Raw genomic sequence first — 121,896 nt, forward strand, 5'->3', positions numbered from 1 at the left:
GTGAGTTTGAAAAAGAATATAAAAGTCAGGAGTTAAACAAAAGATAGGAAGACTGAGAGATGTGAGAGAAAATAAATAACTTAAGTGGGGCGACGGAAGAATGTGATATGCTGCTAGTAAGAAACAAGACTTAGTTTTAAACCTACGTATTATTGATTAATAAACAGCAATTTGTTATGTATGCATCTGTATGAAACAAGTTATCGTGGGAATCAATACAACTTAAATAATGTGGAAAGGCTTAGAAAGTGAAAGTTAAATGCAAGTAATCACGATCGTAAGAAAGTGTTATCAAAAGAAGGGTTAATCAAATTGTTAGAAATCGAAACCCAACATCAAAGGAAGAATTTGAAGTTGTAACCACATTGACAAAGGCCAAAGTATAAAAGTCATCGAGACGAAACAAGGAAGTGAGAAAAGAGAGTACTTTCCATTTCTGTTCTTAACTTGCCAGTTTTGTTTTTGAATGTGGTTCAGTTGGTTCTAAATGACCTAACTGTAAAAGACTGTCTGCAGTTATTAAAGGAAAAGGGCTGTACACAAAATATTCCCTGTTTGCTTAACTTAAGCACTTTCACTGAGTTTCTGTGTTTCTAAATACGAAGATTAATAGGCCAAGCATGACCTGGTGGGTTTAGGCGTTCGACTCGTAATCTGAGAGTCGTGGGTTCGAATCCCTGTCGCGTCCAACATGCTCGCCCTTTCAGCCGTGGGGCCGTTATAATGTGACGGTCAATCCTACTATTAGATTGGTAAAAGAGTAGCCAAAGAGTTGGCGGTGGGTGGTGATGACTAACTGCCTTCCCTCTAGTCTTACACTACTAAACTAGGGACGGCCAGCGCAGATAGCCCTCGTGTAGCTTTGCGCTAAATTAAAAAAACAAACAAACAAAAACAAATGAAGATTAACAAAACTTTGATGTTTCACCTGTGATTTACCTTCCATTGTTCTTTAAATGCATCCTGGATTCTAATTTTTGACTTTGTCTTAACACTTTTGCACAATACTGTATGTAACTTGGACAATGTAAATAAACAGAAAAAGAAAACTGTGAAAATAAGGGTTAAAATAATGTATTATATTGTGTTTTAAATAAATATTTCTACACGTTATGATAATTGAGCAAATCGTACATGTATTAAGGAATAATGGTAATTGGAAAACTTTGAGAAAAGCCTCAATAAAATATAATCAATTAATAGGTGATACTTAAGATGTAATTGTGTTTAGCACCAAGGCAGGAGGGGCTCAGTATTCTGTACTTCTAGCTCAAGTTATGTTGAATTTTTGAAGGTAAAATAGTCTTAACACTGACAGATAGTATCCATCTTCCGGTTTTGCAAGGTAATGAAGTAGCGTGTGCGTGTATTTTCTTACAGCAAACCACATCGGGTGTCTGCTGTGTCTACCAAAGGGAATCAAACTTATAGCTGTGATAACACAGAGCTAAAGTAGCCAAATAACAAATAAGTTAAGAGAAAACTCTGAAGCAATGCTACGAGTTGATGCAGAAATAAATCATCAAATAAATAATAAGTATTTTTAATTGCCAATAGACTAGAAGATATGCATTAAGAACAAATAAATAAATGTCAGATGAGAGTTTCAATAAATGCTACAATGAAACTGTGGTAAAGGATCCAGAAGTAACCTGAGAAAGGTTAAATTATTATTATTGTCTTGAAAAAATGTTGAGGTGCAAATATAATGAAAATGATGCAACCAGAAGTAACCTGAGAAAGGTTAAATTATTATTATTGTCTTGAAGAAATGTTGAGGTGCAAATATAATGAAAATGATGCAACCAGAAGTAACCTGAGAAAGGTTAAATTATTATTATTGTCTTGAAAAAATGTTGAGGTGCAAATATAATGAAAATGATGCAATAGATAATATGGATCAAAGAGTGTCTTAAAGAAATTTCGACAGGCATTATTAGACTTATGGTATAATGCAATGATTGTTGAACACATAGTAATAATTAAACAAAAATATAAGTTCAAGGTATGTTAGGAGATACAAAGACTAAAATAAAGAGTTCTTCAGAGGAATGACGGTACGGCATGACATCGTTTCCTGAATTCTCTCAAGTGGGATCTAGAGAAACATTTCATCCAAAAAGATTTTATTCTTGCCGATAGGACGCAACTTTCATTCATACAGATCGATGTTAAGCACTCAACCCCTTCTTATGATGGCAATAAATGGCAAGGGTTACGAGTTTCAATTTAAGCAACCAACTAACAAACAATGTAACCAGTTAACTTTTAATACATTAACATTCCGCTGACGAAAGACTTTACCTAAGTAGTTTCAGTGACATATTGTTATTTAGTCCATTAGGAAAACTAATGTTTGCTTATTATTTGCTATATATTTTCTACAGATACATAGACGATTAAGGCATACTTTAATTTAGAAGACAAAATAAATAAATAATACTCTTTGGTTCATTCCGGTGTCAGTTAGCTAGTTTGTTTGTTTGTTTTGAATTTCGCACAAATCAACTCGAGGGCTATCTGCGCTAGCCGTCCCTAATTTAGCAGTGTAAGACTAGAGGGAAGGCAGCTAGTCATCACCACCCACCGCCAACTCTTGGGCTACTCTTTTACCAACGAATAGTGGGATTGACCGTCACATTATAACGACCCCACGGCTGGGAGGGCGAGCATGTTTGGTGCGACCGGGATTCGAATCCGCAACCCTCGGGTTACGAGTCGAGTGCCTTAACCACCTGGTCATACCGGGCCAATAACTTAAGAATGCTCATGGACTATTATCTGCCAATTAGTATTTGTTTTTTGATTAAAATTATATCGCACGTGGTACTGAAAGTAAATATATCGAAGCAACTTAATTATATCGTTTTCTTCCATCGATGTTTCTCTAAACAACAAAATCATTTTCATAAGAACAAAACCTTTTTTGTCTTATTTGTAGTTAAATGCAAAGCTGTACAATGATCTATTTATGCTCTCCCACCACGGCTATTGAAACCCGGTGTCTAGCGTTATAAGTTCACAGATATATCACTCTGCCACTAGGGACCCAACCAAAGATATTCCTTATTTAAAAGTTAGCCTTTTGGCTAATTGTCCTGGCATTACATGGTGATTATGGCACTGAACTCTAAAGAACATCTTCGTCATTTAAACCATGGAGGCATTATAATGGCACGGTCAACCTCACTACACGTTGTTAAAGAGTAACTCTAAAGCTGGCGAGGAGTGGTAATTAGCAAACTGCCTTCCCTCTCACTTCTAAATTAGAGACGGCTCACGCAGATAAGCCTTTAATAGTTTTATGTAAAATTACCCATACCACAGATACAAATGATTAGTCTACAGGTTTCATACAGACTGTTATTAAGATAGTTGTATTAAACTTCGGTAAGCAGCAATATCTGCTTGAATTTCTATGTTTCTTATATGAGAATTATGTTATTGGAACTTGAAACTAAGCATGGCAGATACAGAGTTTACAACAACCAAATCATGTCTTTACACGTTCATCCCCAACATGTTAATTGTATAAAGTCGCCACTAGGGTGAATCAACTGAAATGAAAATGTGATATATGCCATTCTTCTCAGTACGTATGTGTTACGTTCGTTTTGACATAACTTTATTACGACCATGCTACACTCGTATTTCGCTCTCCTTTCTTACGTTCATCCACTGTATGTTATCCCTATCACACTCAGCACTGTCCATATAGCTCCATCAATTTGTACAATGGTGGATAGCATCTCCTAGTAAAATTAGTTTTCTATAAATCCGGAAATAAACATTTTGTAATATTCTAACATCTCAAGAAAAATCTAACTCCTTTCTTTCAATCTTTAATAGTTTTTATTTTTGCCTCTACTAGGGTAGTCAATCCTTTACCCACCATGTGACTTAAATAATCTACAATGGGCCTGGCATGGCCAAGCGTGTTAAGGCGTGCGACTCGTAATCTGAGGTTTGCGGGTTCGCATTCCCGTCGCGCCAAACATGCTCGCCCTTTCAGCCGTGGCGGCGTTATAATGTAACAGTCAATCTCACTATTCGTTGGTAAAATAGTAGCCCAAGAGTTGGCGGTGGGTGGTGATGACTAGCTGCCTTCCCTCTAGTCTTACACTGCTAAATTAGGGACGGCTAGCGCAGATAGCCCTCGTGTAGCTTTGCGCGAAAGTAAAAAACAAAACAACTTAAGTTATTATGTAAGCTAAGTTGATTGTAACTTCTATTCAGAATATCTACCACAGGTTATATATGAAAATATCTGACAGTCTCATTTTTTTTTTTTTTTCCAAAAGCGAATATCAGTGCATGGTCTGAAATTTGGCATTGCACTAATAATTATGTAAAAACATTAGGATATAAAGTTTATTCAATACCCTATTATATGAACAGGGCAATTACAGATATTGAATAAATTATATTAAAACAATGTTTGGAGCATTACCACGTCCTTACAGTCCCATGTGTGGTCATGGTCTTTTTTCATGACAGTTTATATTGTTCTAAAAATTATTGTGTATAGCATCAATTTCAACTAGTTGATCGCTCAGAAAGCCAAAATACAATTTCTGATGACAGTGCCGGTATGCCTTCGTATTAAATAGCATAAATTCCTGGTTCATTATCTACCTGCTTGGCTTATACAGCAGTTGAATGGATATGTCGTGGAAGTATCCTGTGAACACGTGACTTTTGTCATTTTGTCAGAGGGGTAACCTACTGTTGCCTGATAAATATGTACGACTGAGATACTAGTTCTGAATCGTCCTCATACACCAACTTAATCTGCATTATTCGTTTGTTTTCCAACACAGTAAGTACAATTAATATTTTAATCTTGGAATTTCTAAAACTGCGATCTCAACACGTTTAAGGTTATGATCTGAGTGTATACTTTACATCGGAAAGGACTTTAATGTATCCATCTTAAAAGTTATTAAAGCTCCGTGGCATTTTGCCACCTACTAAACATTAAACACTATAATAATGTCGTTCTGATATCTAAGGTCTATACCGGCTGTAACTGTCAAGTGGCTAGCTCATTTGCATATTCAAAATTGTGCTGATAACTCACACTTAATCTTTTGTATTACATGTAGCAACACATTCAATTTACAAGGTACAAGAATGTTTTGGGTAATCTATGAGTGTATAGGCCACTCTCTATTATTTCTATCAAGACAAACGCAAAATCGAATCTCAGCCCTTACCTTATGACAAGTAAATAACTCTTTCTATGGGCCTTCTTTAGAATAGCATCTGATTAGTAGCCCAACCGTTATTCATTAGTAAAATTAATCTAAAACTATTTACTATAAGTTATTTTAATCAGTTAATTTTTGTTCAAAGCAAACAGGCTATCAACGAGATGTCATCAAATAATATGGGCTAATTGGTTTGTTACTGTTAAGCGGAAAGTTATACAATGGACTATCTATACTCTGCCCACCACAGGTATCGAGGATTTTTAACATTGTAAGCCAGCAGTCTTGCTGTTGAGTTATTGAGCGAGATGGAAATAACGTGAGTTGTCTAAAAAAAGTTACATTCTTTAATAAAAGCATAAAAACAACTATGCGGCGTCAAAATAGAAAATAATTATTTTATATAGTATTAAACTAAATACATTTCCACAAAATACTTTCCTAAATATATAGAAATGTTTTTAACATATGCTATAAACATCATAAACGTCCGTACGGAATAAGCAACTTATTACGAAAACGTTAACCACACTGCATGAAAATTTTCCTTTTATAATTGTTTGTTTTTTGGAATTTCGCACAAAGCTACTCGAGGACTATCTGTGCTAGCCGTCCCTTTTTTAGCAGTGTAAGACAAGAGGGAAGGCAGCTAGTCACCATCACCCACCGCCAACTCTTGGGCTACTCTTTTACCAACGAATAGTGGGATTGACCGTCACATTATAACGCCCCCACGGCTGAAAGGGCGAGCATGTTTGGCGCGACGGTGATGCGAACCCGCGACCCTCAGATTACGAGTCGCACGCCTTAACACGCTTGGCCATGCTAGGCCTACTTTTATAATTACTTATCGATACATATTAAAGATATATATTAAATTCTTGTTAAATGATACAATAGTTATCATCTGCTTATTTTTCCGTAGGACTGGCTTAATCTGTTTTTTTTATTAAAAGTAATATTTTACTGAATTACACTATGTAACACAAATTTTGTTTCTCGATAGTATGTGTTATTTCTTAATTGCTTGTGCTGTAAAAGGAGAGAAAATGGCCATTATTCCCTTCAAACTTTGCTTTTTGACCTGGATAATGAAATTTAGAAATTAACCTATTTTCTATGTAAAAACGGGCAAATTTGCACATTTTCATTTACATAAGGTCTGAATAAAACAACATATGAATCAAGATTTACATGTATTTATACTAAAGTTATTCAAAAATGTTTAGAAGTGAGTAGTTTTCAGAGATTTGCGACTGTAATGTAAATCACTTTCACCTATCAGCCCCAAATATAGGCTCCCATTATGTTTTCGTTATACGCTCCTTGGTAGCGGTATTCAAATTCCAGTATATCATGGTGGAAGCGCTCGCCTTGCTCCTCTGAGTATGCTCCCATGTTCTCTTTGAATATATTAAGATGAGCGTCAGGGATATCCTGCAGCCCATTTTGTTGTAGGCCTTCATCAAAGCCTCAACCAGTTCACACAATTTTCGGCCTTGTGATTGCCCGAGAAGCCACGAACTACTGCGACAAAGCTGCCACAAGTTTTTATTTCTTCCTATTGAACCTCTTGGGTAATTCTGTGTACTCTAGGATCTTCTTTTTTTGTGGCCCAACGAAGACACCAGCTTTGACTTTTGCCTCAGACATGAAGTTTCGAAAGTATTTGAAGGTTGCAAACTCTTTACTAAGAGCTGTGACAAATTGTTTGATAAGACCCAATATTATGTGCAATGGTGAGAACAACACCTTTTGGAGGTCCATTAGTGTCTCCCATTTGACATTGTGCCTCCCCACAGAGAACTCGGTCCGTTGTTATAAATTGGCCACATACATAGCAGAATGCGTCTGGAGAATGCTTCCAGCTTCTTGATGCCATCTCTGATAAAATCAGATAGGTTTATATATTCACTTAAGCAGCTAGAACTAAACTGAAGTGGTGAGTGGTGAGCCCCTATATATATATTACTATGGAAAGTTCTAGAAAATTCTAAAAGGTTCTTGAAAATTATCGTTAGCTCTACAACATTCTAGAAAGTTCTTGAAAATCCTTGTAAGTTCGAGAAAATTCTCTATCAGCTACTCAGCACTGAATCTACCTGAAATGTTCTGGAAAATGGGTAAATTTGAAATTTTTTTTACCCAGGTAACAAAAGCAAAGTGTGAAGAGAAAAATAGGGCTTTTCCATTTACTTTAGGCATAAGCAATTGGGATACAAGACTTTCTCTCCAGGAACAAGAAAAAGTAAAAATTTTGTTTCATAGTGTTATTTAAGTAAAAACTAACGATACGTAAAGTCAAATCAACCAGTCTTAAAAGTATTTAGCTATAATAAACAAACCTGTTGAAAATTAAGAACAAATAGATGTTACATGTTACATGTTTCCACTTGACCATCATTGTTGCACAGTAATTGTTTAAGAGATAACGTTGTTTTACGCTAACTAAATATATAAACATCTGGAAACAGTTTTGGTCACAAATGCCGCAAATACTCTGACACAAAGATATATCCATCACTGAAGTGTAGGCGGTAACGATCCAAAATTAGTGTAAGAAAAATACTATTTAGATCTTAACATATGAATACTTTTAGACTTGCTGCCAAAAATAATTCCTATGTATTTTCCAGATAACAGTTAAACTAGAATTAATATGTTGAGCAATTTCTCAAAATACTTTAGTAAATATTCTGCAAATAGGAGTAGTTTCTATCACTTATCACGAATGTGAGTGAAATACCTCTATCAAATCTAAATTTACGTTTCTGTTTCCAGTTTGCTGGTGATGTGGCTATTTGGAAGAATTCCTATACTGCAACCATAGCAGCAACATATTTACAACCGCATTTAAATGAAGTAGAAAAAATACTGAAACAAATGGAGAATTAAGATAAAAGCTCCTAAAACTCAAATCATATTAATCACAACATTTTATAAAGGCGAGATAACAACCCTTAAAATTATTGTTTTATGAAACTCTTCTTCAGATAGCGACGTCAACTAATTTTCTAAGCTCAATATAGGATTATAAGCTAAACTGGACTAAACATGTAAACGAAATTAGAAACAGAATTTGGTGCAACAACTGGAAACATATTCAGAATCTACAAAACATTCATACGTACAACATACCTACCCAATATATTTAATTGTAAACATGTAAATTTATCATCAATGTTATAAATGTAGTTACTGGTATGGCCACCATCTTTGATTTCATTCTTTAGGTTGCACACTTAGTCCGTTATCGGCGGCACCTTGTTTTTCCACGTCTAACGTGTTTTGATTAGATTATAATCACTATATTTTAGGTTTTCATTTTGTTTAGATCTCCTTGTATTGTACGTACCCTATGCCTATTGATCAAATTCTCATTAGACTTAATTTTGGAAACTATTGTATTTATTTACATAATACAAAGCAAATAACACCATACGTTAATTAAATAATCACTTCATTTGGAGCAGTTTCTCTTTTACTTTATAAAATAATGTATCAATTACAAAAATATCCGATACGTTAGTTCATTATACAGGAATAATTATTGGATGTAATAATGGGAAGATAAACAGTAGTATATATAGACTTGTCTAGTGTTGCAATCTATGAGAACAAAATATTTTTAAATGACGAGAAAAACTGGCACTCAATGATTTGTTTACACTACTACTGGACAAGAGAATGAAATGGAGCAAAATTTGTCCGAGATGGTACAGAGGACAACAACTTTGAACCTGAGGGATTGATATGCTATCAACAATCCTTAAACACTTTTTCTCCACGTACACACTGAGACCATGAATGAAAGTATGAGTGGGAACCATTACATTTCATGCAGCAAGGTACCAGTTGAGACTTGTTGGTACCACGGATTTTGAAGCTTCTACGAACATATATCAAGAGCTAACAAGATGTCTTAAAGTATCCAAACTGTTGACATGGGAAACATTCGAGATAATTAGGAACGTAGAGCCATACCTTATTACTGATATTGATTGCCTTGATATACTTACATGGTGAACTTTAAAACTACAACTTGGAGTAAGTACATGTTTTTTAGTGGGAATATGTCAGAACTGAAACTCCTTGGTTGTATAAAGAAGCAAGAATCTCCGACTCGTGGATGTTAAGTAAATCCCTTTCAGTTTAAAGGGGAGTAACTGCAATAGGCACATCTTCCTTGGACTTTGATTTTAGGAACAGTTCAGTATGTTGTGTTCCAGATGTTACGACCAAGATACAGAACACAATTTCTTGACTGATTATGCAGAGCCAAGAAGCTCTACTACTCCCTTAAAGTTTTCAGACAGAGAATGAAAAATTAAAAATGAGATACAGAAAATGTTGAAAGTGGCGACAAGAGAACACTCTTCTGTAGTAGTCACTTACCAATTAACGGTTTTCTTTATTAGGATTTGAGTTATTGAAATGAATGGAAAATATTCAGTATTCACTGGCTCAACCTACCGTAAAGTGGGAATGGAGTACAATGCCAAAGAAGGACAATGCAGTACGCTTAGGGTTTCGTGAGCGCTATACCCCCAAAATCAGTATCAGACACCTAGTGATAGCATCCCTTAAAAACACGTAAAGTGTAAAGATCCACAATGAACTATATGTGGTGTACCTACCACAGGTGTCAAAGTTCAATGTTGTATTATAAACTACAGACTTACCGTTAAGCCTTGGGGGGGGGGGGGGTAATGACTATTTGTACGGGCGTGCTTCTCATCATACGTTTTAACTCCGAACATGTACGTTCAAAAAAAGAAAAGTTACAAGACTCAAACACACTAATATGAAAGCTTAACTGCTAAAAAGCAAAAGCTATAAGACATTCTAACAGATTTTAATCTATTTTGTTCGTTAGAAATGTTGCCCTTTAAACACATTATTTGATACACAGTATGCATATTAACGCTTCCCAATTATGTACAGTAACCTTGGAAAAAGAAAAAATCTTTTATTGTTTATTGACATCTACTTTCGTATATCTTTACGAAGACTTGTTTTCAAAATCAAAAAAGACTGAAATTTACAGACATATTTCAGAATTCAACGTGTTATCTAATATTTTCGTCATAAACATTAATATATCACCATTGTGTAATCACGTAATTTATAACATTACGGGTTTTTTTAGAATTAAACACAAAGCTACATAATGGGCTATCTGTGCTCTTCCCATCATGGGCATCGAAACTCGGTTTTTAGTGTGTAAGTCCGCAGACATACCACTGTGCCACTGGGGGGCGTAATAACGTTAGGGACTCAAATACAAATATCATTAAATTTATTTAATCGGTGATACTTAAGTTACATGTTTCTTGATTACTCAGAATATTTCTATCTATTAATGTAACAGAATATTTAAGACGATTTCCGTATAAGTGAATGTGTATAGTGAATTTTGTTTTCGCTTAGAACTAAAAAGAACTTTTCTGAAAGAAAGAACACTATTTTTAAAAAGTTTATATTTTCCTTCTAATTTCATGGAAATTGCAACTAAACAGAGCATTTCGACTAACAAATATATCGAAATATGGTGTATCATTTCGTGTACAAATAAACGATACTATCTATCACTGCTCTATTCTCTTTAGCTAAAGTTGTCAGAAAAATTCGATACCTTCAGTCAAGTAACACTCAGAATCACTAGAGAAAAAGTTAAAAACTTGTTTCTCTCCTGTGAATAAAGCCAATAACTGAAGTTTCCGATGATAGTCTGGAACCAGCACCTCACATAATTGGGAGGTTCACAACCCTTATTATCATCATTATTGACTTTTATCATCTTTAGCATAAATTAAGGTTAACTATATTCATTTTGTCTATTTTGTCTCACACCAGACAAAAACATCTGTCCTCCAGTGTAACAGCGATAAACCATCTTTAAAACGTTAAAATTAGGGGTTCAATTTCCCAAGGGGGACAGGAGATACCTCGATGTCGTTTTGTTATTATAAAACAAATTTCATACAAAATGAGGTTGCTCAGATTAATTTTAAGCACTTTAAGGACTTTCTTAGCACTTTCACAATAGTTAAGCACCTTCTGGAAGCTAAAGTGTACATTAAACTCAGATTTATTTATTTAATTGTTCAACGTGTGAATTGTAAGCAAAAAAATGAAATTTTATTACACAACATGCATTGAAGTTAGATATATCGATACGTTCTGCCGTTATATTAGAGTAGTACAAAAATAAGGTATTTTTATACAAGCTATGAGGGAAGGACATACAAACGTGAAATAAACATCTGGCAGAGTGCCCTAGTCTACAGAGGAGTGCAATGAGAAACATTAACCACCATAATTGCAACATTACATAAACTCAGATTAAGTTCATAAGGCAACAACCACCGTAACTGATATAAAGGGCCATTTGAGTTACATCCACTACTTACTTTATCCAGTAACTTTACAACTTCGTTCCATAAAATTTCTATGAACAGTGAGTGACCGTCAACTATTTAATAACGTGAAACTGTGTGAAAGTACAGCTGGGTGTTGAAAGCTTATAACAGAAATCACCTCTACCGCCACTACTCATATTGTTACCTCTTCGTACAAAGACATTCTGACCATCACACGGTGTATAATATTCTTGAAGTAGTTACAAAGAGCTCATAAATCTCGTGCAAAAGAGTTAGGAAGGAAATAGTGAATATTGTAACATATTAAGTTGTGTGAAAAGTAGGATTCTTGGATTATTTATAACAGCATCCACCACGCTCTTTATTTTCTTTTTAAAACAGTTCTTTACTCGTATACAAAAATTGTGAATCAGTTGATTTGTTTGTGTAGAACCAGTTATGGGAAGGTAGTTACTTTTAAAAAGTAAAATATATTCATATATTCATACTAAACATTATCAACCATCCTTCGCCATAAGGTTTAAATATTCCTACAGTAGCAAAATAACCACTCTAAAAATTCTACTTCAAGTTACTCCTAACTTCCATCCTTTCTGGTAAGGGCATTTTATAAACGATCTTAAAATAAATTTTACATTTTATCTTAAAGAGAACTAGAAAACCTACCTTAATTACTGTTATTTGTTTCTTTGTTGTAATATTGGTCAAGTACAGCACGGGTTGTTGTTTTGAATTAAGCACAAAGCTACTTAATGGGCTGTCTGTGCTCTGCCCAACACTACGGGAAAGTTAAGACCAGTCCAGCTACCTGAAGTTAATCTTTCCAGTCCCAGTTACACCGATTAAATTTTAATGTTACGTATACATAGTCACACGCATTTTTAATTAGAAAGTTATTTTCATATAGTCACTCATGCCCAGTCATACGTATAAACCAACAGATGTACCTTATCTAGTTGACTCTAACGCTGCAATAAGAGATCTCAACAGGTTTGCCCTTAATTAGAGCGATAGTATGATTTATTAAATTAGGTTACTTCGTTGCCTTATATTATAGATTTAAAATATAAAATGAATAGAAGTATATAGTATATAATAGTATTAGAGACACCATGCTCATTATTGCATTTCACGAGGTATCTATAAACACCAAAGACTTCGAAATGATATACTTAGATATTTATTTATACCAAAATTGGAACGGCATATTTTCTTCCTTTATATAGGAGACCACAGAATAAATTTTGGTATAGAAAGTGTAATAAATATCAGATAAATAGGCAATCTTATTTAGAACTTGCTGTTGCGACTGGTATGGTGTTCAGATACTGTTTATTTAAACTAAGTTAATAATACATCTATTTTCATAGTTTAATTGAATATTTCTTACATTATTTATGTAGGTCAGAGGCTAGAAAATCATCTTCCCAGTAATTTAGCATATTTTCACCCTTATAACGCTAAAATTGGATATGATGGGCAGACCGTTGTGTGGCTTTCGGCTTGATTAAAAACAAACCAAGTATATATACAAATAAATACTTGTAAATAAATGTAACAAAATTTGTTTTGTCGTTGTTAGTTTCAGGTGTTCAGCACTTTGTACTTGTGTACCACAGAACCATATTTGTGCAAGTGTGAACCAGGGCTGCAAAGTATTTTCACGCGAAAAGGAAGATAAGATCGATAGATTTGTTTCAAACTACTTATGATCAGTAAATGCTTAATTAGCATGTTCCTTCCACTTTTTTTTTTTCTGAATTAACTTCGTATTTTGCCAGGTATGTTAGAATTTTCTGTCCATTATATCTATGTTTCTCGTACAGAAAAGTCGCATCGTTAGCTTTTTCACGTCTTGTGTACATTTGTTGGTCAGCTTCATATATATTTTTATTCCTATACCAAGAAATTTAGTGCCATCTAGGTTTATGTATCCATAATTGTAAATGCTGGCTCTCTCCGTGAAAGAGTGACTGTTTCCTCTCCTATAAATAAAACGAATATACGTATGTCGAGAGATATTTCGTGAATACAATCCGTTTGCTGTTAATGCTGCAATTGATAGTAAACTCTTAAATACTCGTCTATATATAGTTTTAAAATGTATAGACTTTCAAATAAACTACACAAGACCTTAGGAACTGTTCTAACAACACCAGATAAGCAGATTTTTAACAATCTTAACTCATCTCACAAAATTACGACACAGTTACCTGATAAAATTGTACATGTACTATGCTAACAAATTGATGTTGTAAAATCGTATTAGTTCTTTACTAAGTGTTATTGTTACCTGAGAAGCATCAAATTGTATGTAAATAGAATGTATGTAAGCTTAGAGTTATCTAACAGAGACATGAAACATGTGAATAGCCCTCGTTGTCCGTCAGTTTTACAAGTATTCGACATCAAACTTGTTTGATGATGTCATATGCAATTCACAGATGTCGTTGTGTGCTCAAAGAGCATAGCTGTTACGTATATTCATTAAATGTGTTTCACTGCCATTGAATTTCACTAATATTTGATATGTTTAATAGTTTTTCTTTTCTTTATATCGGCCCGACATAGCCAGATGGGTTAAGGCATTCAACTTGTAATCTGAGGGTCGCGGGTTCGATTCCCCGTCGCAAAAAACATGCTCGCCCTTTCAGCCGTGGGGGCGTCATAATGTGACTGTCAATTTCGCTATTCGTTGGTAAAAGAGTAGCTCAAGAGTTGACGGCAAGTGGTGATGACTAGCTGCCTTCTCTCTAATCTTACATTGCTAAATTAGGGACAGCTAGCTCAGATAGCCCTCGTGTAGCCTCGCGCAAAATTCATAAAACAAACAACCAACCAAGCATTACGTTCTAAAATTCACGTAATATTTCGTAGCTGCGTTGTTTTCAGCGTAAGGATTGTTGACATTTATAATTATTTTTCATATTGACGAATTATTTTCTTACAATTTAAACTTAATAATTTAATTATTCTCAATTGATTCTTTCCAATTTACCTATTTGCTAAAGATTTATGAAAATCATGTAATATGCACAATACAGGGTGCCCCGTAAGTCCATATCCATCCATATATCTTATGTTATATTCAATTACGCATGTATTATAAATTTGTTTCTTTTTTTTCAGAGATATATGGCCGATGTAAACCCATTTACACTTGAAGAGCGTATTGTGACAAGTACGTGGGTACGTGAGCGCAAGAATACTGGTGACCTTGTACTTTGAATTTTGCTAAAGTTACCATCTATATATATATATATATATTACTGTATCAATTTCATTTACTGATGCGTTTAATATACACATTTCATCAGCATCAAAATCACTGACTAATAATAAATCCTTTCGATTCCTATAAATAGTTTTTATTTATATTAAGAAAGTATTTTGGATGTTTGTCGTCGATTTTGACTTTACCATGAATATGTTTAATTAACGATAAATTAATCGAACTATTATTATTGCGTTACGTCTGACATTTCTTAATTGTTTATTTTCGTTGTCACATGTACATTCACCAGTTGATTTAAAGCCATTTCGAGGTGTATCTACAGGACTCAAAATGCTTCTTTATTTCTATTATCATATAGGAAGAATAAACTACTATAAAAGACGCACAAAATATTTGCGGTCAAATTTGTATCTTTACTGCAAAAGTTCTTTTTCAGACACAGGGTTTTTAGAGTAACACAAAAGAAGGCTAATCGCAGAAACTGAAATATTAGTCCACTTCTTTTAGGCCTAACATTTGTCAAGCTTTGTTATTTACTAATTATATTCGATATAGAAAATAAGCTGTAAATTTGTTTACTTTAATTTAGTTAGGCTAAACTTTATCGAACTTACCACTAACAACAAGTAAACTTGTTATTATAAGGCCTAATGTTAGGCCTTTTTAAAATCTTCGATAAGCATTTATTATTACAATATTTTTGTATCCCTCGTTTTGTTTATAACCATTCTAATGAAGTGTGCACGAACTTTAGGACAGGTAAAATAGAATATTATAAATAATCAAATTTTCGATTAATCTTGGAGTACTCACTTCTAATTGACACAAAGCCAAACCACGTAAGATGAGTTAAAATACATAGAAATCGCTTCTACATAATTGTATGTCCGTGACACACAAACAGTTACATACGGTTGTTATATATTACATTATTATTATTAGAGTTCTCATTGCATGAAATATTAAAAACTTATTATTCCTTTTTCTAATAGTAAAAATCTGTGTGGTTTCGGTAGATTTTGTTTAATTATAAAAAAAAACAAAAAACAAGTGTGGTCTTCAACTCTGTTATTATTTCAGGCCACATGGTTCGAAATGTTGAAACACATTATTGTATACAGTCTTCTGTAAGTTGTATAGCTTATTCAATACCTAGTTTCTGTATTTATATTATATAACTCATCTGCTGACAAATGTAACATCCAGGAAAATTTAATTTTCCACCTCTGAACGAAACAATTCTCAGTGAGATATTATTATTAATTGTAACTCATGTGGTTAATATATCAAGATTATTGGTAATAATGTTTTTGTTCCGACTAATTTCCTTATTGTGAAAATGGAGAACAACAAAAGTTTCTAACATGATCGCTTGTTGTGTTTAAGGTACATGTTTTACTTGATCCATCCTGAACATTTCTTTAGGAAACTTTTTGCACCATCCAAATTTATTTTAAAAACAAGTTGACGATTTAGAGTAAATGTATTTACTAATAATATAGTGCAGATGGAAGCGTTTCTTGAATAACTAGAACATGAAAATATTAAATTTGCCCTTGAAAAACGACTCATATTTCCTTCCTGGTCATCAAAGGGAGGAAAATTTCGAATTTATTACACATTTCTTTTTCACTTTTATATTTTAAATACAAAAATGTCTTACCAAAGAAATTTAACGGATATCAAACTATAAGTTTGTTATACAGAGCACAAACATACTGACAATTTGAATTATTTAAAAAAAGTAAGAAATAGATAGCATTACATTTTATTTAAGTAAGAATGATTTTCTAATGTAAGTAACAAATAATGTAATCAACAAAATCCTCAAAGTTTCCGCTCTTAAAACTAATGGGGGATGACATAATATGATAATATTTGGTACAATGTTATCATTCACCGGTAAACATGCCTTGAAAATGAAAATAACCAAAACTTTAGTGTGCAACGATTTTTGGCAAGTAGAACTTAAGATCATTTTTTAAACCCATCATCATGATAAGTTTTTTTTTGTGTTTAAAGACAAAGTAAGTAAACTAAGCCCTCAAACGTTACCTAAGTGTAGAAATGGCTTCGAGAGTCCAACTGCAGGCAGTTATGGGGAAATGACTGGCCTACAAAACCTTAAAAAAAAAAACCAAAAACAAAAAACAATAATAATAAAACAAAAATAAGGTACAACTATTGGGGGTAAGTGAGAAAACTTACCTCCTGTTGTTGGCATTCCAGCCACTCTTGTAGCAGAAGATTTTTTTTTTAAATAAGTAGTACACTCAACAAGTTATTCTAATACTACTCTAGCAGAACTCCTAACTGCTGTCTGCTCAATACACTAGTAGTTTCTACTATCACTATCAATTTTCATCCATTACCTGAATAATATGACATAAGGTGTTCATCCGCATAAAAATAGTGTCCAGCTGTTCAGCAACCACTTTAAACAACTTTATGAAAAACCAAATACAGTTATCGCAAAGTTCAAGCAAAAACACATGCAATGACGGATGTCATTTTGATGCAAAATTACTGTTTCGTACAGCTGCTTACACTGTATTTGTATTTTTTTAATTTCGCGCAAAGCTACTCGGAAATTCAATGATCCCCGCCTGGGTATAGGATCAACAGATCCCAGCTATCCTGAACACCAGAAGTTTGTTTCACTAGGCTGTGTAGAACGTTTATCGCCTTTCGTAGAAACGGAAAAAAATTTTGTTTTTTTGTTTTTTGAGTTTCGCACAAAGCTACTCGAGGGCTATCTGCGCTAGCCGTTTCTAATTTAGCAGTGTAAGACTAGAGGGAAGGTAGATAGTCATCACCACCCATCGGCAACTCTTGGGCTACTCTTTTACCAACAAATAGTGGGATTGACCGTCACATTAAAAGGCCCCCACGGCTGAAAGGGCGAGCATGTTTGGTGCGACGGGATGCAAACCCACGTCCCTCAAATTACGAGCCTTAATCCACCTAGCCATGCCGGACCTACTGATATTGTCTTGTAAAAATAAACTTATTGAGAATTGGCTAACATAATTTTACAAAACCTAATAAAAGGAAAGTTTTGGTTACAATTAAACAAAAGCGTATAGAATTGATTACATAGGCCTTCAGACGTAAATTTCATAAAGATTATTTTGGTTTTAATAATTGAAGCGGATTTAATATTGTTTTAATATCAATGTTTGTTTCAGTTTAATATATATTCAGAAATGTATGTAACTGGTATTTTTAAATGTATATTACGCAGTCCCTCCGGTTTTTTTAAATTTGTCAAATATTCTCGAAGGTAAGAATCAACAATATATGTTTTACGAAAGCGCTAGCGTATCTTCGAATATCTTTTCCACATAAACTTTCGATAATTTCATATTTAGTTTATAAATCGACATGCCCAAAGACAGTTATGGATCATATCGTGGTCTGCTACAGTCAGCATACTATAAACCTTGGAAGCTATAATTATTATAACCATTATAGCTTGTTAATCGGAAGAGTTCAACTATTTGACCATGAAGGTCCACAGATCTCGAACATTACAAACCATTCAATTTCAGAGTATTAACTTGGAACGTTATTGTTTCAACGAATACATCGCCTAACTTCTGCGGAAGAACACCCTCGTGAATAGCGAGATATTGTTTGTTTATTTTTTAGTTTGGCATAAAGCTACACGAGCGCTATCTGCGCTAGCCGTTCCTAATTTAGCAGTGTAAGACTAGAGGGAAGGGCAGCTAGTTATCACCACCCACCGCCAACTCTTTGGCTACTCTTTTACCAACGGATAGTGGGATTGAGTGTCACTTTATAACGTCCCCACGGCTGAAAGGACGAGCATGTCTGGTTCGACGAAGATTCAAATCCGCGATTCTCGTGTGACGAGTCGAGCGCCCAAACCACTTGGCCATGCCGGTTCGCAGCGAGACATACCTTACCCGTTAAATGAACTGTACACGAATATTAGCGATCAATTATATGTCCGTCACGAACAGTCGATAAAACATTCAGTTCTAGAAAAGTCAGTATTGTCTGTATATTTGTAGAGCTCTTGTATGTAAACCATTATAAAAATTGTATTGTTGGTTATATATTAAAATATATTCATGTTATAACGGATATAGTGTGTATCAGTATTGTTGGCAAATAAAATAAACTTCATACAGATACATTTAATTAACTTCTAAACTAAAATTAAAATTTTCGATTATTTGAAATAGCACGTAACACAATAAATCGAAGACTTGTCCGAGAAAAATTATAATACGTAACGTAATGGATTTTCTATAACCCAGCTACGCAGATTTAGAAATACTATTAATATTTTCCTATCACGTAAACATTTTGTTTTACAAATCGGGAAGAAAATAATTTTTTTCTTAGATCAAATGATTATTTTTTTACCCCATCAACATATTTTATTATAATCTGAGGGTCGCGGGTTCGAATCCCAGTCACACCAAACAACCGTTGGGCGTTATAATCTTACTATTCGTTGGTAAATGAGTAGCCCAAGAATTGCCGGTGAATGGTGATGACTGGCTGCCTTCCTACTAGTCTCATACTGTTAAATTAGGGGCGGTTAGCGCAGATAGCCCTCGTGTAGCTTTGCGGGAAATGAAAAACAAACAAACATATTTTATTATTATGTTTGGTTTGTGGAACAATCAATAAGACTCACGTTTTAAGTGGCTCAGAGAAATCTATAACTGTTGGTCGTCACCATTTTAAGCATAATCAAATATGACCCGATTTCAATGCAAATGTGTTACTTATGTAAAAATACATACGACGTTTTGCGAAAATTCTACACGTTATGTAGAAAAATGAATATCATTTTTGGATTTGGTGTACAGGAATTACTATTGAAAATATAATAATTTCAAGAAAATAAAACCATCGCGTGCATCGAAAGTCGGTTTCTAACGTTATTAACTTGCAGACTTTGCACCGAGCCGCTGAATGACTAATGTGAAGTATATTTGATTAAACAAATATTATTTGAATGATTAACCACTGTGTTATAACAATATAGATTGTTTTTTGTCATTGAAATAATATTAACCTGCACGTGTTGTGTTAAACAACTGTTGACCAACATAAAGTGTTTTAAGTTTTTCTTGCTAATGTTTTGTCTTTCTTCACGTATCCCAGATTGTGTCGAATGTAAAAAATTTTTGCATTTGTAATAGCAGAGATAAGCATAATTTTTCATACGAATTATGTATGATTCAGACAGGAAACAATCACTTGTTTAAAATTCTAGTTAAACCAGGCATTTGTCTAGGTTCGTACATGTTTGTTTATTACGTGTCACGACAGCAAGGCCTGGCATGGCCAAGCGCGTAAGGCGTGCGACTCGTAATCCGAGGGTCGCGCGTTTGCGCCCGCGTCGCGCTAAACATGCTCGCCCTCCCAGTCGTGGGGGCGTGTAATGTGACGGTCAATCCCACTATTCGTTGGTAAAAGAGTTGGCGGTAGGTGGTGATGACTAGCTGCCTTCCCTCTAGTCTTACACTGCTAAATTAGGGATGGCTAGCGCAGATAGCCCTCGCGTAGCTTTGCGCGAAATTCCAAAACAAACAAACAAAACACGACAGCAAATGCGCAGTGTACACGGACACGCTATAGGAAAAAAAATTGTCTCGAAGGACAATGTTCTTGTGTCCCAGCCGTGTCTTACTTTAATCCAATAAGCCAAGTACTAATGTGCATAAGCTTCAACATATATAAAACGTTTTATTCGGTCATAATAAAATTGTTGCGAAATATATTAAAACTGGTCTAGTTTAACTTACTCTTTAGAAAACACATTAGACAATGTATGAATTATACCATAATTATTGCATTACATTTTTCTGTGCAAATGGAAATACTTAGTTCTATACAGTGAATAGACTAACAGATTTGGAGAAAATATTCGTCATGTTATCATGATATTTCATAGTTTCTGTATATATGTGTGCAATACGGTAATCAGATAATAACTCAAAACAGTTATATATTACAGACAAATTTAAATCACTGATATATATTTTGATTAGTTGTCTACTAAGTCATCAGAAACAATATGTTTAAAATGCATCGAAAACAAAATCGCATAATAACACAAGTTATCATTTTGACTAGCTTGAATCTAATTCACGTGCTTAAAAAACTGTTTTAAAGCCATTTTCTGACACCTGGTTAGATAAAAATATGTAACACTTGGCACGATACTTCAGTGCGTGTATACGCAGTGTGCTATGAAAATTGTAATAAACCGAGAAAAGTGTACCTCTTGACCCCTAACTCATTCTTGTTTTAGCTGATAAATCTTCAGTTCGTTACTACTAATTAACGAAGGAAGTAATTTTAATTAATTAAGCTACAGACAACAAATTATCATCATCAATGTTTATTCTAATTAAGTATTTCCCATTATAAGCATTTGCCGTTCAGACCTCATGTTTTAGCACATTTTGTAAAAAAAAATAAATATAAAAAATATTCCAAGAACATACACTGCTGAGTAACGGAAATAGTTTTGACGCCATTTTAACTGTAGGTTTTCGTTTGTTATCTCTTTTATGAATTATGTTTATAAAAGTTAGATTAATATTTAATAAACTAATACCATCTATGTTCTTTTTCCCCCTTCTTACGTGAATTGAAACATAAACTTTCAGACATATTATAATAATTATATTACAGTAGGCGCCAGCAATAAATATACCGAAAACAATAAAATGTTGCACGTGAATTTCTATTTCACAACATTTTCAATAAGATGTCTAATTGGAAGTTATCTATTGTACTTCCCTTACAATGAGTTGATTTGTTATTAAGCCCAAGCCCGGCATGGCCAGGTGGGTTAAGGCTTTCTACTCGTAATCTGAGGGTCGCGAGTTCTAATTCCTGTTGCACCAAATATGCTCGCCCTTTCAGCCGTGGGGGCGCTATAAGTGACGGTCAATCCCACTATTCATTGGTAAAAGGGTAGCCCAAGAGTTGGCGGTGGGTGGTGATGACTAGGTCCTTCCCTCTAGTCTTACACTGTTACATTAGGGACGGCTAGCGCAAATAGCCCTCGCGTAGCTTTGCGCAAAATTACAAACAAGCAAACTTTATTAAGTCTAAGCTACAGAATGGGCTCTGTCTGATGTGTTCAATGCGAATACCGAAACACAATTTTAGAGTTATAAGTCGTCATTTATAAATGTCCGTACTTGAATTGCACAGATGATGGAGTTTTCTATATTTTCGAGAATCCTCGTAATTAACGCTAAATTTATTTTAAATTTTATTCCTACTTACATAAGGCAGTTTACATAGGTCATTGACTTGTGTACTGCGGAAAATTTCAAGCTGTACACGTTATAAGGCATACGATCTTTCATCTGCCGGAGACGAACTTTAAACGGGGAATGCCAACAGTCAATGGGTTTAGGCGCTGTACTGATTTCGTAAGGGGTGAGGTGTTAAATGATGGCATACTATTGAATTAATATAACTTTTGTTTCACAAGTTACTCTCTTTGCGTGTGCTGTATTTCAGATTAAGTTTGATACAATGAATGTATGTAGAGACGCAGCACTACGAACAATTGCCGCTAAATATTGCAAGCTAAATCTACAGCGATATTTTCGAAAAAAAATCAAGTGACCATTATTGTTTTCATTAGAGCCAAGTGCAGATCACTGGCTAGTGAAATCAGACTGCGAATTCGAGAGCTCGAGTTTTGAACTTTGGGGCCATGGATGTATTGTTAAAATAACGACAAAATTCTGCAAGTAATTCCAACAAGAATAGTGAAAAATATTGCAGCTGACTAATTGCTATTCGTCTGATCTATTTAAACCTATTAATTAAGATAAAAGGAATGTAGATATCAATTGTATAACTTTGTGCAAAAACTGTAAACAAACAAACGCTGCTATACTAAACTTTCTCAAAATAATTATCATGGCTTACCCAAATTCATATGTTTATATTGGTATATATCTATATAGAAAATACTTAATTTCGCTTGCAAATAAGTTTTTCATATAGGACATATATTTTAAAGGATACAGTCTTTAACACAGATGCCTAAAAAAGATATGAACGTAAAATTGCAAGTCCTTGCAAAGATATTGTGTTTGTGTACCGTTATGAAGACCGAAGTCTTCGTATTTGTTGATATGATCTTGTCGTATTAGTTCTTTAAATATCTATGATGAAAACTTGCAATCAATATTCCCAGAAACCTATTTTTAAAAGTACACGATCGATAACAACTGATAAATCTAGCTTTCTAATCTACAAACTAGAACTATTCAACACTATTTCGTCAGATCACCATCAACGAGGCAATTTGTGGTATTTTTATATCTTTTGTGGTTTGTTTATTCTATAAAAACTAGGTAGAAGCAAAACATGTGCTTATAACGAAAAAACATTAAAAGCGTTTGCAACCTGAACCTGTTTACTGCTTTTTTTGTAACTTATGCTGTAACAGAAATTATTACTTTTCTAGTTCATGCTGTAACAGAAACTACTACTTTTGTAACTTATGCTGTAACAGAAACTATTACTTTTGTAACTTATGCTGTAACAGAAACTATTACTTTTGTAACTTATGCTGTAACAGAAACTACTACTTTTGAAATTATGCTGTAACAGAAACTATTACTTTTGTAACTTATGCTGTAACAGAAACTACTACTTTGTAACTTATGCTGTAACAGAAACTATTACTTTTGTAGCTTATGCTGTAACAGAAACTACTACTTTTGTAACTTATGCTGTAACAGAAACTATTACTTTTGTAACTTATGCTGTAACAGAAATTATTACTTTTGTAACTTATGCTGTAACAGAATTACATTATTGCTGCCCTTTCTTCGCTACATAATAAATGATCGCTCTTTATATTTATAAACGTATCCTGTAACTTACGCATCGATACTTTATAATACATAAAAAATACGTATGTATTAAAGTTACGTTTAATTTTTTATATTTGCACTCAGCGACATTGTTTCCATATTTTACAAAGAGATCTTACTGAACTTGTCAGAGTCTGTTAAGTTTATTATGAATATGGATATGTTGCAAATTCATGGAGGTTGCGATGTAGTATCTCATAAAAACAGTCTGTGATTTCACGATTATAGGTGTATCGTATTTTTGTATATGTGTTTACAGCCAATCTACAATAGAATAAATTATTGACATCGTTTATAATAAGAGTGATTTATGTTTACTTGTAAGCATATTGTTAATTTTACAAAACTCTGCAAGACTTCCCTGTATTTCAACTTATATGAAATCTATATTTTAAAATAAGGGGCTCCATCTTCTGGTAAATTGAAATTCCAATATTTCATTTGAATTTCTAGTGAATTTTGTAAATTATACTTTTATGTGTTTTGACAGGTCGATGCCCCAAGTTACATACTACTAACTGTTATAGTTTATATGTATTTTGTATATTGGCACATGGACATTCTAAGTTGTAGGATTTTAAGTTTCAAAATTTATAATCCTGTATATGATAGTACATCGATACTTCAATTCACAGGATTTGACATTTTTTGTAGATTTACAAATGTACTGGTTGTTTTAGCCAAACATTCTTTGTTTATAAGAAATATTTTAGTTTTCACTGTTTTATATTTACATCATGATTTAAACATAATGTGCTTCTTATGTTTTCTTTTATGAAAAAGTGCTGAGCATGAAATATTAAGCTGGAGTGCCATCTAGTGGTAGAAACCATACTTATTTATTTCTATTAATTTTCAGAGCTTGTTTATAAACAGGCCTGGCATGGCCAAGCGCGTCGCGCTAAACATGCTCGCCCTCCCAGCCGTGGGGGCGTATAATGTGACGGTCAATCCCACTATTCGTTGGTAAAAGACTAGCCCAAAAGTTGGCGGTGGGTGGTGATGACTAGCTGCCTTCCCTCGAGTCTTACACTGCTAAATTAGGGACGGCTAGCACAGATAGCCCTCGAGTAGCTTGGTGCGAAATTCCAAAACAAACAAACAAACTTGTTTATAAACTGCCTCCAGATCCTAAAATCTCAATTTTTTTAATTATCGTAAATCGAAACAAAGGACTAAGTAGTTTATATTTGTTTCTTCCTTCAAAAGAAATTAATTATATTCAGACAAACTAAATGAAACATTTTAAATTGTTCTGAAACGACATGAGATACTTAGTGAATTCTTCGAACAGCATTTGCTTGTTTAGAATTAAGCAAAAGCTATTCAATTGTCTATCTGTGCTCTGCCCATCACGGGTATCGAAACTCAGACTTTCAGTTGTGCCACTGTGGGGGCCTAAAAGTTAGAACTATAGTTTGTTTGTTTTTTGAAATTATACATCAACAGTTAATATTCCAAACAATCAGACAAAAACGAAAAAAATCACTATGAATTATAATTTGTTTGGATGAACTGATAGTGTGATCGCTTGTCTCATTATAATGATCCTGTGACTGAAAGTAAGAGAATGTTCGAAATCGGATTTCGCTTCCTTGGCCTGACTGCATGTCAAACGCCATTCGAAGAAAATAAACGACAATACAATGTTATGTATTTACTTACTTTAACATTGTAATTAATCCACAAGACGATATAGGATATGTTTATGAATAAAAACCATATAACCAAGAATTTTGTTTCTAATACTCTTTAGTGTGAACATGTATAATATATATATATGACCTAATATCCCTTAAACGGATACTACCAATGTTCTGTACAAAAATCAGTGTAGTCAGATGAACTATCAAGTTGTACTCCAAAACATTATAAAAACAATGTAATATTAGTTGGAAAATGAAAGAATAAAACAGTTTATGTTTGCAATAAACTACAATAAACGTTTAACAAATTATATGTGGAAACAGGGATAGATCAGAATTAGCTTTGTGGTTTAAATCATTTCAAAAATGAAGCTAAATTATTCCATTTATAACCATCATAAAGATTCAGAGGTAAAGATTAGTTATATTAAACTGATTTTATTTGAGCTCCGTGATAAAGACATATTATCAAATATCACACTTTCATTAATACTGAAGAATATATCTATATTCAAGTATTGTTTTAAATCTTTCACACAGGTCTACTACAGTAAGTTACAGAAATTATTGTAACTCGGATGCGGAAAGATTGAAAACTTCCACTACTTATCGATGTTGAATAAATGCTACAACGTAACACAATGGTTTTATTGTGGGCCTCATACTTGCTTGGCCTTGTTTTAATGCCATTAGTTTTGGGAGTGGGATCATATTCATTCCAGTAGGTGGTACGGAGTCTTGTACAAACTAGTATGGATCGTGGATATATTTCCCTTAAGAAAAAGGAAGTGACCTAAACATTGAAGAACTTTGAGTGGGACAAGTGTGGTAGGTCTGTATTTTTCTATTCCATCAGCCTCTTGCTATCTCACAACAATTAACGAAATGGGTCAGTTAAACAAAGGCTTATTTTTATATGTATTGTTTTCGTTTTTATCCTTATCATTTGAAGATGTATTTCAACATTCATAGTACTAACGTATTTCTGTAACTCAGCAGGTAAGGGGATATTTAATTGACAAGCAATAAATAGTTTTATATTAGGCTTCATATTTAACTTGAGTATATTAATTAATGTTTCTGGTAAGCTATTTAAAATAATAAATAAATAATATCAAAGTTACATATACTTTAAACGTTATAGAAGTATGGTTTCACTGAGGTAAGTGTGTTGTGTGAGTGTTTTCTTATAGCAAAGCCACATCGGGCTATCTGCTGAGCCCACCAAGGGAAATCGAGCCCCTCATTTTAGCATTGTAAATCCGTAGACTTACCGCTGTACTAACAAGTGCCACTAAGGTGAGTAGAAGGCAACCAAAATTCAATACACATAAATACAGTTCACTACTATAACATCGTAGTCTTATTTGTTTGTTGTTTTTTTTCCCTTGTCCAAGATTATTGATAAGAGGTGGAGTTCACAAGAACTAGTATTTTCTAATGGCAAGTGGTGAATTAAGTGATACATTAAGCTTCATATTTATTTTGAAGTGAAGACTTACTGTATGGAAATAACTCGTGTTTCATTTACTGTCCATGTTAGTTTTATTCTCTTCAAAACATTGAAAAACCCATTTTGAAAATATTTATAATTTATCTGATAGATACCTGTGTAACTCAATAAGTACCTAACATTAAGTTATCTTGTTACGTTTGAGTGAAGCCTGACATAACTTGGTAGTTAAGACGTTCTACTCCCAGCCTGCGGATCGTTGGTTCTATCCTCCTTCACTAAACATTTCATCCATGTGTGGGCGTTATTTTGCAACAGTCAATCCCGCTATTCGTTGTTAAAAGAATAGTCCAATAGCTAACAATGGGTATTGTTGACAAGCTGCCTTCCGTACAGTCCATCAATGCTAAATTAGGGATAGCTATCGGAGATAGCCTTCGAGTAGCTTTACATGAAAGTCAAGCCACACAAAACCAGACAATCATTTAAAGTATATCACAATCTTTAGATGAGGCCAGATAATGAAATCTTTGTTTAAAATAATTTGAACAGTTAAAATAGTGTCTTACCAACAACAAATATATATTAGTTTTATGTGAGGCGGTACAGTGCTGACGTAGCGTGTGTTAGATACCAAGTTTGTTTCTAAGTGATGTAGGAAGTTAGGGTACCACAGCTATCATCAGAGGTTTTAACAATGCCACTGGGTATCTTTGCTCTTTATAGGTAAGTACTTTTAATGTGTCTATCAATGACTAATGCTTTCGTGCTGTAAAGCCAACGAATAAGCCCTCATTGTATCACCTTTGGACATGACACTTTTAATGTTGGCATGGTTAGGGTCTAAAAAAGCAACAGCGTGAATGGTTATATAAATCCTGTTGTATCTTACTGTACTTCCAAGGGGATAGACTTACTCAATAGTAATATATTATAATAGTATTAGGCCCAAATTTAACACCATTAACTGAAACAAATAAAGACATTGTAAAGAATGTAAAGAAACTGTATAGATCGTAGATTGAACATTAATATTTTCCGATCTAAAGTTAAGTAAACTTCTCAAACTTCCTTTGGTATTATATGATCAACAAGGTAATTTACGCAATATCAGATAATTTCAAGTAACAATGACTGATCTAAATAAAGTATATCCACCAATTCTGAAGATTACATTACTGTCACGAACTTGTTACTGAGTATTTCATTTTGGTATATGTACATGTTTCACATAAGTTGATTCTGCTGGTTCTTAATTAGTTACTACTTAGAAATTTAAGGAACTAATATTTCACTGATTGTAAATAAAAATATTTGATTAGTGCCTGATTCTTTAAACGTTTCAATGAATTCAAGAACTGGTGTTTCTAAAAGGTAGAATCAATTTTTCTGTGTTGAGGGCTTTTTAAAGGACAGTATATAGTCATGTGAAAAAGTTAGAACACCCTATGAAAGCCTGTGTAGTTGCGTAACATTTTTGGATATGTAGATATTTAATTTCAGTTTCAACAATACTGAGAGATTATAGGAATATAACTAAACAATTAAAACTGAAGAAAAGACTTTTCAAGATCTTCTGTAAATGTAATTCTACAAAAATGCATATTCTAACTGAGGAAAAAGTTAGGACACCCTATCCCCTAATAGCTAGTGTTACCCTCTTTGGCTGAAATAACTGCAGTGAGACGCTTCTTGTAGCCAGCTACCAGTCTCTGACATCGGTCTGAAGAAAGTTTGCTCCACTTCTCAATGTAGAATTCTTTCAGCTGTGAGATGTTGAGGGGTTTCAAGTCACCACACAGCATCTCAATGGGATTAAGATCTGGGCTTTGACTCGGCCATTCAAGGACTCTCCATTTCTTAGTTTTCAGCCAGTCCTTGGTGGATTTACTGATATGTTTTGGACCATTGTCGTGTTGCAGGGTACAGTTCCGCTTCAGCTCTAATTTTCTTATAGAAGGTCTCACATGATCCTCAAGCACCCTCTGATACACAGTAGAATTCATGGTGGATTCTATGATTGTGAGCTGTCCAGGTCCTGCTGTAGCAAAGCAGCCCAAAACCATGATACTTCCACCTCCATGCTTCACAGTTGGTATGAGATTCTTTTCCTGGAATGCTGTATTTGGTTTACACCAAACATGTCCTATGTTCTGGTGTCCAAAGAACATTATTCCAGAAGTTCTGGTATTTGTCTACATTCTCTCTGGCAAACTTCAGTCTGTTTCTCTTAGAGAGCAAAGGTTTGCTCCTTGCACACCTTTTATGCAAGTTAAACTTGTGCAGTCTCTTTCTGATTGTAGAGCCATACACTTTCACATCAACAGTAGCCAGAGCCTGCTGTAGGTCCCGTGATGACATGTTAGGGTGTTTGGAGACCTCTTTTAGCATCTTGCGGGCTGCTCTCGGGATGAACTTGCTTGGACGACCAGATCTGGGCATGTTGGCAGTTATTTTGAAAGCCCTCCACTTGTTGACTATTTTCCGGACAGTTGAATGACTTATTTTCAAAATATTTGGGATCTATATAAATCCCTTACCAGACTCATAAGCTGCTACAATTTTCTTTCTGAAGGCCTCAGACAGCTCTTTTGTTCTCACCATGGTGCTCACTCTCACTTCAACAGTCAGGAGCACACCAAACTAAATGTCTGAGGTTTAAATAGGGCAAGCCTCATTCAAAATCCTGAGTAACGATCCTCTAACTATGTGCACCTGGTGTGATACACCTGTGTGTGAGTTGAGCCATTTTAAGTGGGAATAAATGTGGGGGTGTCTTATCTTTTTCCTCAGTTATAATATGCATTTTTGTAGAATTACATTTACAGAAGATCTTGAAAAGTCTTTTCTTCAGTTTTAATTGTTTAGTTATATTCCCATAATCTCTTAGTATTGTTAAAATTGAGATTAAATATCTATATATCCAAAAATGTTACAAAAATAGACAGGCTTTTATAAAGTGTCCTAACTTTTTCACATGACTGTATCCATAAACATGTACATCAGTTTATCAAAATGTATTTTATTAATTATTAACAAGTTGAGGAATGTAATGATATCTAACTAACTCGTTATTTCACTTTTTTAAACACCTAACTTGCTTCGAATATTTCAGTAACTGAGTTCATACGTATTGTATATATTGTTCATATATTTTTATTTAAAATTTAGCAGATAAACGGATTTAATACAATTTTAAGCTTCATTTGAAGAGCTCGCGATGAAACATTGCTGTCGGGTGTTTTCATAGTAATCTAATATGTCAAAAATGTGAATTTTACACTGAGACATTCGCTTTGATCCTTTAACATCAATAAAAGAGGAAGTGACAGAGATACTCTTCGGTGTACCATCTAAAGGTTGTTGACTTTTAAAACCTCGTCTCTGTAATGATAATACTTGTATCTGATGCAAGTTTTCTTCTTGTTTTTATTCCATCCTTTTTTATAGCTATTTTTGCTGTTGTATATTTTTCTATTTCTTTTGTAGCATCCAACATGTTTTGTGATCCATTTGTATTTTATTCTGTTCTCTCGTTTCACGTGAGCTCTGTATTTATCATATATTCGCAATTGTTTTATACGACATTATTAAGTATTGAAATAAAAAAGTAAAACGAGAGAAGTTTTGTGTATATTTAAATATATTATTTACGATCGTATTTTGAAGACGATTCACCTAACGATATATCATGGCTGAGGTTACGTATCTTAAAGAAATATAATGCTTTTATTTTATAATTTCAGATTGTTTTGTACCTCGTACAATTTTTTTCTATTAAAAAATCTAATTGTTAACAGGTATGAGAGAATTAATATTTAATGTAAAAGAACAAAGCAGCACACATGAAACCTCCAATCACTTTTTATTAATTTTTTTCTAAGAAATTTAAAATAAAACAAAGACGAGATAATACACTGGTCAAATTAAATGCAAATTAGTGTTAAAGGCAGTGTTAATGCCTGTTACAATCTAACGCTTCTTATATACCAAGTAAAACGTGAACCTACTTTGAAACATATTTGCTTGAGAATTTTTCAAAACAGCTTAACAAACCAATCGACATTTAATGCTGTGCTAAGTAACAAAGTATTTGTAAACTAGAAGTCTAAATAACAAATCATTATTGATCCGTTTAACCTATAATCATTTCATTTCTTTTCAAATGTCAATATTCCCCTCACGAGATCTTATATTTTGGCAAAAGTATAAAAAAACAAATAAAAGCAGTGCTTGTTGTTGTTTTTTTAATTTCGCGCAAGGCTACCCAAGGGCTATCTGCGCTAGCCGTCTCTCATTTAGCAAGGTAAGACTAGAAGGAAGGCAGCTAGTCATCACTCCCCACCGCCAACTCTTAGTCTACTCTTTTACTAACGAATAGTGGTATTGGCCGTTACATTTTAAGGCCCCCACAGCTGAAAGGGCAAGCATGTTTGGTGCGACACGGATTCGAACCCGCGACCCTTAGATTACGAGTCGAACGCCATGGCGGGCCACATTTTTCTTCTTTAGAAACTTATTAACCAAACATTTTCGTTATCAGAGAGAAAACATCTGTTTTTTTCAAGAGCGGATGAAAAAAACTTTCTTGATTTGATTAAATCCAGATTTTTAATATCACTTATGGTCCTTCTCCCTCCAATACTGGTGTTGAATGTTGTTATTTCTTTAACAACGAAGAAAAGAGCAAACTAAGTAGAGTTAGTTGATAGGGGGAAACTTCCAATATCGTATGTTACGAAATACAGGTTTAAAAGTCACTTTGTCTACAAAAAATGTAATTGCTAAAGCGTTAAGGGAAATAGTTAAATTACATACAGAAGCTGTACAATAGCCGAAATAAACTGGAGAAAATGATATTGTGTTTATTTAACTGACAGCACATTTACCTGGTGCTACAAGAAAATGGAATCATTTTAAAACAATGTTACAAGAAAATGGAATTTTAGCAGCTGAAGGTTAAGATATGTACACCAGACTACTATTCTCCAGTACTCTTGAGATTTATAAAGAACGTAAGGTGAATTGCTATTTAAGAAAGTCAGTCTCTATAGTTGAGGTGCGAAGGAAGAGGTATTTTTTTTTATGAACGTAAGCTGAATCAGTATGTCGAATGTCCACGAACTGACAATAACTTAGTTATAGCTTTAGAAAATCACAAATAAGCATGTTATAATTAGCGAGTAAAAAATGCGTATACCGCAGATTCTGGTGAAATACTTTTAACCTTAATAAAAACATTTGTAAATCTGTGCTATCAAATCAGATTCCTAACGTCTAGCAAATACAGTGAGCTAAGTGCGATATGGTAACTTATTTTAAAAATGCATATCAGCATTTGGCAAGCATAGCCGACCGATGTAACATCATGGCGAATAAATTTGACTCCGTTAACTACGTAGTATGATCTGAAAGACAATGTTTCGTTTACAGAGAGGTATGTGATAGACACAAACCTCGTATATTCACATCATAAATTGTGTTGATATCAGAAATTAGGAATCTTCAGGATAGGAGTATCCCTTGTTTTGTTTGTGCAAAACAAGAAATATGGGTCTGCTTTGGTCACCATGACCATAGATAAAGATACTTGAAACAAGTCATACGACTGCTGTTGTAAGCAAAGTGAGACGTTTTATAACATATCTGGATTCATGAACATAAAGGTTAGTAAAGAAAGCCGTCCAGGTAAACACTATCTAATATAAGATCTTGACCGGAAATGTGATAAAAGTCGCTTCCATGACAAATTTTTGAATGTCACTCAAGCACTCAAAGAACAAAACGGGGTTTCAAGCTGTTCATTTAGAACACAACTCAGTCAAGTTGTCGTAATTTGCTTGATGTAACTTTTGGTAAAGACACTGGCTGACGGTCACTCTCGTATGCTAGAAGAGGTAAAGGCATGCAGGGGAATAAGGTTATTTTAACGTTATAGCCTAACGACAAAAACCTTTTGCATTATAAACTATGCTGAAATGGTATTGTCATGTGCACGCTCATCAGAGAATGTTCGAACGTGACAACCTTCACTATAACATCGTAACAAAGTACCAAAATCATTTTAAAACAATGTACTCATTCCTTTTACTTTCATGATAGGATATGTGACAATAATATCATACTGACACGTGAACGTGGTGAGAAATGTTATGTAGTTAATGAAACTAGTTGTACAACTTTCATTTCAAATTCTTACAAACTGGTTGCATAAGATTTACTTAGTAAAATTAATAAAAATATATAGCCTAATATTGTGAAATATTTCAACATTAAGTGTCTACCACGGTGTCAGTTGTACCTTAATAAATTAGTTTGTGATAATCAGTCACGAATGTTAATAATTTTAGCCTATAAAAAACTAAAATTGTCATTTATTTGAAATGAGATGACTTAGAGATAAAATCTTTTTATGTGGAACTTAAAAAAAATTACTTTTCTGTCAATAGCTGAGTAAAACTGAAATTTATCATCCACTCGATTATTCTTAAATTAAACAGTATGCAAGTGAATAGAATATTGTTGAAGGATTAAGATAAGGACTACAGGACTTCAAGTAAACTAACTGATTATGGAGAGTCGAGTAGTGTATATCGTTTGTACGAATAATTCTTGATAAGTAATAGCGAGTGAATTCACAAAGAAGAATGTTTAAATACATCCACTAGCTATGACCTTAGTTTTAAGAATGTTTAAATCCAATTATTAGCTATGACCTTAGTTTTAAAAATGTTTAAATCCAATTATTAGCTATGACCTTAGTTTTAAGAATGTTTAAATCCAATTATTAGCTATAATCTTAGTTTTAAGAATGTTTAAATCCAATTATTAGCTATGATCTTAGTTTTAAGAATGTTTAAATCCAATTATTAGCTATGACCTTAGTTTTAAAAATGTTTAAATTCAATTACTAGCCATGATCTTAGTTTTAAGAATGTTTCAATCCAATTACTCGTTATGATCTTAGTTTTAAGAATGTTTAAATCCAATTACTAGTTATGACCTTAATTTTACGAATGTTGAAATCCAATTTCTAGCTATGACCTTAGTTTTAAGAATGTTTCAATCCAATTACTCGTTATGATCTTAGTTTTAAGAATGTTTCAATCCAATTACTAGTTATGACCTTAATTTTAAGAATGTTTAAATCCAATTACTAGCTATGATCTTAGTTTTAAGAATGTTTATATCCAATTACTAGTTATGATCTTGGTTTTAAGAACGTTTAAATCCAATTACTCGTTATGATCTTAGTTTTAAGAATGTTCAAATCCAATTACTAGTTATGACCTTAATTTTACGAATGTTGAAATCCAATTTCTAGCTATGATCTTAGTTTTAAGAATGTTTATATCCAATTACTAGTTATGATCTTAGTTTTAAGAATGTTTAAATCCAATTACTAGTTATGACCTTAATTTTAAGAATGTTTAAATCCAATTACTAGCTATGATCTTAGTTTTAAGAATGTTTATATCCAATTACTAGTTATGATCTTGGTTTTAAGAACGTTTAAATCCAATTACTAGTTATGACCTTAGTTTTAAGAATGTTTAAATCCAATTACTAGCTATGATCTTAGTTTTAAGAATGTTTATATCCAATTACCAGTTATGATCTTAGTTTTAAGAATGTTTAAATTTAATTACTAGTTATGATCTTAGTTTTAAGAATGTTTATATCCAATTACTAGTTATGATCTTAGTTGTAAGAATGTTTAAATCCAATTACTAGTTATAATCTTAGTTTTAAGAATAATAACACAAATAAAGTAGAACTGTGTAAAGTTTTCTCTTAAAATTGTATTCCAAATCCATTACTTCACATAATCAAAAGTTTAGTAGTCCATTAAACTTAATAAATATGAGATTAAATATGAAGACAATGAAATTTCCATTAAAAATACAATGATGATGTAAAGCCACGATCGTCACATGCAATGGCATGCTATAATATGTTAATCACTCTTTGGTGCTAATTTATTTGTGTATATTCATTTATCACGTAGTTTCACTCCTAATTAACTATTTCACTAGACTGTACAAGATCTTTTAACCTCTTTGGTGCTGTTGGTGCCTTCTATGGTCAATTTTATGTGATTAATAGAGTCAAGTATAAGGATTGAAAGCTTTACAAAGAAAAACCAGCATGATTTATTAAAAACGTAGTTTAAAGTTCATGTGTATAATTAGTTAGAGCATTCTGTTAACGAGAACTAGAGAAAACATATAAAATGTATTAACACATCTCAAAGCAAACACAAAAACATTTTATCTTGAACTCGAGCTGTTGAAGTGGCTTTTAGATGTGAATACTTAATTTAGTTTTTAAATATGGTGTTCAGTTGATAACATCCCGTTAATATTTCAATGTGTTATATGTTGCTTGACTAATGTATTAGTATTTCATAATTCAAGTCACTAGTTTGTGGTACAGACGTTTTCTGTTTACGGGCATGGGCTAAAATATTTGTTCTAGCATTTAATATTGTATATATTATTTATGATGAAGTTATAAAAAAATATGAGTATAAGAGACGCGCTTTCAATTGTATAAATGAGAAACTTTGTCCTTGGAAACTAATCAGAAAACATCTGGAAATCATCATCTTCGTTCATGTGAATACATAAGAAAATAACATAGCAATGTTTTGGAAAGGCAAATCGCATTTCATTTTCTGTTTGTTGCTATTTTGTCACTTTGTAACTGCAAAGTTAAACTATATATACATATATAAACAGTTGGATAACATTGACATAATTTCATATTCCAGTAGCCACAATTCTTTTAAACATTAAAGCACTTTGTTTCAAAATTATAAACTTTGATGGCTATAAAACAAATAATTAATTAATTAAGTTGTTCTATTAAAATAAGTTTTTGATTCAAAAGTTTCTAACAAGCGTTAGTTGTACTTTCACATGTAATTGAACATATGCTTGATCGACGTTAGCCTACATGTGCGCATGTGTAAGAAATATAAAGAAGAGACACCTAACAATAAGAAAGGAAGTGTATGGGAGAAGCAGTTGGATTACTGTAATTTACTCACATAAATTCGTATGATATATATATCTGGATCTAGGATGAGGATTTGACAAGCAGTTTGGTTTAATGTATCCCACATGATAATCCAGTCCCTGAATCATAACTTTTTACAATAGGGATTGATACATCAAATCAAATATGCAGTGGTAACAAACGTATATAATCTACGCTTAAGAGTAGAGAATGGCCTTCTGAATCTCCCAAGGTAGCGAACTGGTTTCGTGACGTACCCTGCGCCCTTTTCCTATTTGGTCTCGAGCCAGACTCTTTTAACGTTACCCCTCGTTAAGCCTCTTTCGTCCTGCCATCCTGCGGAGCCGCGATGCATTCGGATAGAAGACCTTGTTCTGTATTACTTGTCCGATGTAACAGTAGTTCAGGTACATTCATGGTAACAGCGCAGGAGGATGTCGCCTTTCATTGTGTCCAATAACATTAAGAACCGCATCTTTTGAAGATCTTCTTCCTTCTAAGAAACATTTCAAAGGAAAATTCATCGAATTTGTAAGGTGTTTACCACACAAAAGGGCTTTCTTGTATACCCACCAATTGAAATATCATTTTAACTATGCCTACGTTGTGGTTATATGTTTTCTCACTCTTTGCAAGTTCAACTCGTTAAAGGTTTTCGCCTACAAGCTATGAGGACTTGTAACGCCGGCTGGTTATTGCTGACAGTCCTGTTCTTTTGGAGTCAGGTAACAGCAACCATGACGTGTTTGGATGATCAACTAGATGCTGCTTCTAAAGCTTATGCTGCTCCTATTGTGTTTCAGGGTCGTCTTATAAGATTACAGTATTCTCCAACCATTAAGAAACTAAAATTTCGTGTCAAGAAAATGTACAAGAACGACAAAGATGTATTGCTTAAGAAAAACCGTTATGTGTACCTGAACTTTCTCACTACGAACTCTTGCGCCAATACTTTCAAAATAAAAGACTTTGAACTAAAAAGGAAATTCATCGTTTTTGCAACAGCACAATCATCAACAGAACCAAGAAACTATTTTAAGAAAAGTGTTATAGCCGTCGCTTTGCCATTAAGGTTGAATCGAAAGACAGATAGAACAGTGAGGAACATATTGTGCCGAGGATGTGGTAAGTCTCTATTCTGATCACTGTTAGCAGCTCATTTCTGTTTAATGTAACGTGCGCTGATGTATTTCTCTATATCAAACTGAAATTTAAAAATCTGATTTCGATTACTTAAAAATGATGAGTAAACTTATTTATATGTTCGACGTTTCATCACTTTTCTCAACTATTGTCAAATTCGGTGTTGTACAATATGTAACTTAAATTCGGTGTTGTACAATATGTAACTTGAATGTTACGCCTTGTGGTTATCAAATATCCATGCATCAACATTTCGATATTACGATATAACTAACTAACTAAAAAACATTCTATATCTTATGGAGTTTTGATTTTCACACTTTATTTAAGGTTTATAATTACAAAACAATGGTTGACTGTGTTGTAAAACGAAGATAATTTGTTTAAGCATTTCATATCGAACAGAACATAAAACATAATAATCAGTGACAAAATCCATGTTATGACCAAATTTAATTTACTTTCAACTTATTTATTCATGTTGAGTCGAGTCGATTGAAATTTAAACTTAAATGTTTATAACTGCTTTCAGTGTATCAAGTGTTTTTGGAAATCTTTTTTTTTTCGTTATCCTTTTTATTTCACCTGGCAAATCTGGTTCACTTCATGTAAATAAACTATTATTCGAAGATAAAAAGGGTTGAGTGACTTCTTTATAAGTGCCTCAAATGTGCAACGAAATATTCGAAATAAATGTCGAATCCTAATGACAACTTTAGAAGGACAACAACAGGCGTAATCAAAAGTTTGATTAATGACTTCATAATAATAAAAATAGCTGTGTGCGCTGACATTGAAGTCAACATTATTCTATTTACAGCTATCATTCGTTGATTGAGGAAGAAACTGTGAATTTCTCATCTTGTTCACTTGTTTTTTTATCTAGTGTACAGATGTCATTTTGCCATGACAAAAGATAAATCAAGGAGTGAAGACGTGAAATGTTACATGCGTGTGTTTTATAACATTACATGATACCTAGCAAAACACATATAATATATATGTGTGTATGTTATTTGCAATGTTATTATATTTCTGTTCATTCTTATTTAAACACAAATTAATTTCAAATGAAAAAAGTAAGAATGACGATTTTTGAACTGCTATGACATTGGAATATATTGTGACGTGGCCACGTGCATGTTGTAATCGATATCTCAAGTTTTTGTTTCACTTTAACAGACACCGCTAGTTTACTCTTCCGCTAAAAGAAAAATAAACCATTACTGACTGACGTTTCAAATGTTTGCTGAAATTTTTGTAATAGCTGGTTTTGGGTGAGTTATAAATATCAAAAATAACAATAATACAACCAATGCGTTTATTTTACAGACAAACGAAATTATGGCTAACTTTAAGTTTTATAAATTATATACTATTGATGAAATCTGAAAAAGACAACACAAAATATGATACAATTTATATTTATTGCTTAATTATTTCTTCAACTTCTCGTCAACCAATCAAATTACTTGTTTCTGACATCAGTTTAGTTCATCAAACAAATCTGAATTGTATATGCGGTGTCTTTTATAAATAAAACACGAGCATGCGTACACTGAAATTTAATTTTTTTAAATTCACAAATTTTGTTCCTTTCCAAAACGCAAAGATTTAAGGTGTGTGTGTGTGTGAGAGAGATACAGGTTTATTCTATTTAAATGTAATGGAGTATAGAAATCTTATGAAATAGCTTTACGCAAATCATTCTTAGTTAGAAAGTCAATCACTATGTTCCATAGCATGAAGAGAACTATGTCAAACTATCGTAGATTTACCATGGTAATTTTCCACTTTCAAACTATGTTTCAAAATATCTTATTATGTATAACGTCTGTACTACTGGCGCTTAATTTGCGTGAGCAGCCTCGTAGCATTTCCGATCTGACAAACTAGGAAGCCGTTGGTACTAAATGAATGTAAGATGTGGTTGACAACTTGTTTTTACAAACATAAACAGTATAGTTACTTAGTATCATTATGAAAATTTAAAGGAAGTTAAAATGTTGTCCTATGAGTTTTATCAAAGAATGAGTTATGAGTTCTATATTATCAAAGTTCTTGCTAAAAGTAAATTGAATTATATACATTCATTACTTTCTTGAATATTCAGTCAAGAATACAATATACTTACATTTAGAAGACAAGATTAATCATCGTATTGGTGTATTTAATCAAATCACCCGAAAACAGAGGGTAAGGTGTTCACGTAAAAGTAGTATATCTTTATAACTTTGTGATTACCATTATCACCTGAAGCCACGACTACAGCTCTCACATGTTAGGTTTAGCTTATGATAATCAGTAACAAATAAAAAAGATTTCCTTATTAATGCAACTTTATTTCATAATAAAGAATGGTCCCAATTTAAAATCTGCGATTTTGCAAAAACAAAAAACACAAACATATCTGTACCTAAGGAATATCAGTAGCTACCCGGACAAAACAGTCAATGTTTGTTTCCAGAAACTACTCGTGCAAGTAACTTTTATTTTAATACGGTACTTGTACTCTCCATATAATTAGCATACAAAAACCTTCATATGACAAGACTGTTCTTATGCCACAATCACTGACATCTGTATCCAGGATGTATATATAATCCTGCTAAAGATTATTCAAGGGTCCGGCATGGCCAAGCGTCTTAAGGCGTGCGACTCGTAATCTGAGGGTCGCGGATTCGCATCCCTGTCGCGCCAAACATGCTCGCCCTTTCAGCCGTGGGAGCGTTATAATGTAACGGTCAATCCCAATGTTCGTTGGTAAAAGAGTAGCCCAAGAGTTGGCGGTGGGTGGTGATGACTAGCTGCCTTCCCTCTAGTCTTACACTGCTAAATTAGAGACGGCTAGCACAGATAGCCCTCGAGTAGCTTCGTGCGAAATTCAAAAACAAACAAACACACAGATTAACCAACTATGAAACCTTAGCTAAGACATGTTTTAGTCATTGAAATGTTGAGAAAAATTTTTATTAAAAAGGTTGGCCACGAAACATTGTCAGTATGGTAAAAATGTCGAAAGCCTGAGGCCGGTGTTTAACCACTAAAATCAGAAAAAGATCAGTGACTCTCTGTTTACCAATCATGTGATCAAGAAAACGAACAAAGGTTCTGTTCCTCATTTGATGTGGATGATTGAAATAGAAACTGTTCCTCTCACGCAAAGAACCATCTACTGGAAACTGTTTGCTACAACGAAATTGCTACCATAGTAACAAAGTTGGGTATTACTAATTACCCACTGATAACCAACGTGATTGTTCTACAACACCAGACAGCATTTGCCGCAGTTCGTATATGGATCGAGCATACATAGCTTGGAAACGTATTACATTTTCTGGAATATGATATCATATGCATGTTTTTATGTAATATTGTGACACTTAAAATGTACTTATAACTGACAAAGCCATTTCAATATATGACTGTGAAATTTCCACGGAAACATATTCTATTCAAAAATTGTCAGATCAACATCATTACAATGTTCTTTTCAAAAATTATGAAGTTAGCAAAATTACAAAGTTTTAAATGACTATTAGCTGGACAAAGTATTGGAATTATAACAAAGTTGGTTAATTTTGTTTATAAGTTATGTTCTATCCAAACCTGTTTTGTTTTGAAGCAAAGTTAAACCTATTACCATGTACTCTTAACGTTTCGCAGATTATTTATATGTAATTCCCATAGCTTGTTTCAAAGTACTCTAAAGCGTTTTTGCTGGATTAGTTTTTGAAGTGAATGCAACTTTGCCATTCTAACACAAAGACTGTTTGCACATTGTGGTCTACTCGTTTCAACACGTGTTACTTGTCAGCAATTCACGATCGCGTAAAAAATGTTCATTAAGATACGTAACGCTATTTGTACTACTTCGTTTGCTCATGTTATGGAACATTTAAAAACATAAAATGTCAAAATGAATACATGGAGAAACAGTCAGTTGCTCAAAGTAACTATTACTATAACACAATCAAACACTACTGTTATTTGGAGTATTGAAATTTTAATGTTCCATACAAAGATCTCTAGCTTAACGCATGCTTGTTGAAATCACAAAAAAGCATGAAAGACGTGTAATTGATTTGCTACCAAGTCAATTAGAATTAACAAAAACCGAGTTTTTGTTGAAATAATAGCTACATATTTGCATACAAGAAGAAAGTGACTTCTGTCAGCCTGCGATTAAGTTCTCTACAGGGATCAAACTTCATGATTTATTTAACCTCCTTGGTAAGTCTTGTGTATCAAAGATCTATGTTGTTACTAAGACGCGTCTGCTCTTTTTCTCAAGACCGACAGACGGTTCGACTGTCACGAACACGAGACTAATATTAAACACCACCAAGTAACTGTGCTTCAAAATAAACAAACATTTACTATTGATGATGCTAAAGTTAACGAGACTTCTAGAACTTGGGCTGAATTATAAAGATGTAATAAAATGATTTATAATGTTTGAGCAAAGCAGTCATTGCTGTGAAGTGTAGTTGTTGTTTCGTCTGATACCTTAATCTTTCAAACATTAAATAAATACTGTTTTGAATCAACGTAAAGTAATTCAACACTTCAAAATACATTGGATTTTTAATATAGTTTCCTTGTTAATCTAAAAACTATCTTACTCTCTCGAAAGTGGTTCATGAATGGATTAAATAATTAACTTCACAATATTAGATAGCTCTGTAATTATAGTAGTGATGAAATTACGTAAAACCTGTCATGACAGCCTTGCTTACATATTCTGTGAACTACTTGTCTGAAATATTCATTTAAACGTATAGCGTTAAATTCTTGTGAATTAGCGTAATGGGAAAGAAGCAATAACTACTTCTTTATCTCCCAAAAACAACAAAAACAAACAATTATATAGATCAAAAGATACGAGTTTTCAGTTCCAGATATAAATGGAAAGTTTCTATAATTTGATCATTCATCGACGAATTTACTCTCTCTCTCTCTCTTATAAATAGATAAATATGATTATTTTTATAAAACTAGGCCAAAAAATATAACAACCTAAATATAAAGAGACAAACTTATATGACATGAATTGTCAAGGAATGCTGAAGTAACATTAATGAAATGTTTTAAAATTCATCATTCAAAGGAAATACAAAGAAAATGAACAACGAGGCTGTCAGGCATGTATTATGAACGTTATGAAGAAATCAATCTGTTGTTACAAAGAATAGGCACGTCAAGTAGTATGTTAGTGTCTTTTTATAAAAATTGAGAGTGTAATACATCTCGTAAACTAGTACTAAAGTTTCAGTTTACATAAGCAAAATAATAGTTGTAGACTTAGTGTTAAGTATTGAATGAAACAAAAGTAAAAGAAAGATAATTAAAAAAACAAGCAATAGAAATGATCACTCATGACAAAGGTATACATAGCATACATAGTATACATAGCATACATAGTATACATAGCATACATAGCATACATAGTACACATAGTATACATAGTACACATAGTACATATAGTATACCTAGCATACATAGTATACATAGTACATATAGTATACATAGCATACATAGTATACATAGTATACATAGTATACATAGCATACATAGTATACATAGCATACATAGTAGCACATATACACGCATACATGTACACATTAATACATGGTACACATGGTGCAAGCATAGCATTAGCGCATGGTGCATAAAGCACATACATAGCATACATGGTTACCGCATGGTGTTACCGCAGCGCATGTACATAATGCATAGCAACATGGTTGCACATGCATGCAGCATACAGCATGCACATGGTAGCAATGCATGGAAATACATGGTGCAACATAGTTAATACATGGTGTACATACATGGTGCACATATTAATACATACGTACATGGCGCACATAATGTACATCACATGTATGGCATATAGCATACATGGTGCACGCATAGCATACATACAGCGTAACATGGTGCATGCATACATATACATAATACATAGCATACATAGTATACATAGCATACGTAGTATACATAGCATACATAGTATACATAGCATAAATAGTACACATACTATACATAGCATACATAGTATACATAGCATACATAGTACACATAGTATACATAGTACACATAGTATACATAGTATACATAGCATACATAGCATACACAGTATACATAGCATACATGTATCATACATAGCATACATGGTATACATACTATACATAGTATACATAGTACAATCTAAAAATTTACTTAAAGCAAAGAGACACAAACCAATTACAAAAAGTTCAAAAAAGTGCCTCAAAAACTAGTTTACTTTCAAACTTTGAATGTCGTATATTAGCTCCAATTAGGAAATTTTCATTATTTATCTCATTTGGAATCTTACTTTTAGCTTGCTGGTTTCGTCCGACACATAGGTCAAACAGAACTATCTTTTGTGTTGGTTTCGTACGACACATAGGTCAAACAGAACTATTTTTTTATGTTGGTTTCGTACGATACATAGGTCAAACAGAACTATTTTTTTATGTTGGTTTCGTACGATACATAGGTCAAACAGAACTATTTTTTGTGTTGGTTTCGTACGATACATAGGTCAAACAGAACTATTTTTTGTGTTGGTTTTGTACGATACATAGGTCAAACAGAACTATTTTTTTGTGTTGGTTTCGTACGACACATAGGTCAAACAGAACTATTTTTTGTGTTGGTTTCGTATGATACATAGATCAAGCAGAACTATGTTTTGTGTTGATTTCGTATGATACATAGATAAAATAAACGGACTCTTACTATTACTAGCAATAAAATTTGTCTTGAAATTGTTGAAATGTAGGTATTTAAAAAAGAACAAAAAGTAGAGATCATTTGGTGTGGGAAGAGAATCTACATTAACCACTGCACGTTTTGTATTAGTATCTTAGGATACATAGCTTAAATAGATGATCTCCTTATTCTTAGAATGTTTGGTTTGTTAGACAGCTCAAATAGACAAACTCTCTGCTACTTGAATGTTAGTATTTTAAGATATATATAATGCAGATAGAATAACACTTTATTACATTTAGTAATTTGGCTTCTACAGGTATCAAACTCAGATAGAAGAACTATTAGAAGTACACTGGTTTTCCAAAACAACTAGCAAATATAGAATAAATCTCTAAGATGCATAGCTTAAGTAGATAAGCTCTTTGCTATTGGTATGTTGACTTTGTAAGTTATGTAACTGATGAGCTACTTACATCTCATTTATCGGTTGATAACGAATATAGCTGAAAACGCTACTGTAAGTACGTTGTTTGCAAACTCGTTGTTTTGTAAAATACACGTACCTATATTACATAGAAGAACTATACTGTTAGGAGGGTGGTTTTCTGAGATAGATATCTAAAGCAAACGAATTGTTAGCTATTGTTATTCTGGTTTTGTAAAATAAATAGTTCCGATAAACGAACGCTTTCATTTTAATATGTTGGTTTTGTAACATACGTGACTCAAATAACCAAATTCTTTAATAATAGTACATTGGTATTTACGATATATAGCTAAAATAGAATAGTTATTTACTATTACTGCTTTGGTTTTCTGAGGTACACGGTTCAAATAGGCTATTAGCGACAAACTCCTTACGATTAGTACGCTGCTTTTGTAAATTACATGTATTAGATTAATAAACTATTTACTATTAATATGCCGGGTCTGAGAAGCATAGGTAAAATGACCGAATAGTTTGCTATTAATGTATTTGAACTATAAAATACATACCTCAAATAGCAGAAGTATTTGATATTAGTTTATTCGTTTTGTTGTAAAATACACAACTCAAATAAACAATCACTTTAATATTAGTATTTTGACCGATTAGATAGAATATTTGGCGCGTGATCAGTGACACTGGGTTTTCTTGGAGTACGTACAAACTGTAGGTCAATGGATTTATTTATCCCTGACCAGCCACAGGGTTTACAGCTCTCCACATCCTTGAGAGACCATTAGTCCAATATGAACCGTTTTACTGGTTGAGAAAAGATCATGAAGTGAAACATTTAAATCTTTCATACAGTTTCTGAGACAGCTTCGCACACACATCAGTCACATACCTCTATGAGAACAATAATTCATACATTAATTTAACAATACTAAAAGCTTAGGCTCAAATAGCATTTCACATTAATACGTAAATTACGAGTGGGACGAAGAGATTCGAAGATCAGTGGCGCATTTAAGGTTGTTTGGGCCCAGGGGCTAATAATTTTTGTGAACCCTACATCTCATGTAATTTTACATAGAATAAAATTATCAATGGGCTCCCACTAAGACCATAGGTCCTGCCTAAATACGCTACGATCTCTAAATACTCGTGGTTATATTAACTTAAATAAGTACCATGGAACTAACTACCTAGCATTAGTATGTTAGTTTTGTTAGATATCTAACATAATTACACGAACATTTTAGTATTAACATTAATTTGTAAGATGCTTAACTCAGGTAGAATAATCTAACGTCATTACCTTCGTTTGTTTGTTTTGAATTTCGCGCAAAGCTACTCTAGAGCTATCTGCGCTAGCCGTTCCTAATTTAGCAGTGTAAGACTTGAGGGAAGGCAGCTAGTAATCACCACTCACCGCCAACTGTTGGGCTACTCTTTTACCAACGAATAGTGGGATTGACCGTCACATTATAACGCCCCCACGGCTGAAAGGACGAGCATGTTTGGTGCGACCGGGATTCGAGCCCGTGACCTTTGGATTACAAGTCTATGCTTTAACACGCTTGGTCATGCCGGGCCGTTCCTTCGTTTTCTAGGACAATTAACTCATACAGACGAATGTTTATTAATAGTATGTTGACTTCCTAAGTAGGTTTTTCTAAGATACGAAGCTCAGGTTCACGAACACTTTACTCTTAGAATGCTGGTTCTGTAAAATATATCGTTTAAATATACGAACTCTTTAGTATTGGTAAGATACATTTCGCAGACTGAAAAACTTTACAATTAATACGTTTGTTTTGTAAGATACGTAGTTCAAATAGAGAAGGCTTTTAACACCATACTGAATTAGTAAGATATAGAGCTCAAACAGACAAACTCTGTTATTGGTATGTAAGTTTATCAAAACATTAAAGTGAATCGTAAAATATTCTAGTACTAATGTGTTTCGTTTTTTAGAACACTTTCATAATCCTTAGATTTCATATATTGATAAAAGTAACTTAGTATCTTTTCACTTCGTTTTTACGAAACGATTTCCTTTACTATAAGAAAACTCAATCAGCTCTTAAAAATAAACAGACTGGAAGAATTCTCTACCATTTGTATTTTAGTTTTTAGTACACTTGTATGAGCTGAAAGAAATCTCTAGCATTCTTTCTGTATAAGCAATGCATTTAAAAAGGAACAAATTATTAACAGTTGAATTGAGTGGAAGAACAAGTTATTATTAATAGTTTAGTTTCTTAGGTACTTGTCTGAGGTGGAAGAACTTCTATTGTGTTTTTTATCTGCTATTAAAATTTACATTAAATAGATATTCTAAGATACTTGAATGAATTGTTATAACTTTTCCCTACTTCTGTATTCGTTTCCTGAAATATCTACATACTCGACATAAAATTTACTCTTAATATGTTCATTCTGTAAAATCTTGCTTGTTGAAATATTTGCTCCCTCCATCACGGGAAACCGAACACCAGATTTTAACACAGTTAGTCCTTAAATTTACCGCTATCACACGGGTGGGGGCATAATTTTTTTTTCAGAAATTCCAATGAGTTTTTTTTTTGCATAAGAATAACTTCTTTTGGTGATGTTTATTAACATAACTGTCCTCGTGTGAATTATCTACCATGTTATATTAAATATTAAACAAACATTCCCTAGGGTAGAGCGGTAAGTCTACAGATTTAAAACGCTAAAATCAGGGGTTCGAGTCCTCTCGATGGACTCAGTATATAGCCCGATGTGGCTTTGCTATAAGAAAATACACACGTGAGACAAATAAAAACAGAAAATAAAGTACTGTGTAGTGCTTTCTTCCTACATGAATTCACTAGAAAGTACCGAGGAAAAGTGAAACAACACTTCGTGTAATGTGTTATTATCAGTTATTAATAACTGTTTTTCAGTTACCCATTTCATTTTCTTTTTCAACTGCTGAAATACGTATTTAATGATCATTTTAAGCTGTCATGACAACTTTTGTTCTCATTATTCAAAATCCGTAATTTAGGGTTCAGTCACAGCCTAGCGATTAGTATTCCTGTTGAAGCGGAATTGTGCTCTGCACATTTTGAAGTCGTGAATGAGCGATAATACTCATAGAAAATTCCTATATTCAATCAGAATAAACTAGTCCAGTAGGTGACGGTTTTGGTTTTGAAGAGCTGCCTTTCCTATAGTTTGTAAGTTTAAAATTTATGACAGCTAATTAGGGTTTGAAACTATTATACATAATAAAAAATGTCGATAATTTATTTCATGTTGAAAATATAATAACAGTATAATGAAACCGTTTATTAATATTTGCTACAACGCACTATTTTTTACATCCACCATTTTGCCAATCCCAAAACCTTGATGTGGATTTAAAAAAATCCAGAAAGGTTTGAGTTGTTTTAATGAGAGAAAAAGAATACGCTTGGCACTACTTTCGAGATCTAAATCACCGGATCAAACCCGTGACTGAACCTGCTACCATGAGAGCCTACATGGTGAAGTTAACTTGTAAGTGCAAAGTGAAACGATGTAGCAATAAAATATGCCTGGAATGTTCTAAATGTGATTGTGAATTTGTTTTAAATGAAGAAAGTAAGCTGAAGCATGGGTCAAGGTCAAATGAAGGATGAACTTATTCAAATATATCCAGTCTCTTTTACTTACCAGCTGAATCGGTGATTACTCCATTAATAACAAAACATATAACAAAGGGCACAGCAGTGTCGATAGCTTCAAAAGGGGCAGTTGGAATTATGCATAAGAAATATATAGTTGTAAATATGTAGTGAAACTAGCGGCATGGTAAAGTCGAAAGATGCAATTTTGAAGTTGAAGCAAAAGTACGATGCATTATCAAATTACAAATGTCACTTCTGTAATAAAGAGTGAATACAAGAATGATGGCGTAATACCTAGTTCATACCACCACAGTATAACTTATACAGATTTCATATTTTCATCATTTTTTGTTTTTTTGTGTGTTTTTTCGTTTTAGAAGTTGTGCTGAGTTTCGTTCATTGAGACCTATCAACGTAACCCTAAATCACCAGTTTACGAAATGACTTTTAGGCTAAGTGCTAAGAATACTGGTCTATCGCCTTTAACAGATGTTAATATACGTCTATACTCAAGAACGAAGGGCAGCGTAGGTCAGAAATACAATCTGGATATTCATGATTGAGTATAACTTGTGTAATGTTGCCATACTGATTAGTCCTGATACTGGATGAAAGGCTTCTTAGACACTTATTATGGCAGATGCGGTAAAGTTTACATAACGTATTCTCTTTCTTTCTTCGCTAATTGCCGCGTCATTTGCTTTATGTTATACATACAAGTTGAATAATATGACAGGAGATTTAGATTATAGAATATTAAAACAGAAAACTGGGGCATCGTAAAGGATGTATGAGAAAACGTTGGATCAAAATGTAAAACTTAACAATAAAGATTTCTTTAAACACATTAAGGGTAAATAAAACGTTACATTGGGGGTAGGACCCTTGAGGGACGATAAAGATAGGCTAGTATGTGATGGTTTTGAGTTGAATGAATTATTAAATTTCGCTTTTTCTTCGGGTTTTAATAACCAAGACTAAAGAAGTTATACACAACTTAAACAACTGATAAATGAAAATGAGATCAATCAAAACGAATTAAATAGTTTTGAACTGGTTACGAAACATTTCCGAAGTTTAAAAAAACGATAAAGCTCCTAGACCAGATAACATGTCTCCAAGGTTTTTGAAGGAGGTTAAAGATTGGATATGTCAGCCATTTACTACTATTATTTGTCAATTTTTGAATAGTGAGCAGGTACCAGAGGATTGGAAATTAGCTGATGTAACTCCTCTTTTGTCGCAGTAATTATAGACCTATTAGTGTTAAATCAGTTGTGAGAAAAGGCTTAGAATGTCCGTTAAAATGGCAGATGGGTTTAAACTATAATATATGCGAGATAATGCATGTGTGTATTTACAATATGAATTATTAGTATAATTTAAATGAAAATAACTTAACCTGTTTTTAAGGAGAGGGATCTTGTTGTAATAGTTGATCAGTCTCTAAAACCATCTGAGCAATAAGCGTTGCTAGTGATAAGATTTTACTTTGTATCAACAGAAATACTCAATACAAATTTAAAGAAGTTATAATTTCAATATACAGGCCACTGTTGAAAGAAGGGTTAGTGGAATGGGACTTCAGATGGAGGGGTTGTCATACGAGGAGAGGCTGGAATTTCTCAAATTGTTTTCTCTTGAAAAAATAAAAAGTTAACGAGAGATCTGAGTGAGGTGTTTAGGATTGTACACCGAATTGATAATGTAGATACATTATCTTTTTATCTAGTTGTAAACGGATGTGGACTTTTGTCATTCACGAAACCACAATACGCAATGGTGATGAATTTGAATATTTGATTTCATTTGTGACTGACTGATTCCACAGCCAACTCAATATTCGTAATTAACTTACAATCCAACTACGAATTAGTTAGTTTTTCATCACTACTAATTCATTTCCCTTAGTTCGGACATGCGTTTTACCATTAAAATGACAAAATTAGTAATACAAGATTACAGTTTTATAAAAGAGCAACTTAATTAATTATATTTTCCCCACAGTTATCTTCATCAGTTTATTGTGGTTCAAAATCAAAGATTTGTAAAGAACAACATTTTAGTTTCATTTATGTCCCTCTCGCCCCAACTGTCGCTGATCAAGAAGCATTTTGTTCAGTAACAAAACTAATTAGTTGGGTTGGACGAATTAATAAAATAAATGGGTGTGTCTATTTTCTTATAGCTAACTCACATCTGACTATCTGCTGTGTCCACCGAGGGGAGCTGAACCCCTGATTTTAGGGTTATAAATCCGTAGACTTACAGCTGTTCCAGACGGGGAACGAATAAAATAAGATGAATGTGGGGAAAACAAACATTTGCATTTAACTTAATATTTTATGAAAAATTTTAGGCTTCTTGATTTTCAATAGTTTGTCGGCATTCAACGTTTACTGTAACTTTTGAAGTTTAATGTTGTGGATATATATACAGTACTGTGCAAAAGTGTTAGGGCAATAAAATATTTTGCAATTATTTTCATTTTATGTTGCTGTTGTTTTAAATTAAGCATAAAGCTAAACAATGAGCTATCTGTGCTCTGCCCACCACGGGTATCGAAACCCGGTTTTTAGTGTTGTAAGTCCGCAGACATACCGCTGAGCCACTGGGGGGCTTTATTTTATGGGGCTATTTTTTCCATACCATACAGAATCTAAATTTTAACCTTATGGTAATGCTTCACTGATCACTGTTGACAACTGAATCAGCCAAGGTGAGAATACTTATCATTCTTTGGAATTTCCATATATTCGTACCAAAGGGCATGTTATAATGGTTATGTTTGAATGAACGTACTGATCAAATAAGGGTCTGAAGTAATTGCAATGGTGCCCCATGCAGTGGCTTAACTATATAGAAAGAAGTTAGCATACGGTACTGGTACATGCTTGAAGAAACCAATTTAATATCACGAATCAAATAAACATTGATAAAAACAGTATTTAATATTATAAATTAAGTTTTGTTATATCAATGCCCAAAATGCGTAGAGAATTGTCAGCAGAACAGAAAGCTCGCGTGAAAACGTTTCGTGATGTTTGTTGGACTCTCTGATAAATATACAGCAGACTTGAAATGCACCTCAAATCCTGTCAAGTTCTCCCTAAATTGCGAGACCAAGACAGATAAATTTGAAAATAGGAATGGGGAAGAACACCCAAACTCAATGATACTGATGTTAAATATCTTCTTTTATGCAGCCTGCGGGACAGAAGAAAGACTGTCATTGCTCTCAAGCATGAGATAAACGAGCATGTGCGAAATAACAGAAAAGTGTCCGTTTATACAGTATCAAGAAGACTGAACGATTCGTTTATACAGTATCAAGAAGACTGAACGATCCGTTTATACAGTATCAAGAAGACTGAACGATCCGTTTATACAGTATCAAGAAGACTGAACGATCCGTTTATACAGTATCAAGAAGACTGAACGATCCGTTTATACAGTATCAAGAAGACTGAACGAAAATGAAATATTTTTGCGCAGAAGTTAAGAAAAACTTTCACTTCAATCTCCAGATTTAGTCAGGAGACCGAAATTTGCTAAGCTTTAACCTGAAGATGACCTAAGAAAGTCAAAACGTTGTTCTGTAATTTATTTTATTTAAAGTTTTAGTACCCGCACCAGCCGTCTTGTGAATACATTCTTACATCAAGTGGGTTTCTCGTTGTTATTAAAAATGAACTGTTGATAATTGAAAGAGGGTGTTATGAATGAATGAGTCCAACTTGGAAATATTTGGTTCAAAGAGTAGATTGTATTTCCAGCGGAAGAAAAGTCAAAGATACTTACCTCAATGCATAGCACTTACTACTAAGCATGTAAGAGGTAGTGTTATAGTTTGGGGCTATTTATCTGCTGAGGCAACGGGAAATATTTGCGAGTTATATTGAATATTGGACTAGCAGCAAAGTACAATCATATTGATTTGTCATAGCATACCCAATGATTTGCATGTTATTGGTGAAGACAATGATCCCAAACACTCGTCCAGCCTATACAAAAATACTTTAGCTAAGAAGGAAGCTGCTGGAGCCATTTCAACGATGAAATGAACCCCTCAGAGCCCCGATCTCAACTCATATCTCGTATTTGAGAAAGAAAAACTTGGCAAATAAAAAATGAATTCCAAAGAAACTTTACGGTAGTGTATTTGAGACATTTGGAATACATTTTCAAAGGACATTTTGATTGCATCTGTAGTAACAATGCCTGAAAAACTGTCTGCAATTATTAATTGTTTGTTTGTTTTGGAATTTCGCACAAAGCAACTCGAGGGCTATCTGTGCTAGCCGTCCCTAATTTAGCAGTGTAAGACTAGAGGGAAGGCAGCTAGTCATCACCACCCACCGCCAATTCTTGGGCTACTCTTTTACCAACGAATAGTGGGATTGACCGTCACATTATACACCCCCACGGCTGGGAGGGCGAGCATGTTAAGCGCAACGCGGGCGCGAACCCGCGACCCTCGGATTACGAGTCGCACGCCTTACGCGCTCGGCCATGCCAGGCCTGCAGTTATTAAATCAAAAGGAGGACACACAAAATATTAACTGTTTGCTTAACTCGAGCACTTTTACTGAGTTTTTGTTCTAATAAAATGTTAATATTTTATTTGTGATTTACATTCCATTGTTCTTCAAAATTAGGATGAAATCTAATTTTTTTACTTTATCCCAATACTTTTGGACAGTACTGTATATATGTATCTAAAGACCAATTTCATAAATTTTTTATCGCATAGTTTGACAGTAGGTAAAAAATCGCATATTTTAAAACTGTTTTCTTCACATCTTATATAGTTGTTGGACAGGCGGATGGTATTTTGTAATAGTACGTATTTGTAAATCCATTTTTAACTTACTTAGGTTGTTAAAAGGTATGTAGCACACACGTTCAAAACACGTTTCATTTTTAAATGCTCCTAAATTTCATCTAACAAAAACACAAACTTCTTTATCGATATATACACTTTAAAACATACATTATATATTATACATTAACTTACACATAGACGATATTACAAGTTCTAAAAGGGACCAGCTGCTCACCACTTTTCTTCTTCTGTAAGATATAATATCTACATGTGATATTCACAATAACTAACTCACTGTTTTGTCCAAGCCACAAATTTTGCTCCTGAATTATGTCCATGAATGTACACATACACACAAATTGTAATTGCACATGTACTAATAGCAACGGAAAATATCTTAAGACTGTTAACTTTACAACCAGTTCTCAGTGATGTGTTCTCATACTGTTAACTTCACAACCAGTTCTCAGTGATGTGTGCTCATACTGTTAACATTACAACCAGTTTTCAGTGATGTGTGCTCATACTGTTAACATTACAACCAGTTTTCAGTGATGTGTGCTCATACTGTTAACTTCACAACCACTTCTCAGTGATGTGTGCTTATACTGTTAACTTTACAACCAGTTCTCAGTGATGTGTTCTCATACTGTTAACTTTACAACCAGTTCTCAGTGATGTGTGCTTATACTGTTAACTTTACAACCAGTTCTCAGTGATGTGTTCTCATACTGTTAACTTTACAACCAGTTCTCAGTGATGTGTTCTCATACTGTTAACTTTACAACCAGTTCTCAGTGATGTGTTCTCATAGTGTTAGCTTTACAACCAGTTCTCAGTGATGTGTTCTCATGCTGTTAACTTCACAACCACTTCTCAGTGATGTGTTCTCATACTGTTAACTTTACAACCAGTTCTCAGTGATGTGTTCTCATACTGTTAACTTTACAACCAGTTCTCAGTGATGTGTTCTCATACTGTTAACTTTACAACCAGTTCTCAGTGATGTGTTCTCATAGTGTTAGCTTTACAACCAGTTCTCAGTGATGTGTTCTCATGCTGTTAACTTCACAACCACTTCTCAGTGATGTGTGCTTATACTGTTAACTTTACAACCAGTTCTCAGTGATGTGTTCTCATACTGTTAACTTTACAACCAGTTCTCAGTGATGTGTTCTCATAGTGTTAACTTTACAACCAGTTCTCAGTGATGTGTGCTCATATTATTAGCTTTTTGTCATTGATCCAATAACACCTCAACGAATTCTTCATACTTAGTAGTTTTAGGTTAGGTATAGATCTAATTGTATCTCAACCTACAATACTTTGTGTTTGTATGACATAGATATAATATAGTTTTACATCTAAATACATAAAAAAGTATTACGCAAATACACTTATCACTTTCTTACGTTTACTTTAAATACATTAAACTATGTTATGTCCTTCCTTTGTCCGCCAGCGGTAAGATTCTGAACTCAAAACGTTAAAATCTGAGGTTCTACTTCTCACGGTAGACAGAGTGCTGATAGACCATTGTAACGTTTTGCGCTAAAACAACATCAACAAATACAGCTAAGTTATTTTATAAAAATATGTTCAGAGAAATGTTACTCACATCAGTTGAAAGCTAGTAACACCTATCTGTATAAACGTCTTGAACGTTGTAATTGAAATAAAAAATAAATCTACTGCTAAGAGGCATAACATTTGATGGAACCAAACACCAAACGTTTCTGCAAAGATTCATCACAATTGTAAAACAAGCTTTAGGTTATATTCTAAGAACTTCTGTGTCAAAATGAAAAAGAGCTGTTATATCAGTCATACGATACGAACTATACTCAACACTGACAAGATATTTCAACAAATACAAGGGATCCTCAAGCCGACATAATTAGTAATGATTGAGACATTAGGAAGTTGCTTGAATAACAACTGTATCAGTGTGAACTAGATTGAACTGAAGTGTGATCTTTGTCAATTACATAAAGTCACCGCTTATCCAAAGTAAGATCAGAATTTTTAACACTATATATTTTATTTATTTATTTTAACACCAAAAATAGTATTATTTATTTTACTTCACTGAACTTACTAATATTTCTAAAATACAACCAGCAAGTTAGACTTTTTAATCCAGTGGCCAGGCATAGCCAGGTGGTTAAGGCACTAAAGTCGTAATCCTAGGGTTTCTGGTTGGAGTTCTCGTCACACCAAACATGCTCGCCCTTTTAACCGTGACGGTCGCTCCCACTATTCGATTGTAAAAGAGTAGCCCAAGAGTTGGCGGTGGGTGGTGATGACTAGCTGCATTTCCTCTCATTTTACACTGCTAAATTAGGGACGGCTGGCGAAATTGGCTGTGTCTACTGAGGAGAAGCGAACCCCCGATTTTAGCATTGTAAAATCGTGGGTTCGCTTCTCCTCAGTAGACACAGCCAATAGCCCGATGTAGCTTTGCTATCAAACAAAACACACACTGGACCTTAAGTTTAACATGATAAAACAGAACAAAACTAAACGACTCGTCAAGAATTAAACGACGAAAAGTCTCGTGTGCGAAATGAAAGACTTTAGAAGTTAAAGAAGTTAGACATGAAAGGTCTTCAATCCTTTTTATATATGTATTTCTCACGTTTAAACTTGAGCTGAACAACATTTTAACTTTCTCATTCAATTTTGTTGCTACAGTGCAGATGTGCAATTATACTATTTTTTCCAAAGTTATTAAAGGATAAAATATTTTAAGTAGTAAAAATATTCTTCGGAAAATTGTATTTCGAACATTAATTTCTATTAAAGTTAATTCTAGACCAAGAATGTCTTTTAAAAAAACACATTCCGTTCAGATAGTATTTACCGAACCACTTTCTTTAACCTGTTTGTGTCATCGACCGCTTTGGCTATCAGAATTGAAAAGCTTAATCTAGCTGCAAAACTGGGAGGTCGTTGCACATCAGCGTTCTTAAATGGATAATTCAATTAAGATCGTATTTCACTCTGACGTCATCTAAGTCTGTTCTTCGTTGTAAAGTTTGTAAGAGTATATTACTCTGAAAATCGATGTAATTCATTTGGCTGGTTTTGTCCAAGTTTCCCGAAATTAATATGTAGTTACCACGGTTTGTAACGTCAAGCCGATGTTATTTTAGTCTGTAAATCAATCTCTCTTAGATAATTGTGCCGACTCATTTAATTTCAATGGTTGTAACGTAATATTTCTAGCTACCAGGAACTGGAGTAAAATCTCTGAAAAAACTTAAATTTGCAGACAGTTGAAAGGAAATTCTTTTCCAAGATCGATACCTATGGCGAAGTTCTATTGGTTGGTAAAATATAAAGACAATAAAATGTGTGTTCGTTTTTTAATTGTTTAAACAGAAATAATATGTGAAAAAGCACATTTAATAAAAATAATGGTGACATTTTTAAACGTATATTTATGTCCTCTTTGTGTGTTTTACCTTGATAATACTATCTTAATGTTTACAAATAAACAATAATAAAAATTACATAAATGTATTTATATATCAAATTAACTGTGACAATTACGAAACTATGTTGGTGAAACTTTTATAGAAACCTAAATAACTTAAATAACATTTAAAGGGAGGCCCAGCATGGCCAGATGGTTAAGATACTCGACTCGTAATCTGAGGGTCGCAGGTTTGAATCCCCGTCGAACCAAACGTGTTCGCTCTTTCAGCCGTGGGGATGTTATAATGTTACGGTCAATCTCACTATTCGTTGGTAAAAGAGTAGCTCAAGAGTCGGTGATGACTAGCCGCCTTGTACACTGTTAAATTAAGGACGGCTAGCGCAGATAGCCCTAGTGTCGCTTTGCGCAAAATTCAAGAAAACAAACAAACAAAACATTTAAAGGACCGTCACACGCAGATAAACGCATAAAAAACGTATCCATAAAATGCAAAGCCAGTAAAGACATTGTGTAAAGAAGTCGTACACAACAGGAAACTAAGGAAACATTGGTTGTAAAAGTACACAAAGCTCGCATACATGTTAACATGCAGAATTAATTTTTACAGTGATACGTGCAATCGAACTTTATAATAAGTTACTTAGAATTAAGTACCTAGAATTATTTTACTCTGGTGGATCAGAAAAACGTTTACGGAGTTTTAAAGCTCTAATCCATGGTTCGATTCCCCGCTGTTCACACGGCAAATAACACAACGTGCTTTTGCCCTAAAACAAACAAAACAAATAATTATTACCTCGAAAACATTACCAGACATAAGCCGTTAATTACAAAATAAATAGATAATTATTAATTATAATATCTATTAGAAGACTAATACTAGCAAGCAGTAATAATATACCAAAAATTACTAGACCTAAAGTCTTAATCACAAATAAATTATCATCAATAACACAAAATCATATCCAAACGTGAACAATAATATTACAAAGTAAATTTCTAAAGTTACCAAATATATTAAGAACAACCACATGCAAACCATCAGTTATAATACCACAAACAAGAGGTATCAGCGGTATGTATAGAATAACCAGATATAGAGCATTAATTATAAAACAATTATATGTGAATAATAATCAGATTATTATAATAATGAGCTGTTATATAAACAATAGTAAGAGTTATTAGTGAAACACCAGTAATACCCATACATAAACTATCAAGTAGAAGTTATAAGTAAAGCTCCAATTATTACTAGATATGAGTTGTTGTCTATAAAACAGATTCAGAAAATAAGAAATTCTATAACCCGAGCGTTTTCGAAAACGCTTCGTTTTATCACAAGCAAAATGAAATAACCAAGTTAAGTAACGTGTAAAGTAGAATGACACAAGTTTAAACTTTACCAACAGCTTCATTCATTTTATTGTACTTCTAATATTTCCATTATTAGTTACATGATATGCTATGGCTATAGTTACATGATATGTTATGGTTATAGTTACATGATATGCTATGGCTACAGTTACATGATATGCTATGGCTATAGTTACATGATATGCTATGGTTATAATTACATGATATGTTATGGCTATTGTTACATGATATGTTATGGTTATAGTTACATGATATGCTATGGCTACAGTTACATGATATGTTATGGTTATAGTTACATGATATGCTATGGCTATAGTTACATGATATGTTATGGCTATACCTCTATGATATGTTATGGCTATGGTTCCATGATATGTTATGGTGATAGTTCCATGATATGTTATGGCTATAGTTCCATGATATGTTATGGCTATAGTTCCATGATATGTTGTGGCTATAGTTCCATGATATGTTATGGCTATGGTTCCATGATATGTTATGGTTATAGTTACATGATATGCTATGGCTACAGTTACATGATATGCTATGGCTATAGTTACATGATATGCTATGGTTATAATTACATGATATGTTATGGCTATAGTTACATGATATGTTATGGTTATAGTTACATGATATGCTATGGCTACAGTTACATGATATGTTATGGTTATAGTTACATGATATGCTATGGCTATAGTTACATGATATGTTATGGCTATACCTCTATGATATGTTATGGCTATAGTTACATGATATGCTATGGCTATGGTTCCATGATATGTTATGGCTATAGTTCCATGATATGTTATGGCTATAGCTCCATGATATGTTATGGCTATAGTTCCATGATATGATATGGCTATAGCTCCATGATATGTTATGGCTATAGTTCCATGATATGTTATGGCTATAGTTCCATGATATGCTATGGCTATAGCTCCATGATATGTTATGGCTATAGTTCCATGATGTGTTATGGCTATATTGTCTTTCATTCTGTTGTATACATTGATGCTATTGGATTAAAAGGGAATTCACAAAATGACTTCTGTCTCTGGATGCTCTTCCAATAATTCGTTTACTCTTAAATTAACATTAACAGTTAAAATATCAGTTAACACTTGAAACAGTTTGCTAAAAAGAATATAATGGATAATTTTAAAAGAAACTACTTGATAAAGTTTTTTTTTTACCGATAAGAATCAAACAGACAATTTTATAAGAGTTTCTTAAATATACGAAAGAACTGAAAGAAATGTTTGCTGGAGAATGTCAGTTTTATAAAGGTTTACTTCCTAACCAAAAAATAGAGTGATGTATGCGATCAGTATTCTAAACTAGCTTATAAGAAATCTCATATCGAAAGTAGGAAACATTAAAAAGCATTAAATAAAAATAAAGTTATTCAGGATGTAGAAACAGCCTACAAAGGACAGTTTAAAACTTTTATTAATCAATGTTATTAATTATATCAATCCTATGAAATTTTTGATTAATGCAGAAAATCTTGTTTTGCTTCAAATTGATGGATTAAAACACAAAATAAATTTAAAGATAAATGCTAATTTTTTTATGATCACTGAAGGCAAAGATAAAAAGCAGAATTTTACTCAAAGTTAAAAATGAAATGATTTTTAGGTCGACTAATTTGGAAGATTATTATAAAGCTGCTGTTAGAGATCGTTAAGAAAAGTAAAACTGAGTTTGAAGTGAATATATATTGAAAAATCTTAAAAATAGCTTAAACAGTTCATAAGTTTGAATCAATGGAATCATTAGTGGTTTATGGTATATCGAATTACTTACACAAATATAAGATGAAAAAGCAGTGTTGAATATTAAAAATTAAAATATCAGTAATTTGTTTATGTATTGAATATCAGCCTATATGGATCCATTAGATAGAAAAATCACAATCCAGAACGAGTTATTAAATATAATACACCAGAACAACTGAAGGTATTAAAGAAGCATTTGAAAATAATATCAATATAGTTCTACAATTATGATAAAGAATATAATATTTATCCAATAAATATAAGTGAAAATAAACAAAAATGGTATGTTACCATTATTTTACATATAAAAGGGTAAGCCGTTCCTCTGTATTTTCCAATTAAATTATAATAGGTTTAAATTTTCTTTTCATCACCTATTGGCTTATAATAATTGTAATATAGTTATATTTATCCTTCATTCATCTCAATATCTATTCATAAAGGTTTGGAGTGATTTTTAAAATACAAAAGTAGGAGATTATTCTTATCTTTATGTAAATACATATGTTTTTATATCAGCAGATATCTTCAAGAACTTCAAAGGTGTTTGTTTAAAAACATAAATTATACCGTACTTGGTATTACACAGCACATGGTTTATCATTAGATGCAACGTTAAAAATGATCGATGTTTAAAAGCGAGGATTTCTTATTTGTTCAATTTAATATTTCTATCGTTTTGATGCAAACATAAAATAATTTAAAAACAGTAGATGATAGAGAGATCCTTCTAAACATATATATGATTGTGTGATAAATTTCTCCAGCAAACCAAGGAAATATACAGTAGTGGGGTGTTACAAGTAGCATGTTGCTAACAGAAAAAAAATAATTTCAAAACAATAATACAAACATAAAATTATAAATATGGCTCAAGCCTTCATTATGATTTGTTAGTAAACTTTTATGTTTTGAAAATTTGTTATCAGCTGAATGTCCCATTACTTTTCACATATTAAAATATCCAAAATAACCTATCGCCGTAATAATGTGTTCTCATTTATGATTGTTTATTTCAAGACAATAATTACAAATTTCTGAGTAATTAAAAGGATTATAAAGTAAACCTAATCCAGGAAGTATAAAATTTCTTCATATCCCAAATACAGGTTGTCAAGAGATATTCTGGGTATGTCCGTTTGCTTGTGATATCCTTTGTATCATTATACACAACATACAAGAAAGTTGTAGCAATTAAAAACTGGTAAAGTAAAGAGCAAATTGTATTATTCAATAAAAAAATCACTGAACATGAAGTGCATGAGCTCCTGAGGGTCATGAATTTCAATCCCCGACAGACCAAACATGCTCGCAATTTCAGTAGTGGACCGTTATATTATGGCGACCAATCCCACTATTTGGTAGTAAAAGAGCAACCCAAGAGTTAGCTGTGGGTTGTTATGATTTGCTGCTATCACTCTGCTCTTACACTGCTTATTTGTGGACGGCTAATGCAGATAGCCCTCGTATAGCTTTGTGCAAAATTCTAAACAAACAAACAAAAATTACAGGTTTTTATTTTTTGACAGTTTTGCTTATATTTCAGTTTTTGCGTTTTTAAAATTTTACACCTCTGTTTATGTGCTACTCAAAGGGAACCCTTTTTTTTTCGAAGTTCCTTCCAACTGGTGTGACAGAAACATAAAATATATATGTATAGTACTACTGAGTGGTCTCAATAGCATGTAGTTGCTCACAAACCATTTCTATGGACCGATAAGCAAACAAAAAAAATAAATGAGGTACAAAGCATCACGCAGTTGTATGAGCAAAGATGGAAGATGGCGTTCACACTGTTTGACCTCAATCAACGATAATTTGTTAGATGGCAGAAAGATGAAGAGTGCCGTGACTAATTTATAACATCTACATAAAGCATGTGGGGAGAACCAATTAAAATTTTGGCTGGATATTTAGTCAAAGGTTTTGAATTTGTGTATAAAATGTGTAAATGGCACCATGACTGGTGATACGTGTTAACAGATTCTTGTCCATCATGTCCAGGAACACTATTTTTATGATGTACTGAGCAAATACTAATCTTCCTGCAAGATAGCAAATAATTCTTGTAGAATATGTTCTGAAACAATAGATGAAATACAAAACATATATTGGTGCAACATTTACAACAATATTTCATAGTTACATGTTACTAAACGTATCATAGCTCAAAACAACGTGAGATTATGCTTAAATAAAGCAAATATAAAATACTAGTGTATTTTACAAATTATTCGTTTTTCTTTGAATATTTTTATTTATGTAGTGTTCTAATAATAAATGTGCCAATTAGTTATAATTGCTCATTTTGTATGACCCCTGACTTCGTATCACCTGTTCGGTTTAATAATTACTTCAAATATTGTACATGTTCTATGCTATACAGAATGCTTGCGAGGTCAGACGTCTCTGATCTTTTGTCAGCCATCTTGTTCAAAATTTCACATAAACAAGGATACGAGAAAAAATATAATCTCAGTAAAAGATTTAAGGAAATAAATTTAGTTATATTTATAATCAACAGAAACTGAGAGCGGCTAATCACATCTTTTTGAAGAGTTTGTCTTTGAATATTATTTAATTATGAAATGTGATCAGAAGGAATAGATTTTGTCAGCGGTAAATTTACCGACTTACAACTCGAAAAACAATCTGGAGTTTTGACTCTCTGTGTTAAACAAAGTCTCAGATAGTCTAATGTGCAGCTCTGAAGCTGAAACAAATAAAGAAACCATAGGTGAGACAACTATTCATTTGTAAGAATACGTTCATACAGAGAAACGTTCGTTACAAGGCATACTTTAAACAGTAAATACGCACTCAGCGTTTCATTGGTTACGTTAAGAGAATAAGAAAGACAAACGCCTGGACAGTCTAGATGACGGCGTGGCTCAAGTGACCATATCAAATCCTTATGCTTAAAAGAGTATATTTTTTCTAACCAGCTGAAAAGAATTGCATATAATGTCTAATATGAGCTTGTGTCCCTGAGGCGTACTTGTTGACTTAACTACTTAAACTAGCTAATGGAAGTTTCAAGTTTTATGGAGGACAAATCTTTTCTTTTGTCATACTTTCATTGTCTAAAGTCTATTGTTGATATTATCTGGGTAATAGCTGGGACACGTGAGATACAGTTGACTGGAACTCCTTTAGAATCTGCATGGATGAACGAAACTCTAACCTCTCACTAAATTTAGATTTAAAATAAATAAATAAAATATAAACTTTTCACACAAATGCAGCTATTCATAAGGTGAATCACTGCTACATGGGCCCCATTTGTTAGAAATAACTTCAAAATAAGCTTCTAGTAGACCTTGTCGAAATTATTTTAGGTGAACATTTATGCCGCTTTCAGGAATAATGAATCAATGTGTCACTATTGTGTGGTAGTAGTGTAACATCCACCGATTCATGTGATAATTACAAGCGATTTCAAATGAGTGTGGTCTGGCATGGCTCGATGGTTAGGGCCCACGATATGCGCTTCGCGGGTCCGAATACCCGTGACCGAACGTGCTCCCACGTTCAGCCATGGTGGCATTGTGATATGATAATATACAAGTAGTCCAACAGTTGGCGTAGGGTGTTATTGATAGCTGCCTTTCCTGTAGTTTATCGCTGCCATATTAGTGACGGCTAGCGCACGTAGCACTCGGGTAACTTTCGGCCCGGCATGGCCAGGTAGGTGGGTTAAGACGTTCGACTCGTAATATGAGGGTCGCGAGTTCGAATCCCCGTCGCACCAAACATGCTAGTTCTTTCAGCCGTGGAGGCGTTATAATGTTACAATCAATCCCACTATTCGTTGGTAAAAGAGTAGCCCAAAAGTTGGCGATGGGGGGGGGGGTGATGATTAGCTACCTTCCCTCTTGTCTCACACTGCTAAATTAGGGACGGCTAGTGTTGATAGCCCTCGTGTAGAATTCCTCGAAATTCAAAAAACAAACAAACACACTTTTATCTATACAGCAACAATTATGAAACGTTTGCTGTTAGTAAGCAAAAATATACAATATTTATTCGCAATTCACTTACATTATGATAATTCAATCACATATCAGTCAACAAACAAATAAGTTCAGTCAGTTTTCATGAGATGCTAACTCTGCACAAACATTGATCACTCATAAACCAATTAATACGGGCATTATAATTTGTCTATAGCTTTCAAATGTATAAAGTGAATTATGAGGCTTAACACAAAGTTTAGTGTATCCTGGTAAAGTTTTTTCCCATCTTAAAATGTGCCGGAAGTTAAGCAGAAATATCTACCTCACTTATATATTAAAATATACAACTCAGTAATCTATCACTCATATTTTAGTACTTACAAACATGTCAGAATAGCATATAATTATCAGAAACATTCTACATATTACACTCCACTTACTAGTAATGTACCATTACATAACAACTACGTACTATTGCACAAAAGTGGTTGATGAAATCTGGAAAATATATTGCTGTAGAACTAACACTTTACTTAAAGCATATATAAGTATTTCAAGAGTATGAATTCATTAAGAAATTCTCTTACTTTAATTTGTCTCTCCATATAGAAAATAGGCCGTAAACAATGCTTCTCCAGCTGAGATAAAATTTGCGCTCTTTTTTACCTTTCTCCAGATTAAGGATAACATGTAAATGTGTGTGGGAGATGCTGCACAGAGATGCGAAATTTAATAGTGAAAGTAATTTTGTCCACAGAATACAGAGTTATACATGATAATAAATAAAATCACGAACATTAAACAAAATCTTCTTCTAATACAGTGTTTGTTATGTTCAGGGTATCTTTGTTCTACAAATTACAATTAAGTCGTAGGTGTGTGCGTGTTTCCCTATAGCAAAGCCATATTGAGCTATCTGCTGTGTTTATCAAAGACTTGTGTGTTTTCTTTTAACAAAGCCTCATCGGGCTATCTGCTGAAAACAGCGAGGGGAATCGAACCCCCTGACTTTAACTTTGCAAGTCCGAAGACTTACCGCTGTATCAGCGGGAGACTTACCGAAAACAATTGAACCTTTGATTTTAGCGTTATGCTTCTAAAGACTTGCCGCTGTTTGACCGGGGGACTGTTCCAAGGTTTGAACACTTTTATTTAATAACATGTAAATTTATATTCATTTTGCCGATCGACCAAAAATCATATATAAATATATATTAAAATAAAGTACATTAAGCTACACAATGAGCTTGTGCTCTGCCCAACACAAGTATTGGAACACAATTTCTGGCAATGTGAGTTTGTAAACATACCTCTGTGCCACTGGGGGCAGTTTTAGAACAAAGTTTAAGATAAAACATAAAGAAAGGTAGTTCGTTTAATAAATCAAGCCTAATTTCCACACTGCACATTTAACCATTTAGTTCGAATTAAGTTTTTAATAATTGTAGATAAGCACAATCTCTTGTAACAAAACGTAGATATACTTACAATTTGTTAAATTAAATCTTAATTAATCGTTGCAATGAATTCATAAACTATTGAAGAATACTTTTACCTCATAAGCATTGCATCATAAACATTACTTGCTATTTGAATGTTTAATAAAAATCAGTTAAAGTAATAATCGGCATCTAGTGGTTATGCTTTTAACTAAATTGTGAAGATTTTAAAGCTTGAAAATCATCCTTGTTGGGAAAAATTTGGTTTTCCAGAAATATATGTCATTCTTGAACTACGAAGTTTGAAAAAGTATAAACCAGTGTTGTAAAACATGCGTTAATCAAAGTAAGCACCATATGCTTCAACACATTTTTGCCAACGTGTAACAATGCTGTTTATGTCTCTGCTGAAGAAATCAGAGTTTCTATGGTCAATGAATTCTCTGAAAACTTCTCTGCAGATGATTGGTTTTAAAAGCATTTATTGTTCAAAAAGTTGTCAAAGTGCTTGAAAAAATGAAAATCTGTAGAGAATAGGTCTGGAAAACAAGATGGGTGAAGCAGAACTACGATTCCTAATTTGTTCAATTTTTGGAGCATCATCCTTGACAGTTCTCACAACACCGATTTTGTTGATCTTCAGTCAGCTCATGCGAAACCCACTTATCCAACTTTTTCATCTTTCCAATCGCACTCAGGTGGTTGGTAATGCTTGATTTGCTTGTGCCTAGCTTTTCTACAAGCTCGTTATGCGAGGGTATGTCTCAATTGCTTTCTTGATATGTTTTCATCTAAGGATGGCTTCCTTCCACGACCTTCGTGGTTTTCAAGACTTTCATCTTCATGTGGAAACCATTAGAGCCAGCGCTTAACAGTAACAGATCCATGGCCGAATGCCTGGTTGATGTTCTGTGTAGTTTTGGTAGCATTTCGTCCAAGTTTGAAGCCATAGAAGAAAATCAGACAAAAGTCCTTGTCCATGTTTCAACTTTACTTGGAGGTTGCGAATTTTACTCCGAGTAGAGTTGAAACAGTAGACAAATAAGACACGTTGTGATCGAAAACATTGAATTAAGCTAACCACCGAACGATAAGTTATTCAGTATTCATGTCATAGTGAGAATTCCGACGTTTACTTCTGGACAATCTAATATATTTATAGTTGATATTTTAAATCAAACTTTCAGAATGCTACAGAAGTGGTGGATTCATTTTACTTTTGTCTTAAGTAAATTAATTTTTACTTGATATGTTACCCAAAACTTTAGCATAGCTTTTATTATCTAAAAACATTTTAAATTATATTTCTAATTATTTTTTTTGTCCGTGATTAGTAAAACTTTGTGTCACAAACACATATGGTCCGTAAGAAAACATATCCAACTATATTTTATTGAAATATCATTCTCCAAAAAGAGTTAAGACATGATACGGGCGTTGATATCACGGTTGCATTAAAAATACTATGTAGAAAGTCTGCCTGGTTTGAATTACTTTTAACTAATATAAAAATCTCGAGTCAAACTGGACACACATTGTCAAAAAGATCACATTTGCACTAGTTAGGCATGCCGCCAACACACAAGTAAAATCATTTATCTGCTGTTTCAAAACGCAATGAAGCGGGTTTTGATATCCATGTTGGGCAGAGCACAGTTAGTCCATTGTAAAGCTTTGTATTTAATTCCGAACAAATACGTATCCTTTATCTGATTAAACCGATATAGTAGAGTTTGCTCATATGTATTATGTTTGTTTGTTTTTGAATTTCGCGCAAAGCTACTCGAGGGCTATTTGCGCTAGCCGTCCCTAATTTAGCAGTGGAACACTAGAGGGAAGGCAGATAGTCATCACCACCCACCGCCAATTCTTGGGCTACTCTTTTACCAACGAATAGTGGGATTGATCATCATATTATAACGTCCTCACGGCTGAAAAGGCGAGTATGTTTGGTGCGACGGGGATGCGAACCCGCGACCCTCAGATTACAAGTCGCACGCTTTAACACACTTGGCCATACCGGGCCAGAATAGTGTAATATGTAGTTTCTTCATTTATACATGATAATTCACTTTATATTTCAAGTTCCTTTTAATATGACCTATGGCAGCCAAATATATGTATTAATACTTCCATATTCTCAAACAGATTCGTAAATTATTCCTTTTTCGTTATATTTACTTTATTTTTAACTGTTTTGATGATTTGCTTTATTTGTCAATTTCAATAAAGGGTAAAATACATTGGTATTTCTTAAACATGTTAACAAGTTCACAAGATAAACAAGGTAAATAAGACAATATTAACTTATCTTTTTCAGATTCTTTCATCAAATTACTATTATCTGGAGTCTGTTTCATAAACTTCTTAACTGCTCTATTGATAATATTTAGGCGAAAACCTCTACTAATTGTTAAATGTTTCAACAATAATATTTCGTTATAAAACTCTTGTTCAAAATACGGTTATATAACTGTTTATATGATACATGAAAATAGAAATATGATATTTTTTGGCTATTTATAAGACAACAGTTGACGTGAAGGTATGATCACAAAGATAGGTTTACTATATATAATAGTTTTTAATTTCATCATTTTAAAAACTGTTACGCCTAGATAAAAGTGCACTGTTAATTTCCTCTTATGTAAATTTAATAGAAGTATCTAAACGATTTAAGTAACTAGCTTTCTGTGTTATAAAAACACACCAAAAATGATTAGATATGGTGAGAGATCCTTATGATACGGTGACATGATAAAGAAACTTTAACAAACAACAAATATTAAAATATCAGAATATTAAATAGAAGATATAAATTGTTGCAATAACAATAACAAAAATTTTATCGTCCTGAAAATGATCTTGCCCCTAGCTATCAATATATGCACGTCCTCACACTTCGATTTGGCCGTCCCTAATTTAGCAGTGGAACACTAGAGGGAAGGCAGCTAGTCATCACCACCCACCGCCAACTCTTAAGCTTTTCTTTTACCAACGAATAGTAGGATTTACTAACATTATGACAATCCCCGAGGCTGAAAGGTTGAACATATTTGGTGTGATGAGAAATCAAACCTGTGACCCTCAGATTACGAGTCAAGCGCCCTAACCACCTGGACATGCCAGGGCAACTTCAATTTTTTATCTGGTATGGAAACTGAATCTTCCATTAACGATCCACGATGAGAGAATTAGTTTTGAGTTGATATCAGTACAATTCACTTGATGGGTAAGCTAGCTTTCTGGCTGGCCTCATGTCATTTACAAGCTGACTTTTACCGACGAAGATATCTAGTGTATTTGTAAAACTACTAACAACCAAAGTTATTTTTCTGGAGTTAAATAGTTTCTAATGTTCGAAATCTATAAGATATTTTGGTCATATCTGTGTAGTTTTCCGATAAATAACTGTATATTACAGTTACAGCTTTCGAGGTTTATAGTATACTAACTGTACAAACCAACTGTTTCTCCACACTTTGCAGTGGCTACCTTTTATAATAATTAAGTGAGGTTCTCGGAATTTCAGTTATCAATAATACTGGCAGTCACTAGTACTTTACATACACGCATCGTACATTGTTCATTCTTACATTCAAAAATGTTCTACAATTTTAGAGAATAGGAGGGACTATAGCAATACAAATTAACAATATAGGTTAAATGCATTTCTAAATATATTTTTAAATAAAACAAACATTTACAAATAGTTGTAATAAACATATTAAGTTGTCACAAATAAACATAAAGTTTATTTCTAATTTTTTCTATATGCAATAAATCTCATTAATTTTACATAAAATTACGTAATATTATACAATAGGTGAACCTCGTCAGCAGCGAACAATATTATGTATTTCAATAGTTTAAAGTTTGTAACTAGAATTATGTCTAAGCGTTTCTCTTTTCAGCCGAACAATTTACTTGTAATTGTAAGTTTTATTTATCTTTAACCATTAGAATTTTACCAGTTTGAATTTTTTTATATTTTTGAAATAGTTATAAATGTTATTACGAGCTAAAGACATTCAGTCATAGTGTGTGGGAATTTTCGGGTGACAAAGCCACGTCGAGCTATCCGGTGATTCCAACATCATATACTCCCAACTATTAGAATAATTAGAATAGAAAAGTTGGATTGATTATGACATTATGAAGCCTTCATGGGTAAATGGACGAGCGATTTAGGGAAAAGTTTCGGACTCGCAACCTGCAAATTATGATTCAAACATTAATCATCAGGGAACATTGGATCAGCAAATATTATTCTGCGGAAACTTCATTAAAAAGTGTCGTTCAAAAATAGTAATTATTCTTCATTATTTCATTTCTGTAAGAAATTAAAACACTAAACTCTGAGGTTTGGCCCCTGCAGTGGACACAACACAGATACCCATTTTGTAGCTATGAGTTTAATTATAAACAATAAACGCACATCTACTCACACATCTTATTACAATTCACAACTTTTACAATAAGGAAAATTTGTTTTTAAGCAAAGGTTTTACACATTTACAAACGGCATTGAGTGTTCTCTCTGGTCTGGAACTTACTTTATATCCTATTGAGGTTTACGATTAGCGAATTAATTTCGAGTTGGTATAGGTGCAATTCAATTAATGGCGATTTAGCTAGTTAATCACAGTTATAGCTTCTGAGGTTCATGGTAAACCAACTGTAGCAAATCAACGTTATAAAATGTCTCTTAGCGCGTCGATTTATAAACTTTAGGTAAGATTATATAAAATTTCAGTTTGCCCAACAATACTTGACAATAAGCTAGTGCTTTCGTAAAACATATATTGTTTATTCTTACACACGAAATCCTTCCACAAATTTAGTAAATAAATGGGAATTTCGCAGTACACGTTTAATAGTATAAGTTACATGCATTTCTGAATATATATTTAACCAAAACCAACATCAATATTAAAATTAATATGCAACAGTAAATCCGTTATAAATATCTGTTCTAGAAGAAATCTTCTTTAATCTAAAAGCTGTAGCTTGTAATAAGTAAGAGTTGAATATCAGATAAACTCAAAAACAAATTATTAGTATCCTTAGTTATTTAAGCAACAATTCTATCAATAAAATAATTAGAAATATCATGATTAATAATTTAAGGCTACAAGACATAATAAATATAAATGTATTGAATATTAAATCTAGTTGAATAAGTTCACTGCATAGAGCTGTGCTGGTATTGGGTTTTAAAGTACCTTAAATAGTTGTGTACACAGAAGTATAGTGGTTACGTGTTTCGTACAAATGGCATCCTCCATTGTCTGTTCATTTACATCTGTGCATTTATTTACTATGGCAACTCTCACTGCAAACGTCTGGTGTCCGAAATCATCATGGACTCTGCCACGCGTTAACGCTTATAATTAAAGTTTAAAATGAGGAAGAAGTCAGTCTTCACCAGGTGTTAAGATATTTTTGAAAAACAACATTTCATCTCAATTTTAACAGGTTGTTCTTTGTAGGTTTGAGTAAACCTACATGGACCCTATTTACCCAAGCCGTTCGGAATTTTGAAATGGCGGACAAGTAATAGGCCAACCACCATGAAGAATTTACACTTTGAATAGCATTTTCTGTTAAAAGCAGATACCCATGATAGATTAATCATTCCTAAAATTAATTTTTTTATGGTGGATGCCGCCATGATTTTGAAATTAAAGGTCATTTCCACAATCACAAAAATCAAAAAATGGCATACTGTCTATTTTATGGATTTAGGATATTGTTGGGCTCAATAAAATAATAATATGTGACAGTAATATTTTTATTTACACTTAGTAGTATCCAGGCTTTGTCATTCACACAAAAATAACATTAAATTATATAACTATTTAGCTGTCTGTAACCAGATATTTGTCTGATAATTAGTGCATATAACATGAAGTTCTAGTATATCGCAGGTGAGAGGAAGGTATTTCTAGACCGACGTGTTTTAGCCGCTTCTTTTCCAAGTTTATATCTACAGGCATAACGTCTGTATCTTTGCAGTAGACCACCACTCGTTCATATTTCCCATTGAATGCTTCAAAAACACGAAGTATTATATTTGTATCAGCTTCTTTGTGATTTCCTTGGAACCTGAGGTAGTCTCGCCTGAAAACATTTCATGTGTAGAATTGGAACATTCTCCACTCGTGACTGGTTCATATTTTTCTGGCAAACATTTACCTTTGTGCCTCAGTACATCAGATATGACCTTAGCAGGGTTGACTTTGTTTTCCTTGAAAGCACTGAACTGACTCCATACATGTGGTAGTGGAACATCTTTGTTATTAATGAGTTTGTGTATTGGTTTATTTTTGCCTAAGCACTTGTAACAATCAAATACTATATCTATCTGAGTTATATACTCCTTCCAATAAAGTATCAGCATGTTCATGTATACTTCAGTATTACTACGTCCCAATGAAATTGTTAGAAACTTCTATTGATATAATAATTTCAATCGTCAAGACAATGATTAACTCTGCCTTTTATGCCGAGTTAATTTTCCCCAAGATTTGGCCAGAGACAGTGGCCCTAGTGACAGCTCATGTTTCAGAATGACCCACTGCGTGACAGTATTGAGCAGTTACTGTAATAACTTTCTGTCATCTTTGACAGTCAGTGTTTACAGCATTTTGCTTCATAAAAACAGTTGTCTTGTGCAAAGCAGCAAAATATTTTGAATGATTTTTTATGGTACTATAAAATCTTGTTGCTCATTCAATCAACTGTTGCTTTACGTTGCTGATGAGTTGATGCTTTCCTCAGTCTGCAGATTTTCAAAGATTGCTTACCACTTTTCTAGATGCAGCATCTCTTGTCACCAATGGTATCAAAGGTGTGTCACTACACAATGTTTCATTCAGCATTTCTTTGTAATCTTTCCTCAGGAATGCACATATTCCAAAGACGTCATACCTCGTAAGTTGGGTAATGAGTCTCTTCACATTATCAACATCGCAACTCATCTGAGTTGTCAGACTGTCTGACCATGTATGGCAAAACGTATTTCTTCGTTCAGCATTTCGCATGATTTCGATAATCCAAATCTGCATTTTTACAAGTTTTATTCATCCAGTCAGTTGCCAGATGAATTGGAATTTCACAACAAAATTTCCATCATTAAATGTGGTATGGACTTCTGATGCTGTATTCTCAAGGAGTTTCATATCTTCCAGATATACTGACCCCCATTGAGCATGAATTATGTGGTCACAGATGATTAGCCACGGAAGAATTGCAGCAAAGACTTCCAAATGAAGAGTCTAATAGCTATTTCTCTCAACTCTGGTGAAGTCGAGAAAACTCTCCACCATTTCTATGTATGTCGTTCACAAGCTAAAATTGGGATTTTCAGAGTGTTTTCAAATTCCTTTCAAAAATATCGAAGACTTTCATCACTCATAATATCAGCAAGTCTGTCTACTGCTTTGCTTATATCTTCTCTGTGGCTGGCATCTATCTTTTTGAATAGCTTAGAAACGTCTATGACTTTTATTATCTTTCTACCCATTTTCAATCAACTATCAATGGAATTTCTTGATGTGCCACAGAGCTTCATATATCATTTGGTGCACTCTCATTGTCCTGTAGTAAGTTTTACCATTAAGCCTAATTTCAGTATCATAAGTTGCATAATCTCCAGTCTCAGTCCATAGGTCACTAAGTCCAGCATTTTCCATATGCTGACTAATATCTTTCAGGAAATTGAAATTGATATGAAACTCTCCCGTGAAAAAGATGACATTATTGAACTTAGGATTTTCTCATACTAACTCTGTACCTTCACTATAAAACGGATGGTCAGCAGTAACGACTATTTACTTGTGGATTATTTTGTTTGATACAGTCTTGAAGCAATTAATCTTGGTGGTAAGGATGTCATTATCATCTACAGATGCCTATAGAATGGGGTGCGTTCCTGTTGTTGTTGTAGGAAGGTCAACAAAATTTAAAGACTTTATTGAATGCTTTGCAAGCAGTAACTGACTGATTATGCTCATCATACATTCTGGATATAATCCAAGTCAAATATCTGATCAAAATTTGAGTCTTTTGTGACATTATTTTATGGAATCATTCTAAGTTAATCATAGAATGAGGACGCAGGTCTTTGATTCGATAGAGAAAGATTATATAACCAATTTTTGAAACTCCTTTAGGGCATCAAGCTTGATCTTTCTAGCACTCAGTATTCGTTCCACATTTGTATTAGTCAGATATTCTTAGGGAGCTCGACCTCTCTACCATATTACCACCTGTATATAGTGAAACTTGTTCATTCCATTCAATGTTGCCTCTAATATATTTATGTGGTCACAATAACATCTAATTATTTAAAGAATGTCTCGAACATAAATGTTACCTTTTTTTGTCGAACTTGTAAAAAAATGTTATGAGCTAAGGTTGAATATGTCCTCCGTACATTGTCAATACCGATATTATGATTGGTCGCATGGAAAAGGTTAAGAAGGGTTTCAGAGTAACTAGCTTCATGCAGCACCAGGTCTAAACTGATATGAGTTGGTTCTGTTTTCGTGTATTAGATAATTCATACATTACATCTGCACTTCTGTAAACAGTCTGTTTTACAGAGTTGTCTATGACATCTACGTTTGCAAAGTGTAAGCAACGATAAAAAATACAAATTGTTTAGAATCACTTGACTCATACGTTTTGATGTAGTCCTTTCTAGGCGTTGGGATGTTCTGGGGTGTTCATCAGATATTGTTTGATTCTTAGGGCTACGTGAGCCATTTTATGAAAGATGGAGTCTTTTGTAAACTCAATCAAATTATCATTCTCATATTCATTTAACTCAGATTATGATAAAAATGTCTCATGACGTGAATACTTTATAAGGCTTTACACGATTATTGAATGTGATTTTTTTCTGGTATATATTATTATGTTTCCTCATGTTGTAGGTCGTACGTAACTTGCAGTCAATCCAATTAACCATTGAACTGTTTCATGAAAAGTTGTCTTTCTTGATTGAAAAAGTTGGTACACCGGAATATTTTGTTCATTGCACATGTGGGCATGCATTGCTTGTCTCATACACATTGCTATGAGATATTACTTAACTCAGATTTCTGCACAAGTGCTGTAAACACTCATTCAATAGAGTTTCTTGCAGAAGCATGAAGGATTATGCTTAGCAAACTTTTTTTCAAATTTCATCTCGCATGCAACGTGATGGCATCCTTCAGCGATGGTCACTCCAAAAAGTTTTGTACTCGTGAATGGATTGGTTTTGGCACGCACAATCAAATATGCAAAATATTCTAAAGTTTCTTTTCTAAATATTTTTGCTGTCCTGTGCTTGACAAAACAATGATAATGTCCAATCAAATGGTGGATGGAAACTTTTCAGATGGTGAAGCGACACTCAAGAGGATCAGGTTGAGCTCTGGGTGTCTGTTAAAGAACAGCTGTTTTTAAATCTAAAGAATTTGTTTTTGGACGTAAAACTAAAGTAACAAAATTTGTGCCATTTAATATCGTCGAATGATGCTCTTATCATTCTAGCACATCCATGTACCTGGTATTATCCAGTCGTTTTCGTTGCTCATCAACAACTTTTGCCCTGTTCTTCCCATCTCTGTAAGTTATGGAGAAGCGTGTTGGAGTTCTTTTTCTTCTCAGGGCGCACTATTTTTTTAGCTTCCGAAGGTAAATTTTATTTTGAAGAAAGTTAATAATATATAGATATTTTTTTTACGGGAATATGTTCAGTTCTAACGTGGATATTGATCAGGAAAGTAGTTGAAGAAAAGTCTTAGTTGCTTTTAATTAAATCGTAATTAATGTTGCTGAAGCCACTAGATTCTTAACATATACTTTTAAACATTTTACAGTGTAAAGTGATTTTAAGTTTAATTTCAACTACTTTGTTATAGAAATTGCTCCAGGTTTTTGCTGATCTCTGATATGTTTTTCCATGTTTTCTCGGCTTCGTTAATTAGCGGTTTCAGATTTGAGGTTCTAGTGATTATAAATTGTCTGTGGAGTCGGCGTGTAATTAGAATTAAGTCATGTACTTCAGGTGTTAAGGCTTATGAGTTATGTGTTGGTTTGTGCGATATGCACAGAACAGCTTTCTAAATAGTTTTCGTTATTTCTTTCTAACACTGTTCTAGTTCTTTAGAAGTTACAGTGGTGTTAATAGTGTTGAAATCATACAACTGAATAATTCAACTGTAACTGTATTATAATAACAGTGAAAGAATTTGATGAGGTGTTATGATGTGGAATATATTATTTGCATTGGTGTAATCTATATGTGATGGGATGTTATGATATGGATTATATTATTTGCATTGGTGTAATCTATGTGTGATGGGGTGTTATGATGTGGATTATATTATTTGCATTGGTGTGATCTATATGTGATGGGATGTTATGATATGGATTATATTATTTGCATTGGTGTAATCTATGTGTGATGGGGTGTTATGATGTGGATTATATTATTTGCATTGGTGTGATCTATATGTGATGGGATGTTATGATATGGATTATATTATTTGCATTGGTGTGATCTATGTGTGATGGGGTGTTATGATTGCGCTTCACTGTGTGCATTTGTGTAGTTTATCTCTGAATATTAGTAATGTATAAATGTTTATGAATATTCATAAACATAATATAATAATATAATATAATTCATAATATTCATCTTCTAAGGATGAAGGTGAATTTTTTTTATCAGCAGGACAATACTCCTTGTAATCAAACACATATCTCATATCCGTATCCAATTTTGTCGCTTAGAAATAACACACCAAAAATAGGGATTTTATCCATAAAAGGCGTGTGTGGAATAATCTGTAGTAGTTAATATAAAATGTTAAACTAAAGCCTTTCAATCATCTTCAGTTGACCAAGTTTCTAAAACAATAATGAAACTAAAATACACCAGACAACTGTCGAAATCTGGAAGTGACTGGAATAACTACCATTAACTCAATCTGAAGTTGGTGCTGAACCATAATAGTGTAGTGATTAACAAAATTAAAAAAGCTCTGTAGTTGTTTGTCTACATGAGAAACCCTAGATAATTATTTATCATACGATATGTAAATTTCATCGTTTTAAATCATTTATAAATTACGGTATCAGTTAGTTAGTTATCACCATGAGATTCCATCAAGTAACATAGGGCCGCAATCGCTTGCGGATGCTTCAACAGGTATTTAAGTGAGGAGGTTGTTAGCCCACTGCACCAAGCCGTCCCTAATTTAGGAGTGTAAGACTAGAGGGAAGGCAGCTAGTCATCACCACCCACCGCCAACTCTTAGGCTACTCTTTTACCAACGAATAGTAGGATTGACCGTACATTATAACGCCCCCATGGCTGGGAGGGCGAGAATATTTGGCGCGACACGGGCGCGAACTCGCGACCCTCGGATTACGAGTGGCACGCCTTACGCGCTAGGCCATGCCAGGCCGACGGTAACAGTTGTTTTGTTTTAATTCTGAGATGTAGCGAGGCCCGGCGTGGCCAAGCGTGTTAAGGTGTTCGACTCCTAATCCAAAGGTCGTGGGTTCGAATCCCGATCGCACCAAACATGCCCGCCCTTTCAGCCGTGGAGGCGTTATATTGTGACGGTCAATCCCACTATTCGTTGGTAAAAGAGTAGCCTAAGAGTTGGCGGTGGGCAGTGATGACTTCCCTCTAGTCTTACACTGCTAAATTAGGAACAGCTAGCACAGATAGTCCTCGAGTAGTTTTGCGAGAAATTAAAAAAAACAAAAAAACCCAGATGTAGCGAAAACTATTCTTTTGGATACTGTGTTCACTAAATTTTAAATACGGACAAAACATCAAAACGGTTACCTTGATTTTAATTTTATTTATAGTACTAAATATACTGACGGATGTTTTATTAATTCGTCTTCTTGGCCTAGAGCTGTTATAACAAAACAGGAAAAAACTAGTAACAAATATTAAAGTGTTGATAATATTCAACTGTGATATCAGCTAAAATACATTTTCAGAGATGTCGGATTTATTTTGGAAACAGAAACAAAATATTCGAAATATCCTATTCAGTTTAGCATTAAAAGGTATTTTTTTAATGACGTCAAATTTAAAACCAAACTGATACGTTGTATATTATTCTAAGTACAATATTACAGCAATTTGTACATTGTTTTTAAATCATTTTAGTGCACGTTTTTAATCTGTGTTGTACGAGCGAATTTGAAGTTAGACTTTAAGAAGCAGATATAGTTCAAAACGTTCCCTTTCCTGGATGTCCAGAATTTATTTTGTAATATTAAACTCTCTTCCTGGTGCACGACTAGAAAAAGAATATCAAATTATGATGTCATCCATTTACTATGAGGATAGAGAACATATACAAAAGTAGTATAAAAATGAAAACCTATTTTCAATTCATGTTTACAATTCTGATATTTAGTATTGTAATAATGCTAAGTTTTATATATGTCTTTCCATATTTGCTACCACACAAGATTTTAAGCTCTTAATGTTGCGTCACCGATAGAATACTGGGATATAGTGGTTATTCTGATATATATTATCCTAGTTGTCTGTTGCTGTGGGGATAATTTTTACAGATAAAAATATACAAATAATATCTTTATAGAAATATTTATTTTTCAACGAAGATGAAATACAATAACGGTAAGAGGATAATGTGGAACAAGAGTATAATACTTATTTACATTTTCAAATATTTTACGAACATAAGAAGATGTCATAAAATGCTTGATTTTTTTTAGAAATGTTCACATCTGTTTCGAGTCTAAGACGTTCAACGAAACAAGAAAGTTAATGGCGAAGTAACTTCAAAGAATGTGAAGTGAATAATTATGCAGAGATTTTAAGCTCACTTTATAGCATTCTACAAGATAATTGTCTTCTACTTTCATATTATAAATTATATCCCGTGTCAGCTAAGTAACAGAACGATTACTTTGTTTTTACTCTTGGTATCTCTGTGAATTTTCTGGTTGGAATACTTCATAAGATTACAATTGTATGTCACTCTCAATCTCCTTCAAGCGTATCATGAATCACGTATGCAGTCTTTCTTTTTTATACTATTCAGAATGAATGCTGCACATAATAGCGTTCCAATAAAACTCTCTTTCTGCACTGTTGATGAATTTCCAATAAAACTTTTAGCTCAACTCAAAAACATAAACTCTAAGTTGAAACGCTTTTTGTGTCCATCGGTTATAGAACAAATCTGAAAATGTAAACACTTTATCTGTAGCATATCATTTAGGGTCGTTTATCTTGGTCCTTTATTTAAGGTGTTTCAAATGTTAAAATTATGACATTTCTATATAAATTCAAATTGACTGTATCCCGATTATAAGTTTATATGTATGAAACAGAAACATTAACAAAAACGAATAACGTATTTAGAGATTACCCTTGTTAACAAGCAAAACAAAAAGCTACTGGTAGATAGGGATATGCCGAAAATTCGTTAAAGTAATATCCTAAAATATGGATCTTTTTGTCTCAGATATGATTATTTTAAGACTAAGCTCATATTCCATGTAATTTTCAGTTGAAAAATATGCAACCGAAATTACTTAAAGTAACAAAGTATGTGTAACATAATTTTTAAAATACAATCCAATGGTCCATTTAAATCAAGGATTTTGAGGAATGAGTTTCGAAGTTCGAAAATTTAGGAGGCTAAAACAGTTGCTTCATATTTCAGAAGTTTCTTTGTATTAATATATATATATTTTAAACTAAGCTCATATTTAGTTTCCATGGAAGTTTTCCACTTTATATCTTTTGTCTGTTAAGACAGAGATGTATGTCTCAGATCGACACCAGTTAACAAAAAACTCTTTTAAGACAGAGATGTATGTCTCAGATCGACACCAGTTAACAAAAAACTCTTTTAAGACAGAGATGTATGTCTCAGATCGACACCAGTTAACAAAAACTCTTTTAAGACAGAGATGTATGTCTCAGATCGACACCAGTTAACAAAAAACTCTTTTAAGACAGAGATGTATGTCTCAGATCGACACCAGTTAACAAAAAACTCTTTTAAGACAGAGATGTATGTCTCAGATCGACACCAGTTAACAATAAACTCTTTTAAGACAGAGATGTATGTCTCAGATCGACACCAGTTAACAAAAACTCTTTTAAGACAGAGATGTATGTCTCAGATCGACAACAGTTAACAAAAAACTCTTTTAAGACAGAGATGTATGTCTCAGATCGACACCAGTTAACAAAAAACTCTGTTAAGACAGAGATGTATGTCTCAGATCGACACCAGTTAACAATAAACTCTTTTAAGACAGAGATGTATGTCTCAGATCGACACCAGTTAACAAAAAACTCTGTTAAGACAGAAATGTATGTCTCAGATCGACACCAGTTAACAAAAAAACTCTTTTAAGACAGAGATGTATGTCTCAGATCGACACCAGTTAACAAAAACTCTGTTAAGACAGAGATGTATGTCTCAGATCGACACCAGTTAACAAAAACTCTTTAAGACAGAGATGTATGTCTCAGATCGACACCAGTTAACAAAAAACTCTTTTAAGACAGAGATGTATGTCTCAGATCGACACCAGTTAACAAAAACTCTTTTAAGACAGAGATGTATGTCTCAGATCGACACCAGTTAACAAAAAACTCTTTTAAGACAGAGATGTATGTCTCAGATCGACACCAGTTAACAAAAACTCTTTTAAGACAGAGATGTATGTCTCAGATCGACACCAGTTAACAAAAACTCTTTTAAGACAGAGATGTATGTCTCAGATCGACACCAGTTAACAATAAACTCTTTTAAGACAGAGATGTATGTCTCAGATCGACACCAGTTAACAAAAACTCTTTTAAGACAGAGATGTATGTCTCAGATCGACACCAGTTAACAAAAAACTCTTTTAAGACAGAGATGTATGTCTCAGATCGACACCAGTTAACAAAAAACTCTGTTAAGACAGAGATGTATGTCTCAGATCGACACCAGTTAACAATAAACTCTTTTAAGACAGATATGTATGTCTCAGATCGACACCAGTTAACAAAAAACTCTGTTAAGACAGAGATGTATGTCTCAGATCGACACCAGTTAACAAAAAACTCTTTTAAGACAGAGATGTATGTCTCAGATCGACACCAGTTAACAAAGAACTCTGTTAAGACAGAGATGTATGTCTCAGATCGACACCAGTTAACAAAAAAACTCTTTTAAGACAGAGATGTATGTCTCAGATCGACACCAGTTAACAAAAAAACTCTTTTAAGACAGAGATGTATGTCTCAGATCGACACCAGTTAACAAAAAACTCTTTTAAGACAGAGATGTATGTCTCAGATCGACACCAGTTAACAAAAACTCTTTTAAGACAGAGATGTATGTCTCAGATCGACACCAGTTAACAAAAAACTCTGTTAAGACAGAGATGTATGTCTCAGATCGACACCAGTTAACAAAAACTCTTTTAAGACAGAGATGTATGTCTCAGATCGACACCAGTTAACAAAAAACTCTTTTAAGACAGAGATGTATGTCTCAGATCGACACCAGTTAACAAAAAACTCTGTTAAGACAGAGATGTATGTTTCAGATCGACACCAGTTAACAAAAAACTCTTTTAAGACAGAGATGTATGTCTCAGATCGACACCAGTTAACAAAAAACTCTTTTAAGACAGAGATGTATGTCTCAGATCGACACCAGTTAACAAAAAACTCTTTTAAGACAGAGATGTATGTCTCAGATCGACACCAGTTAACAATAAACTCTTTTAAGACAGAGATGTATGTCTCAGATCGACACCAGTTAACAAAAAACTCTTTTAAGACAGAGATGTATGTCTCAGATCGACACCAGTTAACAAAAAACTCTTTTAAGACAGAGATGTATGTCTCAGATCGACACCAGTTAACAAAAAACTCTGTTAAGACAGAGATGTATGTCTCAGATCGACACCAGTTAACAATAAACTCTTTTAAGACAGATATGTATGTCTCAGATCGACACCAGTTAACAAAAAACTCTGTTAAGACAGAGATGTATGTCTCAGATCGACACCAGTTAACAAAAAACTCTTTTAAGACAGAGATGTATGTCTCAGATCGACACCAGTTAACAAAGAACTCTGTTAAGACAGAGATGTATGTCTCAGATCGACACCAGTTAACAAAAAACTCTTTTAAGACAGAGATGTATGTCTCAGATCGACACCAGTTAACAAAAAACTCTTTTAAGACAGAGATGTATGTCTCAGATCGACACCAGTTAACAAAAAACTCTTTTAAGACAGAGATGTATGTCTCAGATCGACACCAGTTAACAAAAAACTCTTTTAAGACAGAGATGTATGTCTCAGATCGACACCAGTTAACAAAAAACTCTGTTAAGACAGAGATGTATGTCTCAGATCGACACCAGTTAACAAAAAACTCTTTTAAGACAGAGATGTATGTCTCAGATCGACACCAGTTAACAAAAAAACTCTTTAAGACAGAGATGTATGTCTCAGATCGACACCAGTTAACAAAAAACTCTGTTAAGACAGAGATGTATGTTTCAGATCGACACCAGTTAACAAAAAACTCTTTTAAGACAGAGATGTATGTCTCAGATCGACACCAGTTAACAAAAAACTCTTTTAAGACAGAGATGTATGTCTCAGATCGACACCAGTTAACAAAAAAACTCTTTTAAGACAGAGATGTATGTCTCAGATCGACACCAGTTAACAAAAAACTCTTTTAAGACAGAGATGTATGTCTCAGATCGACACCAGTTAACAAAAAACTCTGTTAAGACAGAGATGTATGTCTCAGATCGACACCAGTTAACAAAAAAACTCTGTTAAGACAGAGATGTATGTCTCAGATCGACACCAGTTAACAAAAACTCTTTTAAGACAGAGATGTATGTCTCAGATCGACACCAGTTAACAAAAACTCTTTTAAGACAGAGATGTATGTCTCAGATCGACACCAGTTAACAAAAAACTCTTTTAAGACAGAGATGTATGTCTCAGATCGACACCAGTTAACAAAAAACTCTTTTAAGACAGAGATGTATGTCTCAGATCGACACCAGTTAACAAAAAACTCTGTTAAGACAGAGATGTATGTCTCAGATCGACACCAGTTAACAAAAAAACTCTTTTAAGACAGAGATGTATGTCTCAGATCGACACCAGTTAACAAAAAACTCTTTTAAGACAGAGATGTATGTCTCAGATCGACACCAGTTAACAAAAAACTCTTTAAGACAGAGATGTATGTCTCAGATCGACACCAGTTAACAAAAAACTCTGTTAAGACAGAGATGTATGTCTCAGATCGACACCAGTTAACAAAAAACTCTTTTAAGACAGAGATGTATGTCTCAGATCGACACCAGTTAACAAAAACTCTTTTAAGACAGAGATGTATGTCTCAGATCGACACCAGTTAACAAAAAACTCTTTTAAGACAGAGATGTATGTCTCAGATCGACACCAGTTAACAAAAAACTCTGTTAAGACAGAGATGTATGTCTCAGATCGACACCAGTTAACAAAAAACTCTTTTAAGACAGAGATGTATGTCTCAGATCGACAGCAGTTAACAAAAAACTCTTTTAAGACAAAGATGTATGTCTCAGATCGACACCAGTTAACAAAAAACTCTTTTAAGACAAAGATGTATGTCTCAGATCGACACCAGTTAACAAAAAACAAAATAAAGTTTGCAGTACCACCTATATGAAATTTTGTGTGAAAAATATTTTTCGTTGTATGTATCTCCATTACGTGTCTGCCTATATAATATGAAACGAATATTTCCTTGACAAAAACATAGCACTACTTGAAACTTTTTAACACTTTTGTCTTGATTCAATATTATTCATTTTATTTATTATACACAATACTTTATACACACAATATTAAATTCATCTCATAAAATCTTATCATGGAATAAAATATGTGATTTAAAAACAATGAAACAATAAGCTCTACGAACTTTTGCTGATTATAGCAATTCATCTTCTCACTTTCAGTTGATCACCTGTCCAAACGTTCAGTGATATAAGATACAGATAACTTGCTTTATTAACAGATAGTCTATGCTAAATAATTTGGATATTAATTTGTGTTCAACACAATAATAGTTATACTATTCATATACTACTCTTCTGTATATCAACGTAAATTTGTGGGCTTACAAGATTAAAAGCTCTCTGTATAGCTTTGCGCTTAAAACAAATATTCGTATACTATATTAGTTCTATTGTTCTGAGTTTATTAGTATTTGGTAATACGATTACATAATTTTGGCTTCATAATAATCTTTCATTGTGACAATGAAATAGCCCTAAATGTTCCTTATTTTTGTTTAGTGTGACTCACATTCTATAAAATTGCATAATAATCTGACATCCAAATCCCACTACTTTAGAATGTGGAAATTACGTCGGCATCACAACACAGAACATATTTATTGTTGAAAAACCAGTTCCATGAACACGAACTAAGTACTGATTGGTCAAACAAAATTTCTTACTGAGTTATAAAGAACTTCTCACTTGCCTTTCACTTACCAGTGAAATTAGTCGCTATCCTTATGTGATTGCCGAGAAAAAAAGACTCGAAGTTTTATAAATAGAAGAGAAGAAAAGATCCTTCCCTGATTGCATTTTAAGATTAAAAGACAGAAAAATCCTCTTCTGATCTGTGAGTATTCGAATAATAATTAATTGGTAAATAACAAGCATAATAAAGTGATTTATTTTGGAAGAAATATAAAGTATGTTTTCTCAAAATATATTACTTATAAATTGTTGTTCGCCTACTTAGTACTACATTAGAATAAACCTCCAGTATTATAATAGATTGAGCAACTATGTACGAATAATGGTTGAGGCCTTTCGATGTAGTAAGGTCAGATATGATGGAACTGATATACCGAAAGGTAACAGTAGATGGAGACTCAAATGTATTTTAATTCACCCTAGCAAAACGTCCGATTAACTGGTCGGTGCTTAAGGGGCGAGGTTGTCTGCGCCACACAACAGATAAAAATGCAAATATAAATTAAACACCATAAAATATAAAAAGAAAAAATAATTGGAAAAATATAAAAACAGGTAAAACTAAACAGAATTAAAAGATCAGTGGCTCCAAAAAATAAAAACACAATTAAGTGTGACAGTGTCACTATCACCAATGGCATTGTCTAACATCAGTGGTAACACGTCTAAAATGGTGCCGTCACTCATGTTTATAATGACAGCCACGACACCAAAATATGGAAAACTGTGGCCAGAGTGCTACAAAGGCCACATTGGCAGATCAGTCACACATAATATAAATTAAAGCATGTGGTCAATACATAGCCTATCTAAGACTTCTACTTATCCTCTAATCCTCACAGAAAGTAGATGGCTAAATTACAACCATATGTTTGATTTGTAAATGTTTATTATAAAGTTTTTCATTCCAAATCGATTGTCAAGTGGTGCAAAGCCGTGACCCTATTATGCAAATATAATTGGCATATAGGACACGCATGGTTGTGATAATACTAGAACAAACTGATTTAATTACAGTGTCAGTAAAATTATTCCTGCGAATACCAACATGACTAGTTATCCATAAAATATGGACAGAAATTAATGATAGAAAAAACTGAGCTAGTCATTTTCTAAATCTTCAGCCCCCCAGTGGCTCAGCGGTATGTTTGCGGACTTACAACGCTAAAAACCGGGTTTCGATACCTGTGGTGGGCAGAGCACAGATAGCCCATTGTGTAGCTTTGTGATTAATTCAAACCAACAACTAAATCTTCAAGAGAACAGGATGAAAGTCATATTAAATTATTCTAGGACCAATAGCAAGCTAAGTAAATCAGTTAATATGCTGCTTGAAAACGATCCAAGGCGCGTACGTGTGTATTTTCTTATAGCAAAGTCACATCGAACTATATGCTAAGTCCACCAATCCAAGGCAAGAAAACAACTCAACAGTGAACATAAAATTGTAGAGAGGATCCTGTGAGAAACCACTGGGCCACAACATATCATGGCAAACCCCAAAGAGTCACTTGATTTTGAACCATCCAATAAACTGGAACAGAAAAATAGTTCAAAAAATGTTTGGCAAAGAGAAGACGATACTTCCAATCGAGAGTGTCTATCTTCCTCACGTAACTCAAGGAAAGCTCTCAAGTGAAGATGGTAATGAATCAGAGCATGATATGCTATCATCAAACCCAGCAATAGCATTTATTTACAAAGCCATTTCAGCCAGCTGATATTGAATATGAAGGAGAAAATGACTGGCAGATCATCTATCTTAAAGAGCGCAGCCTACCAAGGAAGGTGCACACAACCCAAAGTGGGATGCTATGGTAAGGATGAAAGCTTAGTAGCATATGCAGAAAATGTTGCAAAGATCTCAGGTGAAGAGAAGTGTCACAGGATTCAGTGTACAGATTATGGACTGGTGAAGTGCAGAAAGTTCCGTAGTTTAGCTTGCATCATATGAAGTCATGATAGGTCTTGCACACAGAATATCAATCTGCTCTTCAAGAGGTGGAAGAAAGGATGCAAAGGATGTTTATTTCTTTTATACACTTGACATGAATCTGCTCAATGTGAGGAATAAAAATCAGTTTGTAGTTAAACAGAAGTTCCAAGAACTTTTTGTCAAAACTACGAAAAGCACAATACCTAGATAGAGTTCAGAATCGGAGTGTAAATCCTGTAGGTGAAAGTGAAATTTTGTTTTGATCCACACTAACAAGCAACTGTGTGAAGCTGTTTGAAGCTGCCACTCAATAAACTTCATGTTCAATAACCAACAAAAAATGTGGAAGTCATTGCCATAGAGGCTGCTTCAATAGTAAGAAGAAATTGTTTAGTGATAGAATTGATTTTATTAATGAAAAGTGTGACACTCAAGATACATCCCAGTTCCTATGTGGAGACTTAAGATAGGACAAAGAGTACGAATGAAAATGGTTAGTTGAACCTTCTGAATCTTTCTAATTGTTCTAAGTAAGTATTTTTGCTAAATATAGTGTCGGATGTTGAGACTGCTATAGTGTGGGTGTATGTATATATATACACTTTGTTAACACTTTCTACTTGATTATACTGGCTAATTCATTGTCGTTTCTTATTTGGTTATTTCTTCTTAGTCTCTAGGTACGACAGTAGTGAGTTTAAAGATTTATAACACTATAACAGTAATACACAATTCAAGCTCCTACTGTGGCTTTGCTCTAAAAATAAAAAGCCAAACAAAGTCCTTCTTAATTTGCTGTTACTTCCTCTATGTTTATCACTTCTTATTTAATTATTTAACTTATAACTAAGTGGGAAGTAATAGCTACGTAGAAAATTATAATCAGTTCGAAAATATTACTACTACAGTGGTATGTCATAGCTCTACAGATAACATATTAAAAACCCCAGCATGTATGTTTACGATATGTGGCGAATTTCTGACTTTTTGGCAATGTGATTTTGAACAAATAAAACGATTGCCACATAAAAGCAAAAAGATATTAAATGACCTGTTTTTTTACTATAAATGGTAGTTTTAGTTAAAGCAAATATTGAATGTCCACATTTTATATATACTAAAAAAAATACACTTATTATTTAAGCTATTTTATCTCCAGAAATCAATACAAAGTTCCCTCTATCATCCAAGATGGGATAAAATGGTCTTTATAACAATAGCAATTTAAAATGCTGTTGTAATTCTTAACCTCATGTATTGCTTCCAGATAGGATCATGAAGACCATGAACCTTGCTTAAGTTGCACATTATTTGAGGCAGCGTTTCTCAACCAGTTTTATATAACATGAACAAAATAAAATTTCAAGCCTAACTTACGTTAACAGCTTAAATTTGATTTTAAACTCGACCAAAGGATGACACAATCTTGTCATAACGTCGTACACTTTAATATAGGTTTTATCCTACCTAGTCAAGCCGTTTCCAAACTTTTACATTAACAGCTCTCAAAGAAAATATCGGTGCAGTAGGAGCTTCCATATTTTTCTTTTTCGTCAACTGCTCCTACCAAGATAAATCGACTCTGCACAAATTTAGGTGCTTACTTATGATCAGAGATTTTAATATATCAGACAATAAAGCCTCGCTTAGATCATTCACATTCGTCCGCCAGATTGCTTGTGCTTGTGTACACGTGAATAATAGTTATATATAATCCACTCTAGATGACAGCATGGCAGAACTACTAACGTACTTGAATTACCATTTTAACAAAGGAAATCGGAATGTCTTACCTCCCTTGCTCCTACACTTTGAGTTGTGGGAAATTTGTCAGATATATGCTCTAGACTGATCTCATTGTTTATTGAATAAGTTTGTTAGAATAGAAGTTGCAGTGTTGGACAATAATACATAGTAATCATGGTTATGGCTGTAAGACTACTTGTTTGACATTGTTTAAATACGATGAACATCTTAATATAATTTTCTTTTGTTATTTTTAGAGGGAAAATGTTCTTTATCAGCAAAATTGTCTTCTTGCACTTATACTAATGTTAATGCTTTTATATAACCACATTATGCGTAAAATTAGTATATTTTGGGTGTATCCATGTATGATATAGTTAGCATGAAAATACAGACAGTGTGGATACCTATATCTAGTGTCTACCCAGTGGCACAGTGGTATGTCTGCAGACTCACACTGCTAGAAACCGGGTTTCGATACCCGTGGTAGGCAGAGCAAAGATAGTCCATTGTGTAGCTTTGTTCTTAATTCAAACTAACAACAGCAACAACCTATATATAGTGAGAGGACCTCCTTCAAGGGTCTGTCTTTTCAGTATAGCTTCTCTGGAATCTGAAGGTCCATCCACGTATTTGCCGTTCGTGGCGACCCGTGAAGAGGATAAGAGGATTTTGTTTCTTGAGGAGTCCAACACATCACTTTGGCCTTGAATTCCTGTAAAGTGATGGCCTTTGGATGGCCACCCCAGGATCAATCAGCTGATCCTATTGGGCTATGGTCGAACAAGTACCAGTGTTAGCCATTGTTAATAGGTGTGGTGGACATTATTTCTAACAGTGGTGTTTAGGTATAATGCTCAAAATCTTTGAGCAATAATACAGTATCTTTATTTGTCATTGCAGTGTGTCCACTCATAGCACCTCATGGTGGGTGTGGTCAGTGAACACTGAATTTTTCTTTATTTATTCTGGATACCCCAATCCTTGAGAAATAAAATAGTAAAACAGCAGCTTGTAGTTAACTGATCACCAGAGATGACTACAGTTAACACCACTATCAGATTCTTTACCTCGATTTATAATCCTTTATTCCTTATCTGACAAATCCTTAGGGCAAATATCTCTCTTTTTTCAAACAGAAGAGATTAGTGGGTCTTCCTGTCTGTCCCAAGTCCATCAAGAAGCAATGTTTTGGGGATAGCTTGGTAGAAACGTCTAACCCAAAAAACAGTGAACTCTCCTAAATTCTAAGGCTGTTGGGAATGTACCTTTTGAGGTTACTTTCCATGCTACTTGGAAATTCTCCCAAAGAGTGATGGTTGAGAGGAATTTGAATTACATCCCCGAGTTGGAGATCCTCGCTGGTTTCTCCAGCCAAGGCATTATTGCTGTGCGATGTATCGTCGCTCGAAAGGATTAAATTATGCTAGATACCATTGTTTTAATTTTGATGTTTACATTGCCACTATCAAGAAAGGCTACTTGAACTGTAAGGTATGGCCAAATATTCCCAACAATCTGCGTTCTTTCAAACATCAGCTGAGCAGTCTTTTAAAGGTATCATGTCGTGGTTCTTTGACGTGTTCTCATTTTGGTGGTAGAGACCATGACTTCTATGAGTGCGGAATGAAACCTCACTGTGTTAATTGTGTATTTCCCATCTAGAGTAATTTTGTTCTTGCTCTAAGTGGGTAGAGGAGAAAGAGGAACGATGTTTCAAAACTGTGAAGAACATTTCTACAACTATAATCACTCATTTGCACTAGTGGAACTCACATGTGCTCTTCTTTGGTCTGGCAATACTTTAGTAACACCTGATCATGTTCACTATGAGATACAGTTCCATCGCACTTGCCATTATTCTGATTGGTTTTATAGTTGGATGTGGCAGTAAAATGTTTTTCGTGATGTTTGGCAAGAGGCTACTTCTTCACTTTCTCTAATACTGGGAAGGTTCTCAAGATTCCGTCTAACTATCGTCCAATTGCTTTGATGAGTTGTCTCTGTAAGGTCTTAGAGGAGATGGTTAATTCTCGTCTTGTTTGATTTGAAAAATCAAACAATCTTCTCTTACCCATTCAATGTAAATTCCAGCAACAGCACTTTACTATTTACCAACTTATTTGACTTTAAACATCTGTCATGGAAGAGTTCCTCAAGTGAAAACATCTTATTTCCACATTATTTGACCTTTAGAAGGCTTACGACACTATGTGGAGGTACGTCATTTTACGATACCTCCACTCATATTGGTTGCGTGGCCATTTGCCCACTTTTATCCAGAATTTTTAATGGACCAGTAATTCCAAGTTCATTTACACACGATGCTTTCCTGTTCGTTTCCACAAAAACTTGGCCATTTCAATTCTATTTAGCTTTTACCTGCTTTTTCTAAGTATATTTGGTTTTTAGCTTGTTAATTTTTAGATTTTTGACGATCTTACGTTTACGTTTTTTTACTGATTGTTTGGCATAGATAGTTTAGTTACTCAGAGTCAAGTAACCGCCAACCAATCAATGAACAATACAAAATATGACCATTAAACATATTTGCGTGACGAAAGGAATATATAAGAGACAGCATCAAGTCAGTCATACTTACCATTTACAATGTTACTATTAATTTAATAGTGAGGTTAATTACTGCTTTTATAACGTACTTTCAATTAAAAATACATAGTGTTTTCAGCAGAAGAAAGCCAGAGTGTGTATCTGAATAGCGTGCTAGATTTCATTGTTAATAGTAACTATGCGCATTATGGATCGAGCCCCACTTGCCAAGTACGATGTCAGAGAGTGTCGCATCTATGTTGACCCCAGAAAATAACGTTAATGATGATGATGATGTCAGAGACTTCAGAGATGATTATGTCAAAGCTCCACAAAGTGTCACTAATGGGTGTCGATAATGTCATCAGAAATGATGGCATCATAGTTCCATAAAATGGAATCAGAGAACGTGTTTCTAAGGGCGCTTTGCAAGGCTGTCATTGCAATAGAAATTGTCCAGAAGTATTTTTCTTTTTCAATTTGTGGAAATAGAAAAAGTGGGGTTGGGTTAGTTTCTTTTATTTATCTGAATATTTCTTATACAGGTCCTACTACATATTTTAGTCATTAAAGCCTTCTACAAAGATAAAAATGATGATGCACATTCTGTATTAAACTTTCGGACATTACTTATGGAAAGACCTGATATAATAAGGTAAATTTAATCACTAAGTAAACTCAAAACGAAATTAATAGTGTCTAATTTTGGAAAACTTATATATATAGAATGTACATCATTATATCTGTCTTGGTAGAAAGCTTTAATGACTAAAATATGTAGTAGGACCTGTATAAAAATGTTCAAACAAATAAAAGAAATTAACCCAACTCCACTTTTTCAGATTATTAATCAGATAAGCCCTTATGAAGATGAATGTTTCTGAGGAGCATATTATGAATTAATTTATGAATTTAAGAAGGCAATAGTACAGCAGAAACTCCACGAAACATTTAAGGTTTTTATGGTGCGGAGTCTCTAAATTAGAGAAAATGTCGAAGGCTGTTTCAAAAGTTCAGATCAGGTGACTACAGCTCAAGTGATGCGCCACATTCAGGTCGTCCTGTTGAGTTTAATGATGACTTGTTGCTGACTGTAAATTATGAAGATTGTGCTGTAACAGTTGAAGAACTAGCACAGAAGGTGTTGTGTTACATCAAGATAGTGCACGTCCCCATACAGCAAGGATCACATCTGCAAAGTTTGAAAAGCTAGACTGGAAAAACTTTCACATTCTCCTTGTTCACCAGACCTTGCCCCATCTGATTATCATCTGTTTCGAGGTTTGCAGAACTATCTTGATGGAAAAGAACTTGGAACACATGAAGATGTCAAAAACTGCTCTCTCTACATTCTTTTAACAATGTAACATACATTATCGATTAAATAATATTAAAAGCGTTTGAAATCCTTTATCTTTTTCTGTACCTGAAATCAGACATTACCTAAGGGATGACCTGATAATTCACGGATTTTACAGTAAATAAGAGTTGTTTTGTTTGATCACATATTCGTCAAGGATGTAATAATTCTCAAATACATAATTTTAATGGTATATAATGCTTTAGTATTTAAATCAACATTTGAGAATGTAACTTGAAGATCAGGTTAAAAGAAAACCAGAAACCCCCTTTCAAAGTCCACGAGCATAAGAATAAAAACAATATTCTTCTATGACTCTCTTAAGGTAGCCAAATGCCTCGTCATCTAATTAGTGACGCGCATGAATGGATTAACGAGATTCCCACTGTCCCTATCTATTATCTAGCGAAACCACAGCCAGGGGAACGGGCTTGGAGAAATATGACAGAAGACATTAAGAGAAGAAACCATCCTATAGTTAACAACTACCTAGACACATTACTATATGTCTTTGATTGTTACTTCCCCATACAATCCTCATATTATGCAACTATTTTGCATAAACTATTCCATTCTTTTTATATTTATTCTTTTTTTTTCTAACCCCATATAAACAATCTGTAAGTTCTCGTGGATTGGTATTATATGAATAAGTACCTACTATCAATTCCAGAACCGAATTAAATGCATTATTAAATTTTTAAATGTTTGTTTTTTTCTTTACTTGAAAAGTGATGTGCTTCACGATAATCGTACCAGTCCTTGAAATGCTGTATCTCTTCTTTAAAAAAAATCTAACTTATTGTAAAAGATATACATTCTAATTAAATTTAGTTAATTTATATAGGACAGTAATGTTACTAATACATTTAACTTACTTCTGAAAAGTTTTGTCATACCTAAAGCGTTTTTATTGATATTGAACAAAACAGCTGTTTTTTGGTTGTTTTTTTTACATACTGGTTATATAGTTTTAGTTTCTATATTTAAGCATACTTTTCACCGTTAAAATACTGAAAAACACTTATTTATCTTCATTTTATCCATATCACTTTAACTTTTACCGTACTTAACAAAATATTTCATTTATGTTCTTTTTATAGTTGTTCTATAAGCTGAAAATGCTATCGTTACCAAGGGTAATTTTACTTTTGGTAGACAGTGTTTCACAGGATTTTACTATATCTGTGTTTCGCTTTCACAAGTCAATGACAGAACTGTTATAACATATATCAGATTTATTGCCCATGATTTGTATTAAACTGTTATTATAACAAACAAAATATTTTAAATAGTTTTTAGTATCCTGACAAAGACGCTTATTTAGTTCTCTATATATTTAGAAATACAGTTTCACTTTATAAGCATATAATGTTCTCTCTGTCAACCCTCTGTGTGTGATTTCATTTCTGTACAACTAAATATAATAAACGAATGACTCAGTTTTTATATTCACTAATATTTAAAATAACAACACTTACTACTGACTTCATATTCTGTTCTGCTGAATGAGACCTTTCACCATATATTTCAGAACGGCTGGTAGAGGAATTAACACTTTTACTCATAAGGAGAGAACAACGTTTCGACCTTCCTAGGTCATCTTCGGGTTAAGAAAAAGTGTTTGAACGTGACCGTTGACGAACACATGTCTTAGGGACGAGAGTATAAACGGGTACCGATTTAAACCAATATAAAGGAACACCTTTATACCTATACCAATTAATAACCTAACATCCACCTGCAACGCCCCCTACAATCCGATACTTATACTCTAGTCCCTAAGACATACCATGTAAAATACCTTGTTGGTTATAATAACTGTTTCATATAAATAATAAGTAATAAAAACTGATATATGTAGTTACATTCTCTCATTGAATTGTAAAATACTAGATGTGCTAAAATCTCACAACACATTGTCTGTATAAAGTAACAATACCCTTAGTAATGATAACATATACAGTCCATAGAAACACAAAAAAATACGTGAATATTTTGGCAAAGACAGTAAGAATTATAGTGCTATAGACAGAATTAAAATAAACTAGTAAAGTATATGATATTTAATCTTGTGGTGGTTTTCTATTAAAATTTTCCATAGTCACCTTTTTAGGGTCTTAGCAGATCCAATCAGCTCTCAGTAGCACAGCAATATGTGTTCGGATTTAGCGAACTAGAAACCGGGTTTCGATATCTAGGGTGGGCAGAGTACAGATAGCCAATTAACAGTTGTCATAATCATTAAAAACTCACTTAAAGTGTATAAATAATAATAAACTATTATTTTGTAAATAGAAAACACAAACACTCAAAATATTTTCCTTTATAAATGAAAATTTAATATTAGAGCTATTCTTTTTTATATCATCTAAACTAAGTGTAACAATTTAACGCAAATTAGCCCAATACTGAAACTACTGTACATTCATCCATCTTTTAGCACCAATGTTTCTTAATATTTGGGATCCGTAAAGCCCCACAAGACTAATACAGGATTATATTAATGTCATTTTCAAGGGAAAAATTGTAAAAACATATGCTTAAACATAAAAAAATAAAACTACAATTAGTATGTTACAACAAAAACGACCTTGTTGTTTAATATATATAAAAACCGTTAAATATGAAAATCTTTTCAGCAGTAAGTTAAATGTTTCAGAAACATTATCATCCTATTCAAACACAAGTAAATTAAAAAAACAAAAAGACTTGTTGAAACCTATGTGGTGTTCCACAAAAATATAGAAACAAGTTTGTAAAATGTACACAATTAAATGTAAGTTGAATTTTATATGCACTTCTCTAAACCAGTGGTCAATGCTAGTTGAATTCTGTATGCACTTCTCTAAACTAGTGGTCCCTGCTAGTTGAATTCTATATGCACTAGTTGAATTCTATATCTAAACTAGTGGTCCCTGCTAGTTGAATTCTATATGCACTTCTCTGAACCAGTGGTCCATGTTAGTTGAATTCTATATGCACTTCTCTAAACCAGTGGTCAATGCTAGTTGAATTCTATATGCACTTCTCTAAACTAGTGGTCCCTGCTAGTTGAATTCTATATGCACTTCTCTAAACTAGTGGTCCCTGCTAGTTGAATTCTATATGCACTTCTCTGAACCAGTGGTCCATGTTAGTTGAATTCTATATGCACTTCTCTAAACCAGTGGTCCCTGCTAGTTGAATTCTATATGCACTTCTCTAAACCAGTGGTCCATGCTAGTTGAATTCTATATGCATTTCTATAAATCAGTGGTCCCTGCTACCATTTTTCAGTTTCTTTTTGCCTAGGTATTGCATTACATTCAAAACTTAATCAAACCACTTCATTTTCAATACGTGTTAATGAAATTAACATTATAATGTACGTTATAATTTGATATTTTATGTTATCTAGTGAAATTCTCGACTTCAGAAGAATTTCAGTGTTAACCAAGTAAACTAGTAGTTTACGCAAACTGCGTATTTGACCAACTTATCATGTGGTACCAAAGTCCACGAGCTGTTTTGTCTAGGAAACAGGTATAAATTTAACAACACTTAAAGGTGTTTTGCATAACTTCTATAATATGCCTTGAGATCTGTAAGATACGTGTTATAAGTGGAAAAAGTGAACATACTCTTTAGAAAAAGATTGGGTTACACTATACAAAACCAATGGTTAATTGAGACACATATTTTCTCATGGAATAAATGTAAATGTTGTTATTATTCTTGATTGGCTATAGCATTTGTGATGGTTTCGTTCCTAAATATGCTACAGTTAGAAAGACGATAAAATTATATTTAAGTGTTATTATTATATTTTAGTTAATTGTGAATTATTTATGTTTTAAAAATCGTTTAACTTGTTGTCGCCTGCAATGAATAATCAAGATGGCATAATTTGCCTGTGCAATACGTTAGTTTAATAAGTGTCTGTGTGGACGTCACCATATAATAATAATAAAGCCCCGTGAGGACCAGTTTACATATCTGGCATAAATGATAAAAAGCAAGGAATCGGAAAAGAAAATTAAAAATAAATTATAAGTGAAAAGATAAAGACGAGAAATTACACATATTAAACAATGGGACTTTTACGAAAAGCTAAAAGTTATGTAAATATTCCCACTACTTAATTTTAAACATTTCATTGCAGTGTGTGTTGATGGAACTATGACCTCATCGTCTCTGGTGACATCATCGTTGCCCTCTGGCGACAATGTGTGGAACTATGACGTTATCATGTCTGATGTTTATAACATCATCGTCACTGGTGTCGTTATCATCTCTAGCCACATCCCCATTGCCTGAGGTCGACACATGTGCGGTGCCCTCTGGCGGCGTGCCTGGCAAGTGGGGCCGTAACTACTATGGTATATACCTGCTTCGTATAATCAAATTTGAATACTATTTAGAGTAAAATTAATATAATGTTGTTTTAATCAAAAATATAATTTGAGTTTCCTTTTGCTCTCTTATATAGCTACTTAACTTAATTATTTTCAGATACATTTGCATATTTGGTAAAAGAGAACAATGCAAAAAATGTGATAATCTGATGACATCATCCCTCAATCAAATACAATATTGAGAAGCAATTATAACTTTGAAAAACTGTGCATGTGTAACTACTCAAAGCGTTTCCATTTCAGTCATTTGACAGTAATGCACAGGAACATTTATATTTAAAAACTGTATATGAATATAAGTAAGTACATATAACATTACTGGGAAAATGACAAGATAATTTCAAAATGTTTTGTGGAAAGGAGCTTGTTAAATATTCTAATGATATAATTTTCACTCTACCGTTTTACTGGTAAAAAATAAAAGGAAAAATCTTAAAACCTCTAAGACATCAAAATGTAGTTTTAGATATACGTGACTATAGCTTTTGATATTCTCTTATTGTTGATCTTCCTACTATTGGAATATCTCAAACTTTCAACCATGGGCATTAACCATAGTTGATATATATCTCATAACACATCAAAATAATTCTTGTATCATGTTTCGGTTTCATTACAAGTAGCTTCAAGACATGTAATATTGATAACAGAGAACTGATCTAAGCAACTGTGTTGTAGAAGAAACACAGCTGAAAGTAAGAACTTTGATTCTTGAAACTACATATTTTCATCGTTTGCATTTCGAAATGGACAAACAAAATGTTAAAATAAGCAAATTTTCCCATAGTATTTATCTTTAGAGTGTGCTTTGAAGGTTAATAATAATATGATTTGTTATCTCTGGGAAGAGATTATGGAGTAATGTATTTCATATTTAATTTTCGAAAAATAATGATAAGGGAAACAATAAGCTACGACATCCATTGTTTCACCACATCTTCATATTAAGAACAATCTTAAGTCTGTAATGTATGAAGCCTGCAAGTTGATAATATACACAAAACCATAATTTCATGTTAAAGACAACCTCACTCGTAAATAATTGCCTGATTTTATCGTACTTATTAAAGACGGTTTCTCTCATACCAGCATTCCAACTTAATGATATGGAAGCATCGTGATTGAGAATGTCTCCACTTTGAGCTTTTGATATGTAGTGTAAATATTTACTTACCAGCTAGGTTTTAACACACTTTTATATAATTCAAAATGGAACTCAAAACATCACTGTCCCTACTTTGCAGTTTTGTTTCTTCTACAACACAATCATTTGGATCAGTTCTCCATTTTCAATATTTCTTAATGACAATCGCAACTGTCATACTAAAGGTGGCCCGTAAGTCCCTACCCATCCATATGTTATTATGTTATATTCAATTACGCATGTATTATAAATTTGTTTCTTTTTTCAGAGAAATATGGCCGATGTAAGCCCATTTACACTTGAAGAACATAGCGTTGCATAATATTACGCAGCGAGAATGAGGGACAGCGCACAGATACACTGGATACATAAGATATATGGATGGGTAGGGACTTACGGGCCACCCTGTATTATGTCAACCTAATGATATGAAAACAACGTTTTTTGGGTGTCTTTACTTTTAACTTCCGTGAGGTTTTCATGTTATGTAGTAGAAATATCAATTTTACTATTTCGCAAATAAGTAATAAATGTTATAAGTGAGCAAAAAACCGTATGCTGAAATATCTGCGAACAAACGTTAGATTTTTAATTTATCGTGAACATATCAGCGGCAAGAAACCACTTATTTCTTAATTTGCTGGAGCATTTTATGAATTCTATATAAGTGTAGCAGTATGCATAATAATATTTAAACCACTTTGTGGTTAGATCTAACGGATAATTAACTATAGGGCCAAAAGATTCAATAGGTAAATGCATATTCGATAGGTTTTGTGTTGAATTGAGGAGAGAGATAATAGTGTGAAATACAGTACTGTGCATAAGTGTGAGGACAAAGTCAAGAATCAGATTTCAGGCTACTTTTAAAGAACAACGGAAGGAGAATCACTGGTATGACATCAAAATTTTATCCAGCTTCATATTTAGAAACTCAGCGAGGCTGCTTGAGTTCAGCAAACAGTTAATATTCTGTGTCTACTTTTTGCTTTAATAAAATTGAAGGTAGTCCTTCAGTCTTTGTTGCAACATATTTAATCAAAGTGTTCTTTGGATTTTTACTCCAAATCTTTCTAATAAACTCCCGTAAAGTTTCCTTGGAAGTAACTTTTGATTTGTTACGTTTTTGATCTATTAATTCCCAGAACTGCTCCATTAGTTTGTTACTGGAGCTCTGTGGATGGCATTGCATCATTTGAATGAATTAGAGCTTCTTCTTTCTTAGCTAAGTGGGTCTGGCATGGCCTAGCGCGTAAGGCGTGCGACTCGTAATCTGCGGGTCGTGGGTTCGCGCCCGCGTCGCGCCAAACATGCTCGCCCTCCCAGCCGTGGGGGCGTTATAATGTGACGGTCAATCCCACTATTCGTTGGTAAAAGAGTAGCCCAAGAGTTGGCGGTGGGTGGTGATGACTAGCTGCCTTCCCTCTAGTCTTACACTGCTAAATTAGGGACGGCTAGCACAGATAGCCCTCGAATAGCTTTGTGCGAAATTCCAAAACTAACTAACTAACTAACTTAGCTAAGTAATTTCTGCATACATTAGAAGAGTGTTTTGGGTTATTATTTTCTTGGTAGTAGAATCCTTTGGTAATTATACGCAAACCACTGAGTACATCAGGACGGATCAGTATCTGATGGTAGTTGCTCTGATCCATTATTTCATCTACTTTGCAAATATACCCTGTCGCCCAAGCAAAAAAACACCCCAAAATCATCACACTGCCTCGTTCGTGTTTCGTAGTAAGTGCTCTGTACTGTGGTAGGTATCTTTTCCCGATGGACGTACAACCTTTAGGTTGAACTAAATATTTCAAACTTCGACTCATTCGTCCATAATATCCTTTTCAAATCATTAACGTTCAGTTTTGTACTTTATAGCGAATTTTAAACTCTTGAAAATGTTTGGAGATGGAAGTTAAGATTTTTAACAACTTCGTGGTCTTCGTGCTCTAGATCTGGACATTTTTATATCATTTGGCATATTGTCGTTCATATCATGCTTGAGATCAGTGGCAGTCTTCCTTTTGTACCCAAAGTTGCATAACGAAGATACTTAACACACCACTATCATTGACTTTGAACGTCCTGCCTCTTCCTTTCCTATTTTCCAATTTGTCTGTCTTGGTCTCACGGTCTAGGGTGTACTTGACAGTGTTTGGAGAGCATTTCAAGTCTGCACCAATTTATCAGAGAGTCGAACCACCATTACGTAAAGCTTTCATGTGAATTCTCTACTGTACTGACAATTCTTTACGCTTTTCTTTATGAATCTGCATGATAACAAAATATATAATGTTAAACACTGTTTTTTTATCAAGGTTTATTTGATTACTATTATCAAAATTATTTCTTCTAACATATGCTGATACTATTTGCTAGCTTCTTGCTAGCTACTTTCTGTATAGTTAATATAGTGCATGGAACACCATGATAGTTATTTCAGACTCTAAGTTTTATTAGTATTTTCATTCAAGTAGAATCTTTATGGCATGTCTTTGGTTCGAGTATATGGGAATTTTAAAGAATGATAAGTATTCTCACCCTGGCTCATTCAGTTGTCAACAGGAATCATTGAAGCATTATATTAGTGTTAAAATTTACATTCTATAACGGCATGGAAGTATTAACCCAATAAACTGGAAAGAATGGCAAAATATTCTCTTGTCATAACACTTTTGTACAGTACTGTAAAACATAAAATCATCAGAAACAAGAATAAAGCATAACAAATTTGAATTAAAAGACAACAATCTAAATCAAATGAAATTGCATCTCGAAACTTAAAACTGTTTACTAAATAGAATTTAGCTAGGTAAACACACTTTTTATTGCACACTAGCGTAGTAACTGGTCTTACTTAAGTGAAAATGACTTTACATATCCTTAGTTATTTTGATTAAAACAACCATATTAATCGTTATTTTTCACAAAAAAATTCAAAATTATTTCCCTACCTAAATAAATATTTTGATTAAAGTCAATAAAAATAAGTGTTAAAAAATAAGAATTTACTAAAGCTGTTTTAATCACAGAAAAACTAGTTACCTTGTTTTTGATTTTTGCATGTGCTTTGCATGATATTTCAAATTTCCAAAACAACATTATCTGGTCCTAATTTCTATTGTAGGGTTAGACGTCGTTTGAAATGTATTCTGACTTAATTATTGTTACACATAATTAATAATTCATTTATTCTGTTCTCTTTGCAGCACGTTTTTACATAGTTACCATATAGCTGGTCCTTGTGAGTACATTCATAGAGAGTAAAAAATATGGCTGAAGCAAACGTATTTAAATAAAGAAATATGGGTGCATAGTTTGGAGAAACTACTAGCTATTTTCAATTATGGAGAGTTAGAATGTATTAATACATGTGTAGAATAAAGAAATAGGAAAAACAAGTACAAATGAAAGTTCCAAGAAGTTTTTAAAATCATTTTAAAACATACATGATCATAGATTTCTAACACATACATGATCACAGATAGAACGATTATGCACAATCTTCATAAAAGAATGTAAATAATATGCCGTCTTCATCTAAAAAAAATCCGATTTTTTCAATTTGAGAACAAGTTATCATCAATTTTGTTATAAATGACAATATTGGTCACTTTGGCCTCAAAACGGCTTCTGAGACCATGGCTAGTCATGTTACTTCCCGCACAAAACTGTATCGAGTTTGGAGTATACAGCATATATATAGCATAGGCAACAGACCCACACAGAGAGTGAGATATTCGTGCTTATATATGTATATATATTAGATACAAAAGAAACATTATCCATTATCATTAACACAGACAACTATTCATATATTAATGTGAAATACATATTAAATTTGTAAAAAAAATAAACTTTAGTTACAGGTTTCATTTTCACATTTTTCTTTCATGTTGTTATGACGTTAAGTCTCCCCAGATACGTCATGAAACAATACTTTTATGAAAACAGTAAGTTGTTGTTGTTGTTTTAAATTAAGCACGAAGCTACTCAATGGGTTATCTGTGCTCTGCCCACCACGGTCAATGAAACCCGATTTTTAGCGTTGTAAATCCGTAGGCATACCGCTGAGCCAATGGGGGGCGAAAACAGTAAGTTAATAACCTTGCGTTCAATCAGACAAAATAAACGTTTACTGTTTAGCATTTAAACTATTATAGATAGAATATAATTAGTTTTAACAAATATAGAAAAATGTTTGTTACTGTTTTTAGAATTAAGCACAAAGCTACACGCTGGGCTTTCAATGTTCTGCTCACCACAGGTACCGAAACCTAGTTTCTTGGGAAGGGAGTCCACAAACATACCGCTGTACCAGTGGGAGGTTCAGAAAAAATACATTAACACTCAGATTTGTTTCTCGTTGGAAAGAAATAAAATCAAAAACTCACCTTGAAAGAAAAAAGAACCAATCATTTAATAATAAGATGACCCTTCATAGACACTTTATTTTTCAGTTTTAATACAATACATGAATGATAGTATGATGAATAGAATAGGATAATAATAATTTAAGTCACTATCTGAACACCAAATCAAGAAAAGTTTGGCGAAAGTTTACAATTTCTAACCTTATCAATTGTATAGTTTAGTATAAGTTAATTCTGCTCTCAACACTTGATACACCCTTGTTCAGTCTTACAAAACTACCGGATTAAATCACTGCAGCTTTTGGTTAACCCCTTAGCTTTTCATTGTATCTCGTTTATGTTCTATTTCAACCTCTCTGCTATGAAAACAACTGACTTCAGTTTTAGAAGACAAGCAGTAGAATAACGTATTCTTCTTTTTTTAAATGTTATATGAAGGAAAAGTAAAACATTATTCTTTAGTTTTACCAATACCTAGGCAGTAGTCTGCTGGCAAGAATGTGTGGTAGTAATATTTGAATATTTTATGAATTAGTCAGCAGCACTTGAGGTGTTTATGTCAGTTTTCATTAGTGCAGTTTTAAGTTCTGAAATTTTCAACAAATTTTCAAGAGATAAATTTAAGCCATTTACGAGGAACCACACTCCCAATATCACTGCAAACTTATCTTCTCTAAAGGTCACTTCCATTGTATTTATATATTTCGTATTTGTAAATATAGGATAGTAACAAGTTAATTCAGAAATTTGACAGGATTCAGGAACATCTTTTATGGTCTTTAAGCTATCCATCAAATTTTTAACCACAGCGCAAAGCATTAAAAGCAGGTATATCGAATGTTAAAAAAGATTGCAAGGTGACGTGACGTACAATACAAGAAATGTATTTAACCTTTCCAACGCTGTTAAAATTGGCTAACATAGAAGCATTTGAGATCACGTGAAATCTCTTTTTAATTGTTTTAAATTCCTTTAAATGGCAATAATGGTTACGTCTGGCACAGAGGAACATGATGTACAGAAGTAAGGTTTGCTGCAATGACAATAAACTTATTTGATAACAATGGAAGGTATGTAACTGGTTCTCTAAGATTTCTAGATATGTCTTTAGTAAGAAGTTCTATAATACTAATATCTATCCCACGGAAGAATACTCGAGCTGAGATGAATGACTGAGTGTGGTTTAAACTGTCGAAGAACCCAGGAAGATCTAATCTTTTTTAGAACCCATGATAATACAAATTTACGATTGTTTTTTCATATATTTCATAGATAACTAGAACTGTCCATTGTCCTAGTTGTTGTACTATTATTAGAATTGTCGAGAGTTATGTTATCAGATTGTTCAATGGTGTATTATTCTTTATAAGTATACTTAAATTGATGCTAATATCAATGGGACTAGAAGTTTCGAGTTCAAGGGTATGCTGACTATGACGCCTCTATATTTTCATTCTTTTTTTAATTAACAGCTGTGAAACTGTAACACACTCCTGAATTATACTCTCATTTCCTCTCACACTTGGTCTATAAAGTTTTACAGATGTAAGTTTCAAAGTTGCCTTGGGAATTGGAATAGAGCACACTGCAATTCAAAAGATTAGTCTTCGAAAATTTCTTCATTATGTACCTTGACGACTTTAGTAAACAGCAAAGCTTCAGATTTGTGGTCACATGCCTTCAAAATACACGAATGTATGAATGATGGTCTTACACCTGCAGTCTCATGTCAGCAAATTCATCACGTAATTTCTCCTTAAACTTCATTTTGTTATACAGATCATTTATTAAGTCTTTTGAACGACTTTGATACAGATGATGAAGCTCAGTAAACGTAAAATGACAAGCAATCATCCTCACAGAGAACTGTGTATAACACACGAATTTACACAAATTTCTAGATTTACTTCTTTCATCTGTATCTATGGCAGAAGATTTTGGGATTGTGCATTACAAAGATAGTGGTTGATATACCTTATAAGACATTGAAAATAACTATTGAGCATGAATATCTCTTAACTTCTCTTTGGAATATTTGGAAGATGTTTTCTGTTATGCATAACTCTAGTTGTTTTCTTCTGTAATTGATCATCCTTTAGTTTTAAAAAGTGGCTTATTTACAACAATGGCTACCTAGAACTCTACAAAAGATACGTTATTCATTGAGAGTTGATGCATGTTGAAGTTTTCCATATCTGCAATTCAAAATTTTATTTTAATACTCAAGATTATTTTTAGTATTACAGACTTCTTGTATTCACGTTTAGCATTATTAAAAGTTTAGTGGAAAGAACGGTACTAAGGGCCCTTTTCCAATAATGTACTATTTACCATCTTCATTTATGAAATCCACATCAATGCGCAAGCCATCAAGTTCTTAGAATGAATAAAAATCCAGACAGTCTTTTCTCGGATCACGATATCTACTTGAATCTGAACAGAACTTATAACTTTATCTGAATATTCTAGGCAGATCTCTCATTAACTTCAATCTGTAGTAACATATTATACCTGACAATATTTTCCTCTCTTATGAAACGATCTTTTTGAAACTGACAATAATGCTACAAGTGTATAGTCAGCCATAGCAGCATTGTTTACATAGCAGTTCTCTCAACTGAATTGAATTTTCAAATTGTAGAGAAAGTCATACAGAATAAAATTTAAATAAATAATAATAATAATCTCTCGAGTGCATACGCTCCTGATTTACTGACGTATTTTTGTTAATTTTGGCAGTCATTTTGAAAAATACGACACCATGATCATCTCCAAATGGTGTATAAATATCATGATATAATGAATGACTTTTTAAACACATAATATAAGAATTGACACCAAGTATGCCATATAATTTGTATAAAATTACGTATTTCTCTATTTCTAAAATAATGACAGTCATTTTCAAATCACTACGTTATAATGGCTCCAGGCGATCAAAATGATTGAAAAAAATCGTTTTCGATTTCAGACCACCACATTTTTTTCGCTCCTACAAAATAACGTACTTTACCCAGCATGTCTTAATCAATCTCATTTTTTATCTTAACCATTCTCACCGATATGGTTTAGAAAAGAAACTGATATTAGATATTATAAACAGAGAAAGCATGAAAATGTTCTTATTTACTGTTTACTTTATAGGTGTTATATGTCTGAGTTTAGCGTAAATAATTTAAAAAAAAATATTGTCCTGACTAAATAATTAATCTTTTGTTCTGATTGCAGCTTCCAAATTTGGTTATCTCCATATCTTCGAGGGTTAAAACTAAAGAGAACAGAAAAAAAACTGAGAAATTTGCAAAACACTTCTCAAGTAAATCTAATGTCACAACTATAGTAATCTTAATTAAAATTATGTATCCAACTAGTTGCTGTATCTTGCAAATACAGATATTTGTATATTCGAGACGTTAATATTGTTCACAGTGAAGACTACCCACACTACCCACTAAGAGACTGACTATAATTCTTACAGAGCATATACAGCTTGAAGTGTGGAGAAAAAAATTATAGTGTTCCATAAATTCGAATTCAACTCCGAAATCCAGAGCTTCACCATGGAGTGAACTCACGTTCCATACCTCCTTAACTTTCCACTGTTAAACTGTAATCTATTTAAAATGATCCAACACAACTTCTACTACCTACTCCTATAGCTATAATGAGGATGGAATGATTCTGTAGCTAAACATGGAGACACAAGATGAGTACAAAGATACCAAGAAACGAACATTATGAGCATACATTTATAATCCAGAAAAACTTAATGCATTTAAATAATAGTATTCACTTAATGCACTTATGAGAGTAATAGTAGAATAATAAAACAAAAGCGGTTTGAAGTAGAACAAGTTGGAATAAATGAAACTCAATTTACAAATAACAAGGCAAAAATGTACAGCTAAAACGAAAGTATCATAACAAATAGAAGTGAGGTATGCTAGTTAAAACACAACACAAGAGAAATTTCTAAGCCTGAGTGAAGTGAAAGTTACAAAGTATTTACAAGAAACTTAACTATAAGTTCCTAGCTTTAAAATTCAGCTCAGGAGACTCAGCAGTCACACTAGCTTTTACCTGATTCAAACATTTATTTAGAGAGTAAAGATATAAAAGGATGAATACTGCACCACAAATAACCAAGGTGTAATCTATAAGTTGCGTAGTTATTGTTATAACATCAGGAGTATTTCGAGGCGATCTGTTTGTTTGTTTGTTTTTTGAATTACGCACAAAGTTACTCGAGGGCTATCTGTGCTAGCCGTCCCTAATTTAGTAGTGTAAGACTAGAGGGAAGGCAGCTAGTCATCACCACCCACTGCCAACTCTTGGGCTACTCTTTTATCACCGAATAGTGGGATTGATTGTACACATTATAACGCCCCCACGGCTGAAAGGGCGAGCATGTTTGGCGCGACGGGAATTCGAACCTGAAACCTTCAGATTACGAGTCGCACGCCTTAAAACGCTTGGCCATGCCGGGCCTCGAGGCGATCTATTAAGCTGATGGGTTAAATCGTTTTATCTTGAGAAAGAAGAGTAAAAACAATTGGTTGAGTGTATTGGATTGTTAAATGAATTAATAATGAAATAAGTAGTTGTTTTGTTTTAACATATAAGGCATGTTTACATGTTATAAACGTTATCAGTTCTGTACATTAGTGGACACTATATACTAGTGGATTTATAAAGATTTGTTTGTGAAAATAGTCACGGTTTCGATTTATCAAAAAATGAGGAAACCACTCTTGCGTAAGAATTTCTTCTTATAGTCCACGTCTTCTGTGTAAAAACGTGTACATTTTACATGAGGTTTTATAAACACTGCTAATTCACACGTTCATTACGTTTTCCATAATCAGAGTTGGTGTATAAGTTGTGCAATAAAGAGGAACAAGCCAGCTTTTTCATGACAAATTTTACACTCAGAGTTACTATATAATTAGGAGTTAATATAGTTGAAAATACAAGTTTATAATCTTCCATAAGTTAATGTTTGTTATAAAGCACAAACCTTTATAAAAAGCTGTCTGTGATCTACTCACTACGGGTATCAAAACTAAATTTTTAGTAATATAAGTCCACATACATATCACTGTGCCACTGGTGGGCTTGCTGGTGTTCACAAATTATTGATTACTATTGTATTTATTGTTTATATAATTAAAATATGAACTACGTGATCAGGATCCTTGAATATTGTGATGTTGTTTTTCATTGATACAATAAAAAATATTGACGAAATATGATTATGTAGGAATAGACCTTGTGTGGTATTTGAAGGAATTATGAAATTAATCAGCAGTTTAAAAGCTTTATATCTAGTACACCTCTAATTTCATATACTACTATCAGTACCCTGTGGTGAAACCAACATTAAAATTATTATTTGTTGTTGTTTTCTTTCAGCCACGCCACCATCTGCCAGAATTCATCCTATTAGAGTGAGAACCAAACTGAACACACAGCTCAAGTTACAGTGTAAAGTTAAAGGGAATCCATGGCCGAAAGTGCAGTGGTATAAAAATAAAAAACTAATCAAAGAAAACAAAAGGATTCAAATACAAACAAAAAGGTATCAAATTAAGCTATCATATTTTCATTTTAACTAACTCAAAATTAAATTGAAATGGTAATTAGTTTAACTTTACTTTAACATTTAAATCTGGTAATTGTGGTGGCAAAATTTGGTATCCAAAATGTTTTTCATATTCTTTGAACCAATCTTTACAAGTTCAGCAACATATTTTACACACTATCTTTCTGAAGCAGATCAGCTTCATTTGAAAATAAAAGGCTCATAGTAAGGTGAACATTGGCCTAAAATAAGGTTTAACTAATCGTTTCCTGTTACTTTATTTCTCAGGCTCTAAGCTTTTCAGTATAAAGGTGCCTACACTGTAATAAAGTTCCACCATGCTTAACAAATGGACAAGAAATTCAAGGTAGTGAGCTTATTTTGGTTTTCATCACCTGTAAGATAGAATATGATTCGTCTGATTATACAACATCCTGTCATTGATCTGCCTATCTATTTATGATGTAATTGGAGGTTTCTTAATAGTAACCCATCTTGGTTTGTCCGTTTTCTCTCCTTTCGATAGAGATTGGATATTATAGTGTAACACTAAGTTCTGAGCATACTTTTTACTCTGTTATACTCGTGTTTGTTGTGTTTTTACAATTTATTGTTTATTCGATAGCTATACTGATACCATTTTTGGTACAGGTCCTTGTTCGTATTTCTGAGGATATATTAGGCGTTTACATACGAGATTAAGCCTCTTTCGAAATCTAGCAAACTGTTTAACTTAAGATTTTTGTAACGTTTCTCTGGAAAAATATTAACACATTATTCTTATACCAATAGATTAAATGACATATAATGACACTTAAAATAGCACATGACTACTTTTCCTATTTCAGAGACATGAAAACTTCAAGTTGAAAATCAATAACTTCCATTATTTTGCCAAAATCTTTTACAGTAATAGAAATAATTACGGAAATTACAAGTGAACTATATATAAATGAGGAGGTAATACTACCGCCTCATAGTGTGAAATGAAGTACATTGTTGTACAGCCACGTGTTCATATATTTCACTATTACTGGTTGTCATCCAACTAATTAAAGTGTATAACGTTAGTATGAAATTTATGAAAGTGCAAACAGCCATGCTATGCCTGTTAGTAGTAACGTAAAACAGACTTAACTGCTTCTAGGACTGAAACACCATTGACAAACATATAAAAATCAAAGATGTGGCATGTCAAGAATACTCTGTAACAAACATTGCGACAGGACTCCATGTTTCAGTGGGTGTTGTATGCAAGACAAGCTTCCTGAAAATGGCATTGTTAACACTTCACAGATTGAATATTTATGAAATTTTATTGTCATCCAGGACAACAGAACAAGCAGTGACTCTGAACTTACTATGATACCTTATTATGAATATAAATACTGATAGCAAATTAATCCTATGCCAAGGTCGCCATTTTAAAAACCTCTTTGTATATGTTTATTGAGTTGCTTTCAAAATTTAATGAAATCATTTTAATATGAATGTATTTTAATTAAATTACTATTATAAAATACGTTATAACTTGAAGTTTCATATTACTTAAGCTTTATTTCTTCATTTTGAAAAGAAACATTTAAAGCAGCATTTAAAACTGAAGGTTTTACTATTACGTGCTCCGCTTGGGGTAACAAGAGCTATTATATATGATAATGTGAAAATAGAAGAAAGACTGTCCGCATACAAGGTCAAACTGAAGCTCCACCTGTCTTTATTAACGTATGGAAGATCTTCAAGAATTTCTCGATGCCTGTTTTACATTCTAATATTTCTAAGATAACCCTTTTTCTATACAATCCCTAATGTCAAGAATAGTTTCAATGAACAGTGGAAGGAGTTGTTTCAGGCTCTTAGTCTCTGTTGGTTATGAACACGAGGAAACCTACACGAGGGCTATCTGTGCTAGCCGTCCCTAATTTAGCAATTTAAGGCTAAAGGGAAGGCAGCTAGTCATCACCGCCCATTTCCAACTCTTAAACCGCTCTTTTACGAACGGATAGTAGAATTCATGGGCGCATTATAATATCCTCACGGCTGAAAGGCCGAGCATGTTTGTCCAATCTCTAAGCATTATGTGGATTTTCAGTTAATGGCATACCAGCTCTTTTCCAAAATCTTTTGCTAAATTTTACTTGAATTTGAGCATTATCCTTTTGAGTATACAATACCTCTTATAGTAAACATGCTCTATAATTTGAGAATCCAGTATGCATACATCTAAGAGATTAAAGAAAAAACATTCTTTTACTATTTTACCAACTTTCTACCAGAATTGTACAGCATCATAATTTAGTCATCTCTATTTAAGCTAGTGCCCTTTATATAATCAATGAGTGCTGGAGAACATGAAATATCAACTGCAGCTCCATCATTTTTATGGCATTTTACCAAATCATTTGGTTGTGATCAGTGTAGATGTGTTGAGTGAATATTATTTAGCAGATAAACTAAAAGTTTGTCGTACCACATGCATACAACTTTATTTTCCTTTGTAAACCACCAGAATAAATCTTGTTCAAAACGTCAACACTGAGTCACTGCTAAATACAGTGATTGTAGAACATCTCCTGTACGTTTACAAATGTTCCTACACTCTACCTTCAGATATGTCAGCTAATACCGCAGATGTATATATATATATATCTGTGTACGTCTGTGGGGGGGGAGGGTAAAGTCGCCTATAACAACGTACTTCACTAAATCTCCAACTCAAAACTGACTGCCAGTGCACATTTGAAAGAAGCTTACATAACCTGCCTTTCTTTCAGGAAGCACTTAGCTCTTAAACCCACATTATCAGATTTCCGTCTTCATGCTTTGTTTTATTTCCAATTTCCCCTTTTCACGACTTGAACGGTCACCATAATTGTTAGTTTCGTCCACAATAAACTGATAAACGTTATCTTTGAAAAAGAGTTTGAAATAGCCAATATCATTCATTTTGACGATTTGATCATCACTAAAGTTGGACTACAGTTAGTTTTACTAATCTATTCAGAATGTGTTGCATGGCATCACATTTGTTTTGCCATTGTAGGTTTGTTGAATCCCTGTTAGGCTGAACGGGTTATATATATACACCGCTTAAAATACCTGAGCTAAAACAAAATAACGACCGACATGCAGAGAAGACAAATAAGGTTAAAATATCAAACTACAGTGAGAATGGTAAAATTCATCTTAGTAGAGAAGTTTTGCTAAGGATGTAAGATTCATTTCCCGCAGACTTAATCTATCGTCTCAAGTCTCACATATTAAAAAAAATATATGTAACATAAAGTTTGAAAAATATAATGCTTGTTTGGCCTGTTGGTTAGTTTTTATGTAAAGCTGCATTAGGCTAAGTGGTTTGTTCATTGTTAGGAATCGAAGCCCAGATTTTATCATTCTAAGTCCGTAAACTCACCACTTTCCCACCAGAAGCCCATAATATCCAACATTTTATATTACTATTTGGTCCGCCATGGCTAGATGGTTAAGGCACTCGACTCCTAATCTAAATGTGGCGTGTTCGAATCCCCGTCGCATCAAACATGCTGGCCCTTTCAGCCATGGGGACTTATAATTGCGACCTTGGTAAAAGGGTAGCCCAAGGGTTGGCGGTGGGTGGTGATGAATACCTGCCTTCCCTCTAGTCTTACAATGCAAAATTAAGAACGGGTAGCGCAGATAGCCCTCGAGTATCTTTGCGTGAAATTCATAACAAACCAAACCATATTATTATTCTTTATCTGCTGCCAGTTCTGGAAAGTTAATCAATTTTAATAAAACATAAAACCAATGAACATATCGTACATAGAAATCAGAGTTTCCGTCCAGTTCATAAAATAATTTTTATGTGATCTATGAATATGTCACAAAGAAGAGAGTATAACAGATTGGCCATATTTAAGCCATTATTTTACTGAAAAAAAAAGACGCACACTCTTATTAGATATATTAAGCTATTATCTGGCAGTAAACCGAGAAAAATTAATCTTATCGTATATGTAATTTCTGTAGGTCTTCATCAATTAGCAATTTCATAGCATAATAAAATAACGTTTTCGAACAACTGTTTCACCCACTAACTTAAACTAAAACTATTATTGATAAATTAAAAAGAAATACTACAACCATCCCTTATCATTTATTCACTAATCGAGCTTTTTCTTAAACTCAATTAAATTTACTACGTTCACAGCATCCGAAGGCAACCCGTTCCAAAGACCATCCACCCTGTTAGAAAAATAAAACTTTTTTTAGTTGAAGATAAGCTCTTATCCTACCATAATTTATACTTGTGTTCCCTAATTATACTATTCTCACTATTAAATATGAAAAAGATGATTCATCGACACATCAAATCCATTTGCAATCTTAAACACCTCAATCATATCCCTTCTAACTCTTCTTTTTTAAGAGAAAACAAATTGAGAAATTTCAACCTCTCCTCCTATGACAGTCCCACCATCCAAAACATCATTTTGTGAACCCTTTCTCAAAATTCAATGTATTTGCTAAGATAAGAAGCCGAAAAATAAACACAATATTTCAAATGTGACCTAACCATCAATCTTTTAAGAAAATTATATTCTATTTGGAGTTGTATTCAATATTTCTGTAGAAACAACCCAAAATCCTATTTGCTCTATCACTAGTAACGGCACATTGTTTGGATTGCTTTAGAAACCTATCAACTATTGTGCCAAAATCCCTTTACTTCGTTATACTGTTTGGGCTATATTCATCCAAATTACACTTAAAACTCAAATTATGATTACACACACGCATAATCTTGTATTTGTTATAATTAAACTTCATTTGTCATTTGTTTGTTTAACTCACTAAGTGATTTATTAACCATTCTTTCATTATGTCATTGATGTAAATCGAAAATGCAAAGGTTGTATGACTGATCTCTGAAAGTATCACACTTGGTATATTAATTGAGTTTAACTGTACTCCATTTGTAATAACCCTCTGCTTTCTTCCATCCAGCCACTCTTCTATCTAACTTGCTAACTTATCCCCCATATATGTATATATATTTTTACAAGCCTTTTAAGTGGCACCTTGTCGAATACTTTCTGAAGATCTAGATGCAACAATTTTACACTCTTACCCAAGGCTACATAAGTAGCCTTTTCAAAGAAAGTTAAAAGATTTGTGAGGTAAGATTTTTCCCAAGGAAAACCATATTGACTATCTAATAAAAGTCTGTGATTTGTTAAAAGACTTTGCAAAGCATCTTTTACATAACTGATGTAAGACTGATAGGTCTATAATTTCTAGGACAATTTTTATCACCTCTCTTGAAAAGAAGAGTCCTCTTCTAATCTTCTGTTACCTGCTCACTATTCAAGTAGTGACAACAAATTGCAGTAATCGACTTTTATATCCAATCTTTAACCCCCTTCAAAACTCTTGTGAAAATATTATCTGGGCCAGGAACTTTATGGTTCTTTAAATTTTCCCAGTTTTCTTAACTAACTCCTACTTAATGCACGCATCTAGTTTGACATTGTTTCCATCTATCTACAATTCAATATTTAGGATGCTGCTGAAATACCCCTTAGTAATAACTGAAGAAGACGCAAAACTTTGTGAGGTTAAGAAATTAGAATTAAGTGAAAGAAAAGTTTACGAAAGCGTAAAGAGAGTCGAAATTAAGCGATATTATGTCTGTTATCGAAATACAATGAAAAATCATGTTCATATCATGAACGAAAACTTTGTTGTCTGAAAGTAGAGTCACAGTATTATAGTTTATCAGATTTATATTTTTATAATTAAACTGTATTGATGAACAAAGATCAGAACAATTTTAGCATAATCTTAATTAAAATTTATTGAACAAAATTTAATCTAGACTAATCTTTACTTGGATTATCGTCATGTAATTATTTCTGATTAAATAATACGTTACAGGAAAAGTTCTGTAATAACTGTAAAACGAGTTAAGCGACGGGATGGTGGACGATACGAATGCCGAGCGAGCAACATCTTGGCGCCAATTAGTACTAGTAAGGTTAAAGTAGTAGTTACTGGATCAAGAAAACCAACTAAATCATCTGAACATAGCACTGGTAAGTAAGTATGCATTATTATGACATCCTAAAGAAGTGAGGGTTTAATTCTGAATACAGGTCCTGATGACATTAAAACTACTGACACCTGAACACACATCGTAATCCATGGCTAAGATCTAGAATTTTTGTCTTGCTGTACAAAATGTGTTGCTCTGCTTCAACACGGTTTTTAGGTTTTTTAAATAAAAGATTAGACTAACTTGGATCATTGTAAATATAGTTTTCTTATTGTATATTAACTGTTGCATTTGTTTGTTTGTAATTACGCTAAAGCTACGCAATAAACTATCTGTGCTCTGCCCACAACGGGTATCGAAATCCGCTTTCTACCATTCTACTTCCGAAGACGTACCGCTGTGCCACTGGGGGGCTAATTGTTGGTGTTTTTCATACTCAGCTTTATACAAGATCTAAATACTAAATGGCTAAAATACAAATAAGAATAATAATAACAAATTAATGATTTTTTTCGCGGTTTTTCACTTAATTCGAGGTTTGCCATGAATTGATGGTTAGGGCGTTCGACTTGCAATCTGAGGACCGCAGGTTGAAGTCCTGCAGAATTAGAGCCGGTTAGAGCAGACAGTCTTTGAGAGCTCTGCGTGAAATTTAAAACTAACCGAACCCAAACGAACTTACTTATTACAAAATGCAACCCAGCAATGAATGAGTGAAATTTTAACACACCTTGTGTCAAAAGATGTAATAGTTGGATTAAAATGGCTGTGAAGTTGAAAAGTGAAATGCATAGATAGGAATTTGATTATATTTCGTAAATATAAATGTTTTTGTTTTAAAATGTCAGTTTTATATTGAAACACGAAATTTTAAATAATTGTTATAGAATCTACATCTTGGCACTTCAAAAGATCACCGTGTAATGTTCAGTCCTTCTGTTTAAATGGTGGAACGTGCACGATGATTGAGTCTCTACAGGAGCGGGTGTGTGAGTAAGTTTTGTTTCTTGTCTTTATGAATAAGTTCTTCATTATGAGTATACGTCAATTTGCTGATTGTTTTTAAACTTCATTGACCGCTTGTAAAATTGAAATGGAATAAAATATTATTCAAAATTTGTTATCTTTTCGAAAAGTATTTTAAAGCGTTGGATAGAGAGCAGTAAAATCACCATTCTTGAAAACAAACAAAATGAAAAGACGATAAACTTTCTGGATATATCTTCCTAACGTTTCAAATTTACGCTTTTACCATACGCGGTTGCACTAAGTCTAACGCAATTGCATTCGAACTGTTGATAGGATAAAAAAACCCTAAAAATCAAAGCCCCTAAATCAGTGGTAAGGGGTAAGGCTTACAACGCTAAAATCCAAGGTTCGGTACCTGTACTGGGTACAGCGCAGATATTCCATTGTGTAGTTTTACGTTTAAACATACAACGTAAATAAATCATATAAGTATTTAAAGCAATAACAAAGTATATCTAATAATAAAAAAATCAATCGAAACTTTACTACATGATGTAAATTAATAAAGCAAATATGGCGTCTGAAATAAAATATTATTTATGTTTAAAAAATAAGTCAATATGACAACCAGTACCAAAAACTTAAACAAATATTTTTGTTATTAATTATACTATATTTCTTTTGAGTATTTTGGTTGTCTTCCTTGTTGTTTATGTTGCGGTAGTTTTGTTTAATATTAGATTTTCAGATTTATTGTTTAAACCATTTGATGCTTCTCGCTATCACTTGCGGTTTATGTTTTAGTACAACTCCTCCGAAGAAGCTATGAAGCGAAACGTTGAGTGTCAAATTAAAAAAATAGCAAATTTGATTTTATAAAGTTGTTTATGTCTATATTAAAATATCTTTTATGTACCAACGAGTACCACAGAAATATCTGTAGTCTTGTCAACTTTTATAAATTGTACTCTTTAATTGTTGTGAGCTGTAATATTTACTTTACTAGATAACACTGATTGTTTCTAGGGAGGGGAGGTTGTATTATGTAGTATTTGTGTGAGTGTATATATATAAATATATACAATTTATATAACCTATATAAGCTATATAAGCAGGCTATCTGCTGTGGCTTTGTTAAGAAAAACACACAGTGTAGTGGGTGTTGGTGTGGGAAGCCTAAAATAAAGACGTAATGTGGGATAGAACAGGCAAGTAATGGGTGTTGGTGTGGGAAGCCTAAAATAAAGGCGTAAGGTGGGATAGACCAGGCAAGAGTCTAGTACAAAAAAATATCATTAAGAAAATAAAAATGTCGGTTCAATTGTAAACATAAATTGTTTTGTCAATTAGCTATTTAATATTTAATATTATATCACAAACTTTTTAAATAAAAATAAATCTCTTTCATGAATAGAAACTCTAAATTTAAAAAAAAAAATGTACAGGTATTTTTTTTCAGTTTATACATTTCATTGTATACTTCTAACAACAATATTATGTTATGCTTAGTGCTAAATCACTTGACATAAAAGCCATTGTTGGAACATAGTGTTACTGAAACGCACTAACTTTCCTACGTATCATTAGAAGTTGCTAATCTTAACTGATTTTTATCAATAATTATTCCATGAAAACGCCAGAAATTTATTTCAAGAATGATCTTAGTTTTGATTGACTCACAAAGAAACTTATTATAGTTTAACTGTCTCGATTGTCCTATTATGTCTCTTTTGTTGGTCAAGCTTAGTTTCGCAAAATTATTTAAGTTAGCCATAAAATCTGTGGTTAAGTTATATTGTAGAGTGGAGGTGGCAGTACGTTTTCTGTTAATATATACATACATATATATATAAATTATACACTTCGCTATAAACAAATAGAGTTAATAACAAGTAAAATTTCGAAGTAGGTTATCAATCTGGTTATTAAAATATTACTTTAGTTTCAATACGGGAACTGAATAGGAATGATGATATATATATATATATAAAAGAAATTCACTTTAAAGGAGACATTTCGACAGTAATATAGTGGTATGTTGTTCATTTACATTCGTTTATGATAAATAGATAACATTATCAGCCATTGAAATTACGAGACTTTAATGTATATGGGTAACATTTTTTTTCAGTTTTTAAATGTTCTCTGCCATTTGTCACAACGGTACGTCACAATCGACTTTTAGTAATGGACTACGTGATACACCGGTGGGTCACAGACAGTTATGTTTCAAAGCCAATTTTATTTTGTGACATATGAGTTTGGGAAATTGTGACTGCTCCTCGGCACGCCTTCAATGTTTAAGTTTATTTATACTTAATGTATTATGTAGCAGTTCTCGTGTTAAGAATTAAAAGTGGCAGTAGTCAATATTACAAAATCACTCCAAACGAGTTTTAAAATATCACAGTTGAAAAACAACAGCTAGTTTTTCACCTGTTAAGTAATATGCGCTAGTCGGGTATTCTGTATGCAGTTAATACAGAGACAGTGTAAATAATATGTGGAAAGGTCATAGATGTGCAATAAATCTTGGCTTATAGATCCTGTACCACAATAACTGTTATGAAAGGCTTATTTGTACGTTCTTCCCTGTCTCTCTGTGTCATGCCATCTTGGGATGAAACTGTACTAATATAAAGGGATTTTATAAACTATTACTTAAATTAATAATAATTTGAAGTTTCGCCTTCAAAATATATATATATAGCTTGTGAGGGATCACACAAAGTCTTTTGTAGTGATTTAAAAGTGCAGCATTCCACTATTTCGATTCCTCTATCTGTCCTAGCCTGTTCTGAAGGAAACTTCTCTTTCTGTCTTTGTAGTCAGAAGTCATGCAGTCGAGTTTAGGAGGCGATCAGTTGATTAAGATCGAACATCATTATGACGTACTACTACTACTTCAAATAACTGGAATTTTAAGTTGAGCTTAGTAGTTAATTAAATATCAACATATATTAAATTTATGTTATACGCCAACAAAATTGACACACACACTATCTCCTTTTTTAACCAAATATATTTTAATATACAAACATAAAGAACAATATAATTTATAATAACGGTTATTGTAAATTGCTATTATAAATGATGCCCCCAAGTTGCACAGTGGAATATCTGCTGACTTACAATGCTAGAAACTGGGTTTCGATACTCGTGGTGGGCAGAACACAGATAGCCCATTCTGTAGTTTTGAGCTTAATTACAAACAAACAAATTACAAATTATGGTTTATATATATATATCCCTTTTACAAACTTACAAACTATGCTGATTTTTATATCCGGTCTACAACTGAATATCTTATTGATGGTCCAGATCCAATACGAGCAAATTAATTTTGTGTTGATAATGTTACACCTCGCACTTACTGTAGCTGTCCAATAGTGTTCTCTATCGTCTTTCAGCGAGCCACTTTTTATAAGAATCACGCGATTTTTTCGACGCTTCAGCAATATTCTAGCGCGTTTTCGAAAACAGATATTGTTGATTGTCACTTTTAAAAACATTCTACAAATTTGGAGAACAGGCGGAACTGCGTAATAGACAACCCAGAATATACGTCACATGCAAAAAAGACATCTATACAGAAACAAGCGTACGTACTAAAACAAACGTATAACGGTAAATCTATTACAATGAATAAGCCTCTTAGCTGCTTATTTGTGATTTTTCTAAACTTTTGCTAAAGTGTTAGATTTACCTTCTTCTTGATATGTCTAAAATGTGCTATGTATTCCAGTTATATATAACGTTTTGTAGGACATTAGTGTGTCCGAACATCATAAAAGTCCATTATTTATCAGTTGCTTAAATTAGGGCAACTGTGCGACGAGATATTTTAAAATAGATACTTGAAGGTTAGTGGAACAACAAATGGCAGAAATAGATTTTTTTAGAATTGTATAACTTGCTTTCTGCCAAGTTTATTCTATTACTTTATGACGTAGAATTAATTTAAAAATAAAATATCCTTCCGAGAAGGCTACATACATTTTAGCTTTATAGGATATGAAATTTGTGTTAATAAATGCATATACCACAATATGTTTAAGTATTTTCTCTGTCTCTTTTGATTAGCGGTTGAACAGTCTAATTTAGTGATTGAGTCTTGTAGCTATGAATGTCATTAATGTTTTGAAACCTGAATAATTATTTGATGTTCATAGTTTGTTTGAAGTTAAGCACAATTTTGTTTTTTTTTTTAATTTTGCACAAAGCCACTCGAGGGCTATCTGTGCTAGCCGTCCCTAATTTAGCAGTGTAAGACTAGAGGGAAGGCACCTAGTCATCACCTCTCACCGCCAACTCTTGGGCTACTCCTTTACCAACGAATAGTATGATTGACTGTCACATTATAACGTCCCCACGGCTGAAAGGGCGAGCATGTTTGGCGCAACGGGTTAAGCACAAAGCTACAGTATGGGCTATCTGTGCTCTTTCCACCATAGGTATCCAACCCGGTTTCTAGCGTTTTAAGCCCACAGACATATCACTGTGCTACTTTGGGGTGAACCTCAAAAATTTAAAGGTCACATGTGTGTACAAAAATCGAGAATGATTTATTTGAAATATGACTTTTTCTTTGTAAATAACTTGGATAGCATTGCATTCTCCCGAATAAATTCCATTAATTATTTGGACTCATAAATTCGGTTTTGTTCCTTAAATTCATATTTCATTAGTAGTTTCCTTCTATAATATTAAGCTCCAAAAAGATAAAGTATTTTACTTGTAATTTACGTTAAAGTTACCACCAACACATTTTTGTCTAGATATTTAAATTGTGACTAATATTATTGTCATTCTTCATTTTTTCATGACCCCAATTATAAACTTGTATGACTTTGTCAAAATAAGAAATTTATTTTAAATATTATGTATTTTCTCAAAAATATTTAAGATTTTTCTATATTGATATACATATTATTTTTAATTATTCTGTTTGTTATTATAATGCAAGATTTTTATTTTTACTGTGTGATCTACAATTATTTTTCTATCAAATCAGAGGAAATAGAGTAATTGGATTTTTTTTCAATATCTCTATTTTTCCGTAGATGTGCTGATGGCTATAAAGGAAGGCGATGTGAACAAAAAGATACGATCTACACATTTGGTGGTATATATAATTTTTTTATATTAGGCCTAGAAATTCGAATTGCAGTACCTTTCTTCCGTAATAGTTTTAAAATGTTTTTGATAAACAGAGTGTTTGACAGTTTATATATCTGACTTATTTCTTTGAAGGCTAAAGTGAAATATTTTGAGAAAAATAAACTTTGTGTGATGTCTACTTAAATTAAATTGTGCAATCTGATTTTTAATTTACCTTTATGCCCTAAAATAATTATTTGCAATATGTTCTTCACACTATAATTATATTTTGTTTCTTCTTGCACTATTTCATTTTCTGATATAATTTCTTCACAAAAAAAAAGTTTACATTATTAAACAGAAAATAATACTGAAACGATAAGCAAAGTCAGAGCATTGAAAACACAATCGTTATTAGGCTTAACTTGCTTTCATTGCAATGTGGTTTTATATTTTTGTAATCATAATATAGTTATAAAATTTCTTCATCTTTGGTCTATTTTAACAGTTCTTGATCTTTTCTCAAAACCAGAAATACATCTATTTAAAGTATTATCGATTACTTTGTTTATTTTAATTCACATAACACGAAAAAAATTTAATTGGATGATGGTGCTTCGCGTTTTCCTCACAAGTATGAATAAGCATCGTGTAAATACTGCGGTTGCCAATGATATGTGTACTGAAAAGCTTCCGTATTTAAATATTTTAGATGTTTACAAAACATTTATGTAAATTAACAACACCAGTTTGTAGTTAAAACACAGTTAAACGTAAATACTAATAAGATCTATCCACAATGGTGTATTTACTGTAGCGATGATGTGCAATCTTTCTACTATAGTACCAGACCCATTTTAATAGAAACAGGCAGAAATATACAAGACGGACTACTTTAAAATAAAATGCTTCTCTAAATGGCTGATGGCTTCGGTTCATTAAATATTTCTTCAAGTACATGCATATAAGTTGGGGACATTTCGAGAAGTGTAAACTTGTTGTGTATTCAATCAACTGGAGCGAAGTGCTCTGTCAAGTTATACACCATCAAGTTGTGAGATAACTAAGCCCTTTAATAAGTAAATATTGAAAGTGGAACACAAAATGGTACATATTAAGGTTTTATGTTCACGTAACGGATGGCAATGCAATAAGATATAAGACTGAAACAATTATATTTTGTGTACTTTCTAATTTTACTTCTTCAAAGATAAAAGTGCTAATATCACAAAAATAACTAACCTACACAACAGACAGTGCATTTAAAACCAAAGTTAAATATGATTTTTCCTGTCTCCTCTTATATTTATAATTATTTAAAATGATGCAACAGGAAATGTATTTCTTTGGAACAGAATGATAATATTTTGAATAAGTCAATTACTTTAACTTCTTATCATATGGATCTATCTCTGTTCCAAAATGAATTGGAGAAAATACATTAATGTGATGTGGAAATGTACATTGTTGTTTTTGTTTGTTTGTTTTCGTACTTCTTGCATTTCTGGTAATTATTTTTAGTGATATCAAATAGATAATTTTAGTTTTAAATATAAGTTGAATTTCAATATCATTGGTTCTGCTAATTATGATCAGAAAAATTTCAAGTTTTATTTCTTTTCTTATTGTGTTGCAAACAAATAATTTTGTTTTTATTTTCTTTCTAGTGCTGCCACAGACTTTAGCGGATATCGTAACCACAACAAGAACTCTAGAGTCCGTTTTGGGAAAATAAAATGTATGTACACTCTGTACGTCATCAGTGCTTTTAATTTATTGACATGTTTCAGTCTGTTAATAAGATGAGATTATGATATTAGTAGTCTCTTATAGAAACGTACCAATCACTTAATCCCAGCAAATAATTGCTTTTGCCCTTTGTTATTTTAGTTTCTATTTACTATTAATAAATCAGTCGACGTAACATTGGTACGTCAATACTTCTGAATAATTTCTACTTAATGAAAGCAAAAATTAATTTGGTAATAACCTGACAGATCTGGTGAAAGACAACAAATAAAAGTAAACTCTTAGTCCATAATGTAATGCACTCAAAAATTAATTTGGTAATAACCTGACAGATCTGGTGAAAGACAACAAATAAAAGTAAACTCTTAGTCCATAATGTAATGCACTCAAAAATTAATTTGGTAATAACCTGACAGATCTGGTGAAAGACAACAAATAAAAGCGAACTCTTAGTCCATAATGTAATGCACTCAAAAATTAATTTGGTAATAACCTGACAGATCTGGTGAAAGACAACAAATAAAAGTGAACTCTTAGTCCATAATTTAATGCACTCAAAAATTAATTTGGTAATAACCTGACAGATCTGATGAAAGACAACAAATAAAAGCGAACTCTTAGTTCGTAATGTAATGCACTCAAAAATTTTACAAATTGTTTTAAGAAGATTGCACTACCTCATCTTTTTGTCTTAAATATGCGAAAAACATGCACAAAACATCTTAAAACGAGCAAAATCTCAGCGAGGATTTTCAATAGCATTTATTCTCTAAGAAAATTGTTGTAAGACAGGGGGAAGTGGATTAGATATGAAGAGGTAGAAGTCGAGAAACTTGACAAAAATGGCAAAACAAATGGATAGCCACCACAACAATATAGCTTAATAGTACATATGTGAAGAGCACTGTACACCACGTTTCATACTTAGCTTTGACTAATAAAGCGAAGCAAAGCTGAATGAGTTGCTGACAATGTCAGTGTTATCTGTATAATACAGTGTGATGAGGTCTGTGTTTCATGTAGACAGCAACAACAAAAACATTTATGTGGGGAGGGAATAAATAGTCAAGTGTAAATCAATAATATTTTGGAAGAAGTTAACGTATAAAAAGAAGTCACCAATGTAACATTTCAAACATGTAAATCCACACTGTTTTTCTGTATCTGTAAGCATTAAAATGATAGCAAAATTAACAGCTAAATTGGTACCAGTCACAGAATCGTTAGCCTAAATATAATACTGGTAGTTAAATTCTAAGTCACTCAAGGTTAATATCAAAATTAAGACAAGTCTGTATAAGTCTAATATCTTTTATATTCGGACGGGTTAGTTAAACAAAGTGCAGTTTTTGAAACTCCAAGATATCTGAAATATTAGTATACAGGGAATGAACGTTCATAGTTGGGGAACATTTTCTAAACGCAGTGGTCCAATAATGTTTATTTACTCAAACTGTTCTCAAACAAGCCAATGGTAAGCGCTTAACCCAGGTGGGTCAGAGGTAAGTTCTCAGAGTTACCAAATGGTAAACCAAGTATAAGTGGTAATAATCATATATCACCTAAGTTGTCATCCCATATAAATTGTGGTAAGAATGTTATAACTACAATAATCCCCAAATCAGAGCCCGAACCAGAAAAAAACTGGATCATTACCTGAATCTTGTCAATCTTAAGTAAGCTGTGAATTTAAAATTAAAAACGGAAAATAGATACTATAAGTAAATCACCAGAGAAATAAAATGCTAACATAAACTAT

General features: G+C 33.2%; 1 protein-coding gene across 7 annotated transcripts; it reads left to right on the forward strand.

Moving 5' to 3' along the window:
• Positions 1–36,189: 36,189 nt before the first annotated feature.
• Positions 36,190–120,497, forward strand: LOC143235562 (protein vein-like). Of its 7 annotated transcripts, XM_076473809.1 has the most exons (7): positions 83,210–83,340; positions 94,935–95,151; positions 106,117–106,282; positions 112,202–112,359; positions 113,207–113,312; positions 118,352–118,413; positions 120,056–120,474. In XM_076473809.1, the coding sequence occupies exons 2-7, from the start codon at positions 94,998–95,000 to the stop codon at positions 120,121–120,123; spliced, it is 714 nt and encodes a 237-aa protein (XP_076329924.1). In that variant the 5' UTR covers positions 83,210–83,340; positions 94,935–94,997; the 3' UTR covers positions 120,124–120,474. The 7 variants fall into 7 exon arrangements, 5 of the variants coding, with proteins under 5 accessions (XP_076329921.1, XP_076329920.1, XP_076329922.1 ...); XM_076473806.1 differs by lacking the exons at positions 83,210–83,340; positions 94,935–95,151 and adding an exon at positions 36,190–36,973 and having other exon boundaries at positions 113,207–113,308; positions 120,056–120,492; XM_076473805.1 differs by lacking the exons at positions 83,210–83,340; positions 94,935–95,151 and adding an exon at positions 36,190–36,973 and having other exon boundaries at positions 120,056–120,486.
• The last annotated feature ends 1,399 nt before the right edge of the window (positions 120,498–121,896 follow it).

This window comes from Tachypleus tridentatus, chromosome 12, assembly GCF_004210375.1.
Source record: "Tachypleus tridentatus isolate NWPU-2018 chromosome 12, ASM421037v1, whole genome shotgun sequence".
Lineage (NCBI taxonomy): Eukaryota > Metazoa > Arthropoda > Merostomata > Xiphosura > Limulidae > Tachypleus > Tachypleus tridentatus.

Coding starts and splice junctions, on each gene's coding strand:
- LOC143235562 (XM_076473805.1), top strand. CDS start 36,463: ATGTTTTCTCACTCTTTGCAAGTTCAACTCGTTAAAGGTTTTCGCCTA. Junction 112,360..113,206: donor ATCATCTGAACATAGCACTG/GTAAGTAAGTAT, acceptor TAATTGTTATAG/AATCTACATCTTGGCACTTC. Junction 113,313..118,351: donor CTACAGGAGCGGGTGTGTGA/GTAAGTTTTGTT, acceptor ATTTTTCCGTAG/ATGTGCTGATGGCTATAAAG.